A 128,016-nucleotide genomic window follows, 5' to 3' on the forward strand; every position below is an offset into this window, starting at 1 on the left:
TAACAGGAGGGTCATCGTTCCCCTCATCCTCTGCAAGCATCACGTTCAGGGAGAACCGGGGCTCCTTCCTTCCCTGATGGTAGCCCCTGCTCCTGGGAGCCCAGACCCACACATGCGTCCAGAGCCACCAGTGGTCATTCATCCTCACAACTGGTGGTGTGTAGTTCTTGGGGTCAAAAAATAAGATAAAAATCTTGGGATTACCCTGAGAGTGCCTTGGGCTTGGTACCCCACATGAAGTAAGGGAAAGGCCTTGGGGAGAGGGCGAGTGGGGTGGGCCACATGAGGGTACGCAGGCTCCCTGCGGACCTGGATGGTGGCAGCCCCCTCCTTCTCTAGGTCCCTGGCCCCACTGGTGCTGAATGCTCGGCAGTGACAGTCTGTGTCCTGAGTGCATGCACATGTGAGTTCTGATGGCACCCAGCACCAAGGGACTATACTGGGGGCCCTAAGAATGAACTGCAGCTCCCCTCTGGAAGACAATGGTTAGCATTCAGGGCACCTTCACAGATGCCCACATTCAATATAGTAAGCTCTCCGAACAGCACCTCACAAACCAGGACATGAGGCAGCTCATAAATATGAGAGCTATGAGTAACTTTCCAACTGTGGAATAATTTTCTTGGGTGGGAAAGAAAATCCTATGGGAACTATGTCCTCACAAGGAGGGCCAAGCATTGGATGAGTCCAGCAGCCAGACACAGCCATGACCTGGAGTCTAGAAGCTGGGTTGGACCCAAGTCTTTGCCTGTCATGAAGTTTTGTATTTGACCCTCTAGCAAACCTGGCAAAGTTAGTTTCTATGTCTATAAATAGCAGGACACCCACTTTGTGTGACAGCTCTTGTCCCTGGTTGCCAATAAATACCTGCACCTGGGACAGAATTCAAACTGCATCAACACTCAGTCTGAGAGAGAGGAGAGGGGTGTGAAGCCATACCCGAGTTCCTGGGGCTTTGCAACCCCTTCCTGAGGTCTCTGGTTGCTACGAGACCCCCACCCAGGGTGTCCTGCCAAGCCACTCTCATGCTTATGCAGCTGGAGTTGGTCTCTGGTGACTAAGGCCTACAGCCTTCCTTCCTTGGTGGCAGAGTGGAGCAGTGAGAGCCAAGCAGCAGGGCATGGAGCAGCCCGGCCCACAGGGCCTCCAAGTGGGGAAAGAGTGCAGGGCATGGTGGCTTCCAGGCAAAAGATGGCCCTGGAACATAAGCAGGCCCACGGAGGACTGGTGTACCTGCTGAGTAGTGTGGATTTTCAGTTAGGTAACAGTCAGCAAAGGGTTTCCAACAGGAGGAAGGGATGCTAAGCGGTGGGGACAGCCTGGAGGGGCAGGGTGGAGACAGAGGACACACCATTCCATCAGGGCCACGAGGAGACAGCTTCTGACCCAGATCCTACGGATGGTGCCTTGCTCCTGGGAGGCCCCATCCCTCCCTGGTCTCTGCAGCCACAATGGCCCCCCATGTGCCCAACCACCAGGTCCTCTGGGAATTCTCCGAGCCCCCGCTCTGAAGCACCTGGCCCTCCCTGCAAACCCCCAACAAGTCGATGGGCTTTTGGCAGCACCCACCACGTCCCTAAATGCCCTGAGGTGGTTTCATTGTGCTTCGGGGACACGCAGGCTGGGAAGCCGTCGCCGACAAGCGGCTGCAGAGTCGAGGGCCAGCCTGGACGCCCAGGCAGCGGGGCGCACCCACCGGGCGGCCTCCGGGCCCCCGACGCCAGGAGCGGGCAGCGGCGGCCCCCTGGGTCTCCCGCCCTCCCCGAGAAAAACACCCAGACCACGTGGAATTCGGTTTTTACTTTCTGTGACTCTGCCGTGTCTTCTCTCCCTAACCTTTTATTGAGACACAACTTCACACCGAGAAAGGGCTTCAAGAACAGTCGGCTTTGGGGGCGCCACCAACGAGGCTCCTCGAAGGTCACCGCCCCGTTCGCCGATCCGGCCGGGGCTGGGGGGCTGCGCTCCCGGTGCCGAGGGCCGTGACGGCTGAAGGCGTCTCCCGTCGTCCCAGCGGTGGCCAGGGGACGCCCCCAGCTCCCGCAACCCCAGCCTAGAGCCCCTGCCAGATCCACATCCACGTCGCCCAAACCCTGCGGGACAGACCGGGAGGACGGCGCAGGAAGATGACGTGTCGACGCGCCAGTGACAGGGACTTAAGCCGTGGCCGCGGGGAAAACTACGCTTCCCAGGGACCGCGCGGCGCGCCCACTTCCGGCGAGTGCCGCAGGACCCGGAAGCGGCCCGGGGCAGCGAATCCTGCGGCGACTGGTCGAGAGCGGCGGGAGCATGGGGGGCGGCCGGCTGCCCGCGGCGCGCAGAGCGTTCGTTACCCCGCGGCGGTGGCGGCGGGGCGTGGCGGCCCTCGCGTGAGCGGCTGCGGCCGGAGCGGCGGGCAGGGCGCCGGGCAGACGGCGGGGCCTGCGGCTGCGAGGCGGGCCGCGACGGGGCGGGCGCCATGTGGAACGGCCGCAGTTCCTTCACCAGCCTGGTGGTCGGCGTGTTCGTCGTGTACGTGGTGCACACCTGCTGGGTGATGTACGGCATCGTCTACACCCGCCCGTGCGCCGGCGACGGCAACTGCATCCAGCCCTACCTGGCGCGGAGGCCCAAGCTGCAGGTGAGCGCCGGGGGCCTCCGCGACCCCGAGCGAGGCCGGGGCGTGGCGTGGCCGGGAGCCCTTCTCACTGGAGCCAGGGGTGAGGGCTGGTCTGGGGGCCCTTCTCAACTTGAGCGAGGGCCGGGCTTGAGATGGGCTGGGCCGCGGGGCGACTCTAACCACCTCGGACGGGGATGGGGCCTTCTTACCTGAGAGGACGCCCAGGGCTGGGCTGTTGGCTCTCCTCCCCAACCCGCTATCCTAGAAACCATAACTGCATCGTGACCCCAGGCAGGCTCCAGGTGCTGTCCCCGTGCCCCATAGTCGCTGTGCCTTTGCACTGTTGAACCAGTCAGCTCTACACTCGAGCAAATTGCCCTTTGTAGCAGACACATCTGACAACGCCATACAATCTCAAGCCAGCGTTCCGCTGTTGTGGATTTAAAATGAAGTATTTCCCCATTTGGTAGCTGTCAGATTGCCCCTGTCCGTGCCACTGTCGGCCGTGTGTGTTCTCTGCCAGGGCCTCGCCCAGCTCACTTCTTGTTGCTTTGTAGCTCAGTGTGTACACCACCACACGGTCCAATCTTGGTGCTGAAAACAACGTGGATCTGGTTTTGAATGTGGAAGACTTTGATGTGGAGTCCAAATTTGAAAGGTATGGTTGTGGCACATTGCAGTGGTAAATGTTCTTAACATTTGGATGTTAAAGAGTTAGCGTTGTGTGTATAATACAATTGCCTGCCATTTTATGAATGGTAGAATGCTTGAACTCCGTCTGTGTGTTACTTATAACAAACTGGTTTCCCCTGGTGAGGAGTTCTTCCCTAGTAAGTAGCTCACACCACGATCTGATGGCCACAGGGGTGCGGCCCTGGGGTGGCATGGAGGACAGAGAAGCTTACGCAGTTTCTGTTTGCAGCAAACACCTTGTCTTCCCAGCAGAAGTAGCCCAGCCAGGTCCCGCGTAGGGGAAGGAGTGGGGATGGAGGAAAGAACATTGCAAAAAAATAATGAAGCGAAATGTGTCATTAGAATAGACCAAATGATGTGAATATTCACTTATGTATGGGGACTTTTTATTAAGTTTAGCATGGTCTAGTTTTTAAGATATCAGTAAGTATAATTTAAGGAAGGATTTGCTTGTCAAGAATCTACCTTTTTTTACTTTGTTATCTTGGGGTTCTGTGATTAGAGTGACTGCTCTAGGCAGCCCACTCACTGGAGGGCTTTGGTGGTGGTGTGTGGGGCCTGAGCTTGGCCGCTGTCTGCTTGACCTCTGGCCTGTGACCTCAGGGAGCTGCTGCTCTCAGAGCACTGAGAAATGGGGACAGGAAATGCAGGCGCTTTCAGGTGTAGACGCCCATGCTTTTTGAAGATGTTCTGTAAATAGCTGCATTTAGGATTTTAGTGAAGTCTGGGCAGGTGGGTTTTGTTTTTAGTACTTCTGAGCTAAAATTAGTGGTTTGAAAGAGTAATTTGTAAAGTTATTTTGAGTAGCCTCCCATGCACATGTATACATAGCACATGACATGTACATGGAAGTCACTGTCTGTGTTTTAGGACAGTTAATGTTTCTGTACCAAAGAAAACCAGAAATAATGGGACGCTGTATGCCTACATCTTCCTCCATCACGCTGGTGTCCTGCCGTGGCATGATGGGAAGCAGGTGCACCTGGTGAGCCCTCTCACCACCTACATGGTCCCCAAACCAGAGGAGGTCAATCTGCTCACTGGGGAATCTGCTACACAGGTAAGCTTCTCTGTCAGGTCACAGCCGAATGAAGCCTGCACTGCTCCCTTGGAATCACACGCACACGTCTCTGTGCACCTTATGTCTGGGACAGAGTGGCTGTTGAAAAGGAAAGCAACTTACTGTCATTGGGTATATATCTGTTTGTCAACCAAATACTTCCCAATGGGTGCTCAGGTGAATTCTTTGTCAAATTAGTGATGTGCGACTTAATCCAGCGACATTCTTTACCCAGATTCCTTCTCAGGCCACGGGCATGTTCCACCCCCAGAGAGTGTGTGTGCATCCTGGGAGTCGGGGCCGGCCCCTTCTGCAGAGCTCAGCACAATCACTACTTAGCACTGTGCAGGGCGGACAGCTCCTGCATGTTTATTCTAAGCATAGCATTCACAGTTACGAGGAAAGTATGTGTACAAATTAAATTTTGTACATATGCAGAAAACTACAGAAAAACACTAGAAATCACAGAGTGGTCTTTCATGAAGCCACATATAAGGCAAAGGAATTCTGATATTTGAGTCTGTCTGGTAGAAGTTGAGACCCTTGACAAACCAGAGAGACAGCAAGTCCCTGGGATGCGTCTGTGAGGCTGCTGGGCGCTGCGTGTCCTCGGGCAGAGCCCTTGGTTCCCTTCCCCTCCGGCAAGGTGGGCCCGCCTCTCAGGCCTTCCTGGGGAGTCCGCCAGGCAGCGGGCAGGAGGCGTGGGTACCTTGTTGATCTTAGCTGTTAGTATTTCTTTGCAAAACCGTATAATTATCTTAACTAAAGTATAATCTCTAGGTAGAGGTAGGAAATGAATGACGCTTTTCATAAAGTTTATCAATTAGATCTGAAATCAGGATTTTCCTGCCAGTCAGAGTTTCTTTTCTGAACATAGGCATGTCTGGGGTTGACATTCAGTCATTGACAGTCACTCTCCCAACAACTTGATGTCCCTGATGGGCTGCAGGACTCTCAGCTCAGACTTCCCGCACTTCCTGCGCGTGCCCCAGAAACTCACCCATCTCAGGATCCCTGAGAAGTGGGCTTGCAGAGGCTGAGGACCCAAATCAGGAGTCAGTGAGATATAGGATCCATATTGCAGAGCAGTACCCCTTTGGCTTAAGAGGGGATTCTGAGGGGAAGAGTCTGGGGACCTGGTAGTAGTGTGTCCCCCATGCTTTGTTGGGCTTCGTCTCCTAAATGTACTGCTCTCGGGTACAGGTGCCAGCTGCCCTGTGGCCTCGGGCCATCCCAGGCACGGTGTTCCCCCAGATGTCAGGCTTTTCTTGCAAAGTCTTTCCTTTCATTTAGCAGCAGATCGAAGCAGAGAAGCCCACAAGTGCCCTGGATGAGCCCGTTTCTCACTGGAGACCAAGACTGACACTGAACGTGATGGTGGACGACTTTGTGTTTGACGGGTCCTCCCTGCCCGCCGATGTGCATCGGTACATGAAGATGTAAGTGCTGCTGGCTGGACCACGGAGCTGAGGACCAGCACAGCGGGGGCGACTCTTTGTTCCCATTGCCCATTTGCTTCTTGAGCTGACGACAAAGGGGGTGACCCAGTGCTGGGGGTGGAGGAAGCCCACTGGGATTGTGGCCCTCCAAGATCCCAAGGCAGACGGGCACACCTGCATCCCTGTGACAAGTGGCCCAGAGGGCCCGAGGGCTGTGGGCAGCACCCCAGGTCTGCCCGTCCTCTCGGAGGTCTTGCTGGTCGGTCCAGACAGCCCCCAGTGCTCGGGTGGGGAAGGGAGACGTGGACGAGGCCTGCTGAGGCTCCCACCAGGTGGAAAGTGGGCAGTGCTGATGATGTGGGTCACCTGCCCCCTTGCGATCTGGTCCTGTCAGCACATGGCTCCCTCTACCACCCTTGTCATGTCGGGATTGGACTCACATCCACATAGGAATCATTTGGTTACTGCCACTCGCCATCATTAGCTGGGCTTAACTACCAGCACTGTGTGGCCAGCTGAGGTCGCCCTGCACACAGTGCTTTGGGGGCACACTGTGACCCTGGACGCTGCAGGCCATCACGCACCCCCCAGAAGGGCCTCGCCTGGGCTGCTCTCCTCCTTTGCTCTCCAGGGCTTCCTTCAGGAGGTTCTGAGAGTTTGTGCTTTTTAAAGTTTAGGTCTTGTGTTTGACTATGTAGTAAGTTCACATAGTTCAAGAGGAAAATGGAATAGAAGAGGTCACTGGTGAGAGCTGGCCCGTTCCGCCCCACCCCCGAGGTGTGAAAGGGATGGGCTTTTATTTCCATTACCCCTCCACCACCAGGCCACCGTGTGTCAGTGCACAGGTGGGCTGCCTGCTCGTCTCCACTGGCTGGGTGGGGTTCCCCTGCATGGCCCTGTCCCGTTTACCCACCTACTCCCTGTGGCCACAGAGGGGTTCCCACCCAGGGCTGCAGCTGTCCAGGAAGAGTGTAGCCTGTTAGACCCTCTGCTTCCGTTGGAAGGGGTGTCCTGGGACTCCTGGGTCCAGAAGCAGCGGAAGCTGTGGGGTGGGATCACCAGCCTCTCAGGGCGGCCTCAGCTCCTCTGAAGGCCAGATTCCCATGATGTTAACATGTTCTAACCCCCAGGATCCAGCTGGGGAAGACTGTGTACTACCTCCCCATCCTGTTCATTGACCAGCTCAGCAATCGGGTGAAGGACCTCATGGTAAGGGGACTTCCTCTGGGTGCCCATGGCCTTCGCTCTGCATGGGTAGCCTGTCTGGGGGGTGCTGGTTCGTGGGCCTGCTCTGGGTTTGCAGCTGGTGGCAGCGGGGTCCTGATGAGCCACTCCCTCTCCTAGCCCCACACCTTCCCTGGCTCTAGAAAGTCCCTTCATTGAGTGCATGGTGGACTCCTAGAGCTTGTGGCAAGGTCTCTTGTCATCCCAAACTGCTCCTGTCCACTGTTCCATAGAAGCCTGCCTTTCTGACGCAAAGGCCTAGACCGAATCAGTGCGCCCAGAGCCTGTGGCTTCCCTGGGCTGCCGAGTGGAAAACGGCTCTGAAGCCTGTGAGTCCCCGGGTAGCAAGCTCACCTACTGTCCTGGTGGCGGGGAGGGCAGATGACACGTGCCAACCTCTGCCCACAATGATAGCAATGGTTAGCACTTAGCACCACTGACAGTATGCAGGGTCCTGGTCCCAGTCCTGTGTCACTGCCCACGTTCCATGGGGGCTAGCTTAGGCTTGGGGTGCCCTCTGCACTGGAGCGTGCTGCCACTCCCAGGAGCCATCAAGGTCACCTGAGCATTGCCAGGAGGCAGGCTGCCTCTCACGTCCATGATCACCAGCTCCGACGTGGACACTCCCTTGTCGGACAAGATGATGAAACTGTGGTGGGGGGCTTGCGGAGTGCTCAGTGAACCAGGTGCCTGATCTGGCCTGCCTCTGGGGCTGCTGTCCCCACCTTGCTACCTACTGCTGGCTGAGGCACTCAGAAATGACCATCCTCCCACTCCTGCACTTACTCGGGTCCCGTGGGATCCATAACGCACAGGGGCACTTCCCTGGGTGGCCTATCGGCCAGGCTGGCAGGTAGCCACGGGGCCAGCAGTTCCTTGGTGTTCTCTGTGGTGTGCAAACCTCAGGCTGCTCTTAGGCCTGGGGTCTGGTTGCCAGACCCGTGGCAGCAGCAGTGTGCCCCTAGAAGGGTCACGGTGGGTTAGAGCCTGTGGAGCAGACGGGGGGCCCCCACACGCTGTAGTGAAATGTGGCACTCAGGTACACTTCCAGGACCCTCGGGGAATGAGGGGTCTCTGCCCCATGTGCTGGGGGTTGCCTCACCCATGGTGTTCTGGGACCTAGCTGCTCCGGGTGCCCCAGGCCAATGTGCTGGCAGAGCGTGGGACTGCATTTCCACTCCCAAGGCAGCCCCCAGTCCCACACTCCCCACCCTGCACGTCCTCGTAGGCCGAACCTGGGTGCTGCATCTCCTGAAGCTTTCCGCTGTCCCCAAACAAGGGGCTGCCCTGCCCTGAGCTCCTGCCTCAGCCTCTGGGGCTTTCGGCCCACGTGCGCAGCGGGGACAAGGCATGCCTCCCCCAGGAATCTAGGCCTTAGAGGACAGGTCCTGAGGCCCCCTCAGGCCTGTGCTGAGGGTACCACCAGCTCTCGCGCTGAGCAGGCGGGAATGCCAGCCTCGGGTGCAGGGCTGGGGCACAGGAGGCCGAGGGCTCATCCCGGGAAAGGCTGAGCACTCCGTGAGGAGCACCTGCTTCCGGGATGGCCTGGAGGCTGCCGGAGCCCCAAGAGGAGGGAGGGAAGTGGGAGGTGATGGTCCTGGCCTGGGATCCAGGTAGAATGCATCTGGAACAGACTGGCCGCATGCGGCCCAGTCTAGAGCCTTCGCCTCCACTGCGCACGGGCTGTGGAAAGAGGTGCACTGTCCACGACCTGTGGCGTGAGCAGGGTTGGGTACCACACAGGCCAGGAGGAACAGCTGCTCACTGCCGGCCCCCGCCAGGTCATAAACCGCTCCAGCACCGAGCTGCCCCTCACCGTGTCCTACGACAGGATCTCGCTGGGCAGGCTGCGCTTCTGGATCCACATGCAGGATGCCGTGTACTCCCTGCAGCAGTTTGGTGAGGCCCTGCGTGCCCAGTCCAGGTAGCCCGATGCGGGGGGCGGGCTCCCAGGGCCCTGGCACCTCCTGCCAGGTCTACATAATTCCAACCAGGATACGAGTATCTGGTTTCCAGTGTCTATCGAAAGGGCCTTGTTGATCACCTGGAAACTTGCTCACTTCAGAACAAAACGGCAATGCCAGTTTTAGGCAGATGCCCCCTTCTGCGCAGAATGAAGTCCCGCCCTCAGGACCATCTCTGATTGGGGAGGTCGGCGCTTACTCAAGGTTTCTCTCTCCTCAGGATTCTCAGAGAGGGATGCCGATGAGGTGAAGGGCATTTTTGTTGACACCAACCTCTACTTCTTAGCATTGACCTTCTTTGTTGCAGCGTTTCATGTGAGTGGCTCACTGAGCCTTGGCCGCTGGTGGTGACGGCGTGGGGGCCCCATGGCATCAGTGGTCCTCAACTGGGAGGATGTGTGCGACGCCGGCCTCGGGCCTGAGACTTTGTGGGCCATGATCCCCGGGCCTTTCCCCCAGCTCTTGGGAGGGTGTGTGACCTCGGGGCACTGGCCAAAGTGGGACCTGGGGCTTTGTCTGCTGGCATTGGAGGCTATTTTGAAAAGGAATAAAAAATGAGATTAATGAATGACTTTGCGAAGTAAGCATTTCATTGTTTAAGTGCTAGCCTGGCGGCTGTACTGTTAAGAGGCTAGTCCTATATGTAGAATCCCTTTTGGAAGGTGGAGTCTTAAGGCTGGAAGAGGAAAGTTCTCACCTCCCAACGTGTGGCTGTGCTAGATTTGAGCTCAGGCGGGGAGGGCCCTGTGGCACCAAGCGGGGAGCTGCTGAGCTCGCTCCACTCCGAGGGCCGGGGAGCTGGCCGCTAGCCAGGCTCGCCCTCCCCAACACTGTTAGGAAGGTTGGTGCCGGAAACTGCCCCCTGTGCGCCCAGAGGGAAGGAAGCCTCTGCTGCGGTGGAGTCGGGCTGGCTCAGACGGGCCCCTGTGAATCCCGTGGTGCTGGCCTGGCAGCTGGGGCCCGTGGCCCTGGGGTCCGTCTGGATGTGTCCTTGCCCACCTGCAGCCCCACCTGGTGGATACAGGTGACAGGAACAGCTTGAGATGCCAATTGCTGTCCTCTCTTCTTTGCAGCTTCTGTTTGATTTCCTAGCATTTAAAAATGACATCAGTTTCTGGAAGAAGAAAAAGAGCATGACTGGAATGTCCGCCAAAGCAGGTAGGCGCTTGAAATCTCTGACCTGCTCCCAGAGCGTGTTGCGCCGTTGGCAGACAGGCTTCGGTTCGCGTGGACCTGAGGTCGGGTCGTCTGACAAACAGGCCAGGCCCCCGTCCTGCTCTTGCCCAGGAGAGGCCTCATCACGCCTCCCAGCACTGAGGAGGGCTGTCTGTGGGTCGTGATGAGTGTTCCACACGCCTGGGGCCGTGGGGCCGGGCTGGCCTTGGCAGTGCCATGGGTGCCAGTCTCACTGCCTGTTGGTGTCACTTAGGGCTAGTGTTTGCTGCCAGACTATCTCAAACAGAAGGCTTTCTCTGCCGTGGAACCTGGGCTGCACAGGCTGCTCATGCCCCAGTGTCCTCTGTGTCCCAGACGCTCCTCTCTGTCCTCCCTGTTTCCTCGGAAAGGATGAAGCCACCGCTGAGACCCCACGTTGCTCGGGGAATGCGGGAAGGCCACAGATGGCCATGGCCATGGCCAGTGTGTGTGGGGCCGAGGCTGTCCCCGTGGAGGCAGTCACGTGTCCCCGCCCGGCCAGGAGGGGAGTGAAAGGAAGGCATGCGCTCAGCCAGAGGCAGGGTCTCCCAGAGCGTGGCTGTTGGGAGATGGACCCTCTGTCGCAGAGCCAGTATAAACGCAGGAGAGTGACATGAGGCTGTGGGAAAGGCAGTCGTGGTCCCAGTTGAGAATCTGCCTTCCCAGTGTTTTTCAGTGCATTTTTGCATTTGCAGATACAATAATTGTTCACACAAGGCGACCTATTCACTTCTGTGACCCTTAGTCACTTAGAGATGTTTTTTGTAGCCATATAGGGCCCACTGTTCTTTTTTATTGGACGAAGTGGGAGGAGTCCCTTGAAGCCGCGTGGGGCCTGGGGGATGTGCTTGGGCGGGGCTGTGCATGATGCGGCCCCCTCAGCATGGTGCCCTCCCCAGTGCTCTGGCGCTGCTTCAGCACGGTGGTCATCTTCCTGTTCCTGCTGGACGAGCAGACGAGCCTGCTGGTGCTGGTCCCGGCGGGCGTAGGAGCTGCCATCGAGGTGAGCTGGGGCTGGGCCGTCTGCCTTTGGCCTGAGCATGAGGCCCCATCAAAACCGCTCTGCCCAGAGAGTGATGTGAGGCCACCTGGTGGGGTGGCAGGGGGCGTGGCAGGTGCTGTGGGCTCTGGAACAAGGCGCGGACCGGCTGGCTGCTGACGCGTGGGCACAGTTCCCAGAGCACACTGCCTTGTGCTGGGCTGGGTGCCAGGGAGCTCAGGGCCCTGGGACACACCTGGTCGTCTGGGGCTCAGGAACGGGAGCTCTACGCAGTGGCTTGGGGCAGCCTTGAGGACACAGTCGCGGAGGGGTGGCAGGCTGGAGCTCCCCGCTCTGCGAGTCCCAGGCCTCAGCCGGGACCACATTCCCGCATGCCCACCTGTGGCACCAGTGCGTATCTGTCAGGCCAGACTGCACATGGTCTGCTGTTGAGGACATGCTGGCATGGGCTGTCCCATAGCCGCATGTCCCAGTGGGAAGCGATCTCAGAGGCAACTGGGCTAGTCCCTCCATGGGGCAGCGAGCGGGCATGGGTCCCGGAGAAGCCAGAATGGCTGGACTTGGGGTGAGTTGAGAGGTGGGTGGAATGAGTTGGGAGGCGCGCAGGGGGAGTTGGGAAGCGGCCGGCCAGGCTGGGCGCCAGTCACCCTGTGCCAGGAGGAGGCTGTGTGCTCACACAGGCAGACACATGTGATGGATGTGGCCCAGTGCAGCCTGGGTGGTCCCACTGGGGCTGGGCAGACAGGCCTTGGACTGGCAAGCACCATGTCCATTACCTCCTGGTAGCAAGTTCCGGCATCTCCTTGTCCCTGTGGCCTTAAACACCACATTTCTTGTTGCCCCTCAGCTGTGGAAGGTGAAAAAGGCATTGAAGATGACCATCGTGTGGGGAGGCCTGAGGCCCCAGATCCAGGTATGGGCCTGCCCGCCGCCCTGTGTGCAGGCTGTCCTGCCGCCCAGTGAGCCCACCCACGCTGGTCTGGTGCATGATGACACCCTGCACCCCGGCAGCCCCGTGGCCGCTGACAGGTGCATGGCGGCCCCAAGGTGTCTCAGTGGGCAGGGCTGGTGGCAGCCAAGGCAGGCCTGCAGTTGCCCTGGCCGCAGCCAGTTTGCTCACATGGGGACCCCCGTTACAGATGAGCACTGACAGCACAGTGTGCCCACCCACCACAGGTCGGCGCGGTCCCAGGGCTTGGGGTCATGTCCTGCCTCCACGTGCTCCGTCCCCAAGGTGGTGGCATGATGTTGAGGGTGAGGCTTAAGCCAGATACCGAGTAGGAACCACCCCTGGGGGTGGCAGTCATCCCCCATTTGCAGATAGGCTGTTCCCTGTGCAGGGGGCTGGAGGCTGGGCTTTACTGTCATGCGCATCCCTCATAGTGGGCCAGAGCCAGGGGCACCTCGGAATTCACGATGCTCCAGCCCTAGGTGGGCAAAAAGTCAGCAGGGAACCTGGCAGACAGATGGTCTGCAGCTTTCTGGATCAGCCCGGAAGCCCCCTTCACTAAACTAAGAGCAGGGCCAGAGGTGTGTCTGTGCCCAGGGGGCGTCCTCACTGAGACCCAGCAGGACCAGACTCAGAATCAGCCCCACTGAGTGAAACACGCTGACAGGGACAGGCCTCTCCTGCACATGGCACACTGGGTGGCTCCTGGGGCCCAGACTGCAGTAGAGGCAGAGTCACTGCCGGTTGGACCCCACCTGAGCCCCACCAGGGCCCTGACGGGGGTGAGCGAGCCACTGTGTCGGCTGCGGGCTTTGCTGGTGGGGTCTGGAGGGGCAGCCCCACCCCAGAGTGCCCTTCAGCTGTAGGGTGGTTGGGCTCAGGTGCCTGCCTTGAGTCAGTTCATTAACACAACTGTTCTGGATTTTATCAGTTTGGCACATACAGTGACTCTGAGAGGAGAACAGAGGAGTACGATGCTCAGGTGAGCCACAGGGGCAGTCTGGAATGTGCTGGGCCCGTGAGGGGACAGTCCGAGAGCTTGGGGCCCTGCCGTGACCGTCCACCTGGAGAACACGGGCAGCAAGGCCTGCAGCCGAGGCCCTGTGGGCACATGGCCTTGGGTTTCCGCTTGGGAGAGGTGGGCTGTGAGGGCTCCTGGGTCTGGTCCTCTCCGGTGTCCCGTGCCCCGTGCCCGCGCCGCCCCTGACGGCTGGGAGACATCTTCCATTTTCATAGCAAGGCTCGTTTCCCCGTGGTTCACCCCGGGTGCTGCAAGTGAGCTCCTCCAAGACTGCAGGGCCTGTGGGAGGGGCAGCGGCTTTCCCCACCCGTGGGCAGCTGCAGGCTTCAGTTGAGTTTAGTGCTGCGTCTCCCATACAGGGTGAATTTATTTCTTGGTTTGATGGACATCATTTTTCATTCTGTTCTTTTATGGGGTAGCAATAAAGTTTAAATCAGGGTAAACACGACGACCAGACAGCCTTAGACTAAGACAGGCTTCTCCTGGTGCCAGGAGTTCATTCACATACCCCTCCCTGGTGCTTATTCATTGGCCATTTCTCATGAGCTGGTGTCTTGCCTCAGGGTTCAGGGCTGGGATTAATGTTTAGATTTGGGGTTGGGGTTGCAGCTAGGGTAGGACTGAGAGTTCATGCCCACTAAGGGGCGTGGGCCGGAATGGCCGTGGCTCTTTTCCCTTTGGTCACACTTGGGGTATGAGGCTGGGCCCTCACTGTAATCACTGTGCTCAGCAGGCCATGAAGTATCTGTCCTACCTCCTCTACCCGCTGTGCGTCGGGGGCGCCGTGTACTCACTGCTCAACATCAAGTACAAGAGGTAGGGTGCTGTCCTAGCCTCCTACTGCCCGCTTTCCCCTGGGGCGGCCCTTGGTCGCTCCTGGGCCTGCCCAGCTCCGTGGGGACATAGGGCAGGGCTGTGGGGCCTCACTTGGTCCTTCTGTGCTGTGGGTGCTGGTGGGAGCCGACCTCCGAATTGCAGACAGGCTGGGCTGGGCTGACGGTTTCCTATGCCACCTTCTGGAGGCGACACCCACGGCTCTGGGTGGGTCCAGGGAATACCTGGCCAGGCAGCATGGCTGCTGCGGTCCGGGTGCAGGGAGCCAGGTGGGGATGTGATTCTGAGCACTAGGCTTAGGCAAAAAAACATGCCAGCACAGAGCCTGCGCCCGGCCCCGTGGAAGCAGCCTCCATGAGGTCAGGCTCCCACGACGCCAGGGCTTCCGGCACAGTCACATGGCCCAGTGCACAGCACTCATGGTTGGGAGCGTGCCTCCCACAGGTCACACTCTTCCCTTTCAGCTGGTATTCCTGGCTGATCAACAGTCTTGTCAACGGTAAGTGTGTCTCTCTGTCTCCTCCACGGCACTTAGGCCTGTGCCTTTAATCACTCCTGCAAGTAGCCTAATTGGTGTGCAGTGACCCGCCGGGATTGTCACCTTGCCCTCAGCTCTGCTCGCAGGGTCTAGAGGGCCTGGTTTGCCTGGCAGAGACCCACACAGGCTGCCACTACCTAGAGCCACGAGCAGTGAACCTCAGGGCCTCCGTATGGTGCAGTTCTTTAGGTCAGACCAAAGCCCTGACCCCCAGTGCCCTGCACACGGCCCGCCAGCCCCTGGGTGGCCTGGGTGGCGCCTTGCCCTGCCCAAGGTATGCAGGTCAGGAAGAGCATGTGCAGCAGCTGCATGCCAGGCGTCTGTCTCCCCAGGAGTGTACGCCTTCGGCTTCCTCTTTATGCTGCCCCAGCTCTTCGTCAACTACAAGGTATGGTGCTGCCCTGTCCGGGTGGTCTGGGGTCTTCTGGGCTGCCTGGCCTGCCAGCAGGATGTCTGTGCTTGTCCCCAGATGAAGTCCGTGGCACACCTGCCCTGGAAGGCCTTCACCTACAAGGTCAGTGCTTTGCGGTGGGGTCCCAGATGGGCTCACCCCCAGGGCTGTGGAGCGGGGGCCCTGTCTCTAGCGCAGAGGAGCCCTGGCGCCGGCGTCAAGACGCCACGGCCCTGCAGCTGTAGTCACAGGCGGCTCCTTGGGTTAAAGGCTGAGTTACTTTTCAGCCGTCCCCCTGGACACGGTGCCCTGAGGGTCGGCTTGGCGTGTCGGGCCAGCCCCACCCGCAGAGGCTGGGACGGCGTGGCCTGCAGGTTGGGTTCCCTCGGCCCAGCTGAGTAAGTGCTGCGCAGCGTGCAGGGGAGAAACCGAGTTACGTTCTCTCCGTTTTCTGAAGTTAAGTGACCAGTTTTGGGGAGGAACTGGTTTCCCAAGCAGGTTTTCAGGGCAGGTCTTGGGGGAGGAGAGGGGTGCAGTGCCCTGCTGTGGGGTCCGTGCAAGGGTCAGAGCCGGCCTGCTTCCTCAGCCACAGTCCCCAGGCTTTGGGGATCTCTTGCTCGTTTTCTGCCCTTTTGTCCCTGTGGGAGCCACTGTTACAAGTGCTCATCTGCAGGGTGGGCAGTTGCTCCCCGGCCCAGGAAGGGGGCAGTTCCAGTGGCCCAGATGAGCCCCAGGACCGTTTTCTCCCTCCCGCCCCATCCCGTGAGGCAGGCCTTCAACACCTTCATCGATGACGTCTTCGCCTTCATCATCACCATGCCCACCTCGCACCGGCTGGCGTGCTTCAGGGACGACGTGGTGTTCCTCGTGTACCTTTACCAGCGCTGGTGAGTCCCAGGTGGTCTTCGGAGAGTCGATTGGCAGGTGGCGGTTGTGGGTTTCCTAAACCAGGGCTCCAGCTGCCAGCGACGGTTTGGAAGGAACTGTTCTGTTTGTCCCCTTGTGTAGAAGTGTGCATTTCTGTCTGAGGGGTTTAATTAGCCACTGCATGCACACATCTCTCCTTGAAGTCTGTGAGCACCCTTCGTGGTTCCTGTCTGGCAGGCCTGTGCTCCTGGCCAGGTCCCCTGGAGCCAGCCTTCTCCAGGAGGTGGTCCCTGGCCCCACCTCTGCCTGGTGCAGGTGTCCCCATCCTTGGCCTGGGTGCAGAGCTCTGGTCTGACCTCTGAAAAGCACATCCACAGGAGGGCATGGGCACCCCAGAAGCCCAAACCCCACCTGCAGTGAATGATGTACAGTTCCTCGCAGCTGAGAACCAAGGACAGGCTTCCTCCCTCCCAAGCACAGAGCCCCAGGAGCTGCACGGTGTCATTTCAGGCTGTATCCTGTGGACAGGAGCAGAGTGAATGAGTTTGGGGAGGCTTATGAGGAGCAGTCCCAGCGGAAGCCCCATGCAGACTGAGCCCCGGCCCACGTGGGCCAGCCACTGCCTGGTAGCTTGGGTCATCAGCCAAGTGTTTCTGGACACTTCTGGGGGGATGTCCTGGACGTTACATCTTCTGCATTGCCAAACTCTCAATGTTCTCGTCCGTCTCTGGGGGCCCTTCTGTCGCATCTGCAAGGAGCTGGCCGCACTTCCGACGTCCCCTGCCCCCGTGCAGACATCCACCTGGGCTGCTGAGCTGTGGGTGTCCAAGCTCACCCTTGGCACTGCCAGCTGTAGGTGCAGGAGCCCCGGGTGGGTGGGGGCCACTCGGCTCTGGGGTGTTTCCCACCCGGCCGGTGCCAGAGGCAGGGAGGCATGGATTCCTACCTCCCTTGTCTGTAAGTGCCCCTTATGGAATCTCAGATGCCTCTTCCCACCCATTCCATGTAGACTCTGGGATCAAATTGCTTTCTCCTTATGGTTTAAAATTTGACTGTTTTAAAATTTAATGTATGTACATTTCTATTTTAAAATAAATTTCTCCAGCTGTGACATTTTGGCCTGGCATGATGTGGAGACGTTTGAGGCCCTTCAGCTTTACCCAGCTCCAGAACTGAGCACAGTGTGGGTGTGTGTCTTAGGAGCCCCAAGACCTTCGGATTGTGAATGTCCTAGGTGTTTACATCTGGAATCAAGACTGAATTATCCCACAGTTGTGCCCAGCCAGACTCACGGTGTTCTTGTTAGTGAGATGCCCAGGTTAACACAGACGTGGACAGGAGGGCAGAGATGGCGAGACCTGGCGTGTGGCGAGGTTTACTCACATGTTCAGTGAGACCACTCACAAGGGTCTGCTTCCCATACGCACGTGCTGGCTGTTCGTGCCCGGGGCCTGGCTCTGAACCCCGTCTTCTCTCTGTGATGTGTCTGGGCACTTTGCCCACAACTGTGTCCGCAGGAGGCCTGCACCCGGGCACGTGTCCTTGCAGCTTGCCCCCTGCATGTGCGCAGGTGCAGGGTGCCAGCTCCAATGAGACCAGCGCTGGGTGCTTGTCCGGAATTGGCAGCTTTCAGGTGTGACCTCACCTGGAAAGAAAAGCACTGGGGTTTCCAGGTACCCCGTGCCACATTTACCAGTCAGAGGGCTCACGCAGACTCCCCACTACACAGTTGGCGCCTGATGGGCATGGCATGCATACCAGGGCCTGGCTGGGCAGCACAAAATGTGCCTTACAAAGGTCAGATTCCCCACTGGCCTCACCCTCTAGGTGCCCACTGGTGTGGATAATTCATCGTGGGGTGAGCAGAGGCTGGCTTGATGAAATGTGCACCTGCTTATGTGTAGGATAGGAATTCACCCAGCAAGTGCGGGTGACACACCAAAGACCAGTGGGCAGGAGATATATGAGGCAACCCCAGCTGTGCTGGAGGGCTTGTGGACCTGGCAGCTACCCCCATGGTTTTACGCTCTGTGTCCGTCTCCTGTATCCCCCAGGCCCTCGCGCCTCCAGCCCTGTTCCCATAATAGTCATGTCACATGGAACTTGATTTGCATTCCACTCCTAAAAACTGCACTTAGAAAATGCAGATGTATGGTGGTTTTCCAGGCTCAGTCTGTGCGACTACAGCCCAGGTGTGTGGGCCGCGGGGTCTTACTGAGGCCTCGACCTGCATCTCCCTGGTGACCCATGTGCTGAACATCTCATGTGGTCACTCAACTGCATATCCCCATTTAGGTGAAGTGCCTGCTTTCTTCCATTTTTTGTTTTCCCCCGTAATCCCTCCCTAATACTGGTCTGGTTGGCCTTAATCAAGCTGCCTTGCTGTGTAAAGTGAGTCGGAGAGCATTTCCTCTTTTTCCGCCATTGGAACTTACTGCCTACGTGATCTGTGATGCAGCTGGTGAAGCTCTGGGCCTGAGGTTCTGTGGGCTTTCACTACTGACAGCTCTGTGATGTTACAGCCATCATGCCATGCAAGTACTCTATTTTCTCTTCAAGTTTTATTGTGCTTAAGGAATTTGTCCAGTTGATCTAAATTTTCACGTTTATTAGCGTGCAGTTTTCAGGGGTCCCCTTGTCTTTCTGTAGCAGTGTCTGCTGTCTGGCTGCAGCATTTCTGTGGCCACCATAACAGGTGACAGATGTGCGGCCCACAGTCAACTGATCAAACAGTGGTGCCAGGTAGAGGTGAGGGCAACATACAGGTGGGACTGATTTCATGGATGGAGGTGCAAATAGTAGGGATCCTAGAAAACCGTTAGCACAAACAAGACATTCCGCTCTGGAGGCTGGGTTGGGGGAGGATGCGTCCCAGCTTTCTCCGCGGCGTGAGGTGGCTGTCCTCATCATCACCTTGTGTCCTGTCCACACGTCCATCTCCAGGTTCCCCATGCTTAGGGACACAGTCATGGTGCATCAGGCCTACCTTAATGACCTGTCTGAATGTGGTATTTGCAAAGATCGTATTTCCAAATGGGTCAGCCCCACAGATCCCAGCTTGGTTCTTTGGATCCCTTTTGTTTTGTGGTTGACCTGATCTGCCGATTTTATATTACAGAATCTTCCCCAAAGGGGTAGATTGAGTTTGCCGGTTATTCATACTTTTTATCTTGCATTAACTTCTCAGAGCTTTATTACTTACTTCTGTTCACATGGATGATTTTCATGCCATCCTTCCTGTTTTTGGAGAAGGTTCATTACCTCATTACTTTTCAGCCTTCACTTTTTTCCAAGAAGGCTTTACAGTTCTGTTTTAGGACAAAGAGAAACAGCAGGAGCTGGGCTTACCCTCCCATCTGAATGAAGAGTCCCAGACCCTGGAGGGCAGGCAGGGACGGCTGTGATCTCCAAGGGGCTGGGAAGGGAGGCATGTCCACACCAGCTGCCTGGAGAGACCACCCAGGCTCCAGCGTGTGTCCTGGGCCAAGGAGATGATGCTGGGAGTCAGGGAGGCCAGGTGGTAGCGTTCCCGGGTCCAGCCTGTGAGAGGATACAGCTGTACCAGGAGCAGTTTGGAGGCCACCAGAGGGTCCCCCGTCGGTGTGTGTCAGGAAACTAGTCCATGGAGGAACCAGCCAGGCGGACCTGAAAGAAAGGCCCACAGGGTCCACATTCAAACAGCAGTGGTGCCTGTGCTGTTGGCCAGACTGGAAGCCTTGTAATTCAAGAGACACCAACTGTAGGATACAGGACTTGGGAGAAAAAACTTGATCACACACTCACCAGTGCTCCGGTCCCACAAAGCAAGCTTAGACACCAGATCCCAATGGGTCAAGCTGTGTCCAGGGACTTATAAGTGTTTCCCTAAAAATTACAGGAATAGAGTAACACCTTTCACCCAACAACCCAAAATTCACAATGTCTGAGTCCAAATTACCAGATATGTGAAGAAGCAAGAAAATATCTCCCATGATGAGAAAAATCAGTCAACTGGGACTGAACTAGAAATACAATGGAACTTATAGGGGAGGCTCCTAGAGGAAAGATTGAAGGTTTTAAGTGGAAACATGGAAGATACAGAAATCCACATGAAACTCCTACAGATGAAACTATAATGTCTGAAATGAGAAACCAATGGAAGATGAGGCATAACACAAGGAAAGATGAACATTTTATGTGTGGCAAGAGCAACCGTGTGAACTGAAACAGACTGACAAATGCCAAAGGGCAGCACCAGTGAGTCATGGGGAGTGTGGTGGCCTGATGTGGAAGTGGGTCCCCAACAGAGAGCTGGCAGGGGAAATCTTGGAAGAAATATCTCACAATTGATCAAATTTGATAAAATGTAAAATCACAGATTCAAGAAGCTTACCAAAAACCAAGCATAAGAAGCAGAAAGAAAACCAAAAGGTACAATAATCAAACTGCTGAACATCAGGAACAAAGAGAAAATCTCTGAAGCAGCCAGAGAAAATGCACACATGGCACACAAGGGACAAAGGGTCAGGAGTGCAGGAGACAATGCAGCTTAGAAGATGTTTTTAAAATACTGAAAGGAGACAGGGAGATTCAGGATGGTGGCATGAGAGGTGAGACAGAGAACTCCTCCCAAAACCACAAATAGTACAAAAATATAGTCAGTACAACTAACCCTAAAACAGCAACAGGAAAGAAGGCTGCACCAGACTGCACAGAGACCTCACGAACAGAGCAGACCACACAAACAGGGTAACTTAGGAAAGCCTTGATCCGGCAGGACCCAAGCCCTTCCCCCACCCCAGCTCACCAGCGGGAGGAAGAGAAACAGAGCAGGGAGGGGGTGGAAGCCTGGGACTGCTAAACACCCAGTCCTGGAGATTGGCTTTGCGAGCAGAAACCTACATTGTGTGGTGCTCTGGAGGTTGCTGCGGTTGGGGAGCTGGGACGGGTGAAGTGCTTGAGAGACTGAGATTCCGGCCGTTTGTGGAGGAGAGGGATCCACATCCGGCCACTCTGGGACAAGGGAAAGGCAGGGGGTCAGAGAAGCTTCCTAGCAGCAAGAGGGCTGCTGAAGGGGCGAGGTTTGCACAGAGCTCAATGCACAGGGGAGGGGAGAGCTGGAAAAGGTTGTCTGGGCATGCTCTGCCCAGCAGGTTGGGAACTTTGAGGAGCTTCAGGCGCCCCATCCCCCTGGCTGCCTACTCAGCCCCGAGGCCCCCCACTGTGACATGCAGCATGCCAAGCCTTCCTCCTGGCCTGCTGGCACCAGCTTGCACACTGGCAGTCACTGCACTGGTGTCAGGCCAGCCAGAGCGAGGCCCCGCCTACAACAGCTAGAGATGCACAGCACAGAGGCTTACATCTCTGTGCTCAGCCCACTGGCTCTGATACAGAGACAGGCACTGTAGATGGTAATCAGGGAACAGCTCTTTCCTCCCCCCAGGCACCAGCTCCGCTCCCCTATGACCCCCAGCCTCACTCTAGGGACTGAGCAGCTCCAGAGACTGGAGCTTCTGGGCACTAGTGGGCACCACTCAGAAATATGATGTGTCAAAAGAACATGGTTCAGACCAAAATCTCACAAACCCCAGAAAAAGGGCCAAATGAAACTGAACTCACCAATCTTCTTGAAAGAGAGTTCAAAATAAAAATCATAAACATGCTTCTGGAGGTACAGAAAAATTCAAGAACTCAGGAACGAATTTAAGACAAAGAGATTCAATCATTAAGACATTCCGTATCTAAAATGAAACATACAATGGAGAGATTTAAAAGCAGATTAGATGTCGTAGAAGAGACAATAAATGGAATAGAAATTAGAGAAGAGGAATACAAAGAAGCTGAGGCACAGAGGGAAAAAAAGAATCTCTAAGATGAAAGAATATTGAGAGAACTGTGTGACCAATGCAAACAGAACAATATTTGCATTATAGGGGTACCAGAAGAAGAAGAGAGAGAAAAAGGGATAGAAAGTGTTATTGAGGAGGTAATTGGTGAAAACTTCCCCAATCTGTGGAAGGAGATGGTCTCTCAAGCCATGGAGATGCACAGATCTCCCAACACAAGGGACCCAAGGAAGATAACATCAAGACATATAATAACTAAAATGGCAAAGATCAAGGATAAAGACAGACTTTTAAAAGCAAGAGAGAGAAAAAAGATCACATATAAAGGAAACCCATCAGGCTATCATCAGACTTCTCAACAGAAACCTTATAGGCCAGAAGGGAGTGGCATGATATATTTAATGCAATGAAACAGAAGGGCCCTGAACCAAGAATACTCTACCTGACAAGGTTATCATTTAAATTTGAAGGAGAGATTAAACAATTTTCAGATAAGCAAAAGCTGAGAGAATTTACCTCCTACAAACCACCTCTACAGTGCATTTTGTAGGGACTCCTATAGATGGAAGTATTCCTAAGGCTAAATAGATGTCACCCAAGGGATAGACAAAGAGCATAATATGATTCATAACATATAAAGAATGGAGGAGGAAGAAAAAGGAGGAAAAAAAAGAATCTTTAGGTTGTGTTTGTAATAGCACATGAAGTGGGTTAAATTAGACTGTTAGATAGTAAGGGAATTACCCTTGAACCTTTGGTAACCACAAATCTAAAGCCTGCAATGGTGATAAACACATACCTATCAATAATCACCCTAAGTGTAAACATACTAAATGCACCAATCAAAAGACATAGAGTCACTGAATGGATAAAAAAACAAGACCCATCTATATGCTGCCTACAAGAGACTCACTTTAAACCCAAAGACATACACAGACTAAAAGTGAAGGGATGGAAAAAGATATTTCATGCAACTAATAGGGAGAAAAAAGCAGGAGTTGCAGTAATTCTATCAGCCAAAATAGACTTCAAAACAAAGAAAGTAATGAGACAAAAAAGGACATTACATAATGACAAAGGGGTCTAACCAACAAGAGGATATAACTATTATAAATACATATGCACCCAACACAGGATCACCTACATATGTGAAACAAATACTAACAGAATTAAAGGGGGAAATAAAATGTGATGCATTCATTTTAGGAGACTTCAACACACCACTCACTCCAAAGGACAGATCAACCAGACAGAAAATAAGTAAGGACACAAAAGCACTGAACAACACACTAGAACATATGGACCTAACAGACATCTACAGAACTCTACACCCAAAAGCAGCAGGATACACATTATTTTCAAGTGCACATGAAACATTTTCAAGAAAAGATCATACACTAGGCCATAAAAAGAACCTCAGTAAATTAAAAAAGACTGAAATTTTACCAACCAGGTTCTCAGATCACAAAGGTATGAAAATAGAAATAAACTGCATAAAGAAATTGAAAAAGCCCACAAACACATGGAGGCTTAATAACATGCTCCTAAATAATCAATGGACCAATGACCAACTAAACACAGAGATCAAGCAATATATGGAGACAAATGAGAACAATAATTCAACACCGCAAAATCTGTGGGACATAGTGAAGGCCGTGCTAAGAGGGAAATATATTGCAATAAAGGCCTACCTCAGGAAAGAACAACAATCCGAAATGAACAGTCTAAACTCACAATTAATGAAACTAGAAAAAGAAGAACAAATGAGGCCCAAAGTCATTAGAAGGAGGGACATAATAAAGATTGAAGCAGAAATAAATAAAATTGAGAAGTATGAAACAATAGAAATGAAAGCAGGAGCTGGTTCTTCAAGAAAATAAACAAAATAGATGAACCCCTAGTCAGATTTATCAAGAGAAAAAGAGAGTCTGCACACATAAACAGAATCAGAAATGAGAAAGGAAAAATCACTATGGATACCACAGAAATACAAAGAATTATGAAAGAATACTATGAAAAATTATGTGCCAACAAGCTGGATAACCTAGAAGAAATGGACAACTTTCTAGAAAAATACAACCTTCCAAGGCTGACCCAGGAAGAAACACAAAATCTGAATAGACCAATTACCAGCAAAGAATTGCATTGGTAATCAAAAAACTAAGAACAAAACACCTGGACCAGATGGTTTCACTGCTGAATTTAATCAAACATTTAGTGAAAACCTAATACCCATCCTCCTTAAAGTTTCCAAAAAGTAGAACAGGAGGGAATACTTCCAAATTCATTCTACAAGGCCAACATCACTCTAATACCAAAACCAGGTAAAGACACCACAAAAAGAGGAAATTACAGACCAATATCCCTTATGAACATAGATGCAAAAATACTAAACAAAATATTAGGAAACTGAATTCAAAAATACATCAAAAAGATCATCCATCATGATCAAGTGGGATTCATCCTGGGTATGCAAGGATGGTACAACATTCTAAAATCCATCAACATCATCCACTACATCAACAAAAAGAAAAATAAAAATCACACTTTCATCTCCATAGATGCTGAAAAAGCATTTGACAGAATTCAACATCCATTCATGATAAAAACTCTCAACAAAATGGGTACAGAGGGCAAGTACCTCAACGTAATTAAGGCCATATATGACAAACCCACAGCCAACATTATACTTAACAGAGAGAAGCTGAAAGCTTTTCCTTTAAGATCAGGAACAAGACAAGGTTGCCCACTCTCCCCACTTTTATTCAACATAGCACTGGAGGTCCTAGCCACGGCAATCAGACAACACAAAGAAATAAAAGGCATCCAGATTGACAAGGAAGAAGTCAAATTGTCCGTGTTTGCAGATGACAGGTTATTGTACATAAAAATCCCTAAAGAATCCACTTCAAAACTATTAGATCTAATATCTGAATTCAGCTAAGTTGCAGGATACAAAATTAATACACAGATCTGTTGCATTTCTATATATTAATGATGAACTAGCAGAAAGAGAAATCAGGAAAACAATTCCATTCACAATTGCATTAAAAAGAATAAAATACCTAGTAACCAACCAACCAAGGAAGTGAAAGACCTATACTCTGAAAACTGTAAGACACTCAAGAGAGAAACTAAAGAAGATCCCACTAAATGGAAACACATCCTGTGCTCATGGATAGGAAGAATTAATATTGTCAAAATAGCCATCCTGCCTAAAGCAATCTACAGATTCAATGCAATCCCTACCAAAATACCAACAGCACTCTTGAATCAACTAAAGCAAATTGTTCAAAAATTCATATGGAACCACAAAAGACCCCGAATAGCCAGAGCAATCCTGAGAAAAAGAATAAAGTGGGGAGAATTACACTCCCTGACTTCAAGCTCTACTACAAAGCCACAGTAATCAAAACAATTTGGTACTGGCACAAGAACAGACCCATAGACCAGTGGAACAGAGAGCCCAGGTATAAACCCAAACACATATGGTCAATTAATATACCATAAAGGAGCCATGGACATACAATGGGAAAATGACAGCCTCTTCAACAGTTGGTGTTGGCAAAACTGAACAGCTACATGCAAGAGAATGAAACTGGATCACTGTCTAACTCTATACACAAAAGTAAATTTGAAATGGATCAAAGACCTGAATGTAAGTCATAAAACCATAAAACTCTTAGAAAAAAACATAGGCAAAAATCTCTTGGACATAAACATGAGCAACTTCTTCATGAACATATCTCCCAGGGCAAGGGAAACAAAAGCAAAAATGAACAAGTGGGACTTTATCAAGCTGAAAAGCTTCTGTACAGCAAAGGACACCATCAATAGAACAAAAAGGTACCCTACAGTATGGGAGAATGTATTCATAAATGACAGATCTGATAAAGGGTTGACATCCAAAATATATCAAGAGCTCATGCACCTCAACAAGTATCGCGTCCCGCCACCTAGGGCGACGGCAGGAGAACGATCACCGAAGGCCTGGTTTGTTAGGAATCTTTATTATGGGTGTCTGAGCATCCATCTAGCAAAAGGCAAAAGCAAAAAACAACCACCACCCCCACCTCCTCCAGGGCAGCAGCTTATATAGCATATCCCAACCAATCAGCTGGCTGATCACGCGCCAGGTTCAGTCTTATTGGAAACATGTGAAAAGCATGCTATGAGCACGAGCACGGAAATGGGGACAAGCCAATCATGGAGACTTCCTTATGCGCTGAGCTGTAGGGCCAGGAAGGGTGGTGTCTAGGAAGCAGGCGCCATCTTTAGGGCATTGTCCAGCTAGAGTGGGGCTCAGCCTCGGCCATAGGCCAGGCCCCCACATCTCCCCCTTTATTGTTTTATAACCAAAGGGCTGTCGGGATCATGCCTGTCTTAGGTCGTCCGGAGTCTGCAGCATTCTTACCCATCCTCAGGCAACAGACAGCTTAGGTCTGCGCCCTGTCTTAGGTTGATATGCGCAGCTCCCAATCTTACCCGTCCTTGACTACTGATCCAGCATATTAAGCCATACTCTAGGGGAGATGCCTTCCTCTAGCACTGCCATGGCCTGCAACAGGACCTTCCATTCTCCCCGTTGCTGTTTTTGTATGGAACAGACTTTCCTCCCAAGCAGGAGGAGGCCCACAATTAGCAATATTCCTATGACACCTACACCTGACCAGGCTTTGGTGGCATTTAACACAGCTTCAGCTATTTGAGCTACGGAGAGCATCTCTATAAGAATGGACGCAGCCCACAGACAAAACCTCCCCCAAGAGGTCCAATTGTTCTTGAAGAAGGTTCATGCGTTGGTTGACCAAGGCCATCCCATTCTTAAAATGGCCGTTGATGACGTTCTGCGTTGTCATTGCCGAGGCAGTGGCCTGGGACAGACCATTCAGCGTCTCTGCCGTAGGAATGGTGATAGTCAGCACGGCGGTGGCTGCAGCTGCAGCTCGGCTCCACCGTCGCCTACTGTAGGATCCACGGCAGGAGCAGAAGCAGTGCGATCATCTTGTACCTCCGCTCCGGGGTTTTCCACTCTGCGTATCAGACGTTCAGGTACCCAAATGGGGTTCTGCTGGTCCTGTGGAAAAACACAAACTGAGCCTCGGGTCCAGATTATCACTGGGTCCAGGCCTTTCCATGTTCCTTCCAACACATCCTTCCACAAAACTTTAGGCATGTGTTTTAGATTGGATTGCTGGCCGTGCCGCTCTGCTGCACTGCGGCCATTTTTGTCCAGTGTTAAAAAGTTTAAAATGAATAATATGATGTTTAATTTTTCTCTGGGGGATCTAAAGTCTTCTCCTATTTCCCCTTTTTGTTTATATAAGGCATTCTTGAGGGTGAGGTTGGTGCATTCCACCATACCCTGACCCTGAGGGTTGTAGGGAATGCTGGTAGTATGTTTGATGTCTAGAGTTTTGACAAAGGTAAGGAATGGTTTGGATGAATACGCTGGCCCATTGTCCGTTTTCAGATGCTTGGGCTTCCCCCAGGCCGAAAATGCTTGCAAACAATGGGAAATGACATCCCGAGATTTCTCCCCCGTGTGGCAGGATGCAAAGATAACACCTGAGCAGGTGTCCACAGACACATGAACATATTTCATCCTGCCAAATTCGGGGATGTGAGTGACATCCATTTGCCAAATGTGGTTGGGAAGCAATCCTTTTGGGTTAACCCCTATGGGGGTAGGAGGAAGAAGCGATACACACCAGTTGCAGCTGACCACTATGGCTCTCGCCTGTTCTCTAGTGATCTGGAACTTCAGGCAGAGGGTGGTGGCATTAGCGTGAAATTTCTTGTGAAATAGATTGGCCTGTTCCGCAGGGTCTGTTACCACAAACATAGTAGATTCCCTAGTTAGGGAATCTGCGCAATGGTTTCCCTCGGCAAGGGGCCCCAGAAGGGAGGTATGAGCTCTTTTATGTCCAATGAAAAAGGGGTCTGAATGGTCCCAAATTATCTGCTGTAGGCATCTAAGAATATTCAAGACAGATGAGGAGGGGTTAATGTGACCTGCGCACTCTATTGCAGAGACGGCATTCACTACATACTGGCTGTCTGATAGAAGGTTAAAGGGTTCCTTTGGAAAGAGCTCAAATGCTCGTATCACTGCCAATAGTTCTGTCTGTTGGGCCGAGGTAGTCGCGAACTTGAAGGTCCACGAGCCATCATCAGTGACTATGGCCCCAATGCCAGTTTTAGAACCATCAGTGAACAGTACTCTTACTTTAGGTATGGGTTTATGTCTGGTGTTCCTCGGGAAAACAACTGGGTTAGACAAGCAAAATTGTAGCCACGGATGCTTTGGGTAATGATTGTCAAAGGAGGCTTGAGAGACGGTGTGTACAATGGCCCGTGTGTCACAACAAGAGGCAAGGCACTCTAACTGTGTCGCTGAGTATGGAGTTATAATAGAGGGCGCTACTCCAAAGGTTTTGACTGCCACCTTGATTCCCTTGAGGATTAAGTCCGCTATAGACTGTGGGTACCAAATCAACATCTTTCCTGGTGAATGAGCTAAATACACCCACAGAAGGGGTCCCTCTTGCCAGAGCACGCCTATAGGGCTATGATTGCTGGGAAGTGTAATAAAGGAAAGAGGTTTCTGATAATTTATTCTATCCACCTTAGCAAGTTCTAAACGGGATTGGACGAGTTCCAATGCCCTTCTTGCCTGATCAGTGAGTGAGCGGGGTGATATTAGATCTGGGTCACCTCTCAGTATAGCATAGAGAGGTTGGAGCTCTTCATCAGTAAGCTTTAGGTAGGGTTGCACCCAATTTATATCACCAAGCAGTTTCTGGAAATCATTAATATTTTTTAGGTGATCTGTCCTTATAACTATTTTCAAGGGTCTGGCCAGGGTGCTTTCTAATCTCATTCCTAAATAACTCTTGGCACTAGTCTTCTGGATTTTTTCTGGGGCTATAGCCAGGCCCCATTTTTGGAAGTGCAACTGCAAGAAACAGAGACCTTGCTCTAGCTCCCTACTGCTCTCATGACACAAAAGGATGTCATCCATATAATGATAGATGATCATGTTAGGAAACTTTCCTCTGACAACTGACAAAGCCTTACTCACATATAGTTGACACATAGTGGGGCTATTGGCCATTCCCTGCGGTAATACTCTCCATTCATAGCGCTCATCTGGGCGGTCATGGTTAATGGCAGGTATGGTAAAGGCAAATTTGGCACAATCTTCAGGGTGAAGGGGGATAGAAAAGAAACAGTCTTTGATATCCACAACTATCGTTTCCTAATCCTTAGGCAGGGCCATGGGCAGTGGCAAACCCAGTTGTATTGAACCCATAAGCACCATCTGCTTATTTACAGCTCTAAGGTCATGTAAAAGCCTCCACTTCCCTGTTTTCTTTCTTATCACAAAAATAGGTGTGTTCCAGGGGGAGGTAGAGGCCTGAATATGCTTGGCAGCAAGCTGCTCCTGTACTAAAGTGTGGGCTGCTTCCTTCTTCTCTTTAGTAAGGGGCCACTGAGGAACCCACACAGGATTCTCAGATCGCCACTGAATCTTTATTTGCTGTTCTCCTTCAGTGGACCCGAGGAAAAACCCAGCCCGGGCCCTCCAAATCGACTGGGCGTAATGTTAGACAAAGGAATGGGCTTTTCTCGACCTGACAAGTTCTTCCCAAGTCCCCCTGTCCCGGGGTAGCCCTGTCTTTTCATAATGCAGTTAGACTGTTCTCTGTAGAAAGTTTCCGTGGTCAATTTGAGATTCATTTGGGTTAGTACATCTCTTCCCCAGAGGGACACGGGTATGTTTAGCATGAAGGGTTGAATTATCCCCTCATGCCCTTCTTGGTCCATCCAAGACAGTGAAGCAGCACTACATAGGGGCGCTTGGGCTATCCCGAGTCCTCTTAAGGTTTGTGCAGCTCGATTTAAAGGCCATTCCTTCGGCCATTCATCTTCCTTTATGATACTACGGTCTGCTCCTGTGTCCAGCAATCCTGAGAAATGCCTACCTCTGATCTCTAAGGTGTGCATGGGCCTGGTTCCCAAATCCAATGTAAGACAAGCCAGCGGAGCCCCAGAAGACCCAAACCCTTGCTGTCCTCGAACAGCATTTTTATGAGCATACAAATCATGTTTGCTAGGAAGCGTAAGAATTTGAGCAATGCGATCTCCTGGGCTAATAGCCATGGTTCCTCGTGGGGAGGAGACCATAATTTTAACTATTCCTTCATAGTCTGGATCTATAACTCCTGAGTGTACTATTAACCCTGCTTTAGTAGTGGAGCTCTGGCCCAATAAGAGACCCACTACTCCTTTTGCCAAAGGTCCCTTAAAATCTGACTCTACAACTTGAACTCCCATCTCGGGGGTCAATATGAGTCTGGTGGCAGCACAGATGTCCACTCCTGCGCTTCCTGCTGTTGCTCTCCGTGATCCCTCAGTGCTGGGTGAACTCCCTGATCTGTCAAAGGGTGGTGAGTTCTGGGTATCTGTTGAACCACCCCATACATTTGCGGGCCCTGAGGTGGAGGGCCCCTCCTCCTGTTTTTTTTGGCTCTTGAGGGGGCAGTGGTCGGCCTTCCACATCCACCACTGACCTACACTCACTGGCCCAGTGATTTCCTTTTCTACATCTCGGGCATAATCTTGGTTTGGGCCTGCTAGCAGGTTCATTGGCTTCCTTCAACTTGGGACAATCTCTTTTAAAATGACCCATTTGTTTGCAGTAGAAACAGGCCCCAGGAGGGGTTGACCTTCCACAAGCATCTCTCAGTCCCTGAGTTATGGCTGCGGCCATAACCTGTCCTTGTACCACACTGTCATTAATGTCCCTACAAACCTTAATATAAGTACTCAGATCTTTTTTCTTCCAGGGTCTTATGGCCTCCCTACACCATTTGTTGGCCTGCTCATAGCCCAGCTGCTTCACAAGGGGCATAGCAGTATCAACATCACCAAATATGCAACCGGGTGTTTGCATCAGTCTGGCTAGAAAGTCTGCATATGGCTCATTAGATCCTTGCAACACCTTTGACAGCTGACCGTGTAGGTCACCTGTGCCTTGCACCGTCTTCCAGGCCCTCACTGCTGCTGTGGCTATTTGCATATATACCGCTGGGGGGAGTCCTACCTGATTCTGTTGACCCAAATATGGACCCGTGCCCATCAACATGTCTAAGTTCCATTGATGATTACCTGCTGCGGCATTACGCCGAGCCGTGTCCTGTGAAAATTCTTGCCAGGCTGTCTTAAATGTCAGGTACTGATCTCCAGAGAGGGCTGCTCTTGCTACATTGGCCCAATCATCCGGCGTCAGATTAAGAGAAGCTACTGACTCCACTAAAGAAACAGTGAAAGCTGCCTGGGGGCCATACGTTGTGGATGCTTCCTTCAGACTTTTAATGACCTTGAAATCTAGGGCTTGATGATACCTCTGTTGTGTATTAGGGTCTTCAAATTCAGGGAAAGAGACACTTCCTTGTTCTCTCAGCCACTCCCTCCACCCCCCTCTTTCTAGTCCTTGATTGCAATCACACGTACGACGACAGGGCTGTACGTGATACGGGGGCGGTTCTGCAAATGAAGCCGGAGGAAGAGGGGGGCTGACGGCACCATTTTCAAGGGTGGTTTCAGGGTTGTTGAGAGGGGGGTGTCCTCGGACTCCTCTTCCTCTTTCTGTTGCCTCAGCTGCGTTAGGGAGGGATAACTGCGGGGGATAGAGCGTTCCTTCCTCTGGGCGATTCTAAGTCTCCTTATATGCTTTTCTAATTCCTCCCCCGATAGCTCCCCTTCCTCATCTGTAGATCCTCCTCACTCAGACCCCCTCTCTGAGGTCCTAGCGGAGGATCTTTCCTCCCGGACATCTTCCAGGACTTCCTCCCCCTCTCTTATAGCCTCTCTGTAGCTTGGCTTATCCTCCTTAAGGCACCCCCTGACTAGACTCCATATAGGAATCGTCCCTACCGGGAGCAGTTCCACTTGATCTGCTTTGCGCAGATCATTCCCTAGTCTTTCCCACAAGGGGGCAGTGATCCTTCCCTCATCCAAAAACCACTGCGCATGCTTCTCAACAGTATGTAAGAAAGCCCTCACGGTTTTAGCCTTTAATGGAGTTCCATTAGCCCTTAGGAGTGCCCGGAGTGGTTCCTCCGCCCAGATCCTAGACACCTCTGAACCCATAGTGCGGAGGAAAGGAGGTTGACTCTGTTCTAAGTTGAGGTTACGTGCGCCCGCGCTTGTACCCCTGAATTGAGTCTCCTTACAGCCTGAGAGTCCTCGCTAACTGGTTTTCGTCGCTTCCCACGAACTTTAGTCTACGTCGCTTTACCTGCGAACTTTCCACAGCGCTCTTATTCTTTCGTGAGGAAACGCAGAAACATATACAGACTAAGACAGAACAAGACAAGGAACACAAAGGCTAAACACACACACCACAATTGCTTGCATTCGCACAACCTGATGTTGCTTTCACTTTGTCCCTGACCATACTCACCACTCTCCAAAATGTCAGTCACTCATGTAACTCTTCCAAAGGGTGTCCACTCGGATCGCCGCAGGGTGAGAAGTTCCACTCCATCCTCGGACGCCAGGTTTTGGTCCTGGGTTTCGGCACCAGCTATCGCATCCTGCCACCTAGGGTGATGGCAGGAGAACGATCACCAAAGGCCTGGTTCATTAGGAATTTTTATTATGGGCATCCGAGCATCCATCTAGCGATAGGCAAAAGCAAAAAACAACAACCACACACACTTCCTCCAGGGCAGCAGCTTATATAGCATATCCCAACCAATCAGCTGACTGATCACACGCCAGGTTCAGTCTTATTGGAAACGTGAAAAGCATGCTATGAGCACGAGCACGGAAATGGGGACAAGCCAATCATGGAGACTTCCTTATGCGCTGAGCTGTAGGGCCAGGAAGGGTGGTGTGTAGGAAGCAGGCGCCATCTTTAGGGCGTTGTCCAGCTAGAGTGGGGCTCAGCCTTGACCGTAGGCTGGGCCCCCACAAACAAGCAAAAAGAAAATAAGCCGATTAAAAAATGGGCAGAGGTGCTGAACAGACACTTCTCCGAAGAAATTCAGATGGCTAACAGGCACATGAAAAGATGGTCCACATCGCTAATCATCAGGGAAATGCAAATTAAAACCACAATGAGATATCACCTCACACTGGTAAGGATCACCACCATCCAAAAGACAAACAACAACAAATGTTGGTGAGGTTGTGGAGAAAGGGGAACCCTCCTACACTGCTGATGGGAATGTAAATTAGTTCAACCATTGTGAAAAGCAGTATGGAGGTTCCTCAAAAAGCTCAAAATAGAAATACCATTTGACCCAGGAATTCCACTTCTAGGAATTTACCCTAAGAATGCAGCAACCTAGTTTGAAAAAGACAGATGCACCCCTATGTTTATCACAGCACTATTTACAATAGCCAAGAAATGGAAGCAACCTAAGGGTCCATCAGTAGATGAATGGATGAAGAAGATGTGGTACATATACACAATGGAATATTATTCAGCCATAAGAAGAAAACATCCTACCATTTGCAACAACATGAATGGAGCTATAGGGTATTATGCTCAGTGAAATAAGCCAGGCAGAGAACAACATGTGACAAATGATTTCACTCATCTGTGGAGTATAAGAACAAAGAAAAAACTGAAGGAACAAAACAGCAACAGAGTCACAGAACCCAAGAATGGACTAACAGTTACCAAAGGGAAAGGGACTGGGAAGGATGGGTGGGAAGGGAGGGAGAAGGGGGAAAAGGAGCTTTATGATTAGCACACATAATGTAGCAGGGGGAGGTGGGACAAGGAAAAGGCAGTATAACAGAGAAAACAAGTAATGATTCTATAGCATCTTAGTACACTGATGGACAGCAACTGTAATGGAGTATGTGGTGGGAATTTGATAATAGGGGGAGTCTAGTAACCATAATGTTCAAGTAATTGTACATTAATGATATGAAAATAAAATTAATTAAGTAATTAATTAAGAAAACATACTGAAAGGAAAAAATCCTGACTTAGAATTCTTTTTTTTTTGAGAGGGCATCTCTCATATTTATTGATCAAATGGTTGTTAACAACAATAAAATTCTGTATAGGTGAGTCAATGCTCAATGCACAATCATTAATCCATCTCAAGCCTAATTCTCATCAGTCTCCAATCTTCTGAAGCATAACGAACAAGTTCTTACATGGTGAACAAATTCTTACATAGTGAATAAGTTCTTACATGGTGAACAGTACAAGGGCAGTCATCACAGAAACTTTCAGTTTTGATCATGCATTATGAACTATAAACAATCAGGTCAAATATGGAATATTCGTTTGATTTTTATAATTGATTTATATGTGGATCCCACATTTCTCCCTTTATTATTATTATTATTATTATTTTTAATAAAATGCTGAAGTGGTAGGTAGATGCAAGATAAAGGTAGAAAACATAGTTTAGTGTTGTAAGAGAGCAATTGTAGATGATCAGGTGTGTGCCTGTAGACTATGTGTTAATCCAAGCTAGACAAGGGCATTAAAACATCCACGGAAGCAGAAGATTTCTCTCAAAATGGGGGGTGAGGTTCTAAACCTCACCACTGTTGATCCCCAATTTCTCACCTGATGGCCCCCCTGCGACTGTGCCTGTCTTAGGTTGTTCCACCCTTGAGGAATCTTTCCTGTCTCTGGCTAACCAGTCATCTTCCGGGGCCATACAGGGAGATGTAAAGTTGGTAAGTGAGAGAGAAGCCATATTGTTTGAAAAGGTTGGCTTTTTACTTCTTTGAAGATTTATGCCCTGTGGCTTCTATGCCCAGCATTTGTCTTGAGGTATCTTTACCACTTGGAGGAATTATGATACTCAGTAAATTCGATATGAGGCACGAATTCTATTTAAGGGTTATAATTAGGAAGGAAGAAGAAAAGCTATAGAGGTAGCAGACGGAAGAAAACATGGGAGGATTGATTATTTCTTTGACATATCTTCTTGTAGAGTAACTTAAGCATGTATAGGTTTTAAACTACTAATTAAATTGCACACACATTAACATAATAGGAATACAGTTACATAACCAAAGCAGATCTATAATTACCAGCCATCTCCAGTGAAGCCAAGAAAACCAGTTAGGCATCCTAGGCCTTTGTGAAAATTTGTCTATGATATGATGGATATTGTCCAACTGTACTTGAACAGTCTGAGAGAAATCAGACAAATTAAAACAACCCATTCCTGGGAACTGTTCACATCCCATATGTTCTTTTAACAGTAGATAGTCTGTAGTAGAATTCTTCACCTAGTGAAAATGATTTTAAAATACATTTTGAAAGTAAGTGTGTTGCAGACGTACAGAAGCTGGAAGAACTCATTGCCCACATCCACTCTACCAGAAATGATAAAGGAGCCTCCAGCAGCAGGGGACAGGGCCAGGTAGGATTCTGATCTACACGAAGGGATGCAGAACACCAGAAACAGCAACTGTGGGGAAATAGGGACACTTGTTTTCTCAGTACTAAAATTACTTTAAAAGATAATGGGACGGAGGAGCCAAGATGGCAGCATGAGTAGGGCAGCGGAAATCTCCTCCAAAACCATATATACTTTTGAAAATACAACAAATACAACTATTCTGAAAAGAGAAACCAGAAGATACAGTACAACAGCCAGGCTACATCTACACATGCAAGAACCCAGCGCCTCACAAAGGGGGTAAGATACAAGCCACAGCCCAGTGGGACCTGAGCGCGTCCCCCACCCGAGCTCCCCAGTGGGAGGAGAGGAGTCAGAGATGGGAGGGAGAGGGAGCCCAGGACTGCTAATACTCAGCCCTAGCCATCCGCACCAGAGTGCAGACACACAGTGCATGGGGTGCTGGATACTAGGGAAATGGGAGAGTAAAACATGCGAGTGGGTCCCTGCAGCCAATGCCCCGGGGACAAAGAAAAGCAAGTGCTTTTTGTAAGTCTTAAAGGGACAGGGACCCACAGCTGGACGGAAGCATCCCGGGACACTTAACCCAGCAGCCGGGAATCCCGGGGAACTCTGGGCACTCTAACCCCCTGGGCAGCAGGACAGCTTGGAGGCCCCTCGCAGCAATAAACAGCCTCCCATCCGTTCCCCCTCTGCCACAGCCCCACCATAGCAGGGGAGCAGCCTAAGAACAGCCGTGCCCACAGCAACTGCCCAGAGCCTCCTCCACAGCCACCTGGGCCAGACTTACAGGCCCTGTCAGCACACAGCTGCCCAGCACAAGCCGGTAGGGGTCACCATTCCTCCAGGAGAGGAAGGTGACCAGCAAGTAGGAAGGGACTTTGTTCTCCCAGCTGACACATGTGCCAACTGCCCACGACTACCTCTATCGCCATGAAAAGGCAGAATAATTTGATCCAGACCAGACTAACAGAAAACCCCTGAGAAGGAGCCTGGGGAGATAGATTTAACCAATCTTCCTGAAAATAATTCAAAATAAAGGTCATAACCATGCTGACGGAGCTGCAGAGAAAAATGCAAGAGCTAACGGATAAGGTTGGGAGGGACAATACAGAAATAAAACAATCTCTGGAAGGACTTAAGACCTGAATGGATGAGATGCAAGAGGCCATTAATGGAATACAAACCAGAGAACAGGAACGCAGAGAAGCTGACGCAGAGAGAGATAAAAGGATCTCCAGGAATGAAAGAATATTAAGAGAAAGGTGTGACCAATCCAAATGGAACAATATCCACATTCTAGGGGTACCAGAAGAAGAAGAGAGATAAAAAGGAATGGAAAGTGTTTTTGAAGGAATAATTCCTGAAACCTTCCCCAAACTGGGGGGAGGAAATAGTCTCTCAGACCATGGAAGCCCACAGAACTCCCAACACAAGAGACCCAAGGAGGACAACACCAAGACACATAATAATTAAAATGGCAAAGATCAAGGACAAGGACAGAGTTTTAAAGGCAGCCAGAGAGAGAAAAAAGGTCACCTACAAAGGAAAACACATCAGGCTATCATCAGACTTCTCAACAGAAACCTTACAGGCTTGATATGGCATGATATATTCAATGCAATGAAACAGAAGGGCCTTGAACCAAGAATACTGTATCCAGCACGATTATCATTTAAATTTGAAGGAGGGATTAAGCAATTCCTAGACAAGCAAAAGTTGAGGGAATTTCCCTCCCACAAACCACCTCTACAGGGTATTTTAGAGGGACTGCTCTAGACGGGAACACTCCTAGGCTAAATAGATGTCACCAGAGAAAATAAAGTCACAGCAAAGAAAGCAGAACAACCAAATACTAACTAAAGGCAAAAAATAAAATCAACTACTCACAAAAGCAGTCAAAGGAAACACAAAAGAGCACAGAATAAAACACCTAACATATAAAGAATGGAGGAGGAGGAATAAGAAGGAGAGAAATAAAATCATCAGACTGTGTTTATAATAGCTCAATAAGCGAGTTAAGTTAGACAGATAGTAAAGAAGCTAACCTTGAACCTTTGGTAATCAGGAATCTAAAGCCTGCAATGGCAATAAGTACATATCTTTCAATAATCACCCTAAATGTAAATGGACTGAATGCACCAATCAAAAGACACAGAGTAACAGAATGGATAAAAAAGCAAGACCCATCTGTATGCTGCTTACAAGAGACTCACCTCAAACCCAAACATGTGCAGAGACTAAAAGTCAAGGGATGGAAAAAGATATTTAATGCAAACAACAGGGAGAAAAAAGCAGGTGTTGCAATACTAGTATCAGACACAATAGACTTCAAAACAAAGAAAGTAACAAGAGATAAAGAAGGACATTACATAATGATAAAGGGCTCAGTCCAACAAGAGGATATAACCATTATAAATGTATATGCACCCAATACAGGAGCACCAAATATGTGAAACAAATACTAACAGAGTTAAAGGAGGAAATAGAATGCAATGTATTCATTTTAGGAGACTTGGGCACACCACTCACTCCAAAGGACAGATCCACCAGACAGAAAATAAGTAAGGACACAGAGGTGCTGTACAACACACTAGAACAGATGGACCTAATAGACATCTATAGAACTCTACACCCAAAAGCAGCAGGATACACATTTTTCTCAAGTGCACATGGAACATTTTCCAGAATAGACCACATACTAGGCCACAAAAAGAGCCTCAGTAAATTCAAAAAGATTGAAATTCTACCAGCCAACTTCTCGGACCACAATGGGATAAAACTAGAAATAAATTGTACAAAGAAAGCAAAAAGGTTCACAAACACATGGAGGCTTAACAACATGCTCCTAAATAATCAATGCATCAATGACCAAATTAAAATAGAGATCAAGCAATATATGGCAACAAATGACAGCAACAACACAAAGCCCCAACTTCTGTGGGACGCAGGAAAAGCAGTTCTAAGAGGGAAGTATATAGCAATCCAGGCATATTTAAAGAAGAAAGAACAATCCCAAATGAATAGTCTAATGTCACAATTATTGAAATTGGCAAAAGAAGAACAAATGAGGCCTAAAGTCAGCAGAAGGAGGGACATATTAAAAATCAGAAAAGAAATAAATAAAATTGAGAAGACTAAAACAATAGAAAAAATCAATGAAACCAAGAGCTGGTTCTTTGAGAAAATAAATAAAATAAATAAGCCTCTAGCCAGACTTATTAAGAGAAAAAGAGAATCAACACACATCAACAGAATCAGAAACAAGAAAGGAAAAATCACTACAGACACCACAGAAATACAAAGAATTATTAGAGAATACTATGAAAACCTGTATCCTAACAAGCTGGAAAACCTAGCAGAAATGGACAACTTTGTAGAAAATACAACCATCCAAGACTGACCAAGGAAGAAACAGAAAATCTAAACAGACCAATTACCAGCAACGATATTGAAGCGGTAATCAAAAAACTACCCAAGAGCAAAACCCCTGGGCCAGATGGATTTACTGCAGAATTTTATCAGACATACAGAGAAGACATAATACCCATTCTCCTTAAAGTTTTCTGAAAAATAGAAGAGGAGGGAATACTCCCAAACTCATTCTATGAAGTCAGCATCACCCTAATACCAAAACCAGGCAAAGACCCCACCAAAAAAGAAAATTACAGACCAATATCCCTGATGAACATAGTTGCAAAAATACTCAATATAATATTAGCAAACCAAATTCAAAAATACATCAAGAGGATCATACACCATGACCAAGTGGGATTCATCTCAGGGATACAAGGATGGTACAGCATTTGAAAATCCATTAACATCACCCAACACATCAACAAAAAGAAGGACAAAACTCACATGATCATCTCCATAGATGCTGAAAAAACAATCAACAAAATTCAACATCGATTCATGATAAAAACTCTCAGCAAAATGGGTATACAGGGCAAGTATCTCAACATAATAAAGGCCATATATGATAAACCCACCGCCAACATCATACTTAACAGTGAGAAGCTGAAAGCTTTTCCTCTAAGATCGGGAACAAGACAGGGATGCCCACTCTCCCCACTGTTATTCACCATAGTACTGGAGGTCCTAGCCACAGCAATTAGACAAAACAAAGAAATACAAGGCATCCAGATTGGTAGAGAAGAAGTCAAATTGTCACTATTTGGAGATGACATGGCACTGTACATAAAAAACCCTAAAGACTCCACTCCAAAACTACTAGAACTAATATTGGAATTCAGCAAAGTTGCAGGATACAAAATTAATACACAGAAATCTGTGGCTTTCCTATACACTAACAATGAACTAACAGAAAGAGAAATCAGGAAAACAATTCCATTCACAACTGCATCAAAAAGAATAAAATACCTAGGAATAAAACTAACCAAGAAAGTGAAAGACCTATACACTGAAAACTATAAGACACTCTTAAGAGAAATTAAAGAGGTCACTAACAAATGGAAACTCATCCCATGCTCCTGGCTAGGAAGAATTAATATTATCAAAATGGCCATCCTGCCCAAAGCAATATACATATTTGATGCAATCCCTATCAAATTACCAATAGCATTCTTCAACGAACTGGAACAAATAGTTCAAAAATTCATATGGAACCACCAAAGACCCCGAATAGCCAAAGCAATCCTGAGAAGGAAGAATAAAGTGGGGGGGGATCTTGCTCCCCAACTTCAAGCTCTACTACAAAGCCACAGTAATCAAGACAATTTGGTACTGGCACAAGAACAGAGCCACAGACCAGTGGAACAGAATAGAGACTCCAGACATTAACCCAAACATATATGGTCAATTAATATATGATAAAGGAGCCATGGACATACAATGGGGAAATGACAGCCTCTTCAACAGTTGGTGTTGGCAAAACTGGACAGCTACATGTAAGAGAAATGAAACTGGATTATTGTCTAAATCCATACATAAAAGTAAATTCGAAATGGATCAAAGACCTGAATGTAAGTCACAAAACCATAAAACTCTTAGAAAAAAACATAGGCAAAAATCTCTTGTACATAAACATGAATGACTTCTTCATGAACATATCTCCCTGGGCAAGGGAAACAAAAGCAAAAATGAGCAAGTGGGACTATATCAAGCTGAAAAGCTTCTTTACAGCAAAGGACACCATCAATAGAACAAAAAGGTACCCTACAGTATGGGAGAATATATTCATAAATGACAGATCCGATAAAGGGTTGACATCCAAAATATATCAAGAGCTCACGCACCTCAACAAACAAATAGCAAGTAATCCAATTAAAAAATGGGCAGAGGAGCTGAACAGTTCTCCAAAGAAGAAACTCAGATGGCCAACAGGCACATGAAAAGATGCTCCATATCACTAGTCATCTGCAAAATGCAAATTAAAACCACAATGAGATATCACCTCACACTGGTAAGGATCACCACCATCCAAAAGACAAACAACAACAAATATTGGCGAGGTTGTGGAGAAAGGGGAACCCTCCTACACTGCTGATGGGAATGTAAATTAGTTCAACCATTGTGAAAAGCAGTATGGAGGTTCCTCAAAAAGCTCAAAATAGAAATACCATTTGACCCAGGAATTCCACTTCTAGGAATTTACCCTAAGAATGCAGCAACCCAGTTTGAAAAAGACAGATGCACCCCTATGTTTATCACAGCACTATTTACAATAGCCAAGAAATGGAAGCAACCTAAGGGTCCATCAGTAGATGAATGGATGAAGAAGATGTGGTACATATACACAATGGAATATCATTCAGCCATAAGAAGAAAACAAATCCTACCATTTGCAACAACACGGATGGAGCTATAGGGTATTATGCTCAGTGAAATAAGCCAGGTGGAGAAAGACAAGTACCAAATGATTTCACTCATACGTGGAGTATAAGAACAAAGAAAAAACCGAAGGAACAAAACCGCAGCAGACTCACAGAACCCAAGAATGGACTAACAGTTACCAAAGGAAAAGGGACTGGGAAGGATGGGTGGGAAGGGAAGGATAAGGGGTGGGGGGCAAGTAAGGAGCCATTACAATTAGCATGTATAATGTGTGGGGTCGGGGGCATGGGGAGGGCTGTGCAACACAGGGAAGACAAGTAGTGATTCTACAGCATCTTACTACACTGATGGACAGTAACTGTAATGGGGTTTGTGGGGGTGACTTGGTGAAGGGGGGAGTCTAGTAAACATAATGTTCTTCAAAAAAAAAATGATCATGGACTGCATAAAGCTAAAATAACAGCAGTGTTTATGTGTAGAATAAAAATGTGTGACACCAGCACCTGTGCAGGGGGAGGCACGTGGAGGTGCCCTGGGGAAGGCTCCCACCAGATGTGAGCTTGGGCTCTATTCAGAGGGAATCTCAGATTAAAGGCACAGACCATAAGCCTGACAGCAGCCTCTACGATACAACTGTGGTGCCAATAAAGGAGATAAAATAGAATCGTACAAAATCCTAAATGAAAGAGAAGGCAGAAAAATGTGAGATGAGGAATGGAGAATAGATGAGGTGAAGAGCCAATAGCGAAACAGCAGATTTGAACCCAGCCATGCCAGTAATTACAGTAAAAAATGTAAGCGGCTAAACGGTCCATTAGAAGGCAGAGATGGCCAGACTTCATAAAAAAAGAAGATCCAATCATATGGCACCTATAAGAAGCCCACCTGAAATACAAGTACACAAGCAGGTTAAAAATAAAACATGGAGAGACAATTCACCATGTTCACATTCTTAAAAGGGAAGCTGGACTGACTTATCAGGAAAAGTTGATTTTAGAGAATATTACCAGGAAATAGTCTTTTCATTAAACCAAATCTTTCAGTTCATCAACAGGACACAATCCTAAATGTTTATGTACCCTATAAGAGAGCTTCAAATCACATTAAGCAAAAGTTGTTAGAAATGCAAGGAGAAATAGTGGGATCCACAGTTATAGGAGATTTCAACACCTCTCTCAATAACTTGTAGAACAAGGAGACAGAAAACCCATGAGAATGTGGAAGAGGGGGGTCGCTGTCAACCTACAGCTGTGTCCCAGACGGCCCCCTCAACCCTAGAGGGACATGTGGTTTTCAAGAGCTCATAGGATGTCCACCAAGAAAGACAATATTCTGGGCTGTAAAACAACCATAGATACACATTGTATAAGAGCCTCAAATTAGCAAGCAGTAACACCCCTGGGAAAATCTCCAAGCATTTGGGAATTAAATATCACACTTTGAAAGAATCCATGGATCAAACAAGAAATCAAAAGGGAAATCACAGTATTTTGAACTGAATGAAAATGAAAACAAAATTCCCCAAGTCTGTGGTATCCTGGTCGCTGAAAGCTGGAGGGCAGGTAGAGGGGGACCCATCGTGCTGGAACCTGCAGTGCAGACAAGGGTTCCGAGGTCCTCGGCTTCCACCTGAGGAAATCCAGACAGACTGAACCCAGGGTAAGAACAAGGGTGTAGTATCTGAGCAAAAGTCAGTGTCATACAACAGTCATAAGCTCAGAAGCTGGTCCCGTGGGGGTACCCTTGCTGATGGGAGCAGAGCAGCCGGGTGTGGGCCCAGCCCCGAGTGCCTGGGACCCTGAGGGCCCCCCTGGCTTGCTCTCTAGGGAGCTGGGATGCTCCTGGGCAGCTCCAAGGCAGCGAGCAGGATTTAATTCTGTGAGTAAGTTCCACCTCTCGGGCTTCATGTGGATAATTCTGTCTTGCCGCTTTTCTTAAATTTCATCTAACAACCTTCAGGAGCGCAGCAGGCAAAGGTGTGCAGGGGGCCGAGCTGCATTTGCCGAGGGCCGGGGCTGAGTCCCCGCAGTCTGCGGGGTTTCTGCGCTCAGCACTTGTTACCAGTGTTCACCAGGTGGTTTGGGGTTCAAGAGAAAGTGCACAGGGACTGAGGCGGCCAGGACGGACTGACGGGGCGCACCAGAGCGCGGGGAGGGTAGGGGCCGTGTGCTGAGCGGGCCGCAGGGGTTGTTTTCCTGGGGGCTGCCAGAGCAGCTTTTGTCTCCCCAGCCGGCCTTGCCCCCCCTCCGCGGGCTCCTTGAGAGATCCAGCCACTCTGGCCTCTGCTCCTACGGAAAACCCTCCTTAAACCCCGGACCCCTCAGCGCGTCCTGCTCCTGGTACTCTGCGCCGCGGGGGGACGACGGTGCTGCCTGCGGTGTTGGCCTGCGTCCGCCTTCCCTGAGCCTGAACCTGCTGCGACCCACATGCAGGCCCTGGTGTCCCGGCCGCGGCCCTGGGCCCAGCCAGCTCCCGGAGCCGCCCACGGGTGTCGAGGCCTCTTGGGACGTGGTGAGAGTCCCTGTCCCGTCCACGCCCGACCAGAGTGGCTACAGCAGAGAGCTTGCAGCCAGAGGCTGCGGGGCCATGGAGACAGGTGGCAGCTGGGGACGCAGGACACCTCGGCCCCTCTGGGACAGGGTCTAAAGCTGAGCACCCACAGTGCGACTGGCAATCACATCCTGCAGTGCCTACAATGCCAGCAAAACCCTGTCCACACATGCTCAGAGCGACCCCAGCTGTGACGGCTCCGGCACGGGAAAGCCCACGCCCTCCAGCAGGTGTGCGGGTAGATGAGCTGCACGTCCTCACCACCGCACGCCCGCTGCTCCGAGAGGAAGCGGATTGTGACACAGACACGCACAAGAGCTATGTGGGTGTTAGGGCCAGAGTCAAGGGGCCGCACGTGGTGACTCCCTGCGCCATTCCCCAGGCCACACGGCTTGGCCACGGCGCATGCGAGGCCATCCTGCAGGTGGTGGGACAGTTCCCTCCCTGCCTTGAGGGCAGCGCTGGCCACACAAGCCCATGCAGGTGGCAAGTGACAGCAACGGCACACTTGCATGGAGGCAGGGTGCAGCCTCAGCCTGGGGTCGGCCGCGGTGCACAAAGTGCAGGGCCCTTCCGCTTAGCTGCATTCCGCCTCACTGTGCCAGTAGAATAATGCCCCAGACATGCCCATCCCAATCCTGGAACTGGGAGTGCGACCTCACCAGACCCCAGGTCTTAGCAGATGGGGCTCTGTGAAGGACTCTGTGGGGGGAGACGTCCAGGAGTATCTGGCGGGGGGGCTCAACCAAGCAGAGGGTCCCCCTCAGAGGGCCCTGGAGGGTGAGTGGGGGAGTCATGGCCTCGGGCGTGTGGGGGCGCTGTGCTGGGGGGAGCGTGGGGCAGGACCGAGCACCGCCACCCTCCCAGCGCCGTCCCCCAGCATCGGCTCACGGACATGGGGCACCGCTGTCAGCAGAGGCGCTGGCCACCAAGGCTCTTCCTGCTGCCTTTGTGGCCGCATCACAGACGTCCGCGTCCTGTGTGCTGCGCTGCCTTCGCGCTAGCGGCCAACTGAGCGGCTGACCTGTGTGGGTCCCGGTTCTGCGGGTGCCCTCGCTCCCTCTGGCCGCCTGTCTGAGGTGTGAGCCGTGTGTTCTTCCAGGACGCCAGCAGCGGGGTGTGCCGTACAGTGGGCGTGGGCAACGCCAGGGCACTTCCCACACCTGCCCCACTCGAGGGCCCCCCCGACGCTATCTCCGGAGCTGTTCCAGCAGGAGGGCAGCCTGCCACTCCAGCCCTACCCCTTGACAGTGGACACAGGAAGCCACCCATGCCCGCCAAGCCCGGGGCCCTGCTCGAGAACCAGCCACTCAGTTGTTTGTTCAAAATCTCCCCGGGGCTCAAGTCACTGAGATGTGCAGTTTGCAGGGTGCTCTGTTGCCTTGTATCCACCCACGCGGGGGGACCGGCAGTCGAGCCGTCTCTGCGGTTCTGTGGCAGCGCAGGTGGGGGGCCAGGGCTGCACAGGCCTCCAGATTGGGTCCCCGCGCAGACTGCGGGCCACCCTGCTGGGCATAGCACTCACATTGTGGGGGTCGTTCTTCCAGAACCAGTGACCCCAGTGTTTGTCGTTTGGCTCCTGGTGCAGAAGCCACTCATGCTAGAAACCGAGTGGAGGAGAGAAGCCCTGCCATTGCCTTCCAACAGTCCTGGAAGGGAATCCTGTTTTATTTTATCCTAAGTCAAAAATGTAATTTTTGCTCTTGGAACATTTCTCATGTTTCATCATGCAGCGATTTAAGCCTATCACTGGCTTCTTGGAGATGAGCCACGGGTGAATGCGGGGAGGCATCCTGCGTGCACGCTAGGGGAGCTTCCTCACCATCCATGCGGCAGTACGTGCCCTAGTGCAGCCTTCTGCCTCGGTTTCTCCTACTCTTTCTTTTCTTTAACATTCTCCGTGCTGTTTTTTTTCTGGGTGAACGAGAGTAACTTTACTGTTGGACAAAAAGAAGTTTCCGGAGGCAGTCCCAGGCCCTCCGGTGGCAGAAACAAGCGTCTCAGCCAGTTTTTACAGTCCCCACCCAGGGCGACTGTGCGGCAGCATAACGCTGAGTCTCTGCAGGCGGGGCAGTGCCCTGAGAGAGCTGGCACACGTGAGACACCATCCGTCGAGGGGGGAGAGGGAGGCCTGTTTAATGTGCAGCAATAAATAAAGCAATTTCCTGACAGTCTCGTAGGTGTGTAAGGCTAGCGTTTGCTCAGACATCCAGTGTGCGCCAGACACAGGAACATCATGCCCCTGAGCCTCCCTGGACCCAGAGGCCCCCATTCCTCGGTGATCCAAACGAGAGCACCCTGCAGCAACTGGGACTGGGGCGGATCTCACTAGGGCGACTCCTCTGGACTGTGCTGGTCATGGGACAGCACTGTCACACACTGTCCCCCTTGGGCTGAGTGTTGTGGAAGGTCTCTGCCCTGGGCTGAGATGGGGGCTCCTCGTTCTTCCAGGGCACTCTGACGCTCTGGCAGGTGCCTTGACTAGCCCGGCCCCACCTTCCCTCCCCCACGGTGGGCGCCTGCGGCCTGGCAGCTCTGGGTATGCAGGGAGCCACAGGAGGTGTGAGGAGCCTGCAGATGGTGCCACGCAAGGAGCTTGTGGCTCCATTTCCTCCCCCATTCCTTTCCTGGTGGCTAATGAACAGGGAGTTGGTTTGGCATCTTTTTTTATGTTCTAAACAAAGAAAGCACCAAAAGCACAGCCAGCTGCTGCTAACCACTGCCCGCTGACCCCCGACCTCTCACCTTGCCTGCTGCTGCTGAATGACCACTGACACCGGACCTCTCACCCTACCCACTGCTGCTGATCCCCGTCCCCACCGGGCGCCCAGGGAAGAGCTCCGGGAGCAACCACGTGCCCCCTGCGATGTGCCTGCGCCCTCGGTTTCCCGCAGGCCTGCCGGGCCAGAGCCTCAGCACATCTCTTCGCACATCCTTAAGCATTTTCTCCGCCCTGCCCTGCTGGACCCCAGGGCAGCCTCAGGCCTGCGTCACGGCCCACGTGAGAAGGTGACCAACCAGAAGGACCCACTCCCGGGGACACGGAGCGCACCGCGTTCCCCAGGAGCCTCCCTCGGTACTCCTAGGGCCCAGGCTGACCACCGCCCTCCGCAGGGACCCTCGCTGCGACCCCCGCACATCACACCGCCGGATGTGCCCTGATTTACGCAGTTGGGGCACGCCGGGCCCTCAACGACCGCGCGCGGGGACGACGGGGCGGTGCACCTGCACCTGCGCCGGGGCGCGGCCCGCCCCTTCCTCCCTCCCGCCGCGCCCGGCCCGCCCCTTCCTCCGCGCCGACCCCGCCCCCCGCCCGGACCCTTCCTCTGCGGCGCCGGCGCAGGCGCGTCCCCGCAAGCGGAGCCCCAGGCCGGCGCTTGGGGATGGCGCGCGCACCCCGGTGCCGTGCGGTGCGCGCCCTGCTGCGGAGCCGCTACCGAGAGGTGCTGCCCTTGGCCACCTTCTCTCGGCGCCTGGGGCCCGAGGGCCGACGGCTCGTTCGGCGCGGGGACCCGGCGGCCTTCCGCGCGCTCGTGGCGCAGTGCCTGGTGTGCGTGCCCTGGGACGCGCCGCCACACCCCGTCGCCTCGTGCTTCCGCCAGGTGGGCCGCCCCGGACCCCTGTCGGGCCTGCTGGGTTGGGAAAGGGAGGGCCGCGGGGCACGAGGCCGGATGCGGGCTCCCGGGCGCCCCTGATCGCGGCGACTCTGGACCCTTCCCCGCAGGTGTCCTGCCTGAAGGAACTGGTGGCCAGGGTGGTGCAGAGGCTCTGCGAGCGCGGCGCCAGGAACGTGCTGGCCTTCGGCTTCGCCCTGCTGGATGGGCCTCGCGGCGGGCCGCCGGTGGCCTTCACAACCAACGTGCGCAGCTACCTGCCCAACACGGTGACCGAGACGTTGCGCGGTAGCGGCGCATGGGGCCTGCTGCTGCGCCGCCTGGGCGACGACGTGCTCACCCACCTGCTGGCGCGCTGTGCGCTCTACCTGCTGGTGGCCCCCAGCTGCGCCTACCAGGTGTGCGGGGCGCCGCTCTACGACCTCTGCGCCCCCGCCGCGGTTCGGCCCACCCGACATGCGGACAGGACCTTGGCGGTCCTCGGACCCACGCGCCAGGCCAGGGGCGGCAGCGACGCGGAGGCTGGGAGACCCCCAAGCCTGCCAGTCCGGGGCGCGTGGCAGCGTCGGGGCCGCGCTAGGGCAACTCCGCCGCCAGCCAAGAGGCCCAGGCACAGCCTGGCCCCGGAACCTGAGCAGGCACTGAGCCACAACAACCCTCCAGCGGTGACCCCTGCCGGCGCCACCGCGGAAACCGCGTCTTTGGGGCGCGGACCCCCCAGGACCGGCCGGTCCTTCCAGTTAGTGGGCTGCGGGCGCCAACCCGGCTACCCACCCACCCAGCGGCCCCAGGGCACGCCCGGGCCCCGAACATATGCGGAGACCAAGCGTTTCCTCTACAGCTCAGGGTGCAAAGAGCGGCTGCGCCCCTCCTTCCTGCTCAGCGCCCTGCAGCCCAGCCTGTCTGGAGCCCGGACCCTCGTGGAGACCATCTTTCTGGGCCCGCATCCCCAGAGGCCAGGAGCTCCCCGCAGGATGCGCCGCCTGCCTGCTCGCTACTGGCGGATGCGGCCACTGTTCAGGGAGTTGCTCGGCAACCATGCAAAGTGCCCCTATGGCGCGCTCCTCAGGACACACTGCCCGCTTCGGGCCACCAACACCCTGGCGGGTGCCAGTGTCCAAAAGCGCAGTGGAGTGGGCGTGTGTGCCGCGGAAGGGCGGGTGGCGGCGTCCACAGAGAGTGCGGGCCCACGGTGCCTGGTGCAGCTACTCCGCCAGCACAACAGCCCCTGGCAGGTGTATGCACTCCTGCGAGCCTGCCTCCGCCGGCTGGTGCCCGCTGGCCTCTGGGGCTCCAGGCACAATGAGCGACGCTTCTTGCGGAACGTAAAGAAGTTCGTATCTCTGGGAAAGCACGCCAGACTCTCTCTGCAGGAGCTGACCTGGAAGATGAAGGTGCAGGACTGCGCCTGGCTACGCCGGAGCCCAGGTGAGCAGCTCAGGTGAGGGGGAGCCTGGTGCCCCTGCAGACCATGCCCCACAGCCCTGGTGACAGTTGGGCCCGCCTGACCCAGAACTCCTTCCTCGCTCTGGGGTAGGCAACTCCATCGGATTTCTCTGCCTCTGATCTGCTCTCACACGTAGTTCACATGAACCTGCAAGATTTTCTGGGTTCAGGCAGATTCTGGGCACTGGGCAGTTGGACACAGGACCGTAGGACGTCTTCAGAAACTCCCCTGAGTGTACCTACAGGTTATTCACAATCCCTTGTCAGACTTAATGGTTTATCACCTTGAACTGGTGCCCCACTGATAGAAATGGGGGCCGGGATGAGAACCCGCTTTTCTGGGGGTGTACTTCCCAGAGGCATCCGGTGAGCCAGTATTTAAGATGTGATCATGCATCTGCTCGGGAGGGGGCTGAGCAGCGTGGATGGGCAAATACAAGACTGGGTCCTTGGGCAGGGACCCCAGCCCATCAGGATGGAAGGGCCACCAGGGAGCAGGCAGGCAGGAACCAGGATGCTCTCATCCATCTCTGGACATGGACATGGGGTCTTTCTGACTTTTCTGGGAAGCTGGGCCTGGGGTGTGTCTCTGCTTGGCTTTGGGGTTCAGCCCCCCCTTGGCCAGCACCCTCCTCAGCAGCACCCCAGAAGGGACCAGCCACCCTCACTGCTCTTCCTGATGGGAGACTGGCAGCAAGAGCTCTCCCTGGGATTTTGCCATTTGACCTCCAAACTCCCAAGACATTTAAAACTTCTAGAAGGAAGATGGTTGCAGAGGCCCCCTTTACAGCCAAATTTGCCCTCCAGGATGCACATTACAATCTCCTGGGGTGGGGACTTTAAAAATGCCTGTCCCTGTCCCTAGAGATCTCCACTGCAATGGCCTCCAGTAGGAGGTACGTTTTCCAGCTTCCCAGGAGCAGCAGGAAGGTGGTGTGGATAGCCAAGGTAACCTTCCAGAGACTTCTTTAAAGTTTTTTTTAAATTGTGAGAAAAAAACACATAACACCAAATCTACCCTCAGGACAAAGGACTGAGTGTACAGGACAGTATTGCTAAGCATAAACATAATGTTGGACAGATTTCTAGAACTTTCTTTTCTGGCATTACTTTTATGCCCATTGGCCAGTTATGCCCTGCTGCAAGCAACAAGGTGGGTAAGCCTCAAAGATGGTGGCTGTCATGTGACTCACTTTGCTCTTGGGGTCCCAGCTCACTTTATGAAGGGGGACTGGCTCTGTGACTCCGCCCAGATCATACACAGGGTTCCACTGTGTCCCCATGTCCCACAGGTAGGGGTGGTAGTGGGACTCAGACCCTGGGTCCCCCTGGTGTCCTTGCTTGCTTGAGCTGTGCCCCTGGCCACTTAATCCTTTCTGTGGCCGTGGCTACACTGCTTGCCCACTGGCTGAATGAATGGTGTGGGAGCAGTCTTGGCCTCTGAGCCACCTTTTCTGATCATAGCTCTAGGTGATCACCTCTCTCACCCCTCCTGCTGGAACACCCCTGCCTCTGTTCAGGCCATCTGCCCTACCAGGTGCTATGTCCACAGCACCAGGGTCCCTGTGCCTCTGTCAAGCCAGCCTTGACCACTGACCTGTCCTCCAGCCCCCCCACTGAGTCCCAGTCTCCCAGGTCTCCAGCCAGAAGCCAGCCTGCCAGGCTGCCCACTTATGCTGCCAAGTTTGCAAAAAGGATTCCTGATGGAGACTTGGGAGGTGCCTCATCCCCTTGCTCACTGTCTTCCCCCACCAGGGCCACCTTGGGCCGGTGGCAATCCTTGTTCCCTTAAACTGAGCACACATTGCTTCTCACTGAGGCTGAGCTCTGCAGCAAGACACCTATGCCATTGACTTACGTCTGACCACATGATTGCGTTTCCTGAACTGCAGTTGGGGTGCCATCCATTCTGCTAAGGCCCCATTGACTTTCAGAGTCAAGGGCCCTGGCTAACCTCGATGGGTTCTTTGTTTTGGATTTCATTAGTTCCTTTCTGGTAGAAATCCCTGCTTCCATCTTCTACAGATTCTGTCGTCTTCTTACCGCAGTCTATTTGGCTATGTGTTTTCCTCTTAGTGCTGCTTTGGCTACACCCCATGCTTGATGTGTTACTAGTGTTACTGCATGTTTTGATATCAAGCACCTGCAAGTATTTACTAGTTTCTTATATGATTTCTTCTCTCATCAGTACATTACTTAGATGTACGTTTTTTATTTTCCAAATACATGGATATTTTAAGGTACCTTTCTGTTACTGATATCTAACTCAGCTGTGTAGTGAGCTATTCCCATAAGTGTTCCTTGTGGATCTGAAGGCCTGTGGCTAGTATGTTTACATCGGGCTATTTATGGTGCCACGTGGAACTTGCTTATCCTTCTGGATGCCCAAATGCTGAGGGTGCATGGTCTCACAGTCTTGTCAGTTTTTTCTTGTTCTTACAGTGTTTACATTGGGTTTTATTAGGTACATACACATTTTAGAATTTTTATCTTCCTGATGAATGTCTAGTGACTCTCTTTACCATAAGTCTGTCATAATGGCTCATAGATCTGCCACCATGGTTTTCTCTGAGTCGTATTTACCTCTGTAACATCTTCCCCTTTAATTTTTATCTTCAACATTTCCATATCCTTGCAGTTCAGGTGTATCTTTTTAACAGCCTGCAGCTGATACTTTAGATTTATTTTCAGTCCAGTCTGACATCTTTGTCAGTCACCCAGAGAATCTGTTCTTCCTCCTGTGAGCATAGGTGCACCTGGATGCATGTCTTTTATATTTTGGCCTGATACCCTGCCTTCTCCGTGTCCCTGTTTCTCACTAATTGCACATATTCTTGCTGGGTTCTTATTCTCATCCTGCCTCCTGGAGATTAAATTACACTCTTCCTCTCTTGTCCTAAACAACAGAAGGGCCTCGGCACATGTTAACCTGCCAATTTATGCTGGTTCCCCAACTAAGTTATGTCCCAATGGTTGGCATTGCTATTTTCTCTGGTCAGTGTTTACATAGCCCTTCTCCACCATTTTCTCTTTCTGTTTGCCATTCCGACTTCTGTCCCAGGCCTTCCTTGCAATCATGTTTCTTTCGTGTCAGTTATTGATGGTAAAGCCCCCTGGGACTCTCTGTGCCATGGCTGCTGGTGACCCCTGTGGACCTCTTCTTGTGCTGTTTGCAAGTGCATGGAATAAAATGCTGAGCGCCACAAAGCCGCTGTGACCCGTGGTGCCTGTCTGGGGCCCCGGGGTGTCTGGCATCCCTTAGCTGGCACGCGCCCTGCTCTCCCTGTGTTCGGCCTGGGAATCCCCAGGCATTTCTGAGTCTTGCTGCTCAGTGGCAACACCTGATGTTACACAAACCAGCAATGGACTGTGGGTCCCCAAGTGGAGGCTGTGTCCCCGCTTTCTCCGTCCTGCTGTAAACCAGGACAAGATGGATCTCCTGGTCATCTCTATCCACTAAAAATATAGCGTGAGCTATGCATATAATTAAAATGTTTTTTGGTAGCCACGTTTAAAAAGCAAAGAAAGGTGAAACAGTTACATATTTTATTAAAACCTAATATAGCCAAGGTATTATCGTTTTGATCTGTCATCAGTGGAAGCACTATTAACAAACTACTGTACATCCCTCCTCTTCTCAGAGTCTTTCAGACCCAGCCATGGGTTGCGCATCCCGTACACCTCGGTCCAGGCCTGCCCGCAGCTGCCGTGGCAGACGGGCTGAGTCGGGGAGCTCGAGGGGCTCTGGGCTGAGGCACGGGTTCCAGGTCTGTCTTGTTTCAGGGGCTCGCTCTGTCCCGGCTGCTGAGCACCGTCTGCGAGAGGCAGTCCTGGCCAAGTTCCTGTGCTGGCTGATGAACACATATGTGGTTGAGCTGCTCAGATCTTTTTTTTATGTCACGGAGACCACATTCCAGAAGAACCGGCTCTTCTTCTACCGGAAGAGTGTCTGGAGCCAGTTGCAGAGCATTGGAATCAAGTATGTGGTCGGAGAGCCACTCGGTTATCTCTTCCTCTGCTGATGTGAGCCTGGCGTCCAGCCTCCATCCCGCTCCAGGGACCGTGTGGCACTCAAGGCCAGGAGCCAAGGGCCCTGACCTGGCCTACTCGCAGTCCCATGCTAGGTGCTGACTCTGAAGCCCCCCTTTTCTTTACTGTAATGTCAGGAGTTAGGGTTCAGTGACCTCTACGGTCTTAACAGCAGAAGTTTACATGGAACGGAAACAATGGGTTGGGCAGACTGGCCACTTATCCCCGCCATACAGCTGGACCCTATTTTAATTCACACAGAATAGGTAAGATTGTGTCACGAGACCATAAAGCCCCATCTGTTTGGTTTACTGCTGGACGTGTGTGGGGAAGAGGTGTCCACTCTGAAGCAGAAATTTCCCAAAGGCTGAACTGCTTCTGAGTGACCAGAGATTCATCTCAGCTGCTCAGCAGCTGTTTTATGTCATTTCTGAAGGACTGTGGTAGGACACTGATAAGCCCTGATTCTCTACGGCCAGGCCTGGCCAACGCCATGTCCACGAGGGCTCAGTAAGGACCCAGGGGTGGGGAGACAAGGGCCCCCAGGCACATTTGGGTTACATTCATGCCCTGATCAGGACATCTGCAGAGGGAGCAGGGCTGGAGCACCCTGAGCCACAGGGTGCTGGGGCCCCTGTCCTGCATCTGTTGGAGGGTCTACAGGCCTCTCATGGTTCTGAGTTGATACCCATGGCAACCTACTTAGTAATTTTTAAGTGTCATGGCAGTTGCTCTGCAGTGGCCATTTATCCTCCTTGGGGGGACCATGGACACCGTGCCCTAACAGATGGGTATTCGAGTCCCATCTGGGCTGGGCTTGGGTACTGCCCTTTGCTCCTGGGGCCACCAGACCAGGGGTATTCCTCAGCTCCAGGCTCCCTGTGGGTGGTTTCTGGGGACAGCAAAGGCTACGGGTGACAGGGAGCTGATAGGTCCGAGGGGAAATGGTTCTGTTCCTTGGTGGGGGCTGCACTGAGCACCCCCACCCCCGGCTCATTCCATGGGGAGGAACACAGGGCCTTGTGCCCCAGGGTCCCACCTGGGCCTAGCCTGCACTCCCCAGGGTGTCCTGAGCACCTGCTGTCCAGTTGGCATCTGGCCAGAGCTGTGGCATCCTGGGCACTGTGCCCGAGACCTGCCAACATCGCAGGCATTGGTGACTGCCAGCCCTACCCACCTGGCATGGGTGCCAAGCGGGTTCCATGAGGTTCTCTGTTTCAGACAGCACTTCAATAGCGTGCAGCTTCGGGAACTGTCGGAAGAGGAGATGAGGCAGCATCAGGAAGCCAGGCCCGCCCTGCTGATGTCCAAGCTCCGCTTTCTCCCCAAGCCCAGTGGACTGCGGCCAATCGTGAACATGGACTATGTCATGGGCGCCAGGACATTCCACAGGGACAAGAAGGTCATCTCTTTTGTCTCATTTTAAGAAATGCTTTTAAACCCCAGCCTTGGTGTTACGGACAAGAGGCTGGGAGGGGCCCTGTGGAGCCCCACGCACAGGGCTCTGCTCCCAGTCCAGAGAAGCTTGTGGGGAGGCTGGTCCTCATGGAGGCTGGGTGGCCCCGAGAACCCACAGGGCCCCTGGCACAGGGGGCCCCCTCTGTGCCCCGGCTCCTGGGATCCTGCTGCTGTGGGGGCACTGTGAGCCAGGGACAGACAGAACCAGGCTGCTCACATTCTGAGGACCCACGTAGGACCTTGTCCTGCAGGGTCTCACCCTGTGGGACCTCGCCCCATGGTTGGTCCCCAGAGTTTGCCCTCCCTGCTCTGGGTAGCCCCCTGTGGTTTGGCCCCACCGTGGGTAACCAGCCCCCTGTGGGTAACCCCTCTTTGGTCAGCCCCCCCACCCGTGTTTAGCATCGCCAGGGCAGCCCCCATTCCCCCGACAGCGTCTCTGCCAGCAGGTCTGGTCTATTCCGAGCACCCCCAGCAGTGCTGAGGTGACTGATTTAGGGGGCCTCCAAATGAGGAAGCGAGGCCGTTGCTATTAGAGCCCCTGGTTTGGTCTGAGTGAAGGTGAACTTGCCTGTGGCGGGAGTAGGAGGTCACCCCAGAGGCAGCATCCCTCCTCGTCTGTTGGGGGGTAGAGTCGTGTGTAGCTCCCTGCATTTTGCATACACAGTCTCCAGGGACCCGTAAGTCCCTGGGGGGGAACTGGGTGAGCAGGGGCAGGTGGAAAAGTGGGGAGCTGCCTGGACCCCACAGTTGGCAGTGGATGGGCTGGCCTGGGGCGTCCTCTGATGCTCTCCACCCTGAGCTGGCCCTGCAGGTCCAGCATCTCACCTCCCAGGCCAAGACGCTGTTCGGCGTGTTGAACTACGAGCGGGTGCAGCGCCCGGGCCTCCTGGGGGCCTCTGTGCTGGGCATGGATGACATCTACAGGGCCTGGCGCTCCTTCGCGCTCCGCATGCGGGCCAGGGACCCAGCATCCCAGCTGTACTTCGTCAAGGTGGGCGCCAGCCCCCTCCCAAATGAACCAGTGGGTACGTCGGGCCATGGGAGTAGCCCCACCAGTGACCCCGCATCTTGGGCCCTGGCCGGGGTGTGGGGAGTGCCAGCCTTCATGCCCCTGTGTTCACCCAAATGAAGCGCCCCTTTGTGGAACCACATCCATGTGCCACAGATTCTCCTGGGAGCAGGGAGGGCAGGGGACCTCATCTCCTTTTGCAGGTGCTTGCCTCCCTGGGACAGAATCTGTGCCACCTATGCTGGCATGGGCTCCATGAGTCTGCACCCTGACTCCATAGGGTCTCCTCTTGGGCCCTTCAGAGGGAGAAATGCACCTGGCTCTCCCAGTGCCCAGGGCCCTTAGTACCCAGGGCAGCCTCCGGGGCCTGGTCCACAACCTGCAGCTCACGGAGAGGACGCAGGCCTCCAGGGGTGCTCGAGGTCTGGAAGACACAGATGTTTTGGCAAGAGCCCCGCGGTGGGTTTTTTGTGGGCTCCCCAATCCTCCCGTGTCCAATTCTCCCAAGTTTACCAACTGCAGGTCAGGGCCCAGCAGCTCACAGCAGTGGGACTCGGGAACTCGGTGGCCACAGGTGCGTATGAGCAGCCTGGAAACAGGCATCTATCCCCGTGTAGGTGGACGTGATGGGCGCGTATGATGCCCTCCCCCAGGACAGGCTGGTGGAGGTGATCGCCAGCGTGATCAGGCCCCAGGAGAACACGTACTGTGTGCGCCAGTATGCTGTGGTCCGGAGGACTGCCCGTGGACATGTCCGCAAAGCCTTCAAAAGACACGTAAGACCCACAGAGATGTGTGTGCCGTGAGAGGGAGAGGCACGTCTGTGGAGTGGGCACCTCTGCCCTGGGCCCCCTCCTCTTCCGGGCGTGCTGAGGGTGCTTCCCCTGACCCCACTGCCGGGGCACCTCACACGTACTTGTTCATGTTATCTCGGGCCTCTCCACCTGAGTTCCTGTCTCCTGCTGTCCCTTCTCGGTACCTACGCACTGAGTTCGTGCAGACAGGATGCCGGCAGGCATGGAGCTGTGTGTGGCTTTCATTGTACCCTTAGTCCTCTAGAGCCCACGGCTGTTCACAGCTTGCCAAAGAGCCATGTGTGCTCCATGAGCTGGTGCTGTGCCGGCTCTGTGGGTGAGGAGGGGGCTGTTGGGCACCTCACCCAGGACACCTGGGCCTTGCTTGCTGTCTCTGCCCACCTGCAGTGCTGAGGGCACCCCCTCCTGGTGGCACTGGGATCTCGGGCCTCAGCAGGCTGGAGAAAGGACAAATGGGGTCCAGCTGTGCCTGAGGTCTGGTCAGCAAACAGGGTTCCTACTGGTCCCCATTGGCACGTTGGAGTGTGCCAGGGCACAGGGAGGCAGAAGGGTGTAGAGGGGATGGGGTTCCCCAGAAATTCAGGAAAGGCACATGTGGGAACCGCTGCACATGGCTCAGGTGAGTATGGTTTGCAAGTCCTGAGTGTGAAGCGAATACAAGCTTTTGCTTCTGTGGACACAGATGATGGCCCCTGCCCACATCGAGGTCAGGAAGTGTCCACGGCCCTCAACTCCCTCCCTCAGGCTCCCACGTCCGACCTCTGCTGTGCGGACCCGCTTACCTGCCCTGGATCCCATGAACGTGAGCTCAGGCGGGACGCCCCCGTCCTGTGTCTCCTCCACTGCCCAGCAAGCCTGGGACCTGTGGGCACCCAGAGCGGCAGCTCTGTGTGCTGCTCACCCCGGGTTGGGTTCCGCATTGCAGACGCCGTGGCGCAGTGCGCTCTGCTGGCGGGCATTCAGTTCCAGGGCTAGACAGACTGCACAGTGCTGCCACGGGCATTCCCAGGATGTCCCACTTCATGGACAGAGGCTCTCATTTCTGTTGGGTGGATCTTCTGGGTCTCAAGCAGCTTTTAGCTTTAGGAGATGTTGTCAAAGCACTGGCCCGAGTGGCCATGCCAGATCGCACTGCTGCGAGCTGCGGGAGACACTCTGCATTCGAGGCACACGTCCTGAGGGGCATGGGGCTCCGTCCTGCACAAATGTGATTTGCTTTTTTCCTGGGATCGGAGGTGCTGAGCGCCCTTCCTGCGCTGGCCGACGGAGCATCTCTTGGGGAACACCTGTCACGCCGTCTCCCCCACATGTTGATTTGCTGGGAATCCACGCGTGTTGCGGGCGCAAGGCCTTTCCCAAGCACACGGGCCTCAAACATCATCTCCCGTCTGCCTTCTCAGTCTCAGGCAGAGTGCTGGTGAGCAGAGGCTTCCCGTTCTGACGGATCTGCCCACCGTCGGTGGCTGAGCCTGTGCCCACCTGCACAGTGGGCCGGCCCCCAGTAACTTCTTGCACATCTTTTCTTAGAAGTTTGCTTCTGGCTTTCACAGTTAGGTCTAGGACCCATTTGGGACTGATTTTTATATGTGGTAATTTTAACCTGTTCCTCTGCTTAAATCTGGACATTTTCTACAGGTGTGTCTTCCAGTTCATAAACATCTTTTCTCTGTCTCTAATCATGTTAGCCCCTTTTTGAAATTTTAAGTTCAGCTATCCTGTTTTCCAGTTCTGGAAACTGAAATCCCATTTTCTCACAGATTTCAGGTCTCTGGTCAAATTCTCCACTTTCCTTTTTCTTAATAAATTAAGCTACCTTTTCTTTATTGATTTCTAAGTCCCAGTCACACAGTAACTGCCTGGCTACGGGTGGGTGTCTGCTGCGTCCCTGCTGTTTGACTTGTGGCTGGTCACGCATCTGTTCTTTCACGCACCTCGTGGTTGGTTTTCTGAGGTGCCACCAGGCTTTTAAACAGAACTTCCCAAAGTGTAGGCTCTGCATGGTACTGTTTCCCTCCAGATGCCCCACCTGACAGCTGGAGTGGTAGACCTCTGTGTGAGGTCAGCCAAGGCTGTGTGGGGCTGCCTCCTCCATCTCACCCTTCCTCTGTGGCTCTGTGGCTCTGTGGCTCTGCCCTCCCCCGTGGGACTGCCCCCCCAGGAGGCTGCATTGACCGCACTCGGCCGAGCTCCAGCCTTGCTCTGCCTGGGACCCCAGCAGTGTCCCTGAGCACCTTACACGGAGGGTCAGCAGACTGGGGGACTGCATACTACTGTGCCTCACTTCTCGGCAGCCCCCCTCCTGGGACCTGCCCCTCAATCCTAGCTGCTTGGGTGACCCTGACCTCGCAGCCCCCACCCACCATGGAGAACGGACAGGTGCAGGGGGAAGTCCAGGAACAGGTGGGACCCCAAGGTTGTGGACCCCAGGTGGCTTCATCTGCGTTTCATCGAGGGTCACCGGGGGCACACTATCCTTGGGGAGGTGGCCAGTGGGCCCCTGTGGTTTCACTGCCCTTCCCTGCCCCTGGGCCCCACCTTCCTCCTTTCCCAAGCAAGCTGCCCAGCAAGCCTCCCCAGGGCTTGTTCCCGATCCTGACTTGGCCTCCATGCTGTGACCTCTGCTCTGGTGCCAGGTCAAGGGTGGGGCAGGGAGGCACCCACCTCCTCAGCCCTGTGTTCTTCGCCAACAGGTGTCCACCTTCATGGACCTGCAGCCCTACATGAGACAGTTCGTGGAGCATCTGCAGCAGACAAGCTCTCTGAGGGACGCCGTGGTCATTGAGCAGGTGGGTGGGCTCCGCTTGTGGCTCAGCTGGAGGGAGGGGTGTGGGTGTGCTGAGGCCGCCCTCCTGGGCTGGCAGGGTCCCCGTGCATCCCCTTCTCCTTCCCACACAATTAGTGCCTTGCTGCAGCCTTTGGCCACACCTCCCCTTTTCCTTCCTGGCCAAGTTCTGTGGCTGTCCAGCTGTTTTATCAGTTTGCCAGAAGTGTCTTCTTCCTCAGGTTTGATCTGAGGCCTGAAGAACAGGCGCCCCCTTCCTACACAAGGGCAGGCTGGCCTTGACTTGTCGCCTCCTCAAGGGGCCCGCTGAGTGGGAACCTGCTTTTCCTGCTGGGGAGCAGGGCCTGTCCCCCTGGGCCTGGGGCCATCGGTGGAGGCTCGGCCACACAGCTCTGCACATTTTGCAAAACCAGTTTTAGGGACAAGCCAGTCTACCAAGTGAGACCGAGATCTCTGGCACCTTTCCTTTGCGGGCCAGGTTCCCCACCCATGCGCTGGGGTGGTCCTGAAGGCGCACGTCATCTGGGCCGGGGGCTGCAGGTCTGAGCCCAGCCGGAGCTCCAGGCGACTGAGGGGCAGCAGGCAGCACAGGCACAGGCCCGTGTGTGCTGGCGCCCTCACTGCCCCTGCTCACACATGGCGCCTCCCACTCACTTCTCCAGAGTTCCTCCCTGAATGAGGCCGGCCACAGCCTTTTCGATTTCTTCCTGCGGCTGGTGCACCACCACATCATCAGGATCGGGGGCAAGTGAGTCAGGGCCCTCACCTCCACCCATTTGACCTCAAGACCTTCTGTGTTGGGCAGCAGCACCCTCCAGACGGGCTGCTGCCACGTGGCTCATGCAGAGAGGCAAGGCCCCCGGCTGCAAGAAGTCCTTTTCTGTTCGATTGCTGGCAGATGATTATTTTAAATTGTGCGAGCAGAGGTGACTGTCCTGGGCAGCTGCCTGCACCAGGAGCCCAGCGTGCGTCTGGTGGGAGTGGTGGTCCTGGGGGAGACTCGGGTCCTTGTGAAGGTCATTAGAGGTCAGCATGCAGTGTGGGAGCTTTCTCTCTAGGATCTTTGTGCGCTAGTGTAAGGACATTATTGTCACACCATAAATAATTACGGTACTTATTAAAATACAATTTCATTAGAAATAGGAGCTAACATCTCCATCCTGGAAAAGCACACATCACAGATGAACAGAAGGGTGAATTTGGACAAAAAGAACACGCCCGCACATGTGTAGAAAGGGCACCTGAGAGGCCCATCCACTTTACTGCTGTAACCTTTGGAAAAGGGGTGTGCCACGTGTGCATCACGTGGCAGGAGGGGAGTGTGCAGTATGACACATGATTCTCATTCCCCCAGTGTGTGCGGTCCTTATATGTGTCCCTAAGTGTAAGTGTGTGTCAATGACAGGAACAGGAGGCCTTCCGTGGCTGCCTGCCTGCTGTCCTAATGGCATCTTGCCCCCAGGTGCTACGTCCAGTGTCAGGGGGTCCCCCAGGGCTCCATCCTATCCACTCTACTCTGCAGCCTATGCTATGGGGACATGGAGAACAAGCTGTTTTCTGACGTTCAGCAGGACGGGTAGGGGCCTTTCTATTCTTTGCACGTATAGATTCGCTTTCGACTGGTTGAGCCCCTGGCCCCCAGAGTGGGCAGGGCGGTGCATTTCTTCACGTAGAGGCCACAGAGATGGTGGGCAGGCTGTGAATGTAGGTCAGTGGCTTCTTATGCAGCCAGGACATGGGGGCGTCCTTGACTCAGGGTCCCTGCTCGTGTGCCCCCAGCCAGGGTCAAACCCCACCAGAAATTTAAGTCTTCCGCTGGGATTTTTGGAGGCCACTTGATTCTTGTCCATATGAACTCAAGATACTTTAATCTTTCTGACGTGTCGAAGGACCTTGTGTCGAAAGCTTACGCAAGACCTTCTCGTTAGGCTGCTCCTGCGTTTGGTGGATGACTTCCTGCTGGTCACACCTCACCTGACACAAGCAGAAGCCTTTCTCAGGTGAGGGCCTCCCCTACACGTCCTCCTCTGACTGCATTGACCTGACACTACCTGTGTGACAGCAGGTGCTTCCTGAAGCTGCTGGCCTCCTGGTGAATGGCACGCGGTCCTGCCATTCTGAGAACTGGGTGTGTGGCCGCCTCATTGCGTGGCAGCGGGGCTGTGTCAGTGGGATCAGGAGGGGGCACAGGGCGGGCAGACCTTGGATAGCAGCTGCAGCCTGGATGGGGTCGCTTTTCTCTGTGGAAGAGGATGGGGAATCGAGACCACCAAGTGCTGGTGTCACGAGGCAGGGGGATCATGTGGTAGAGCTGGTCTGTAAGTTCGTTTTGCTCAAATTCAGTCAGGCATGTGAAGCCTTAGAGCAGCTTTCCTCTGTACTGTCCCTCTCGGGGAGACCCCAGGAATCAGGGGGTTTGTTTTGAAATCAAGGGAGGAAGAAGTTGAAAAACCAAAACCTCACAAAGGGTTGCTACCGAGGGGCAGTTTGCTTGGGTCACCAGGCTGTCTTTGGGGAACCCATCCCTATACCCAGGTCTGCCCATGGGGGTCCCCAGGGCTCAGAGGGTATGAGGGTCCCACTGGGAAGCTCTGGTGCTCACATCACATGCCACAGACATTGTGCAGATGCTGTGCAAATGCAGACTCACCAAAGTTAAATCAAGTGACAGTCCACAGGGTCCTGGCTGTATTCAAAGAGCTTAGCCGCACATGGCCAGTGGCTGCCAGAGGGCATCACAGAGAACTCACCTGTGCTGGGTAAAGTTCTGGGGGATGGCACTGATCTGAGGGCACTGGGCAGGGAGGGGACTCGGAACCTTTATCAGGGGTCCACCTGGGAGGTGGCTCAACAGGGACAGACACATGCATATCTGAGAGATTACTGCCAGGAATTGCCCACACTACAGCTGTGGGGCAGGTGCTGGGCTGCAGCCTATGGAAAGACTTCTCTGCTCGGGATACCTTTCTCCTGGGGCCCTTGTACTGGCGGGTGAGCGAGTCCACCCCACTGTGGAGTCACCTGCACTAAAGCCAGGTGACCTCAGACTTGGGTTTGCACACTGGGACCATAGCCTTGCTGAGCGGACCTGCAGACAGGCCACCACACCGAGGGCTTCGTTGCTCGGCTCTGCCTGCCTCTGAGCCCCGCCTCTCCCTGTTCTCTGCTGGGCTCCTGAGCTCGCTGCTCACCTGTCTTACCTGCAAATAGTTGCTGGCATCCTTCAGGATTCAGCTCCGTGTGCCCCTCCCTGTTGCCCATGACTGCCCTCCGGCCCGGCCACACAAGTGTCTCATCATTGGCACCTGGTCACCCAGAGCCTTTGGGGACAGCTGGTGGCAGAGCGGGGCTCTCTGGCCCCCCACTGCGGCTGCCCCCCAGGCCGAAGGGCTGCCCTCGGGCCTCTGGGCAGCATCCTCCTGTGGCTGACATGGCCCCTCTGCCCCAGGACTCTGGTCCAAGGCGTCCCCGAGTACGGCTGCGTGGCCAACTTGGGCAAGACGGTGGTGAACTTCCCCGTGGAGGTCAGCACCCTGGGCGGCACGGCGCCCCTCCAGCTGCCGGCCCACTGCCTGTTCCCCTGGTGTGGCTTGTTGCTGGACACCCAGACGCTGGAAGTGCTCTGTGACTACTCCAGGTAAGCGCCCACTGGGCGGGCACGGGGCAGAGCAGGCCCCTCCTGCTTCCAGGCATAGCAGTGGCCACAAAACCGAAGAGCCAGAGGCTGGGGCTGCGCATCCTCTCCAGAGGTGGGCAGACACACATCCTTCTGTGGACCTACCGGGTGAGTGGTTTCCTGGGCTTTTTGGTAAAAGGAAGTTGTCGGCAGACCCAGGGGTGTGTTCTGCATGGAAGCCATGTACACTGAGCCCAGAGGTCCCAGGACCTGCCCAGCACAAATCTCCTCAGGGCAAGAGACATGCTGTAACCCTGTGTGTTACCTCACTGGACACTCACGGTCACTGTGATCCTTCAAGGGCATGGCTGTGGCACATGGGGCCTGCGCTGTACACATTGGGTCCTTGTCCTCATTGGCTTGGTTGCTGTGAAAGCCACAGGCAGGCGGCTCAGGCAGCGGACATTCACATCCTTCCATCCTGGACACCAAGGTCAGGGGCCAAGGTGGTACCCAGACTGGTTTTGCCAGGGCCTCCCTCTTGGTGTACAGGCGCCACCTTCTCTCGTGTCCTCCCAGGGCCACATCCCACCTGTTCCTGCATCCCTGGTATCTCATTCTCAGAGGACACGATGTCCGAGCAGGCCCCCCTTATGACCTCCTCAAGGTGGCCTTGATCGCTGTCTTAAGGTCCTTGGCTTCCACAGTTGCATGGGGCTTCACCAGGTGCATCTGGGGACATAGCTCAGTCCCTAACAGCTTTTCCACCGGGCCTGAGGGGCCCCCAGCCCAACCCCAGTCTTGGCACAGGTGCCCGCAGATGTGAGATGGATGCAAATGCAGCCATCTCTGCGATCCATGGGTACGAGGCCACTTGGGGCACGGCTGGAGTGAGCTTTGCCTGCCCTCTGCCTCAGCTGCGGCTCCCGCACACCAGGGGCCCCGAGCACCTGCCTGCCTGCCAGCCTGCTTTGCTGCTCCCGCCTCCCAGAGATGAAGCCCGGGTGCTCTCACTGCCATGGCACCTGCACCCACACCTGATGGAGTTCCCCGCCTTGGGACTCAGCCCAGACCCCCAAGGCCTCCGGCCCTCCTTGGCCATCCTGACCCATCCCATTGCCCCCTGCGGGCTGTGCGTGGCAACCACACCCATCGGGGCTGAACCGCCCTCCCCTTGTTTTGCTGTCCACGAAGCTGCGTTCGTTTTTTCTGAGAAAACTAGAAAAACATAAATTACATCTTCATCCTACAGCAAATACAGGAACGAATTCTAGGTGGAGAAGGAATTAAATGCAGGGAAACAAAAACCAACAACAGAAATAGAACAAAAGAGTCCCAGAGACAATAGAGGCAAATGAGGAATGAGCAGGAAGATGGGGGCGGCCGAGCTGGGGGCCCCCCGCACCTGTGCAATAAGGGGCTTCGGAGCCCTCGCCTCGCTGGCTTGAGCCAGGCCACTGAGCACCACATGCACACATCTCACCTGATCCTCAGAAAATGCCCGCGGGGAAACCAGGGCTCTGAGGGCTGAGCCGTTTGCTGCGCAGGGGCCGCAGGATTCAGGCCCAGGCGTGACCCCAGAGCCCACGTGCCTGTGCAGGAACCCCGCTCTGCAGACAGGCGCTTGGAGGGCAGCGTCCACTGTGTCAGAGAAGTTTGTGCAGCCGCCTCCAAGGTCCCTTTGCTCATGCAGGCACCAAGTGTTGTGCATTTCCAAGGAGGCCAAGCAAGGCTGACTTTTCTGGAAGCAGCAAATTTGTGCGAGGTCCATCAGGTGGTCATGTTTCCCTGGTAATCCCACTTCTAGTCATTTACCCTGAAGGAAAGAGATTTCACTGGACCATTTCCAAATGCTCAGGGTCACATGGCTGACCCCAGCAGATAATGAAGTGACCTCAGTCAGTGGCTGGGCAGACCGCATTGCTAAGAAGATACACTCTGCCATTAGGATCATTTCCAAGAACAGGCGGGAAATTTTATTCCACCGTAAAAGCATTTAAAGTTGATACTACAGAAAGTGTCCCAGGATACAGAGTGTATCTCATATGTTCACCTGAAATACGTGCAGAGGACACGCGGGCATCTGCCCAGGGGCACGTTCCTCACGCTTTCCATGTGTCACTCCCGCTGTGAGAGCAGCAGCCATCCGGGGCACCCTGTAAGGCTGGCAGTGGGCGTTTCCCTCCTGGTAGAGCCCCCAGGTGGAAAGGTGCCTGGCGGGGGCTCCAGCACCTCGCTGGGCCACAGTGGTGACCCTGTGGTCTGCTCAGATGGTACCCCAGGAAGGCATGGTTCAGGCGCGTGTCACTGTGGATTTTATTGGTGTGCCCAGTTGCCCATCACTAAAGAAGAAACACATAAAACCAAGGTTCATCCAGGTCATCCAGGGGTTCAGGGCATGTCATGGGCCAGGCCACAGGCTGTGGAGCACCCACCCCTGCTTTTTTGGCCAGGATCTGGGAGGCAGGGGGCGGGAGGTGGCCTGGAGCCCAGTTTCCCACGAGGATGGGGGTGCTTGAGTGGGACATGCGTGCCAGGTGTGATCAGAGCATGCACTTGACCCCATGAGGTGGATATGTGTTTACAAGACTCACCTTGTGTTACAGTTACGCCCAGACCTCAATCAAAGCAAGTCTCACCTTTAACCAGGGCTTCAAGCCTGGTAGGAACATGCGTCGCAAGCTCTTCGCAGTCCTGCGACTGAAGTGTCATGATCTGTTTATGGACCTGCAGGTGAGCACACTCAGTGGGCACCTGGCTGACTTCCAAGCTCAGCCCACTGGCTCATGGTCTGTGTGAGGTTTGCATGGTTATGGCTCTTGTTAGTGTGTGCTTTGTGTGTATGTGGATGGGTGTGCATGAGTGTGGAAGCATGTATGTATGTGTGGATGCACGAGCAGTGCATACCTGTGCATTCTAAGTGTGCTAAACCTTGCACATACATGTGCGTGCACAAGCAATGTGTGTGTCAAGTGTGTTTTCCTGTTGAGCGTGTGTGTGGGGGCATGCACATGTGAGTGTGTGTGCATATGCTGAGGGCCTGTTGCCCTCACCCCTCCACTGCCCCATCTTCTTTGGCACCGGGTCCCCTCCCAGCTGGGTTGGGTGCCGCCTCCCCACCCCTTCCTGCCTGACCTCCCGTCAGGTGGCCCAGCACAGTCCTGACAAGCGCAGCAGGGAGAGGTCGCCCTTGAGGCCCCAGCAGCACTGCACCAGAGAGACTGACGGTTTCTTACCGAACAGCCCCCTTTCCTACCCCGTGTGACCAGGGGGTAAAGCAAGGTAGGAACTGAAATTGCAGGTGCATCTCAGCACCTCTTTTCCTTTGCGGCTCCAGGTGAACAGTCTCCAGACGGTTTGCACAAACGTGTACAAGATATTCCTGCTTCAGGCCTATAGGTGGGTTCATCAGGCCCCACGCCTCGGTGCTGCCTCCGCCCCGGCTCGCACACAGCCTGGAGAGCCCCCCGCTCGCTGGGCCCCAGGTCTCCTCTGTGGAATGTCAGTCGATGAGGAAGTGGCACTTGCATGTTTTCAGCGATGGATGCTGCCTCTTCATCCATGTCCACTTTGCTTTGTTGGGGTCACCAGGCAGTGGCGGGAGGCCAGCATGGCCAGTGCATCCCCGTGTCCCTACACAGAACTATGCAGGGGCCGTTCTGCAGTGGGAGGGGGCTCGTAGGAGAAGGGCTGTGGGGAGGAGACAGGCAGCCCCCACATAAAGTGGGAGGCAGACATCCTGGGGGTTAGATCCTGAGAGCACAGAGGGTCCCGGCAGGGACAGGTTGGGGTCCACAGCTCCAAAACCCCATGTCCCCAGAAAGGCAGTGGGACATGGCTCCCAAACAGCTGAGCCACCACTCCCACCCCACTAACCAGCCCATCTGTGGCCCAGCTTCTAGAACAAACCATGTCCCTGTGGCTGCGTGGCCAACCTGCTGAAGGCTGGGCGTGGGTACTAGTTGTGTGGCTCATGGAGTGGTTGTGCTTGTTTGCGTCTTTAGTGGGGAAAGGTTTGCACTTTCAAGCTATGCTGTTCCCTCAAGAAGACAGATGCCCCTCTGTGCCCTTTATGGCCTCAGGGACTCAAAGCCGCAGGGATCTGCCCCAGGGAGCTCAGAAAGGCAGCTCAGCTCTGAAGACTTTACTGCAGGGAAAGCGCAGCCTGAGTCGGCAGATGGCACGAGGGCAGACAGCACAGCGGCTGTCTCCTGGGTTAACAGAGCCAAGCATCCGTCTGGAGGCGCTGAGAGTTGTTGCACGGGGTGTATGTGTGCAGCGAGGCTGTGTCTCATGGGCACTGGTGGTCCTCACAGAGGAAATTCCTATGGAAAAGTCCGGCCAGGAGAAAACTTACAGCCCCAGAGTCTGTGGCCTGTGTCTGGGCCACGGGCGGGGCAGGCACCTCGTTCCCTCTGTGTCCGGGAGGCATGGAGCTCGTGTGCTCAGCCCACTGTCCTCTTTGTGGCTCTAATCCTCCTCCATCCACCTCCTCCTAACCACACACCTGCCCCTCGCTGGAAAGCCGCCCTGGTGCCTCTGGAAGTGTGCTTGGGGCATGCATGTGAACAGGCCCCTGTGCCATGCACAGTGGGGCCTGCAGGTGCCCAGGGCTGGTCAGGGCAAGAGGAGCAGTCAGGCAGCCCCGTCCCTGCTGGCTGGCTCACCTGCACCCCTGTGCAGCCAGCCCGGCCTCACCCTGCATCCCCCACCAGGGGGCCCCCTGCTGGGGCGCCTGGCCCTGGACACCTGCCCCCAGGACTGTTGTGGAGACCTGGGTTCAGGGAGGTGCCCTCTGGCAGGGCCATGCTCTTCAGGGTGCAGTGGGCCACTGGCTTCCCTGCCCACGGGCACAAAGGTCAGCTGCTTCCGAATTTGAAGTGTAGGCGCTTGTGAGGCTCCAAGAATGGGACGGGGTGGGGGAGGGGAGTGTAGCTGAACTGGGATGGTCGCAGGTAAGGCTGGTGTGCCCATGTGGCACCTGGAGCAGGGCCCAGCCCCTTTCACGGCAGAGTGCGGGCTTTGGGCTGGTGTCGGGGACCTCATGTCCACCAGCAGAGGCCTCTCCCCACTCTGCACTGAACCCCATCCCTCCCTCGGGAGAGGGTCCCCACCCACAGAGCATGCTCCCTTCCCCGGCCTACGTGGTGGCCCTGACCCTGGGACCTGGGCATGTTATCACATTACCACCCCGTGAGTGGGGAAGGTCCTTCCCACCCAGATGGAATCGTGTGTGTGAAGTCAGTTGCCGGCCAGGCCAGTACACAAGCACGCTGCTCTGGGTTGGTCACGGCAGTCAGTGAGACCAGTGAGGGGCTTACCACATGTGAACATGTGTGGATACAAATTAAATGCACGCTTGCACTTGCAGACGCATACACGCCTACGCACACACATGTGGGCACATCCCAAGGCCCCTCTCGGCCTGCCACTCCCTCAGGTTCCACGCATGTGTGCTCCAGCTCCCGTTCAGCCAGCACGTTAGGAAGAGCCCCTCGTTTTTCCTCCGGGTCATCTCTGACACCGCGTCACGCTGCTATGCCCTTCTGAAAGCCAAGAACCCAGGTGTGTGCAGCTGCAGGGCATGCCTGGTGGGGGTCGGGGTCACCTGGGTGATTCATGCCCTCAGCAGGAGCAGTACCCACCCTGGAGGCAGGGGCAGGGCAGGGAGTTGGCTTGCCACACCATGCCGTCCATCTTGCTGGCTGCCTGCTGGCCTCTCACCACCCTCTGCTGTGTGGGCCAGTGGCCTGCGTGGCAGAAACATGGCTGGATGTTCGATCCCCACTTGCTCTGTCCTCCTGGGTGGGCGCTCTCGGTGCTCTGGAAGTGCACAAGCCTGAGCCTGTGGTTAGGAGGAGGCTGTGGCCGCTCCTGTCTGCTTCCGGCCTGTCCTTCCCCTGCCCCACATCCTAGAACAGCCTTTGGAGCCACATCTCAGGTCCCCTTGGCCTCCCTGCGGACATTTCTGAGCAGTCAGAAGTTCAGGCCACACTGTGTCTCCGTGGTCCTGAGTTTGACAGACTTTGTTTTGTGGACGTTTCTTTGGACGAGTTGAAGAGCGGGTTTCAGCTGAAGGAGTTCCATGGTGTTTGTGTGGGCAGGGCCAGAAATGAGACCCCCGTGGTTCTCCCCGCTGCCCCGCCCCTGGCCGCAGCCTACCCGCATGTCCCCCCAGGGATGTCGCTGGGCGCCAGGGGCGCCTCCGGCCCTTTTCCTTCTGAAGCTGTGCAGTGGCTCTGTCTCCACGCCTTCCTGCTCAAGCTGGCGCGCCACAGCGTCACCTACAGGTGTCTTCTGGGGGCGCTCCGGGCAGGTAAGTGCGCTGAGTCAGCTCTGGCCCCAAAGGCCTCTGACCTGGCACAGGCCCTGTCCTTGTGTGCACCCGCCACCGCAGAACCACGACCTCCAGCCCTCCAGCCTGCACGACTTTCCGCGCATCCCGCTGCCCCCGTGCCTCTGCCTGGCTGCCTGGTGTCCCAACAGTGGCTCCGGGGTCCCTGTCCACGCTCAGCGTGGTGGGCTGAGGTTCCGCCACCAGGAGCCTGGCCTGCACACTGGGCGCTCAGCACACACACGTGTCTGCCCAGCCTCAGCAGAGCCCTGGGTGGTGTGGGGTCGCTGTTTCTGGGAGGAGGTTTGACTTTGTTCTCCTTACAGCCAAGGCCCGGCTGAGCCAGCAGCTCCCCAAGGTGACCCTGGCTGTTCTGGAGGCAGCGGCTGACCCGGCCCTGACCACAGATTTCAAGACCATCTTGGACTGAACACCAACCCTCCCCACATCCCGCGTCGGGCTGCAGCCTGGCACACTGTGGGAGGGGCTGCTGCTCCCTGAGCCTGGTCCTCTCCCGGAGCCCCGGGAATGGGGCCTGCCGGCCAGGCTGCTCTGGGGAAGGGGCTGGCCTGCATGTCTTAAGGGAAGCAGGACCTGCCCACTGCCACCTTCTGGGGACCCGGGTGCCATCCTTTAGCTGCTGGCCACCAGGAGGAGGCAGGTGGGAGAACCTGGGTGGGCACAGGGAGTGTCTGGGTCCTTTGTCGCCCTCTTCACTGCGGGGCTGTCCCAGGCAGGAGCCATAACACATGTGTCCCCAAGGGCACAGGGAGGTGTGTGGACACCGCCTCCTGTCCTGCACAGCCCTGCCCTGCCTTCCCGACCGCCCCACCCGCCTTCCCTGGAGATGCATCCAAAGTTCCAGCCTCAGGCTTCCGGAAAGCAAAAGGCCCAGTCAGCTGTTTGTGGCCCAGCCGACCCCGCCCAGCCGTGCCCCCAGCCTCATCCTTTTCCTCACGCCCACACTGGCACCTGGACCACCGGTGTCCAGACACGTCCCTGCACACGGCCCAGGCCATACTGACCACCCTCCATGCGGCATCCACAGCCCACACCCCCTCAGGCTCTACCTCCACCCGCCACCCCAGGAGCAGGGGGGCAGGGAAAGGAAAGAAAATATTGTGCCTTTGTTTATTTTCCATAGTTTTAAGTTTTTCTTACATATTAAAATGTGCACTGCACAGGTACCATAGCCTGTAATTTTAGAAACTCAAGCATTGTGGGTTGTGTGATGTGCAAGGATCCTTGGCCTGGCAGGGGGCAGAGGGGTTTCTGGGGCAGGAGGTGAGGGAGGGAAGGGGAGGCGGTGGTGGGGAGAGCACCCCTGTGGGGCAGGTGCAGAGGGCAGCAGGGGGAAGGGGTGAGTGGGTGGCAAGCCCAGCACGCTGAGCCTGGCCCCTTCCCTCTCTCTGCTGCTGCCCATCCTCCGGCCCTGCATCGTGCAGCCAGTCCCTTCCCATCTGACCCCCATCAGTCCCTTCCATCCCCCAAACCCCTGGGGTGACCCTGCCCTGCCCACTTCTGCCTCCTGACCACCATGGGCCTCCATTGCCCAAGTGCCATCATGCCCATTTAGTGGCCTCAGTGCCCAGGAGGAGCACACGGGGCAGATGCCCCGGCCACCTGGCACCTGGGAGAGAGACGGGGTTCTGTTGAAGTGGGGGGCTGTGCAGAGGGAGAGCCGGATGGGCCTCCGAGGAGTCCTGCTCACACGGGGTGGGCCCTGCGCTGCAGAGGCTTCCCATGCTGCAGGCAGCAGGGCAGCCTGGGGAAGGGGGGTCCTGAAAGGCCAGGCTGGGATACGTGCCTGCTCAGGGCCATGGCTGAGGCTCTGGAGGGGGCTGGGCTTAGGGCCCCCAAGACACAGACAGAGGTGGGCAGCCCCTGACCGGGCAGAGGCCAGGTGCCCAGAGAGGGCTAGGGAGGTGGAGGTGAGCTGCAAGGTGCTCCCCATCCCTGAGTTCCTGGTTCAGCAAGACTTGGGGCAGGTGCCTGGAGTTTGCATTTTTCTCCAGGTCCAGAGATACTGGTGCTGCAGGCAGGGGCCCACACCGAGCCCCCTGCTCAGGGGGTGGGGGGAGCTTGGAGGCTCCTGAGGCGTCCTCTGCAGTGGCCCTGGGTGCTGCAGCCAGCAGCTGGCTTATCCAGGCCAGGGTCAAGAGTGGAGGTGGGTGGGGTGCAAGATTTGGGGGCTGAGCAGAGGCCGCAGCGGGGGAGGTGGCTGGAGACTGTGGAGGGGCTCTTGCGGAAGTGGGGAGCCTGGGGCCTTGGTGATCGTGAGGAGGGGCTGCCCTCTTCACTGTAGCTGAGCCAGAACCCCCAGCATCGTGATTGGACCCCCTTCCAGGTCTGCCCCAGCCTTAGCAGCTGTGGGGGGCCCTGTGGAAGTGTCCCCCTGGAAGGGTGCCTGTCCACAGAGCCGCCGGTCCTGCCAGGACACTGAGCAGGATTTTGCCATCTTCCTCTGTTGAGGAAGAGGCCCCGAGCAGGAGACAGCAGCATGTCCTCCCAGACCAGTACATGGGGCCGTCCCGCGTGCAGGTGCTGGACAAACGTCCTTGAACCCAGAACAGCACAAAGAACAGGAAGGGAGCAGGTCAAATGGGCACCTGTGAAGGAGGGTCCCCAGGGGCACTGGCTCTGCCCAGCCCAGAGGCAGCACCAGGCCAGTGAGTGGCATATTGATACCGGTGAGCAATTCCCAAGGCTTCCTTCCGGCATGTCCCTGACGGGCCTCTCTCCTGGCTGGGCACTGTCCAGTGTACCTTGGCCAGGGTTGGTGTCGACTTCTGCGGCCCAGATTGCCGGAGCGTGAGTGGATGTCGCATGTCAGCGTTTATGGTGATTACCTGGTTTACTGTTGCTGGGGACAGTGGCCAAGGGACCGAGCTGATGCATTTTATGGCAGACCCAAGTCCACGTGCAGTGCCGGCCCAGTGGTGCCCTCGCAGTTGTAAAGAGGGAAGGACTGATGCACCACCCAGGGCAGGTCACAGACCCAATGGGGACATAACGGGGACACTGCAGGTACCTGAGCTGACCTGCCACCGGCCACACCGGGCTCACAGCACACTGAGCCTGTGTCTGGCATTTCTGCATGGAACCAGATCCACAGGGTCAGTCATACGATCACCCATCTCCCACAGGCCCTGGAAAATGTACTTTGCTGTGACTTCACTTGGGAGTGCTTTTATGTTGATGGAAGTGGCCCACCCTTGAAAAAGGCATATGCTTTGGTCAGGCTTTTAAAACCACTACATAAACTGTCAGATCTCAGCAAAACACAAAAATAGTAAAATGTTTAAAAGCAAAAAAAAAAGATCTAGCTTTTGACCCTCCCTAGATCTACCATGCATGTCAGGCAGCTGAGCTGCTCAGACACCCCACAGACACTGGTGGGCAAGTGACAATGCCCTGGGACCCCAGAGTGCTGAGTGGTCACCCCAGCCCTGTGACCCTGGTGTGTGCTGCATGCCTGGCCGTGTGGGGGCCCGCCTGTGAAGGACACCGTGGAGCCAAGGGCTTTCTAAACTTGGGCAGGCTTGGGCAGAATAATGATCCCCAAAAATGTCCACGCCCGTGTCCAACCTGTGAGGGAGTTACGTGGCACAGCAAAGGAGGTTACGGGCACAGGTGGCATTAGGTGACCAATCAGCTGACCTTGAGCTGAAGGGAGCCTCCTGAACTTCCAGGTGGACCTCATGGGATCTATCCCTCACTATGGAAGGAGCTGAAGAGACACGTGTCAGAGGAATGGCTGTGAGAAGGCTCACTGGCCGTTGCTGCTGCTTGGTGGAGAAGGGGGCCGCCAGCCAAGGACTGCAGGGGAGGGCAACGCGTGGGGCTCGCCCTACCTGGGGTCGTAGGACACACTTTGGGGGGCACTTCTGCATTCAGCCCACTTTAGTGGCTGTGCCTGCACCTCTGTTCGTGCGGGTCTGGGCTGACAGGGCAAGGCCAGCCCCCGTTTGGCTGGGACAGGCTGCCTGTAACCTGCCTAGTTTGTGTGGGGGTTTCAGTCCCCCTGGACAGTGCCTGCCCCACCTGGGACTCGTGACAAGGCTTAGAAAGGGTGTCGGGGTCTTCACTGGGCTGTTCCCAGCAGCAGGAAGCCAAGGATGCATGTGGTCCCTGTGGCAAGTGAGAAGCAAGCTTGTGTGTCCAGGGCCCTGCGCCTTAGAACGGGGCTGGGGCTGGGGTGCTGTGGGGTGAGGGGGGAGAGAGAGAAGAGGGATGGGGGGCTGCCTAGCAGAGGAGTGGGCTGAGTGATGGGGAGGCAGGGGGGTCTGGGGACCCTGGAGGACTCAGAGATGGGCACCAAGGGCTGCTCAGAGGGCATGACGCGGGCAGGGACAGGCAGTGGAGGGGCGGCCAGGAGTGAGTGGGCGAGGTCCCTTGGCCTCTTTGTTTCTGGGGACACAGGTGACCCTGAGGCTGCTGCACGAGGGGGTCTTGAAGCAGTGGCCCTGCAGACCCCCAGCCCCTGGCAGCTCCTACTCATGGGCACACGGGAGGAGGGCCTGCCCTGGGCAAGGGTGGGCAGCTGGGGGTTTCTCTGTGATAGCTGTTCCTCTGCTGCCTGGCCGCACCCCAGAGGCCCCTCCACTTGGAACACGGTTACAGCAGACCATGCCCACGACCCCAGTCCTCTAAGTGAATAAAGGGCCTTCCTCTGAGCTCACCGTGGGGACATCCACTTCTTGGAGGTCAGCCGCGCAGATCCTCCCAGCTCGAGTGGCCTGAGGTCCCCAGCTGCCCCCAGCTGCAGAGGGTGTGGCCATGGGCCTTCTCAGAGGCTCCTCTGCCAGCCTGCTTGGTAGTTGGGACCCCCGCCCACACACGCCATTGTGTTTACACACTTGCAGGCACAGCATATGACCACCCAGATCGCACCTGCGGGACCCCAGATGGCAGGGCCCTGGCAGCCGGACCAGGCCACCTCCAGTTTGTCGAACAGCATGGACCATGTTGAGCTGGGGTGTGCCATGAGCCGGGTCTGGAGAGCACGGGGGCATCAGGTAACAACTACCACGGGTCTCAGGGTCAGAGCAAGTGTGTAATGCAGTTGGGTGCTCTGCTAGCAAGCAGCACAGGGGCCCGGCCTTCCCTGTGCCCGTCCCTGGCCCTCAGCAGCTTCACCACGGTCCTGCTCAGCATCCTGCCTCCGTCTGCACCTGAAGAGCAGCTGGGCCAGTGCAACGGCAGGGACCCACAGGGAGGGTACAAAGGACAGGAGCACACAGGTGGTCCGTATCCAGCCCGGGTAGGACTTCTCCTGCCTCCAGGGGAACTGCGCCTGTGGGCACACACGGCCTCGGGTGGGCATCGACAAGAGGAGGGCACCGCCCTACTGGCTCACCACGGATGGAGCGGGACTGATCTCCAGCCACAGTGGCAGAGAGAGTGGGGCAGCTTCACCCGCCACTCCCAGGTGGGTGGGAGGGAGAGGCCCAGGCCAGAGGGGATGCAGGAGCCAAGGTTCCAGCGGGTGGGCCGAGCCTCTTGGGGGCCTGAGCTCTGCATTCTGGGGAGAGCTGCCCATCCGCCCGAGGGGCACCGTGGTTCAGGGGACTGCCCAGGAGGGCCGCTGGGCACCCTGGGAGTGTGAGGCGGGGACACCGCCCACCTGACCTCAGGCCCCTTTCCTGAGTCTTGGTGAGGCGCTGGGGTGCGAACCTAGGCGGACGGTATTCACTAAGGCTCTGAGGCTAGAGGGCCCTTCCCCTGGGTGCACTGGACAATCTGGGGAGCTGCCCCTCTGAGGAGACTGGAGTGATTTCTTCCAGCTCCCGAGAAAGGGTGGCACAGAGGTCCTGAGTTCACCTTGGCCCCGCAGCTCTGAGCAGGGCAACGGCCAGCGCCAGATGCGACCGCACACCTCTCCCTCTGACCTCCCCCACCGGCAGTTCAGTGACAAGTGTGCAAGCCTGTATCTGGTCTTAGAACAGGTGGGTGTTTAGCGTACCTGTCTGCACACAGGATGTGTGGCTCAGGCACAACCCCATGGGAGGAACTGTGGGGACCTGGGAGCTGCTCCTGGCCCACCGGCCCAGGTTGCCAGGGCTGTGGGAGTTGGCTCTGGTGCCCCCAGGGTTGCTGGGGGTCTGTCCCGGGTCTCCTGGCAAATGCAGCCCACATGATTGCTTAGGGACCAGTGTCCACCGAGAGGTCCTCTGGGCCCTGGAGGGCAGCAGGGAAGGGATCCCAGCACCCCACCAAGGGACCTACATATTGGGGGTCCCAGGCCTTGTAGCTCAGCGGCGTCCAGGCCAGGAGGACAGCATAGGTCGCAAGGATGGTCAGCAGCAGCAGGGGGCTGACAGCCTTCCAGGTCACCCGCCAGTAAAGGCCAGGCCGCCTCCCTGTCATCCACGCTATGTCATCACAGAACCTGGCACAGAGATGCCAGGCTTAGGCCGTCCCACCCTGTGCCTGCAAGCCCACCCTCTTAGCCGGCAGCCTCCGTCCAGGGGCACGGAGACGCGGCCTGCGGGTGCTGTCCCGAGGGCCACTGCGGCCTTTGCCCCTGCACTTCCCAAGTGCCCCTTCTGGGTCCCGAGGAGCACCCCGCCCAGGAGGGACATGCACACTGAATGGCCCCTCCTGGCCTTGCCCTATCTGGCCCTGCCCTATCCGTGCTGCTGTGCCTCTGAGGGAAGGAACTGTTCCCTTAATGATGTGCAGCCGACAGGCGACCGAGGGCCCACCCCAGCCCACTGCCCTGGCCCCCGGGTGTCAGCTGACCTTGTGAGTGGCTGCCCAGCTCTGCCATAGCCCCACTCTGCGACCCATGTCCTGGCCCCCAACCCTGGGTCAATATGCAGGCAAGGGCAGATGAGCAGGCCTGTCTGGCTGGGCAGATGGTGCTCCTGGAGGCTCCTGGCCCCTGACCACTCTAGGGAGGAGGCCAGCCCGCCCCAGGGAGTTGCCCCAGGCAGGACTGTGGGTTTCTCCTCCAGGGGAGGGACAGAGGTGACCTGGGCCACATGTCAGCTACACCCAGGAGGACAGCACCTTTTTCACCTCCCTGCCTGTCTGCTCCCCACCTTCAGCTGCCCTCCTGAGCCTCCTTTTGAGACCCCATGGCCAGTCACGTCCAGGGGCTCACCATTCCCCATGTCACCTGCCAGCCCTCCAGACAGCTGCCCCTCTCCAGCTGGGCAGAGTCCCAGCTTGGAACAAGCCTTCTGGGTCCTGTGCCTACAGAGCTACAGTGAAGGCCCTGGTGTTCAGGAACTCCCAGGACCCTTGGAATACAAGGACAGAGGTCACAACATCTAGGACCCTCTGGGCGGGCAGGAGTGCTGGTGTGGGACAGGTGAGTCCAGGTGTGCTGTGGGCAGAGCCAGGTGGGGATGGGCAGAACTGGGGCCAGGCTTCTTGGTGGCTTCCAAAATGGGGTCTGGTGTCCTTGGACTTTGGAGCCCGCCCTGTATGGCTGGAGACTGGCGTTGTGTCACTTGCCTCCCCACAGGCTGGAGGCCTGTGCAGCCAGGCGGGTGGGCAGGGACACCCAGGGGCTTCTCTGGCCCCGAGGAGCCCCTGCTCCGACCCCTGATTCATTCTGGGAGGACCTCTGATGGTCCCATCTGGTGCTGGAGCTGCCTTGATGCCTGTACAGGGCTTGGGAAGCACAGGGCCGTTCCCCCGGGTGCCCGTGGCAATCTGGGGCAGTTCCTAACCCGGTCCTCAGGTGGACCCTGAGGGGAGGTGGGACTCACCGCTCCATCCCGTAAACATAAGCAACGCCCACCACCTCAAAGAAGGCAAAGACCAGCAGGTTCATGGAAGCGGTGAAGTTGTCAAAAATCTCCAGCCAGTAGTTTCCAGACTGCAGCGTGAAGCAGATCGCCACGAGGAAGCAGACCAGGCAGGTCACCCCTGAGGGGACAGGGACCCTGCTTCTCTGGCGCCCAGGGGACAGTGACCCACCTGTCCGCACCTCCCGGCTCCCTGCACCTCAATCCCTGCCTGCTTCCAGCACCGTGCTGCAGGGTAGAGGGGTCAGCGCAGGCTTGGGGCAGAGCTGCTCCCCGCCCCACCCAGCTGGGCTCTCCCGTGATAGGCCCTCAGGGGACATCATGTCAGAGAAGGGCTGTGGGGTCCAGCCCCAAGAGGTGGCAAGACCAGCCCCAGCCTTCTGGGCAGAACGCCGGGAGCAGCAGGACAGGGCGGCCCTCTCAGACGCCGGGTTCCCACTCACCAGTCAGGACCTCCTTGGAGACCAATCTGGGCATGAGCCCCATGTCCAGGAGCGGTGTGATGATGCCCTCCATGTTCCCGAACATGGACGACAGGCCCAAGGCAAACAGCATCCCGAAGAAGAGTACAGCCCAGACGGGGGCACCAGGCATGTGGAGGACGGCCTCCGTGAAGACGATGAAGGCCAGGCCCGTGCCGGAGGCACTCTGCAGCACATGTGCAGGGTGCCGTGCTGGACATGCATGCTGACCGGCCCCTCCGGGCCCAGTCCTACCCTTGCTTCTGTGCCTCTAAGGGAAGGAACTGTCCCCTTGATGACCTGCAGCCAACAGGCGACCAAGGGCCCACCCCAGCCCGCTGCCCTGGCTCCTGGGTGTCAGCTGACCTTGTGAGTGGCTGCCCAGCTCTGCCATAGCCCACCCCACTCTGTGACCTGTGTCCTGGCCCCCAACCCTGGGCCTGGCACCAGCAGCTCCTGCTCTCAGGGTCAGCCTGGACCCTGGCCTGCTGGGCAGGGCCGTCAGACATGCTACACTGGAGGCCACAGCGTCTTCTGGAAGCTTGGTGAAGCAGAGGCAAGGGTCAGCCTGGAGGCCTTTGCTCATGACCCAGGCTGGCCTGGGACCAGTCTACGGAGAAAACTGGCAGCCATCTGCCACCAGGCCCCACCCCTGTCCCCTGGTGCCCCGGGGCCAGGCCACAGTACCTTATCCAGGAAGTCTTCCAGGCGGCAGGACTCCAGGTGGAGCTGGGCGACCAGCTCGGGCTGGGAGGCATTCAGATGCCCCAGAGCTGCAGGGTAGGCTTCCCTGGAGATCCCCTGGTCCGGGAGCTCGAATGCGTTGATCAGGCGGAGAATATTTCTGCAGGGACAGAGGCTGGGTGAGTTAGGCAGGCGCCTACTCGCTCAAGTTTATTTGTAACCTCGAAATCAGTACTCGTGGCACTGCCAGGGGCTGTGGCCTTGTCCAGAGCAACAACACTATGAGTCACCCAGGCCCATTCCTGGAGGGTCGGTGGGCCGCACCCAGCCTTCTAGCTGCAGCTCGCACTGCACAGGAGTGTCCCCGCAGTCTGCCAGGGCCACGGCCGCTGCATCTTTGTGCGTTTGTGGTGGGTGGTCTGCTCTTCAGATTCCTGCACAGTGCCACAGTGCTGTGTACTGCCCCAAATGCATAGGCCTGAGCTGCCTCTAGGCCCAGGTGACTGCATGGCTGCCAGCGTGCAGTTAAGGGCCTTGCCACAGTGGAATCCGCCCTGCTGCTCTCTGGCCGAGTTCCCGCTGTTCACCAGGGCATGGGCACCACAACCTCTCTGGAACCTTCCACCAGGGGCTCACACCCCGCAGCTCCCACATTGCCAGGACTCAGGCTGCACAGCACAGCTCCTCCTCCTCCCTTGTGAGGGCTGTGGCTCTTGGTGTGGCCTGTGTGGTTAGGGCACGGGCCTCTCCAAGTTGTGTCGACATGGACCAGGTCACTCTGGGGCGTCCTGAGTGCTGTGGACAGCGAGCAGCATCACAGACGGGCTTGGCGCCTCTGGGGTCTAAGTCATAAGCTGCGTCTGGAGCAGGAATCCATAGCCCTAAGTCCACGCAGTGGCCGCCTACTATGCCAGTGTCCTGGGGCTGCTGGCACGGAGACCGCAGACCGGGAGACCTGCAGCAGCCAGCACCGCCCTCACCGTCCTGGGGCTGGAGGCTGACATCAGGGCAGGTGGGTCCACGTTCCCGCTGAGGCTCCAAGTGGGGTCCTCCTGCCCCTTCCAGCTGCTGGTGCCCCTGGCGTCCCTGGGCTGGTGGCCACGTTCCTCCAGCCTTTGTCCCCGTCATCACTTGGCCTCTCCTTGTGTCCTTGTGTCCCTTTCTGTCTCTGATAAGTCCTTGGATTTGGGGCCCACCCTCTCTAGCACTGGTAATGCCCATGCACACACCCCTCCACCAGCTCACCTAGGCTCTGGGCATGAACTTTTGGGGACAGTCACCCCGTCTCCTAAGGAAGTAAGGGTGGTTGTGTGGGGCTCCCAGTGTGGCAGATGCTGGCTGGTGGCCGTTGCTCCATGGACACCCAGTCCCAGAGAGCTGAGGCCGCCATGCTCACCTGTCCAGGCAGCGCCCATGGTCATTGGCTGCCTTGAACCCTAAGACTGAGAAGACAGCAATGGATGCATAGAGAGAGGTCATGCTGTTGACCAGGGCGATGGCCACTGCATCCTTCTGACAGTCGTTCCTGGGCAAAAACATACGCATCATGGGCTCTGTGGTTAGGGCGCCTCAGGAGGAAACTTGGGGGGCTTGCAGCCTCGACACCCTATCTGGGTGCCCCCACTCTGGGCATGGGCTGTGCATGTGCCACCTGGAAATGCTGGGGCTTGTCCTGGTGGTCTCAGGCCCCCTCCCTGTCACCCATTCCCCACCCGCCCTGGCCAAGGCAGAGGACTCTGTGGCGCTGGCTCAGACTTTGTGAGCCAGCATCGTGGAGGGGCCCAGGCAGGAGCGGGTCAGATGCAATCCCTGTGGCCCAGGTGCTCCCGCCAGGACCTGGCCCTCTGCCACTGAGGGGGCCACCCTGACAACCACACGGAGTGAGTCTGCTTGACTGTGTCACAGAGCCCTGGGCTGCACAGTTTATGAGGCCCTGGATCTTGCTTTAGTGCCATGGCCTGTTGGCCCCATAAAGTGAGGTGTGGTTCCTGGCCCCGAGGCAGCAGCCCTGTGCCGTAGGTGACGCACACACTCCTGCTGCTTCTGAGACCTGGTGCGTCACAGGTGGTGCATGGGGGTCAGTGTCAGCTCCAGTTAAGCCTTGTTCCTGGGTTTGATTATCTGACTCAGGAACATGCTGGAGGCTGCCAGAGAAAGCCCTGACCTGTGGGCCCTCTGGGGATGACGCACTGATTGCCAGCATCCTGTGAGCCTGCTCCTGTCAGCTCACACTGGGCAAACTCCACCCAGGCTAGATGGTCTATCCAGAGCTTTGGGATGCCACCTGGCGCCCCAGTGGATGGAGTCCACCTCCAGCCTGGTCCCTACCTGGGTGGGTTGTAACTCGCAAAAGCGATGTGTCCTCCAAAGGCCAGAGACAGAGAGAAAAATATCTGGGTGGCTGCGTCCAGCCACACCCGGGGGTCCAGGAGAATCTGCATCTGGAATGAGGAGGGTGTGGGGCGGGCTCGAAGCTCAGCACTCAGACCACCCGGTCCCAGCAGCCGCTTCCCCTTCCTCCAGGACAGCTCTCTTGAGCTGGCACAGGCTGCTCAGGCCCCAAGAACAAATCAGGGCCACTCATGAGGGACCATACTCAGCGATGGTAGCTGACATGGTGAGGGGGCCAGGGTAGGAGGGGTGGGCACAGCACTCCCAGAGGCTTCTCCCCTGAACCCGGCCCCCAATGTCCAGCAGGCACAAGGTCCCCACATCCCAGACCGAGTCATCCTCCTGCCCTCCTGCCTACCTACCACACTGCCCTCACCGTCACCCACACACAGCCCTGGGTGGCCTCGCCTCCAGCTCATGGCTGTGCCCACTGCCGGAGGTGGGATGAGCCTGGATGTGAACTCAAGACCCACTTACATTGGGAGTGAACAGGTGGACAAGCCCAGCGGTTGCCCCAGGCAGCGTGAGCCCTCTGATCAGGAAGATGGTCAGGACCAGGTAGGGGAATGAGGCCGTGAAGTAAATTGCCTTAAAGAGAGACCCCCCTTCAGGCTCACCAGGCATCTGGGTCATGTTGCTCATCTACAGTGCCCACGGGGCTGGGCAGAGGGTGCCCTGGGGCCAGCAGGACTCCCTTTACCCATTGTATCTGGCTCTCTCCACCCTTCCTGTCCTCTTGCTTCCCTTCTGAGGCCCCCACTGGCTGCTTCACAGGGGCCTTGGGCTAGCACCCCCATCTGCACCCCTCCCCTCAGAGGGAGACGTCCCCTGTCTCAAGCAGGTCTGGACAGGGGTCAGCACACATGGTGTCTGTGCACAATACACGCAGATGGTGTCCTTCCCTCACTGACTCCTAGGACCCCAAAGACTGGCTTTGGGGAATCCCCTGATACATCTCTGGGGACCTTCATAATGGATTATTTGGAACTGCTGTCTGGCATCCTGGGCCTAAAAGTTGCTTTGGTCTAATTCAATAAATCTTCTTCAGTGTGAGGAGCCTCACCTGAGCATAATTGTAACTCCCACACGCCAACTGAGAAAACCCACGGGCCCATGTGCACACTTAGAGCTTCCCAACAGCTCCGCCACCCTGGATGGGGAGCCAGGGTCTGGGAGGCACAGAAGCGTGTCACAGTTGTTTCCCAGGACAGACACTTAACAGTGGCCTCCTCCATGCCCAGAGAGAAGACAGGGTGGGGGGCCCCCATGCCAGGGCATGTGTGTGAGATGGAGCTCAGGCTGCCTTGATCCTCTTTTTACGGAAACCCCATGAGTAACTATCAATATCTTTGTCTCATTACTTAAGTCTCTGAAAGATAATCATCTGTTTAAAGCAAAAATGTTACCAGTGTGTTCGCTGCCTATGATCCATTACAAGTGAAACATTTGACACCAGAGCTGCAGGAGGGGGTACAAGTGAGCAGAGGACATACAGTGGGATCATCAAAAATATTCAGAGAAACAGAGACAGGAAAGAGCAAATGGAACAAGTGGAAAACAACACAAGCTGACAGACTTAAACAGATCAACATCACATTAAATGTAAATGGTCTAAACGCCCAAACAAAAGGCAGGGATGGTTAAATTGGATAAAAAAGCAAGACCTTATGCTATGCCATCTAACAGAAACATACTTTAAACACAGAGACCCAAATACGTTAAGTGGAAAAGATCTACAATGTTTGTTAACACAGTCAAAGAAGGCCACAAACGTGGTTTTACTTCGGTCAGAGTAAAATATCACCAGGATAATGGTCATTCATGATTTTAGGAGATTCACCCAACCTCATGTTTATGCTCCCCTAGCAGAGCCTCTGACCAAGACTAACACTGATGGTGGGGAGGGGTCCCCCAGAGCTGGCGGGAGCTGGGGAGCAGGCATGCCTGCAGGCTCTTACCTTCCCAGTGGACTCAATGCCTCTAATGACACACAGATACACGATCGCCCAGCAGGCAGCCAAGCAGCTCAGCAGCCGCCACTGGATAGAGCCACTGTCACTGATGTCGGCTGTGACATTCAGCGTCTTCCGGTACCAGAAGTAGCTCACGGTACTGCTGCCCTGGCACTCCTCTATGAGCCCTGGGACCAGAAGGGGCCTGTCAGGGGCTGACTATGCCACTCATGTTGGGATTGAGGCCCTGCAAACCTCCAGATGGAAGTGCAGGCTGCAGATAACCTGCCCTGGGGCTGCTGCTGGAGCACTGGGCACACCTGGGGGTCCAGTACCCCTGCTGCCCAGGGTGTCCAGCCATGGTCCATGGGGCCTCACTATCCAAGCACCCAGGGCTTCCTCGTTCAGAATGTGCCAACACGAGCTTGGACCAGCCCAAGGCAGGAGGAAAACTGTGCTGACACCGCTTCACCAGCCAACTGCTGAGCTGATGACTCCTCCACATCACAAAGATGTCCCCAGATCGAGTCCTTGGCTGGGGTCTGGGCCCAAAGACCTGGTGCAGTGAGGTGGCAATCCCATCTGCTACCCTCTTGGGGTAAGGGTCCAGGTGCTGTGCTGTGAGCAGTGGGGTTCCTGTGGGCCCCTGGTCCAGCAGTGGGCAGACACCCGGGGTATAGACTGGGTTTCAGATGTGCTCTTTGGGGAGCCCTCAGGGGCTCTGGTGAGGCAGGTGATGCCCTCATCTTACCTGTGAGGTTGAGGTCCAGCGGGCAGGAGCTCCAGGGCAGCGGGTGCTGGAAGGAGTTGAGGAAGTACCACAGCACCCAGCTCAGGACAGTGTTGTAGTACAGGCTGATCAGGAAGGACATGGTGAAGCAGCCCAGCCCTGTAGCACAGCCACAGCTCCTGCTCAGCACCTGCCCACCTGCAGGCTGTCCCATGCACATGGCACAGCTCCTGCTCCCGAGGGTGCCCCGGGAGCTCCCGCTGCACACCCGTCTGGTCTGCATCCCCCGGGCTCTTCCTGGCTGGGCACAGCCCTTCCCACCCCTGGACTTCCAGGTTGTTTCAGGTAGGGCTTTTGGACCACAGTGGAGCCACCTGGAGGAGGCGTCGTGTTACAGGGCCAGTGGTGGCACACAGACCCCTGTACTTCAGCCCCCACCTCAAGGGCACGGGGGGCAGTGGGGCGGGTCTGCTCTCATCCAGGCCTCCCCCAGTGCCCCACATGTGCACAGGCCCAGGGCAGTTCGGGACATCTGGCTGCTCCGTTGGGCTAGGCCCCTTGCCACCCCTCCTATGGCAAGTGTACCCCACATAGTACCCTGCTCCCATGTCCTTGCCCTCCTGGGAGAGGCCACCTCAGAGTGTGGCCAGGTCAGCTCCCACTGGGATGCTGCTGTGTGGGTCTCCCTGCACATCTGAGTCAGGCACCCCCTGTGTCTACAGGCTCAAAACTGCCAAATGTGTGCTGGCGAGACAAGCAGGCAGACACCACCCCCGAGCCCGCAACCCCAGCAACTCCCCCCCGGGCCTGAGCAGCTGCGCGCAGGGCTCCAGGGAACTGCATACCGACTCCACCCAGGTAGGGTGAGATGGCTGTCCACACCCCGACGCTGCCTTTCCGCAGACGCTGGCCAATGGCAAGCTCGATGTGGAAGAGGGGGATCCCCTCGAGGGCCAAGGCGACAAGGTAGGGGACGAGGAAGGCTCCTGTAATGACACAGAGGGCAGGCATGGGCCCTGGAGAGGGGGACAGGTGGTGTCGGGGTACCTCATCTGCCGCTGTAGGGTCACTTGGCTGTGTTCCTGCTCATGGTTCCATGCACCATCCCTTTGAGCCCCATGGGCTCATGAGCCTGCAGGGCAGGGAGCTGATCTTCGCTCAGAGTGGAATGTTGGGGTCCCTGAGCCTGGCTGGGACCTTCCCTTCCATACCTCCTGCACCCTGTGTGGGTGCGGGGGCTGACACCCACGGCACCTGAGGGACCAGGGCTCCCCAGCCCCCAGGGGGAGCCGCCCTGACAGGCTCCATGGAGCAGATGGTAGAGCAAGTGAGTCAGTGGGGAAGGTCCCCACCCAGCAAGCTGGGGGCATAAGAAGCCCAAGAGAATGCTGGGACCCCGGGGGCCACAGGGTGAGTGGGGACCAGGCTACCTGAGCCCACAGGCCCGCAGGCCCAGTGTGATGGGACCACAGCCTCTCAGCCAGGCCTGCAGGAAGATGCCATTGTCTGCACCCTGTGGGGCCCACACGCCATCTCCTGCTGCCACAAGAACTGAGCACCTGGCAGCCAGGGGCCGCGTCCCCTGGGCCGCACCCCAACCGGAGCTGCTTGCCATCCCTCCGGTTCCCGCCTTCGCAGACTCCAGGCACCTGCATGTTGGCACCTGGACACTCCAGGGCTGGTGGCTGCCCTTCCCCACCGTGCTGCCGTGCTGCCGTCAGTGCCAGGCCGCCCTTTCCAGCTCCCGGCTGAGGCGGCACGGGGCCGGCCAGGCTTTCCCACCAGCCACAGGTGCCCAGAACTGTTTGCCAGCCTTTCTCTCTTTTTTCATGCCACCATCAGATGTCTTGACACTGAGCTGGGACCCTGGAGAAGGCAGTTGGCCACCTAGTCCTTGGCCCACTTTGACTTGTGCAGGAGACTCCAGGCCAGCATTTGGGTCAAAACTGTGCCTATTGGTCATTTCTGTATCAGCCAAAGGCCAGGGGTCATTAAAGGGCAAGATCACATTCTGGGAGCCTCTTCCCCAGAGGTGTGGGAGCCCTAAGGAAGGCCAGGGCACCTGTGGGCTGGGGCTTGGAGCTGGGGGCATGAATAAAGCCCAGGTCACTCCAGGGAACTCCTGGTGGGGAGGAGCCATCCCCAAGGCTAGGGGCCTGGACCCAGATGGAGGCACCCTCCCTCTGCCTCCCCCACCACCACTGTGGGGTCTCACGCAGGTGTGTGGACCTCCACCAACTTGGGCTTTGGGCACATGCCTTCCACGTGGTGAGGGCAGTCACAGGGGACTACACAGGCCTTGAAAATGGGCACCCAGCCATCAGGCAGGGATTTGGGTCCCAGCTGTTTGATCCACTGTCTAGAATGGGCTGTGAGCTCCAGGCCAGCTGGGCCCCTTGGCCCCACAGATCCCATGTTCTGTGGGGAGGGCAGGCCTGGAGCCCATGGGTCAGGGACTCCCCAAAGGGAAAGGTCCAAGAGAAGGGAGTCTGCCTCTGTAGCTGAACCTGCCATGTTTGGGGGAGAAGAGAACGAAGCATTTCTGTGACCCCAAGATTAAAGGTCGGGCACCTCAGTCTGCATGTCAGGCACACACCTTACCCGATGCTGTGTGCACAGCAACACCACAGACCAAACAGGTTGTGGACTGGCACCAGAGGAGCGGCCATGTGCTAATTAGAGGTTGGAACTTTCTCCCCAGGAGGGGAGAGGGTCTGATTCCAAGCTAATCACCAATGGCCAGGACTTAACCCATTGTGCCTGCAGAATGGAACTTTCATAAAAACCCTCAACTCGGAGGCCCGGAGCTGCAGGGCAGTCAGCGCATGGAGGTTCCTGGAGGGTGGTGCTGGAGAGGGCACAGGAAGCCCCACCCCTGACCTCACCCTGCCCACCTCGTTTGTCCGGCTGCTTCTGGGTCGCATCCTCTCTGAAAACCGGTGATCGTAACTGAAGAGCCTTCCTGAGTCTGCAAGCCATTCTAGCAAATGATTGAACCAGGAGTGGGGATCATGGGGCCCCGAGTTTGCAGACAAGTTTGGCAGTTGTACGTGACCTGGGAACCCAGGAGCTGAAACTGCATGTCAGGGGCAGTGGTGTGGGGCTGTGCCCTTCACCTTTGCACTGAGTTCATGTAGACAGTGCCAGAACTGGGTCGGACCGTAGGACGTGCCCTTTGCGCCCTGAGATCAGGAGGCTGGGTGGGTGCGCCAACCACCTCCTTTGTTTGGTGTCAGAGCTCCGAGGGCTGGTCCTTCCTTTAGCACCATACAAGTGTGACCAAATCTGCCTGTTTTGCATGTAGCTTGTCAACTGGAGACTGACAGGTCACTGGCACTGTTCACAGTTGCCGCTAGGTGGGTCCCAGTGACCCCTGCCCATCACCAGCACATTCGGTGCTAAGTGCGGTGCACATCAAGGTCTGCTCAGGATAGAGTCTGGGGATGCTCAGGGTAAGCAGAACAAATACACTGAGATCTCGTGGAGGGCATCCGCAGACGGCAGCAGTGAACACCCGGGCAGGAGAGCCGGACGTGCTCTCCGAGGACTGGGCAGCTCAGTGTCCTCAAGGCGGAACTCCTTCCCAAATCGGCCTAGAAACCCAAGGCCCTCCCAGTGAGACCCTTGGGGTCTTTCATGGGAATTAACAACCTGGCTCTGATGGGCATATGGAAGCATAACTGCCAATAACAAGAGGAGCTAAAGGACCAGCTGGGCACCAAGGTTTACCCTAAAGCTACAGGAATAAATACCATTCAGCCTTCAGAGCAAGAATCCATGGATCCCCACTGATACAAGGTGGGGTGGAGCTGGTGGGCCACGTACTGAGTGACCCCTGCGTTGCCACGGCCCCGCGGCGAGTGTTTTCTGGGCTGAACCACAGCCAGTGTTTGAAGATCCTCCCACCTCCTGCTTGTGGGCTTTGCATCCCTTTGACTCAAAGTCACTAAATGCATCACAAACAGCTCCCAGGGAAGTGGCATTTATGTGACAGAAGCTAAATTCTGTTATAATGTTGCCCTCAAAGTCTTATGTTTAGAGAGAAAATGTACAAAGCTGATAATCAAAAATGGGAGATAAGATAATATTGAAAATGTGATGTTATCTCCTTGGCATTTACATCTTATTTCCAGATTAATCAGTGGGGGTCAAAGTAAAACAAAAAAGTGAGTTCTCACACATGGGCTTTTTTTTTTTTAGGGAAAAGTTTAAATCGAAGATACTTAAATACTTCAAAGCATTTGACAGAGTGTCTTCACACCTGCAAATAGGGCCCAAAGAAACTTTTCAGAAGCAGGGACCCCCCCCAAGGCCCATGGGTGCGGGTGGTACACAGCCTCTCCACAAGGGCCCCAGGAAGATGGCTGCAGCGGGGACCTGCCTGGGCATCCTGGCACATGGCGCACTGACCCACGGGTAAGGGTGAGTGGGCCTTTATGGACACGCAGCAACCATGCGTGCTACGGCTGCTCCAGGCTGCTCCCCGGCACGCACCCTGCTCTAGAGGGGTTTGTGCCCCCTGAGGGGCCTTCAGGGAGACTTCTGTTATCAGAGAACTGAGGCCCAAGGTGCCCAGCACCCCAAGCCCCTGGAGAGGCTCACGAGGCAGCAGTACAGGCGAGCCTCCCCTGCCCTTGTCTGCATTTTCACATCTCTAATGCTGTGCATTTCCTGACAATCAGAAGGAAGCAAACGCTGAAGAAACCGCATGCCTGTAACCCGGGAAGGCGGACGCCAAGGCTCTCGTCCAGGCTGCTGCACAGCGGCTGGGCCTCGCCAACCCCACAGACCGCACACACCCTGACGCCAACCACCACCAGATCACTGACAGGGGGTCCCTCTGTGAGCGGGAGGGTGAGCCCCCAACCAGAAAACACGGCTAGGAGTCTGTGCACTCACAGGTCTTCCATCCGGCCCACGCCCTGTGCTGGGGGAGGAGCCACAGCGCTCCCCCCGAAGGAGGCACTCCCCTCCTGCCCCCATTTTCCACCAGACACCTAATGGAGCTGGAAAGTCACTGTGTGGGGTCTCAGGGAGCCCTCCCTCCTCAGGACTGGACGGAACCTTGAAGGCAAACTGACCAGCACCAAGACCAGCCCCAAGAAGTTGGACCCAGGAAAGGGCGAGCCTGCCTGGGACATCCTGGGCCCATCGCATCAGGGGACAAAATCAGATGGCTTTCATGTCATCTCATGGGGGCAGCTGTCCAGCCTGTCTGTGCTCTGGGTCCCCACACTGAGCCAAGCAGGACGGCTGCCTGCTGGCTGCTGCAAGAGGATAGACAAGCACTTTAACTAATGGCTTTCGTGGCAGGGAGCCTGGCGGTCAGTGCAGTGCCTCTAATGGGCTGGCCATGCCGACAGCGCCTGTAGACTCCTGTGCAGAACCACCGCCGTGGGGGTGCGGGTCTCTGTGAAGGCACAGGGAGACCTGGGGAGAGGGTGGCTGGCAGGGGCAGGCTGAGGACAGGCGTGTGGGAGGCTCCTGAGTCCTGGAGGCTGAGCTGCGGTGGGACCAGACCTCCCAGGGCCGTGGCAAGCCATCCCCTGGTGGAGCAGCACCGCCGAAGACCGCGGCGCAGGCAGGGCAGCCCAGCTCACCTCCACCATGGCTCTGGCACAGGTACGGGAACCTCCAGATGTTGCCCAGGCCCACAGCAAAGCCCACACAGCTCAGCAGATACTGGAGCTTGTTTTCCCACCGGGGCCTCGCATCCCCGCCGCCGTCCCCAGGCGCGTCTGGCCCTGGGGGGTGTGCCATGCCACAGCTCAGCCCTGTCGCCTGCATCCGGAGCCCCGGGCCTCGGCCAGGTTCTGGGAGCCACCCACACTCAGCCCCGGGAGGACTTTTGCGTTAGTTAAAGGAAACCCAGTGGAGCCAGTTAATCGGTGACCTGGCCAGGCTGGGCCCTGACCTAGGCAGGCCCTCCCCAGCCCCACACCCTCCGACCCTGTGCCTCGCTCCCTGCCCTGGGCAGACAGCCGGCAGGGCAGGTACCATCCTCGCTGGAGAACTGTTTCCAGCTGAGGCTTCCCGGCTCCTGTAGGAGACACCCCAGCACTCCTGAGAGTGGGGACATCTGGTTGTTTTCATAAAAATCACTGACTGAGTAACCTTTGACTCTGGGATAATTGTAGACCCACAGCTGGTGCTCAGTTTCCCCTGACGCGAACACAGAGACCTTCCAGCATCTCAGCTGGGATGTGACGTCCATATGTCAGGACGGCCTCGGGGGTCCCTCCTGCCCTTCCACTCCCATCTGTCCCACTGTCCGCACACCATGGTTCCGTCCCCTCCAGAATGTGGGATCAGGGTGGAACCCCGGGCCTGCTCGCTTCCTCAGCCGTTTGTCTAGGGACCTGCTGGGTGTGGCAGGACCAGCAGTCCCGCTTGTTCCTCCGAGAGGGGCTCCCACACAGGGTGCCCACTGCTCACCAGGCAGCTCCAGGGTCGAGTCCCCCTGGGGCTGTGAAGTGACGTGGTGAACCTCCATGCTCTGGCCTCCGTGTGGACATGGCACAGGTGCTGGCGGGACTGCAAGTGGCTTGTGTGTTTATTTTTAAGGCACGTTCATTCCTCAAAGAGATTTCCAAGTTTGAATGTGAACTGGTCCCAAATGACCGTCCTCTGAGGGTGAACAGGTGAGCTCCTGGGGGCCCAGACCTCTCTATGGGTCTGTCCAGCACCACCACAGAGGCTGCCCCTGGCCAGGCCCCACCGCAGTGCCTGGTGCCCACCTGAGCCCTGGGCGGGTGCTGGAGGAGGTGAGGGGCTGCGTCTCAGAGGGCTGCCCAGGTGGTAGTGGGAGTTGGGGTCAAGGGCTGCAGTGGGAGGTGCTTCATCCTCTTGACCCGGGTAGCTCTCTGGGGGCGGGTCTCCCCTTGCCCCGGCACCCACTGCCACCCTCGGCAGCAAGGCAGAACAGTGTAGCACCATGGCACCTGGGGGCGTGGACCCCCCTGTGTGTGTGGAGCCCCCACAGGTGCTTCCCCAAGGCCAGGCCGGGGCTCTGTGTCCATGAATTTTCACCTGGACCCCACGGCTCCCAACCATGCAGCCACAAGTCCACATACATGGTTCGGGGAAGTGTGAGCCCTGGTGGACACAAGATTCCTTCTTGGGTGAGAAAGAGAGAAATCAAAGAAAAAAAGGAGGGAGTAAGGGAAGGCGTGGGCCCGAGTCCCCTGCAAGGAGCTCCTTGCAAGGCCTCTCTGGCCCCACAGACACCCTGGGCAGTGGGTGGACTGCCTGCCTTACCCTGGGCTCCATGGGCATGGTTCCCAGCCTCTGAGAAAATCCCCCGAAGCTAGAGCACCGTTCCAGGCAACCCTTTGCAAAGGGCCCTGTGGTTTGCCTGTCCTCCGCTTTTAGACAAAAATTAGTCAAAGAATACAAAATCAAGTGACATCGAATGACAGGTCAGTCCCCGGGGCATGACCCCATCTCCTCTGGGCACCAATGAGCGTCTCCCTACCAAGGGTCTGAAAGCTTTGGGAAGAGGAGGAGGTAAGGTCTGCTGAAGCCATCAGCCCCCAGAGGGTGGAGGCGAGGGTGTGGGGGCCCATGGGCTTCCTGGGTGTGTATGCACCATGGTGGCCAGACTGGAGTGCCAGGCCAGCTGCCCACAGGGCCTCCAGAACTTCCTGAAGATCACGACACCCAGGTGGCCAGCAGTGTAAGAGGCCTCTGGACACGCCGAGCATCTGGAGATTCTGACAGGGGTGCAGGACTGGGCTCTGTGGGAAGGGCGGCGGTGCTTGGGCTGGGACAAACTCAGTGTGGGAGCACCACGGCTCTGTGACCCACCCTCCACCCAAGGCCCCCATCCCCACCCGGAGGATCTCAGAAGGCCCAGTTTAACTTCAGCTTCCAGGTTCTGCATGGGGTGCGGAGGTGAGCAGTTCGTTGGAATGAACACCCCAAATGCCAAGTAACTTTGGCCAGGATGGGTGCCTCACCCAGAAAGCAGCCCCTGGTGGGGGGGGGGAGCCAGCACCTTCCCTGAGGGGCTCCAGGACTGTCCTCACCACAGTGCTGAGGCTGAGTTACCCTATAACCCGTCTTTTCCAACTTCTGGCTAAAGATTCACGCAGTTAGTGTCATCTCAGGAAAACGCACAGGAGTCTCTGCCTTATGTTAGGCCAGGTTGAGTTTTATTTAACTGATCATCTATTTGTGGCAGCTGCAGCAGTGCTTACACGGGCTAGCATTCATTAAGCCTGATATTGCCAAGACTCGGGAACTCCCGGCTGGCAGGTGCGCGACAGGCAGAGCCAGGCAGGAACGAAGGTTCTTCAAACTCACGGGCTCAGGGGCCTGAGGCCTCATCCAGACAGAGCACGAAAAGGGTGCTCCTCATCGTTGGGTAGAAGTGCCTGAATAGGAGACTGTGGGAGCTCCTAGCCCAAGGGCTCGGCAGCGAGGGGAAGGGGGGAAACAGCGCCGGCTGCCTAGGAGTCACAAGAGTGGCATCTCCCGTCCCCAGGTGAGCGCAGCGGAGGGGTGACCCCACGCGGCAGCTCTGGCCCTCCCACAGAGTGTGTGCCGGCATGGCAGGCAATTGTGCAGCGGGGCAGCAGGCATGTACACATGCATACACAGCTGCACATGTACATACATGCGTGTATACAAACACATGTACACAGCATGCATAGTCATACACACGCATGCATACAGCTCACATATACACGCTCACACATGTTCCTATATAAATACCAATACCCCCACATGTATACACATATACATGTACAAACATCCTCAAACACCCACACATATGTATACACTCATGTGTATATACACTCACATGTGCACACATAAAAACACACACTCGTGTGTACACACACATGCAAACACATGCACACATAGGCACACAGCCACAAATATAACATACATGTGGGCTCACACGTGCAGTATATGTGTGTGCACACCCACACTGTATATACACATGCATGTGTGCACATGTTCACACTCACATGGATACACACAACTGCAGCCTGGCCCCTCCCTCCACACCCACCACCACGTGCCACAGGCTGGGCCACTCAGTACTTCAGGTCCCCATTGACGGAGGCTGTGGACAGCGAGCTGACCAGCCCCTGGCGGCCCCCTGGCTTCTGGCAGCAGCTCCTGATGAGCTTGTAGATGGCAAAGCCGGGGATGACGAGGCAGGGCACCCCAGCCACGATGACCACCACCCCATACACCCAGCCTGGGTATGGGATCTTCTGGGATTTGGGAAATTCCTCCTGGGGAGAGAATGAGTGTGGTGAGCGGGCATGTCAGCAGGCAGTGGGGTCTCCTTCAGGGCAAAATGTCCCTGGGCCAATGATTTCCACCCCTGGCCCTCATGGAGGGGAGGGAGGGAGACCCCCACGGCTCTTCCCGGGGACATGGCCCTGGCCGCCCCCGTCAGCAGGCCCAGCGTGCTCACGTAGGTGGGGTCCCAGACGCTGTATATCAGCTCCTCATTGACCTTGATCACGAAGAAGAACAGGAAGATGACCAGCATGAGCAGGGGGCTCACCACCCTCCAGGTCACCTGCCAGAAGATGTTGGGCTTGTGGCCGATCATAAACTCGATGTCCCTGTTGAACCTGGGAGTGGAGGCCAGAGGGGGTGGTCACCCGGCAGCCAAGTTGTCCACGCAGTCCTGCAGTGCCACATCCAGCCTTCCTCTCAGCATGACTGCCATCCTCCAGCCGAAGGCTCGCCTCCCAGAGGAAGAAGCCCCATCAGCACAGCACAGGCTGTCAGTGCACCTCTGGGACTGGCCCCTGCCCTGTGGTGCCACCAGTCCTAGAGGGACTCGCTCTAAGCCTGCCTTAGGAAGGCCCTTATGCAAAGCAGGGGTCTTCTGGGGTGGGATCCACATTTCAGGGGGGTCAGCACATCTGAGGGTCAGTATTTCTCTGGGAGGGGATGGAAGCCCTCTGAGTGCCCCCCCGTCACTGCCTCCTCTGCAGGCAGTGGCCGTGAGCTCAGACAGCCCCACCATCTCGGCCCTGCCCAGGCTGGACTCTTCTGTGCAAATAAGTGTTTAGAATTGGAAGGGAGCTTGCAAAACATCACATGGGCTCTGCAGGACCACCAGTGAACCCAGGGGACCCTGGAGAAGGGCTAATGCCTAGGCCTCATCCACAGGTGGCCCCAGCAGGGCTAAGAGCCCCTTAACTCCTGGGGGCAGCACCCCACGGCACCCCAGGAAGCGAGCACCACACTGTCCTTGTTGTTCAGACAAATGTGTGCCCATGAAGATGATGACACGTCTGCTTCCAACCAGCTGTGTGATGGGCACCAGCACCACACATCTCCATCTCACACTCTTCCTGTATCTGTTGGGTGATGACATGGGGAGTCTGCCCGTGTGCTCCATGGTGTCCCCCATGGCAGCTGCCCAGGCTGGTTTGCGTCATGTTGCCCAAATAAGCATCCAGCACGTGTGTCCTTGGAGCACAGACTGGCATGCCCCTGAATGTTAGTGGCGCCGGCAGATCACTTCTCATGTGGCCGGTCCCGTGCCAACCAAGACCATGTTTGCGGTCCCCTGGGCCCCACACTCTGTGACACTGGGGTGATGCCCTGAACATTTGGCCAGGGGTGAGCTGAAAGGTCATGTTTGCCCACCTTTCTTTGCCTGAGGCTGTCTGGTTACTGAGTCCTCTCTCCCCAGGCCCCCAGAGGACCCACCACAGATGCCAGCCTAACCATGAACCCCCAAGTTTGGATAAAACACCCAGCTCCCTGCCCTTGGGCACAGTGAGGTTCCACGGGAAGACAGGTCCATTACACATGCCTGGCTTCTGCCTGCAGCCCAGCCCCCAGGGAGCTGCTTTGGGGACCCTGACAGAGACCCCCTGGAGCTCCTGTGCTGCCTGGCCTCCCCCCACTGAGGGCTTCTTGGGGTACTTGGCACAGCAGGGCTTCACCCCCCTGTGGTGCAGTGCCTCTAGCCTATCACATGTCCCTGGGCCTTGGTTACAACTCATCCAAGCACACGCTTAGGAGGGAGGCGTTCGCTGCTCTGTGCCCTGTCCTTCCTCCAGCCTGTGTCCCCTGACTCTGCTGCCAGGGTTTGGGCTGTGCACTAGGTCTGGAAGCATCTGGAAGCCAGAGGGCTGCGGCTTGGATTGCTCTGGATGGCACCCACCCAGGGTCACTTGCCCTGGCACCAGGGGGACAGAGGGAAGAGCACAGCAAGGCGGCCCTGCGGCACTGGCCTCCCGCCTGCCCCAAGCAAAGCCCTGCTTCCCCACAGTGGGGATTCTGACCCCGCAGCCATCGCCTCCACCTTCCCTCCTACCTGTCCATTCCATACACGTAGACCACAGCGAACATCTCGCAGAAGGCAATGATGAGGAGGGGGATGGAGCCAGCATAGCTGTCCAGCAGGGACAGCCAGTACTGGCCGGAGTTCAGCGTGAAGATGAAGGCGATGAGGTACATCCCCAGGCAGATGAGGCCTGCGGGGCGGAGGGCAGGGCTGCTGCCACAGAACCCCCATACCAGCCCCGCGCCACGGGAGGCCCCGGCCCCTACCTGTGAGCAGCTCCTTCGGCCACTTTGCAGGCATGAGCTTGAGGTCCTGCAGGGGCACGACCACACCCTCCATGTTCCCGAACATGGACGACAGGCCCAGGCAGAAGAGCATGATGAAGAAGAGCACGGACCACAGCGGGGACACCGGCATCTTGGTGATGGCCTCCGTGAACACGATGAAGGCCAGCCCCGTGCCCTCCACGCCCTGCAGGGGGGAGGATGCGTCACCCAGGGCACCCATGCCCCAAGGCCCCCCACCACCTGCCTGGCCCAGGGTCTGAGAGCACTCGGGTGGCTTCTGCTCTGCCGCAGGGCCCCCTGCATGCATGCCTTGCTCCCACGTGGTCAGTCACCACCGGCCCTGCAGAAGCCACACCAGGCCAAGAACAGTCAGCCAGCCCCCAGGTATTGGGGTGGCTCCAAGTAAGAAAACTACAAGACTAAAATCAGTGAACGTCAGTCTAGAAAGCGCCACAGTATGTAAACGTCTCACTAATTGCTGGACTTGGTGCTCAGAGCAGCTGCTGGACGCTATCCTAGGTTACCCACAGCAGCCGAGAAACACCTGTCAATCCAATAACAGGTGCCATGGCTGCTGAGGGATGTCAAGAGCACAGTGACAGAGACTGACATCTTTATATGTGTAGATTAAAAACAGACCATTGACAAGAGGCATTGGAGGAGGCCAGGCCCGTGGCAGCCCCCGGGCCCCTGCCTCAGCACCACAGGGCCACAGACACGGGGTTGTGGGGACCATTAGATGCTGGTGGCCCAGACAAGTCCCAGCATGGGCCCTGGGGGAAGCCCAGCGTCTGCCCTGGGGGTGTCCTTGGCTCCCTGCCCCGAGGTGGGCGCCACCCCAGGGACACACCTCAGACAGGAAGGAGTTTATGTCACAGGTCTGGAACCTCAGCTTTGCGTAGGCCACGGGGTCTGTGGTGTTGCACCACCGCTGCATTTCTGCAAAGTTGTCCTGCGTCACATTGCTTTCAGGCAGGTCAAACCCGTTGATGAGCGTCAGGATGTTCCTGGAAAGAGAGCAGGGCTGACGGCCCAGATGGGCGCCTGCCCGATGGGCTCCTCGGAGGCCAGGCGCGGCACTTACGTGCTGAAGCAGCTGTCATAGCGCTCAGTGGCACGGAAGCCGATGATGGAGTAGACCACGGTGGCCGCGTACACAGACGTGAAGCCGTTGATGATGGACACGATGACCGAGTCCATCTCGCAGTTGTTGCTGTGGGTGACAGCAGCCTCTGGTCACGCAGGCCCTGTGCACTCAGTGGGGAGGAGTGCACAGCAGCTGGACATCTGCCAGTGCCAGCATGTATCCCCAGGCCCCGGCTATGGCACCCTGCCATTCATCCCATTCACAGAGTCACCCCCACACAGCCCTTCAAGCCCTGGAGGTCCTCCTTGGGCATCTTCGGCCCCCAAAGCCAGGGCTGGGGCCCGGCGTCCAGAGCCTGCCCGGCTTGCTCCTGGGGCCTAGCACCACCAGCCTGTACCTGCCTCCGCCTCTCGGGCCCACCCCAGGGGGCCCATCTCCTCCTGGCTGAGGGTCCACATCACCGCCTGCATGCCAAAGCCTTCCACAGCTCCACACGTCCAGAACACAGCCCCTGGCCTCCTGAGCCCCGCCCCCCACACCCCTCCCACCTGCTGATGCTAACACCACCCTGCTGGCCACCTCCGTCAGAAGCCTCGTCCACGGTCCTTGGAAATGCAGAACAACCTGCAGCGGACGCATGGTGGACACACGCCGCACCCACCAGAGTGGCCAGAGTCTATTGCAGATGGTAACAGGCGTTAGCACAGGTTTGGGGAAGTCAGGGCCCAAGAGGCGGGGCAGCCGAAGTCCACCTGATGCGGGCGAGCGTATGGTGGCTGGGCCGCCACCACACTCACCCTTGGCTCCTTCCATCCAGCCCCTGGGCTGCAGCCCCCATGGGCGGCCAGTCACCACTGCTCCTGTGGGTCCCAGGCCCCTCACCCCACCCTGAGCGTCTGCTGCCCTATCTCCAGCATCTGTACCCCACATGTGTTTGAGCCACCTGGCGGGGCACACAGCAGGTGCTCCACTGATGCCTGTGGAGGTGACCTGTGCTCTGGGGGTCTGGGCCTTGAGGGAGGGCCCTCTCCCTGTGGGTGTTGGTGTGGGGTGGACTGCGGGGGCCTGTGCATCTGGGGACCTGGATGCCAAGGAGAGACAGGCCAGTGGACGTAGGGAGAATGCCAGGGTCGGCAGGGAGAGTGCCAGGGTCGCTGCGGCCACATTGAGGCAGCAAGTAGCGATCTGCAGACGGGCCTCACTCCTGAATCGCAGCCTGTGCCCACGGTGAGGGCACCCCATCCAGGGAACATCCCCACATCTTTCCCTGCTTTTCATCCCGGCAGCAGAATCCCACCAGGGAACGTCTGGGAGGCCTGCGGCTGGCCCGGCCCATGGCCCTCCCACCTCCACACTTACTGCACGGAGTTGTAGCTGGAGAAGGAGATGAGGCCCCCGAAGGCCAGTGAGAATGAGTAGAAGACCTGGGCGCCCGCGTCCAGCCATGTGACTGGGTTGGCCAGCTCTGTGACCTGTGTGGCCAGACAGAGGCCCTCAGCCTGGCAGGGCACTGGGGGCTGGTAGGTGACACAGCGCCATGGCCACCTGTCCACATGGAGCCATAGCGAGCCTCAGGCAGCCACCCTCAAAGGCCCAGCACTACGCATGCAACTGGGGCCAAGGACCGGCTGAGGGCAGCCTGGGGCCCAGGGAGTGTCTGGCCCAGCGTGGCCTCTCCCCACAGGTGTGGGCCCCAGACAGACAGTCGAGACTCACGTTGGGCGTGAAGAGGAAGACGATGCCATTGGTGGCACCCTTCAGCGTCAGGCCACGGATGAGGAAGATGGTAAGGACGACGTAGGGCAGCGTGGAGGTGATGTACACGGCCTGGGGGAGGGGCAGGTGTGGGAAGGGGCGGGGAGCCCGGCCAGAGAGGGAAGGGCTGCTTGCCACACTCCTGGCCCCTCCTCCTGCAGGAAGCTGGGGCCTCCCTCCTGGGCTCCCACCACTCTGTCTGCAATTGTGATTATAATTTAGCCCCTCCAGTTGTATAGATATTGTGGGTGACTTACTATCATCACCATCACTGCTTTTTAGCAAGCGTGTTTGAGAGCCACCAGGCCAGCCCGAGCCCCCAGGCGATCAGCAAAGCCTGGGGCAGCAGAGGACCCCTGGGCAGAGGGCATGCAGGGCCGTGCCCCTCAGAGCTGAGTGAAGTGTGGCAGCTCAGGCGAGCACCCACAAGCCACGCACCTTCCCGGTGGTCTCGATGCCGCGTATGGTACACACGTAGAGCACGCTCCAGGCGCAGGTCAGGCTGAGCAGGACCCACCACTGCACGGAGCCTGAGTCGCTGATGGACGTGGAGATGTTGAGGGTCTCCCGGTACCAGAAGTAGTCCACGGAGGAGCTGAGGGCACACTCCTCCACATAGCCTGGGGAGGGCGCACGCACACAGTGTGGCCACAGTGCAAGCTGAGGCCCAGAGGTAGGGGAAACCCAGGGCCCATGCTGCAGGTACCGCCGCAGGGACACATGCACACTCACACACCTGTGTGCACATATGCACAACAGGCACACAGACACGTGTTCATGCAGTGTGCCTTGCGTGCCTACATGCATTGCACGTAGATACATGTGTGTCTACACAGAGGCGCACCAGCACACTGGTGTGCAGACACGTGCATACATGTGCGCACACTTGCATGTAGGTCCATGTACACGCAGGTGCATGCACATATGCATACATTCGAGCACACACATGCACGTATGTGGTGTGCCCCAGGCCTGGACTGCCTGCCTTCTCCCTCTTGCCCCCATGCCAGGCTTAGCCAGGAGTCAGCGCCCTGGGCTAGACACTCAGCCATGCAGGTGGCCAGTTTCTGGGGCTCCCCAGCTGCAGACGGTGCTGGCCACTCTGACCTCACATGCTGTCCCCACCCCACCAGGGTCCTCATTGCCCCTCAGGCTCATGGAACCACAGTGAGCTTGCTAAGGGGGAAGCAGTCTAATCCTGGAAGACCTTCACCCCATCCCCTGAATAGGTCCGAAGGGAGGCCATGGGGTAGGCCTGTCCTCTGACCCGAGGGGAACCTTGCAGGCCCCCACAGGCATCTGGAGAGATCTGTACCCTAAGCCTCACTGGCCACTGCCTGCCTTGCGGACCCCCTGCTGGCAAAACACGCAGGTCTTGCCTGGGCTCAGGTGTGCACACAGCTGCAGGGCTGAGCGCGACCCCAGCCCCCAGAGGCAGGCAGTCTGTACCTCTTGCTCTCCCCCCTTTGGGGGTCCCTGAAGGACCACCTGAGGAGGGCTGGGGACCCTGCCAACCAGGGGACTCCAGAGAAGAAGGGGGAAAGGTGTGGAGCACCAGGACACCACCTGTGAGCAGCCTTCTCCGGAAAGTGCTGCACACTCCTGGCTGGTGGCCAGGACCCCACACGGGATTCCTCACAGCAAGGCTGGAGGCCGGGTCTCTGGGCTGGGCAGGGTGCTGTGCGGGGGGGGCCCTGCCCCTCTCATCCCTAAAGGCCTGCCTGGGGCTCTTAGAGCTCTTCCACACCATGGTTTTCTAAAGGCTGTTTCCTCAAACTGGCTCTGGGATTGGCCAGACCTCAGCTGTAGCCCTCCGGATTTTAGGAAATTGGGGGTGATTGTTTGGGGACCATCGATCTGCATGTGCAGAGGCATGCTGTGGGCTCACCTGTCCGGTTGGCATTGAGCGGGCAGTCGCTCCAGGGCAGCGGATCCTGGAAGGAGTTGAAGAAGTACCACATAACCCAGGCGATGATGGTGTTGTAGTAGAGGCCCACCATGAAGGACACGAACATGGACGCGATGCCTGGGGGACAGGGCTGTCACCGTGGGGGCCAGCGCTGTGGGGGCTCAGTGCCCGAGCAGGTCAGTGCTGGGGGTCAGTCACTCTGTGGGGGCCTTCTCACAGATTCTGAGTGGACAAAGGAATTCCAAAGAGCAGGCAGGCAGCACTGGACAGGCCATGGGGGTTGGTGGGCTGCCCCATGTCCATGCCCCATTCCCGAGGCACCCTGGGACTCCGGTGGGTGTCAGGGGCGGCCAGCAGTGGCCCTGGCCTGGACCCTGCAGCCTTCCTGCCTGTGAGATTCTAAGGAAGGGTTTGCAAAGGCCTCGGGGGTTGAATCCTGGGACTTGCCTTTACCCAGAAGCAGCTGGTGACAAAGTGGGGAAGCCCCAGAAGGGCCCCCAGGCCAGACAGACACGCACCTACACCCTTCAGAGCGGGGTGGATGGCGCTCCAGACGCCCACGCTGCCCTTGCGCAGCCTCTGCCCTATGGCGAACTCCAGGTACAGCAGCGGGATGCCCTCCAGCACCAGCAGGATGAGGAACGGGATCATGAAGGCCCCTGGTGGGGAGGGGGTGGTGACGTGGCCATCTCCCGACCGAGGGCCGCATCACAGAGACAAGCAGGTGCTGTTTCAGGCAGCACCACTGCCTGTGGCACAGTGCTGGGCAGGGACACCTCCTGCACCCCCGCCATGTGGGGGTCAGCCATGCACCTGCTGCATCTGGGGCCACCTCGCCCTGAGCTCACACGGACCTGCACCCAGGAAGGCCCACGTGCACCCCCACCGCCTTGCCTCCCCGGCTGAACCAGCACCCTCCCTGTCCTCCACCTTTGCCCGACACTCCTGTTGGTTCCCCTCCCACCGCTCACTCCTGCCTCACCTCACCCAGTGCCTCCCCAGACTGGTCTTCTGGTCAGGGCATGTGTCAGACCCTGAGCCAGAGTCCTCGGTGGGGTGGCGGTGTGTGTGCAGGCATGTCCCTGTATGCAAGTGCATGGGTGTGCATGTGCACATATGGGTGCCTGGGAATGTGTGTGCATGTGAGTGTGACAGACAGAGACCTGGGGGTGCAGGGCAGAGACAGTAGGGGTCAGGTACGCAGCCCCTCTAGGCTGGCCAACTCCGCCAGCCCCTGTCCCCTCCGCTCCTGGGCTGACTCCCAGGCCTTCTCTCTCTGTCCTCCGCCTTGTCCTGCTGGGTGGACAGGCTCCTGGGGCCCAGCAGCGCTTCCTGCCACCCATGGACTGTTCTCAGTCCCCCCACTGGGACGACCCCCATGCAGGCCTCCCTCCCAACCTGGGGCACCAGGACCCACTCAGCCTGAAGGTGAGGAATTCCCAGAAAGCAGGGACTGTGGGCCACACCTGGGGGACATTAACAGTAAGGGACCACGAGGACAAAGCAGAGAGTGGTGATCTGGTGCCAGCAGAGGAAACCCTGGGGGACCCTGGGGAGGAGTGGGAGCTGCCTGGGCCCCAGGCTCATGGTCAGGAAGCGCGGTGGCCCAGGGGCACCTGCTCACGGGGTGGGCATCAGAAAGGGTGAAGCTGCAGTAGGGATAGAGTGGCATCTTCCATGTGGGACAGAAGCATGTGGGTCTCCCGGCACCAGGCTCAGCTATCAGCAGGCACAGTCAGTGAACCCAGAGGAGGGTGGGCGGGCCGGCACACACCTATCCCACCCCCAAAGGCAGGCCTGGGCCAGCCCCAGAGCTACCGGGAGGCAGGAAGCCTCTCACGTCCTCATGTTGGGGTGGGGGGACCTGTCTCCTGGCACCCACAGGCCAGGCGGCATCTGGTGTGGAGCAGGCACTCAGCCCCGCTCCTTCTAGGGACCAGCATGTTCTGAGCTCTCTCAAGAAAGTCAAGCAATGCTCTTTCCAGAAGCCAGAGGGGAGCCAGACAGCTGGGGCTCCTTCCTCCTGAGGGGGGAGGCAAGGAGGAGGGGGGCAGATCCCCGGAAGGAAGGAGAGTGCCTAATTGCCAGGCAGGCGCCCGCATGGTTCCAAAGGTCCTCGGAGACTGCCTCCCTGGGCTGCCTGGGAGCCACGAGCATGTGCCCTTCCCTCCCCTGACGCACAGAGGCAGAGGGGGCGGGCAGAGCGAGGGGAGCACCCATCCGCAGAAGCATGGGCACCCTTGTTTCAGGAATTCACCTGCTTCCCCCCAGAGGCCAGAAGAGGAGGCTCGAGGGAGCAGCAGGTCTCCTGCCAGGTCAGGGCCTCAAGAGCAATGCTCCGGGTAGGCTCCGGGCAGAGGCTGTGGAAACGACGCCCGGCAGCCCCCACGGGTGTGTGCCACCAATGCGCACGGACCAGTAAACCGGGTGCCTCTGTGGGCGCGAGGGGCAGAGGACCTCTCCCAGGCGCCCATGCAGGGGCTGGGGTCCCCGCCTCCCAGTCCCCTTCTGTCCCCTGCGGCCAGAGGAGCATCTCTGCTCTCCCCTTGCCCAGGGCCTCCCCTGCCAGCTCTGCTGGCCTCCGGTCCAGACGTACCACCCAGAGCAGACCTGTCATGCGACATGGTCCCACGGGTGGCACTGGGCCGCTGCAGAGCCACCTCTTGAGGGGACAGGGCAGTGCTGGGGGCCGATGCCCTCCCTGGGTCTGGCACCCTGCTGGCCACCCAGGTTCAGTGCTGTCAGGCCTGTTGTCCAGTCTGGGGGATCCCAGTCAGCACACAACAGGAAAGGCACCTGGTCTGCCCACCCTGGGGACAGGAAAGCACACAGCCTCTGGCAGAGGAGGCCTGGGGCAGAAGGCAGCTTGCCAGGGTCCAGGTGGGGACCCCAGAAATGGGACCAGCCTAGGCCCCATGCCAGGGGCCCTGCTCTGCCCTCCTGTCCTAGGACTGCCCCCTAGGCCATCCCCAGGCCCTGAACGCTCTGTCCCAATAGGCTGAACCCTCACTGAGGCTGCACCCTGGGATGGGTGTGCACAGAGGCTGGATAAGGAGGTGGGGTCTCCACATGTGGGGCACCTCCCTGGAGATGTGGGTGAGCTGGGAGGGCAGGATGGGCAGGGCCCTAGATTTAAATGCAAGCACCCCCCTCGGCCTGGGGAGGACAGAGTGCGTTCATGGCCCCATCCGTGGGCTGGCTGGTTGGCCTGATTAATACTGTGATGAGCAGGCTGGTGGGGAGCAGTGTATGAGGGGCTTACCAGTCTGGTGGGGCTCCCAGAAGTAACCCCTGGTGGCCAGATCTGTGTCACCGCTGCCGAGGGATGGCTAAGGAGGAGCCCCCAGATTGGAGCCCACCCTAGACGTGGGTGGGGTGAGGGCAGCCCGCAAGCCCAGGGAGCAGGTCACGGGGCCTTGGGGTGGGGCAGCAGGAGGGAAGGCAGAGGGAGAGCCCAGCCCCCACCCTGCTCACCAGGCTGCCTCCTCCCAGCCCAGCCTGCCCTGGCCTCCCCTGCCCCTAGACAGCCAAGGCATTCTGCTCACACGGGCCTGGGGAAATTCCGAGGCACTGCCCATTCCAGGCCATCCCCACCCCACCCCGTTTTCTCCTACCCCATGCCCAGTGCTGCTACTGCTGTGTGGCCGAGAGGCCCCTTGGGGCCGGGGCGCTGGGTGATTTGTGCCCACCCAACGGGTTGTGCAGTGTGAGCATATCTGCCTCCTGGGGCTCAGACCTCCTTGTTAGGCTGCAGGCAAGCACAGCCCCCGACGCCAGCGTGGCTGCCATGAGAGAGGCCCAGGGACACGGCAGATGGCGAAGCCCGCTTGGGAAGTGCTCTCTCCTGGACACCAGGATGCCCAGGGACCAACCAGGGTGACCCAGGATGGTGGACCCCTGGCATGGTCACTCAAAGCCACATGGCAGATGTGGCCTCCAGGTGTGCGTGCACACTGCGCCCCTCCCCACCACGGACAGGACAACAAGGTGGTGCTGATGGCTGAATCTACGGCGCCTGCGTAGGTCTTCAGTTTCCTCTGCTTTTCTGTGTTTAATCTTTTTCCATGATATAAAGTTAAACATAAAGTGAATGATCATTTGTTTTACTTTCCGATTTACCCAAAACTCCTAGAAATAATTGGAAGCAAATTCCATTTTCACCAAACCACGACTGATTGTCAGCTTGAAAGGCCACGAGGACCCTCAAATCTGTCACTTTTCTTCAAGGCACAGAACTGCACCCCTCCCCCTGAGCTGCGGCTGTGGGTGACACGTCACCGTGAGAGCTCACCAGCCAGCCACGGGCAGCCATGTCAGCGTCCTCAGTGACAGTCTCTGGGGCTCTGAGGGTGAGGGCAGTGGAAGCCCTCCGGGGGGCGTGGCCAAGAGAGGGGGCACACGGAGGGCACCCCAATGCTAGTGCGGCCCTGCAAAGGAGACTGGGGGGCCCGGAGTGGACAAAGGTGGGGGCAGCAGCCTCACCCAGGATGGCAAGGCCAGCCCCCCACTGGCCTGAAGCAGAGGGAACAGGGACCCTGAGCTTTGCCGACAGGGCGGGGCAGCCACACGGCACCCTCCAGGGTCTCGGCCTCTGCAGGGAGAGTCCTGCCTGTGGTGTCTGGAGGCGGTGCTCCCAGGTGGCCCCCTCAGGCCCACAGCGAGCACGCCCAGGCATTCCTCCGGCTCGGTGGACAAGCCTCTGGCCCCACCCACACAGTGGATCCATCCCGAGGGGCCCCAGACCCCACGCCCCGCCAGAGCCCCAGGCAGGGGATGTGGTTGTCCCTCCCCCACTGTTGGGAGGAAGCCCTCCTGTGTGCTGGGCACCCATGGGAACTAAGTGGGTGCCCCAGGTGTAGGGCATGGCCGGGACCCTCCCCCAGGGTGGCCCTGGAGGGACAACACCAGGAAGTGTCAGAGGGAAGGGGCCGCCCAGCCTGGCTGGGGGCAGCTGGCAAGTGGGACCTGGGGACTGTTGGCTGTTGGCGACTGTGCTGCTGGGGACCCTCCACCTCACAGGGGGCTCCTGGGGTCCCGTCCTGCTCCCCACAAGGTCCAGAGCTCAGGCAGGGCTGAAGCGTGTAAGACACACCCTCCCAGACCTTCTGCAGTACAGGTCCAGGGCAATGCGGGGTTGCTGAGACTGACCCAGGCGCCCGGCTCTGTTTTCCCCAAGGACACCAGGTGACAGTCTGCAGGTACTTCAGTTAGAAAGGAAAGAACCCCACCAGCTCACGTCACCAGAGCATCGTCCTTAAGGAGACACCCCAAGCCTGGAGCGTCCCAGAGCATCCTCCACCTGCCCACACCTCCTCCTGCGCTAAATGCAGCCCCCTACTCAGGGCTGGGGGCTCCTGGAGACAGTGGCCTGGACGCGTGGGGGTGAGGGAGACCTGGAGTGTAACCTCCACCCGTGCAACCTGTGCATGCCGGGAAGGTGTGTGGAGGATGGGGCCACGGGGACTCAGAGCTGGCACCCCAGGGCTCTGCAGCTGCAGAGCAGCAGCCCGGTCCACGGAGGAGACCCCTGGGCACGGCAAGACCCTCGGAGGCCTCAGGGGTGGAAGGGGGGTCCCAGCAGGAGTGCCCTGCCTGTGGGTCAAGACCCTGCCCAAGTGCCCTCCGTGGGTCACCTGCTGCTGTCCAAGCCCCTCCTCTGTCCATCAGGGGACCACTGCCTGCCTGTGGAGTCAGGACCATGTGAGCGCCCACAGGCCAGATGCACCACAGGCCCGCTTACTGCCCCTCATACCAGAACCTTACACACTCTGGAGGGGCTCCCCCAGAGGTCCCCCACACCCAGGTCACAGCTGTTCTCTGGAAGCCCCCTAAAACATGGGTGTACACTCACCAGCCCCTTGGGGCACAAGCTGCGACATGTGGGTGCCTGAGCTGCCCTCCAGCCCAGCCAGCCCTGCCCTCTGCTCCTGGCCTCGGGTACTGCCCGCCCCTGGGGCTGGGCTGCTGCAGATGCCCTCCAGCCTCGCCCGGCCCGCACAGCCCCCATGGCCACCCGGCTCACCTCCACCATGGCTCTGGCACAGGTAGGGGAAGCGCCACACGTTGCCCAGGCCCACACAGAAGCCCACGCAGGTGAGCATGTACTGAGCCTTGTTGTCCCACTTGGGCCGCGAGCTGGCCTCCTCCTTCTCGATGCCCCCCAGCTGGTCCAGGGACGGGATCCGGTCCTCCAGGCCCGGGTTGGGCAGGGTGAGCCTCGGCATGGTGGTCGCTGGGCGGGGCCCCGTGTGGCTTGTGGTGAGTCCCAGAGGGCGAGTGGCCACAGCAGGAGCCCTAGCACTTTATAGGGAACCTTTGGCACCTCACCCCAAGGGCCTGGCCGAAAGGAAGTGTCAGCAGATCCGGAGGGCGAGCCCGAGACTGTTAATGCCTTATCTGCAGAGGCACCCGCCGACCCTCCAGGCCGTGGCAGGGCCGGCCTGCCCCTCCCTGCGCAGACGCCCGTTGCACAGGTGAGCTGCCCCCGCCCCCTCGCAGTGCTGCTGGCAGATCCCGCGCAGAGGCCCAGAGGATGTAGCGAGCGCTGCCTGGCTGTGCTGGACATTGGCTTCCCGAGACAACCCACAGCCACACCTGCACATGCAGGAGGGGTGGGCAGCAGCCCTCCCCCCAGCTCTCTGCCAACACGCTGGGTGTTGGGGCATCCCCCCAACCAGGTGCAGAGACAGGGCTGGAGCCTGGCCCCAGGGGCAGCCACTGCCCAGCTTATACTGAGCTGGGAGCTGCCCAGACCCCTCCTGCTGAGCTCTGGGTTCTAAATCTCTCCTCAGGAAGCCTGGATCCTACCCGCATCAGGGTACTCAGGGCCACATTGGATGTGGGGGGCCTCTGGGTTGGGCCCATAGGCCCTCCCCGCCTGCCTCCCAGCCTCCCCAGGGGCTGCAGGATTCTGTACTCCACTGAGCACCACGTATGGGGCAGCCCGAGCAGGACACCCGGACAGGGTTGGGACACACGTCCCAACCTCAGAGCAGAGAGGTCAGGCACAGGACACAGGGAAACCAGCCACACATCCAGAGAGTGATGTGACCTCCACCTGGTGACCTCAGGATGGAGGAGCGCCAGAGGCACAGCACCGAGGCTAGGGGGGCAGGCGGGACCTGCCCAGGGTCTGAGCTGAGACCAAAGTGGAGCAGGGCTCCTGAGTTCGCTGAGTGGATGGGATCCCCTCCCTGCTCTGGCCGTGCGCCTGGTCGTGGCCTCACCCACGATCCTGAGCTCAGCCACCCTGCCTGCCTTCTAGTCACCTTCACAGGTTAGTGACAGGCCACACCCATCCCTCAGCAGGGCCTCTCCCTGGAACGCCCTTCCTGCAGCCTCTCTCCAGCTTCGGGGTCAGCAGCCTGCAGAGCCCTCCCTGATGGCTGGGGCTTCCCAACCTGCTGCACTGGCCTTCCTAGGAGGATGCCAGTCACCCCACCTCTGTTTGCACATCTTGTCAGTGGTCTGGGCTGCTGGACGGCTGTGCCCCAGCCTCCACGACCACCCTGCACAGCTGGTCCACACTGACATTCAAGGACAATCCAGCGAAGGTGGGTGAGGGTCACAGGGAGTGGAGGGTGTGTTCAGGAACCAGACCTTTGCCCCCAGGACAGGGGAAACTGTAAACGGGTGGGGGCTGGAAGCAAAGGGTCAGTTTAGCATTTAGGGACATCTGCTTCCTCAGACAGGCAGGTAGCCTGGGTGGAGGCCACTGCACAGAGACAGAGACAGCGACAGAGAGATGGAGAGACACAGAGACAAGAGACACAGATGGAGAGACAGAGACAGAGATGGTGAGAGACAGAGAGACAGAGGGAAAGAGATAGAGATAGAGATAGACAGAGATAGAAGGACAGAGACAGAGACAGAAAGAGAGAGACAGAGAACTGCAGGCAGGGCAGGAGGGAGGCTGCCACAGCATCTGACCACGCTTGAGCTCCCAGCCCTCCCACTCAGACCCTACCATCGCCTCCGATATCCCTAAGGGCAAAGGCCTTGGTGGCCTGGCCTGGCCTGGCTGACCTCTGTGACCTCTAACCTGTTTCCCCAACTCCTGCCTGCAGCCCTCAGGGGTGGTCCTGCCCCCCAGGCCTCTGCCTCCCACCCACAGCCAGGTGCTCCCCGGCTTCTCACCGTGGCCTGGCCACATGCAGGCCACCCCCATGCTTGACACGCTGCTCCCCAGTTCCAGGGCCATTGTCTCCCCATCAGCTGCCCTCTTCCTTCTAATGTACGTCGAGGCTTACTTAGCCCCTTGGCTAACCCATATTGTCTGGCCCCACTGGAATGTGAGGCCCACGGCAGGGTCTGTGTCCTGGTCACCACCGACGCCTGAGGCCTGTGGAGGGCACCTGCCACTCGCACGCTCTCCATGTGAGGGTGCCGGCACCGGCGTCCCAGGGACTAGGGAGCCCAGAGAGATGCTCCGTGGCCTTTGTGACAAGGGTCAGTTCCTGTCCAGAACTGTGGGGTGTAGCACAGGGGGCTAGACGATCTGATTCTACGAGCCTCTTGCTTTCCCTGAAACCGTATTATTTGAAGACAACCAGAAGGACTGCAGCCAGTAAAGCCACAGACAAAGCCCCTAGTCCCCCACCCCACCCCAGAGTCCAGGGACCTCACTCAGCTGCTCAGGCCCCTCCACGCCTCCCTCAGAGCCAGGCACCACGAGAAGCTACCCTCGTCCACCTCGGGGATGCTAAGCGGGGCTAGCGGTGAGGCCTTCTCAGGAGCGGTCTCTGTCCTGCCAGCCTCCGGGCCCCCCAGTAGGTGCGGCCTCTCCCTCAGCTTGCGCCTCACCGCGGTGCCATGACAACTGTTATTACAGAAGAAACACATGCTCAGGAAACATATGAGAGTCAGCCACAGCTGGAGACAAGCACACGGATTTCTCCGTGTTCCCCACACACCCAGCTAGCAAAGAGGCCACCACCCGGCTCACAAGAGGGGCCCAGCCAGTCCCCTGGCCGTCCCAGGGGCACCCCCACCCCACCTTGGCACCTCTGTCTTTCGGGGTTACGGCCACTGAAGTCCCACTGTGGCTTTCATTTGCTTTTCCTTGGTGGCCATCCTGTGCATTCACTGGCTGTCAGCTCTCTACCATGAACCCCATCTAAGTGTCCTTTCCTATTGGGATGCCAGCTCCTTCCTGTTCATCCTCAGGATGCCTTACTATGTTCTGGGGCGCAGCACTTTCCCTACTCACTGGGGTCCTGGGTGAAAGGACTTTGTCATCCAAGCACCTGCTTCCAGCCTCTCTTTGCTGCTTGAGGTCATGAAGGCATCTCTTGTGCTGTGTTCTGGAAGCTGCTGTGCTTCACCCTGAACATGAAGGTGACCTTCCTCTTCGCATTGTGCACCGGGAGGCAGCAGTCGGGACCCTTTCCTGTTTGGGTACCAAATGACCAGGCACCACTTCCTCAAAATGCACACACACACCCTTTCTGCAGACCTGCTCACCGGAAACCCTGGGCTCCTGCCTGCTGCTCTGTCTCCTCGCCTTGCATGTGGGCAAGCGGCCTTTTTGTTAAGGCATGTGGCCATAATTCCCGTGGCTTTATAATTCTTTGTATCAGACGTTATCGCTTAATTTAGGCCTTCTTTCTCTTAGTGTTTTATAGGTTTTTGTGAGGAGGACTTGAAGAGTATCAGACATTATCACTTAATTTAGGCCTTCTTTCTCTCAGTGTTTTATAGGTTTCTGTGAGGAGAACTTGAAGAACTTTCATTAGATTTATTCTTGGGAATATGATTGTTTTTGACACTTGTGAATGGTGCTTTCAAAAAAAAAGTTTATCTTCCTATTGTATATTACTGATATACATGGCGATACAATTGCTTTTTGTATATTGACCTTATATCAACATCTTTTCCTAATACTTTTAACCATTGATTTTTAAAGATACTTTCAATACAAAATTATGCCAACTGAAAAATGACAGTTTTATCTAATCCTGTCCCGCCCTTTCATCTTTTATTCTCTTGTTTCTCTTGCCTCCTTACACGTGTCCAGCACAAACCTGGTAATAGGGCCTCCCTTCCCTCATTTCTCGTCTTGCCAGAGAAGCCATCAGTATTTCACTGGTGGGGCCAGTAGGTATGGAGGCTTTTGTGCGAACTCTTGTCAGATTAAGGGACCCTCTTCTCTTCTACTAAGAGACTTTCTTACTTTTGTGTAGCAGCTTTATTGAGATACGAGTACCACAATTTACAATTCACTCGTTTTAATTGTACAATTCACTGTTGAGTAAATTCAAGGTGTTGTGCAATCATCACCTTGCCCAGTTTTAGGACATTTCGTTCCCCCAGAGGGAACCCCTACCCTTTAGCGGCGGCCCACCTCTGAGGCCCTGCCTCACTGCAAGTGGTGAGCTTTATGAAACGCGTTTCTATGCTTCTGAGATGGTTATGGACTTGTTCCCCTTTATTCTCTCAATGTGATCATTACAGTTTCATTTTTAGATATGGACCCACCGGACAGTCCTCAGATAATCCCACAGATTAATGTAGAGCTTTTACATCCATGTTCCCTGACCATATGAGTCAATCCGTGATGTGGATTATTTGTGTGGGTGGATTGCTGGGAGAGCATCGCAGGGCCACAGGCTGCCCCTGTGTCTGGGTACGGATGGCAAAGTGCCCCCTAGGAAAGCTGAGTCACACCCCACCAATAAGACATGGAATAGTCCACGCACCACAGGGCACTAAGAGCAGATGTTATTAATATTATTGTTGAAAAATCTTTGCTGATTTCATATAATTTTTAAAATATAGTTGAAATGGACCAGATAGTTTATTGGAGCCTTTAATTAAGGTTTGGTGGACCCAAACCTTAATCAATTTTATGTCTCTATCAGATTGTAATGCAAGAGGGCCCATGCTCTGCTTCAGACATTTATACATTAGCAGTAAAAGAGGGCATTCGGCTTTCAGGTCAGTGGGAAGGTTGAAGCCAAGTTGTGACCTCTTCCTGTGCTGGGCAGACAGCCAAGGCATGAGGGCCTTGCTCCTGGGACGTCCATAAACACAGAGGAGCAGGACGGCGCCCTGAAGCCCCAGGACCACAGGCACGAGGGGCATGAGTTGATCATTAGCTACTCTGTCGGCCGGCCACACGCACGCACCGCCCAGGAGGACAGGCCTCCCCACGGGTGAGGGCGGCTGGGACGGTCCCGTGATCCCCAGGCATTAACCTTTGTCTTGAGGCTGGTCGTTTGTTTTCATGCAGGAGCCGTGTTTATAAGGCTTGAGTTACTGAGTAGTTAGAAGTCAGGGCGTTTGCGCTTCCTGCCCCCACCAAGCCTGGATGCATTGACTTCAGGCCGGAGTTAAGTCTGCGGGATTAGCTTCAACCCCATCGAGCCCACCCTGACTTTCATCTTTATCCCTTCTGCCTTTGCCCTCCCTCAGGGACAAGAGAGTGGGCAGGATGCCAGATGAGGGGCTCATCTGGGGGAGGTGGGGGAGACAGGCCGAGAGGGGCAGGGGTGGGGAGGGGGAGAGCAGCAGAGCCTCGAGCTGGTGCCCAGCTGTCCTGCCCCTGGGCACCCGTGGCACCAGGCTGCCGGGTGACAGCACTGCTTTCCCGGAAGGCCCTGTGCCCGTGGCCACGCTCCCCAGGGCGGCCCGGGGCACCTGCCCAGGACACGAGCTATACTCTCACTGCCCTGGCCTTAGTCACCTGGGGCCCTCCCTGGCCTTCTGTTTACTGCTGGGTTATCAGGAGAGCTGGTGGTTACCAACCTGGGTGTTTGAGGAAATAACCAGAGATAAGCTGGTGCGGGATATTGATCCTGCCTTTGTTCTGGTACCAGAGGCCCTGGGAGCCCGATGGGGCGGGCGGAGCACAGGAGGCAGAGTGCGGCCCCTGCGCCACCCCGGCTCTCCCCTCACCCTGTGCGGCCGGAGGCAGACAAGGGTGAGGTGGTTTTGTAGGGCAAACGTAATGTGTGCACATCTGTATTTTGATAACTTTTGTGACTATGAAAGTAACACCTTTGTGTAACATAGCTGGGAAGTGCAGGACAAATACAAGAGATGAGTGAAAAGCATGATTCCACCACCTGTAGGTGGTTATAAACCATTAATCTGGCATTTTCTTCTGATGTGTGTCTGAATGTATATGCATGAGTATGTGTTACACATATATTCTGAAGTATATATCCATAACTGCTATCATTTTTCATTTTTCATGGAATGTATAGGGTTTCCCATGCCATAAAAATCACAGCACACCAGCCCTCATGAAGGGGCATATTACATTTGTCACCCATTTTTCTATTGGAGTGTCACGTTGTTCCAGTTTTTAGTTCCTGTACATGCTGTTGCAACAGACATCCTTGTTCAGAAAGCTTTTTCCCTATCTTTGAACTCGTGGGGCAGATTTTTCTAGAAGTGGCTTATTAGGCTGAACAGTATGAAAATTGCTTTCCAGAAAGACCTCAAGTGGATTTCACAGGCCCTTTGGGAGTACTGGCTATCATTTTAATCTTTCCCAATTTAATAGGAATTGGTACCTACAGTACTAGTTTCTGGGTCTGATACCTGGCTGAATGACCGTTTTTCATCTGTCTCTTAGCTCTGCAGACCTTCGTTGTAAATCCCTATGCCCCTTTCTCAAGGCGGTGGGAGCACCTGGGTGGTTTACTGGCCCTCGTGCGCGTTTGGCAGTCACTTCTAGGCTGGAGGTGGAGGAAGCACCACACCCCCTGTGTCTCACCTCCCTGCTGCTGCACAGGGCACCTTTGACTGCTCCCCACCTGGGCCAGGACTCCCACTGGCCTCTGCCAAGGACTTCACCATTTCCACCTGGGGGTTCCAGGGCTGGGGAAGAAGGGGGCTGGTTGGATGGCAGAACAGGAGCTGCAGGTCCTCCCCTCAGCAGCCCAGAGAAAGGTCAGTGACAGTGAGCACAGAGGTCCCAGGGTCCCCAATGTATGTGGGGGTCAGGGTCCTGGCCACCGTGCACCTGACCCCAGGACCCCTGCCCCCTCGCTCCCGCTCTCCCACAGCCTGCCCACTATCACTAGCTCCTCCCCTCTCACGGGATTCCCAGAAATGGGTCAAATTGTTTTCAAGCCTGCACACTGGATTAACCATCAACCCCAGGAAATGACTTCTCAGTGGCCCCACCAGGGTACTTTTCCAAGAGGCCCTGCGTGGACTGACACCCAGTATCCCTGGGGAGAATCCCATGTGGGGGTGGGGCAGGAGCCCGGGTAGGCTACGGGATACGGGGACCCTGCCTTTGCACCTACAGCCTCTTCAGGGGTCCCCACATGGCACCTCCGCTCCTCCCAGCCCAGGCCACTTCTCCCCAAACTCCTACCCCTTCTCTAGGCTTACTCCAGACCTGCCTCAGCACCTTCACACCCCTGTGTCTTCTGGCCCCCAAAAGTCAGCCCCTTCCCTCATTGCTCCTCCGCCATGATGCTCAAAATCCTTGCCCAGGCCTTGTATAAGCTCAGTGGAACTGGGCTGCCCTCCCCCACTCTCCCCTCTCCTGGGGTCCCAGGCCCCCACGGTGGGGGTGGATGGGCCTCCCCACCCAACAATCACGCGGTTTGGGCTTCCCAGGAGTTGGGTGCACATAGTTACCTGGATCAGGTCCTGACGTCTGCCCGAGGGTGGGGTGCTGAGGCCTGGGAGCCCAGGTGTGTTCTAGAGCCCAGCGGCTGTGCATGAGTAGGCACTGCCGTCCAAGGGACTCGGGGCCTGAGGCTCAGTGCTGACCTTTGGCGGCCGTGGTGCAGCTGAGCTTTAAGACTGGTGCCTCAAGGAGTGGTGTGGAAGCAGCATTTCTATCACAAGAAAAACGAGCAGTTCACCCCTAACAATTGTTTAGGAAGCACTTTCTGGCCCCACGGGCTCCTGCGGCGTGCCAGGGGCCAGGATGAGGCTGGCACCCCCAACTGGTTGTGGGCACAGCAGCTGCTCATGCGCCTGCCCCAGCACGGCCTTGGCGCCTGCAGGCCCACTGGGCTCCCGGGCCAACTTCCCTCTGCCTGTCCTTGTTGGGGGAGCGTTGCGTATCTTCCTCGGTTCTTGACCCACCACAACAAAGAATTGAAGGGCAGAGACACAGTGGTGAAGCAGAGTAAAAGTTTTATTTAAAGTTATTTAAAAGAGAGAAAAAGTGCAGCAGGCGACCTCAGGAGGAGAGGTGCCTTGAACGGTTCAAGTTTTATTGAAAGAGAGAAAGTCTGTGCACTTAGAAAGTGCAGCAACCTCAGAGAGGGGAGCGCCCTGAAGGGTTGAAAAGAGAAAGTTAAAAGTTAATAGGTTACACACTTAGAAAGTGTGGGTGACCTCAGGAGTGCCCTGAAAGGTTGGGGGGGTCCCCCTTTTAAGGACTTTTCAGGAATGTGACCACGGGCTGGGGTTGCAGACTTGTTAAGTGGTCCCTGAATATTTAAAATTAATTTAACACAAGGAATTTACTGCTCTGATTTCTCCCTGAGATACGGGGGATTTTGGTCTGGGGGCAGATCAAACAAGACTGGTAGGCTGAGTCATTGTCTGTTTGCTAAAGAGTAAGTTAAGAATCTTACTTCTTAACTTCCTGGGTTTTAAAATGCAATCTTATTTTTAAGATGGAATCCTTCCTGCCTCTTACTATGTGGTTTATGGCTGGGCCTGCTTGCTGAATTAGTTTTCCAGGTTGTAAATTACTTGATTAAGGCCAGAGGAGAAAAAAAACCCACATATAGGTAAAGTTAAAAAATAAGCCGAGCCTGCATAATTAACACAATAAAGACATGGGATATGCTGAGATATCCTCCCTTATCTGGGGAATATTCGAACATTCCAGGCCAAATTACTCCTGGCTTTTTGAGCTTTAACTGATTAACTCATTGCCTCTGGGTCCTTTTTAGTGGGCTTTCCCAGCCTTATTCCGTTTCCATGCCGCTCATATCTATTTTCCTGCCTAACATGCTCAGTAAGCAGGCAGAGGGCACATAGGCCTGTGCCTGCTGGGCACACTGGCGGCCTGGTCTCACCACCCTGGAAGAGCAGCCACCAATGCCCCCAACACCTCACCAGGTGCTGGCCCAGCACTTCCTGAGCACAGGCCTTTCCATTCCTGCCCGCAAGGGGCAAACATGACTGGAGATCCTGCCAGAGCCTGGGGGTCAGGAGCAGAGAGGGGCCGGGTGGGGAGCCACAGTGCGTTCCCAGAGGCCAAGGGAGTCTGCGGAATGGCCTGCTGGGCTGCAGAGGCAGGCAGGGCCCAGGGTGTTAGCTCCCGGAGGGTGGGGGCTGCAAAAGGAGACTGGGCAGGAATGGAGAGGGCAGGGCGCCCAGCCAAGGAGGGCGCCAGGAGGTGGGCGCACACAGGACCTGAGACAGAAGCCACGAAGGACAAAGGAGAGTGGCTACCAGGAGCCCCGGCCCCTGCACCCGGGGTGGGAGGTGGAGGTGGCCCCCAGCCGCCGGAGGACACAGAGCTGGAGGTGCCTGGGCCATCAGGAGCAGAGGGCCTCACAGAGCCGTGAACTGCGGACGGGGTGGGGAGGGGTCAGAGCAGAGCACAGTTTCCACCCACTGAACTGCATCTCCCCAAGAACTCATGCAAACAATGGCAATTCCTTTAGAAGAAAGGCCTGGAGCTGTAAGGAGCCAGAACACAGGGGTCGGGGGTCAGGTCAGCCCTTCCCAGACCAGGCTGCGGAGGACATGGTGGGGGTAGGGGAGGGGAGGGGGGAACCTTGGAGGGTAGGGGGACTCGTGGAGGGGAGGGATAGGAGAGTGTGTGGAGGGAGGGGAGGGGCCGAGGGCAGTGGGAGGGGTGGCAGGGGAAGGGCGCACAGCGGGTGGGCTTGCGGATCTGGAGCGCCCCCCACCCCCAGGCTGGTCGAGGGTGTGGCCTCCACTGACTGAGGATGTGGCCCAGGCAGAGCCCCCAGACTCCTGGGGTCCCTGGTGAAGGGCAGAGGGGCAGGAGCTCCCTCGGGGAGACACAGCCATGCAGTGGCCCTGGGAGACTTGGAGGAAGGGGACATGAGGAGCCCTGCTCTGCGCACTGGGTCCAGGGTGGTGTGTGGTGGGGGTCCTGGGGCATGAGGACTGGTGGGGCTCCTGGGTGGGCCAGTCAGGGATTTTCAGGGAAGCTGACCTGCACCTGGCATCCAGCCAGGCTCAGGCTGGGGTGAAGGCCTGGGGCACAGGGACACTGACGCAGCTGGGGGCTCCAGGCTGGACCCAGGGCTGCGGTCAGACAGACACCGGGTGTGAAGGGTGGGCTTGGGGTGGGACTGGCCAGGGTGTGGTCTTGAATGGCAGCCCAGGTTCAGAGGACAAGGTCACCTGGGGGCGGGGCAGCTTCACTGAGTCAGCTGCAGGGTAAGGGCCTGGCACCATCCTGTAGGGTGCAGATCCTGACCTCAGACTTCAGAGCAGGGACCTGAGGTTGGAGGTCAGAGGTCAGAGGAAATAGATAGTCTGGGAAAGGCAGTGTCAGTGACAGCTGGGGAGCAGGGCAGACCGTCCACCCTAAAGCCCATGGGGCTGGGAGGGAAATAGCATGGGGCGCAGCCCGGCCTGGATCCAGAGCCCCTTCCCCTGGATGGGAATGAGACTCCTTGCGGACCCTCCCAGGGCCCCTCCCCTCTCACCCTAGCCCAGATGAGGCCTGGCCAGACTGTGGACCACACACAGCTCAGTGCCCGAGTGCCCGGCTCAGGAGGATGGTGCACCTGGGCAAGGCCACCTGCTCCGGGGAAGGCACGTGGGAGGCCGGTACTGGTGTGTGACACTGAGAGCCTGCAGGCACGGCCTGCACACGCTGCGCATGTGGGCCCCACGGGCAGCAGGTGCTCCTCGGCACCCAGGCTCCCACTCTGATAAGAACCCGGGTCATTTTGATTGCAGGCATGGTTTCAAATGCACCCACCAAAGGAAGTCACAGCCCAGGGTCATGACTGACAGACGCCCACTGGGTGGGTGGGTAGAGGGGCCACAGGTAGGCAGGGCAGTCTCCGAAAACAGCCGCACAGGACAGAGCAGGGCAGCAAGCGCCACGTGCTCACAAGGGTGTCGGCCTGCGGTCCTCACTTCCAAAGGCTCCATGCTGAGGGTCCCTTTACAAGGTGCCCTGAGAAGAGCAGAGAGGTACTTGGGATGGGTGCCCAGGCTGGGCTGACATACAGGCTCACATTCAGAGCACCCAAGCAGCTGCTCAGAAACACTGACTGTTTTTCTCACCACAGAGAGGTCTTTCAGGACCACCTGCCCCTCCTGCCCACATGGCCACCCTGACCTGGGGTAGCAGGGGGAGTGAGCAGGGCTGAGGGCCCAGGACACCTGGGCTTGTTTCAGCAAAGGGACCAGCTAGGGCCTAGGGTGAGGCATGGGACCCCCGCCCACGAAGGAGGGCTCTCCAGGGAGTAGGCTCTGAACCATGTGCATGCCCAGGAGTCTGCAGGGAGGCTGGCTGTCCTGCTGGAGGCCTGGCGTCCCCCCATGCGGGGGTGTGCTCAGCTGAGGTCCCCTGCGCTCCCAGGGCTGCCCCTTTCTCAATCTCCCTCCCACCCCCCACACTCAGGGTGCTGCGTGGGGATCACCTCTGTTGAACTACAGGACAGGATGCTCTGTGAGGAGCCCCGCCTCTCCCTAGCCCCTCCTCAGAGGATAGGAGGTCATGGGAGGTTCCAGCTCAGTGGGGTCCCCGCTGACCACCCAGCTGTGCCCCCACCCTGTGCCTTTGTGTCACTGCGCCCCTTTCTCACCATCCCCACAATGACAAGGCCTGGGGTGGGGTGTTCCCGCAAGGCGTGGGCTTCAAGAGCAAGGCTATGGCCTCCCTCGGTAGGGGTGGACCTGCCTTTGGAGGCCTCTGGGTGAGGTGGCCCATGAGGCCGGGCAGGACCGAGCCTGGTGAGTTGCTGGGTCTCCTTCGATTCGCCGAAGGATCCCCGGGACCATCCCCACTTCAGGGCTCCCCAGGTGCCCAGGCCCCCTGGGTCCTCCCTTCCCTCAGGGGTGCAGGTCCAGGCACCCTCCTCCCATCCTTCTCTTCCAGGGCCCATCTCTGCTCTGCTCAGAGGCCTGGCAGACGGCCCAGTTTCCCAGCTTGGCCAGCATTCTTCAGGACTGAGGAGGCTGCGCAGCAGGAGGGGTGAGTATGCGGTGGGGACCTTGCTGCCAGGGGGCCACCAGAGGGCCCGTGAGCACCCTCCCAGGGCAACCAGGATGCACTGGTAGCAAACCCCAGGCTGGCCTTTGGCCTCACGAGCAGGGCAAGGTGCAATAAAACCCCAGAAAGAATAAGGCCAATGTGGGGAGGGAGAGGCCACCACCCACTCCCCGAACCCCTGCCTGTCTGGAGCCCCGCTTGCTTACTGGAACCGTTGGTGGTACCCAAAGGGAGTCAGGGAAGGCTTGTTTAGTACATGCTGCACCCTGTGGGGAAGAGGGCACAAGCCCAGGCCACCCCCAGGGTCTGGGTGTGCGGGCTGTGCCCTGGGGCCCCGTGTGGCTCCGTGGTCCAGAGCCGTGTCTGCAGAAGGATCTCCAGGGCCCTGGTGGGGCCCCCCTGCCTGATGCCCAGAGGCCTCCGTGCCCCTTCCTGGTGTCCTCCTCTGATTCCAGGATTCCCAGGGACAGCAATGAGGAGGAGTGGTTGGCGAGGAGGGAGAAGGGGTCCCGTAGAGGAACGCGGTGGCAGGCACGTGCGAGGCCTCCCTGGGCCTTCCATCCCACCAGGGGGGTGACCCATAGGGCCACAGGAAGCAGACCCACCTTCTGGGGTCTGCCTGGACTCCTGACCAGACCACCAGCACAGGAGAGTGACGCTCACTGCTGTTCCAACTCTGGGCTTTGGGTGGTTATGAGAAGCAGGGATGGAAGGAGCTCGATGGCAATGAAACACTTTGTGGAGCCGGTGGGCGGCAGCCTCTGCCCCCAGGACCTCCCGGCTCAGGTCAGCCCGGAACCCACGGTTTGTGGATGCAGGGCCAAAACACGCAGAGTAGACCCAAGCCCTGACCCCGAGTTTCCACCCAAGACTGGCACCAACCTCCATCCGAGCTGATGTTGCTGGCTTTCCAAGTCTGAAGCCGTCAGAGCTTTGGGTGGGAAAGGGGACCTTCTGGGCAGAAAACTGTCCCTGCAGAGGCTTGTCCCAGACCCAGGGTGACTAGGTCACCCGACATGCCCGCCCCGTGGGGGGCCTCCTTGGTGGGGGGACTTCCAGCCTTCACCTGCCGTGGTGGTCCTGAGGGAGGAGCTGATTCTCTGGAGCTGAGCCCAGGGCCCTGGGGTGAGGAGGCAGGCCTCCGCGTGGCTGCCCTCACACCTCTTACTGGCGGGAAGTGGGGTCCTTGCCTAGGAGACCAGTCTGCACCCTGGACATGGCAGGCACCACCTCCCAGTGCGGGGTCTACCCACCTCCTGAGGCGGCCGGTGCGGCGGCCCACCCAGTGGGGTGGTGGGGCTGGGCCAGAAGGGAACGCCTGCAGGAGGCAGGATCTCAGCCTCGTGCCGTCACCCACGCTGGCCACTCAGCTCCCAGGTGGCCAGCGGTCCAGCTGATCATCAACCACTTGGGAGGAGCTGGGAGTCGGTGGGGGAACGGCCTGAGGGCATCCTCCGAGTGCCGTGGATGAGAGGATATATGCGCCCACCCACATGGGCTCCCGTGGAGGCAGTCACAGTGGTGGGGACAGAGAGGGGATGCCACCGCCAGGCACAGGTCCCCAGAGGACAGGGTGGGAGGGGATGACACAGAAGACCCTTCCTGCGGGCGAAACCTCCCCTGTAGCCCAGCCAGCCCAGAAAAGGGAGCTGTGGCCAGACCTCAGAACCGCAGGTCCTCGGCAGGTGGAGGCCCCATGAGAGACGGGGAGGTGCCAGCTGCCGCCTGTGCTGAGCCACCGGCCCAGTCCCCTGTCAGCCACCCGAGCCAAGAGGAAGGGCAAAAAGAACATGGGTGGCCAGAGGGGAGGCCCCGGGAGGAGGGGACATTCTCAGAGTCGCAGGCCACCATCACCAGGTGGTGAAGCCCCCATTGTGCTGAAGGCGCTGGGCAGTGTTTGCTTTCCAGCCTCCTCACTGCCATTGTCGGCAGATCCTGAGGCAGACAAACTGCCTCTCTGCCACAGCTGTGAGGCTGACAGCCTCCATACGCCGAAGGCCGCGGGTCTATGGGTCCCGCTAACCTGAGCACTCCTGATGTCTCGCTGTATGCACAACGGCCCACGTCCTCACTGCACCCACCGTCCTCCAGCCCTGCGGCTGCCTGCAAGGATGGGGCAGCAGGGCAGAGGCTCCAGCCCAGGCCAGGGCGCCTGGCACCTCCCTGAGTGATGGTGGGTTTGAGTGAGGCCCTCCCTCCATGCCCACCTCCTTCCTCTGGTCTTTCTGAAAGTGACCATTAAAAACCACTGTTTTCTGGAAAGCACCTTCTAAGCTATTGTCTATAGGTTTATTGACCACGACACTTAAGCAATAAAAAAGCCAACATGTCTAAGAGATGATGGCTGGGCACTGCCTGATGGCTCGGAAACTCACCCACACACACCTAAAGGAGTCGGAATGCAGCCAGCCCGGTGCAGCTGAGCGGGGAGCCCAGTGCCGGCCTCCCAGACCTGAACGTGGGGTCGGGTCGAATGAGAGGGCAGCGGGGGGGGCAGAGCATTGGCCAGAAGCCAGACCCCTCCCTCTTCCCCCTTCCAGCCTCCCATCCCATTCCCCACATCCCAGCCTCCCCCAGCCCTGCAGCCCCCCTCCCTGGGGAGGCCTGTTTGCCCTCTGCACCCCCTGCTGCCATGCTGCTCAGCTCAGGTTCTCATGGACTCAGCGCTCGGCTCCTCCCTGGTGCCCCTGCTCTGCTCTGCACACTGTACCCACACTGACAGCCCCTGAGCTAGGAACTGCCAGGGACCTCATTTGCAAATGAAGACATGGAGGCACAGGGGGTTCATGGTCTTGTGCCTTCACGGGGCTCATCTTCCACCCGCCGTTCTGCAGCCTCCCAGGGGTGGGAACCATCCTGTTCCCACCTACGTTCCTGGCAATGACTGAGCCGAGTCAGGAATGCCCAAGTCAGCAGCTGGGAACGACAGAGCCACAGGGCCTGGTAGGTGATGGGTGGGTGGCTTGGGTCACAGTAACCTGGCACTCACTGCTGCAGATGAACACCAGGAGTCCCACGGAGGGGCTCCAGGACAGACTGGGGGTGCCATCTCAAGCCCTGCCCCAAGATGGGGCTGCAGGGTGGGGTGTGGACCCCTCCACCTCCCATCCCAGCCTCCTCCTGCACATGGGGACACAGTTCCAGAAGCACAGTATCCCTCTGAGCAGAACCTCACATCCTGAAACAAGAACTGATTTCCCAGCTTCCCTGGGGTTTAGGTGGAGCCACAAAAAGGAGTGTAAGCAAAGCGGATGTGCAACCTCCTGGGAGCATGCTTAGAGGGAGGGGAGGCTCTTCTAGTCTCCTAACCTCCTTTCTGCCAGCTGGAAAGCACATGCAATGGCTAGATCCTCGGCAGACATTTTGAGCCATAAGGACAAAGCCCCTGCTGCTGACAATGGAGCAGTGAGTCAGGGAGACACAAGGAGCCTGCATTCTTGACACTGGGAATCCCTGCGCCAGCCCCAGACTGCTCCTGCAGGCTTGTCTAATGTGATAAAATGGGCTCTGGGCTAATTTAAGGCACTGGGCGGGGGGTGGGGGCGGGGGTAAGGGGGATTGCATGTACTGTCACTCCCCGTGAAACTGGATCTCAGGGAACAGGGTCACTTCCATTTAGGAAGCTTTGTTGATGGCAGTGCCTGGATAAACCAGCAGAGGGCACAAACACTCAAAACAAGATTATCACGCTGTACACAAGCACAGTGAGTACAGGTGAGCCAGAGCAGCTGCTGTGGGGACGGCGGGAAGGCTGCACGAGGTGGGGTGACCCCCCTGGACGGCGCCCACCACCCCCACCTGTCGCCCAGCCCTGCCCTCCTCCAGGCTGGGAGCAGGGACCACACCCTGCACCCACCACCCCTGGGCCCAGGCCTGAGCGGAAAACGGACTCTGTGCTCTTGGACGAATGCAGAGCAGTGTGGATGGCTGGCTGGGTATGCGCATCCGAGACTGGACATGCACCCAGACCTCAGGGACCACCTGTGACGGCAGAACACTGACACCCACTGCAGGATGCCCGTCTGCAGGGCAGCCTGCTGCCCGTAGCCCCTGGGAATGCTGGAACACCAGCACACAGCCCAGACTCGAACAAATGCCAGGGGCATCCCTAGGGTTTTTCCTTTTCCAACTCAAGACCGGCCACAGAAAGCCAGCTGCTCCCTCAACGAGCCACAGGGTCCACTTCGAGGTCCAAGGCCCAAGGCCCCCTCAGGGTGACTACACCCCCTCTCCCACTCCTCTGCTAAGAGCCGCGACAGGGCCCAGCTCCTTGTGCAGCCGTTCCACTTTGCTCATGTCCATGGCCGGCCTTGTGCCACTTGCTGGAAGGGGACTTCAGGGCCCCATGAAGGTCTGGTTCGCTCTGTGCCAGGGACACAGATCCCCAGGAGAGGCTAAGCGCCAGGAAGCAAAGGAGGAGGGGGTTCCAGGGACACTGCCCTCTGTAGACACAGTCCTGCCAGGGAGAAGCTGAGCCGGAGGGGCCCCGCTGCTGCCCCAGCCTCCCTCCAGCCCCCGCAGGACCGTCTGCACACCACCACCCTCATACTGACGCTACTGCTGTGGGAAGGCACATTCAGGGTCAGGCTGATGGGGGGCCAGGAGGAAGATATAAAGGGGATGGTCGGAACGCATTGTACTGGGCTGATCTGGGCCCAGAAAGCTTTACCCAGGGCTGCCTGCTCTTGAGCAGGGCTGGTAGGTCCCACCAAGGGACGGAAACCCTCTCAGGGCCTGGTGGCACAGGGCCCTGGAGGGGCAGAGAGCCCAAGGGCAGCATGGAGGGGTGGTGGAGGGGTGCACAGGGGCCCCCCTGGAATGCACATCCTCCCAGATCCTGGGCGAGCTTGTGGGGTGGGGGGTCCTGTGCAGATGAGGTCCTGCTGGAGAGGGTGGGTCCCAAGGAGAAGCCATAGGGCCGACCTTGGGGGCGGAGGCTGGAAGGACACAGCCACAAGCCCAGGGCCGCCTGGGGCACCAGCAGCTGGCAGAGGCAAGCAGGACCCTCCCCAGAGCCCTGATGTCAGATTCTGGCCCCACACAGAGAAAGAGTAAGTGTCAGTGTTACACCCCCAGCATGGCCCTTTGTGAGGGGCCCAGGGCTGACGCAGAGGCAGGAGGTGGCAGGGTGTCCATCTCAGGCTAGAGGGAGTCTGGCAAGGCAGTGAGGGCCGCTGCGGGAGCAGGCCCTTTGAGCTCCAGGAACAGAGCTGCTGGCCACTGGGGGAACCCTGGGGGCAGAGCTGGGAGTGCAGCTAGCAGGGGTGAGACTGCAGGGATCCCTCTTGCTCCCTGCCTACACTCTGCTTGGTGAAGCTGGGCAGCCAGGTCCCAGCAGGGCGACAGGAATGGACTTGGGGCCAGTTATGCCCCACCCCCCTCCCCTTCCTGCTCCAAACACCCGACAGCACCTGCTGGGGCTGAAGCATGGCAGCAGCTGGATGTCCCCTTGGTCAGGCACCAGGTCACACTGACACTCTGGCCTTCCAAGTCTGCCCCTACTCCCATGCCCCTCGGCTTGGCTGTGGGACCAGCCAAGCTTTCTGAGCATCCCCTGGGGGTGGGGTACAAGGGGCCACCCTGGCCTCCCCAGACCCCCAGTTCCTGAGATCTGATGCAGTGTCCACAGCCTGTCCTGCACAAAGGAGTTGATTTTCTTGTGCATTTCAGACCCCAACTCTCCCTTCCAGTTGTCACAGCCCACATTCCAGAATGTTCTACCTTAAGGAATGTGCCCTGTATCCCAAGAGCATCTCAGGCTTCCCTTGATGTCTGGGAGCTCTCCTGGCATTGAAGGGTGCCAGTGCCTGCAGGATGGTGAAGCTGGGCAGCCAGGGAGGACACTGGCAAGCTCGTGGATGGGGGCCTGGTGGTCAGGAGCACATGGAGACAGTGTGGCCAGAAGCAGGGCCCAGCTCACCCACGGGGCTGCCAGGGGGATGCTAGGGCCAGCTGGTACCCCTGGCCTGGGAGCCAGGGGGCCAGGGCTGAGGCCTGGGAGGGGAACACTGGGCAAAGCCTGGAGGAAGGCGGATGGGAACGGGCAAAGGGCTGGTGTGAGTAGGAAGGGGGCTCAAGGTGGGCAAGGAGCCCAGGAGTGGGGTGCTCTGGGTGCAGAGCATGGGTGCCCAGCACAAGCATCCAGCGGGCAGCCCTGCGGACTGGGGTCAGGAGCATGGGGGCCCCAGCAATGAGGACTCCCCAAAGCCCCCAGGGGGCAGGGACCCCTCCAGGGCAGGGACTCTGGGAAGGCCCCAGCGGCAGGCAACTGGGTGCCTGACACCCACCACCTCGGGAATCAGAGCCCCTGGCCATGCAGAGCAGGTGGGGCCCAGCAGGTGCCTGCTTTCATGCTGCCACCCCTCCACCCGGCGACTTCTCTGCCTGCCGCGGCCTTGTCGCCCCTTCGGTATGGGAGGAGGCCCCCAAAGAGCTCATTTTGCCCCAGCCCCACCTCCAAGCAGTCCTGTTCTGAGGTTGTGGGGGTGAGGATGTCAGGCACGCAGACTAGAGGACAAAACCTGCCTGTAACAACACCTCCAGGTGACTGGCAGCTCGATGACGCCCTTCACAGACCTGTACGCCCACTGTGGGGGCACCCTGGTGGCGCCCACCACCCCCGCCTGTCCCCCGGTCCTGCCCCCACCCCTGGGCTGGGAGTGGCAACCACACCCTGCACCCTTGACCCCTGGGCCCAGCCCTGAGCAGGGACAGACACTGCCCCAGGGAGCAGGGCCCGCTTGCATTCAGGAGGACTCAAACATCAGGATGCGGAGTCCCTATCCTGCCTGTTCCTGCCACGCATGGGGACCCGGCAGAGCCCTGCACACGGCCGTTCCTGCAGCTCCGGGCAGGCCTGGCTGCCTTGCAGGCTGCGAGAGCACCGTGCTTGGTGACCTCGGGCTGGGATGCAGCTCCGGGTCCTGGGCGCCCTCAGAGGGCTGGTGGCAGGCCCAGCATGCTTCAGGGCTGCTCTCAGGAGCAGCCGGGAGCCTCCCAGCTGCACCCTGCCCTGTCCTGGGACAGAGGCCCCAGTCCCACCTATGGAGCCGAGGAAGCGCACAGGTTGCTGGGAGTGTGTGCCACTGGCTGGCCAGGACTCAGCCAGTCTGCAGCACTGGGTCCTGCCTTCTGGGTCCCTGTCTGCTCTGCCGGCTGGTGAAGCCCCTGCTGAGGCCAGTGGGGGTCCTCAGCACCCCACAGCCTGGCAGGCTGCCACCCTGCCCTGGGGGTCCTGGACAGAGAACCCCTGTCACATAATGAACAGCTCAGCTCATATTCAATCTCCATCCGCACAGTATAAAATCGTGTAAAGCTTGTAAAGCTCCCTGCTGCCGGTTCCTCTCTCTCTCACTCTCCAGAACCTGCTCACATCTAAGCAAGCACCTGCTTGCCAAGCTCCCAGGGCCATCAGGACCCCACACAGCTCAGCCAAGATTTCCAAGAACACCTGCTCAAGAGGCTTCCAGAGTTACCCACCTGGGCCCCCTCCCCATGCTCACGGAAGTGCACAGACGGCCAGGCAGGGTCTCTTCCCAGGGCCCCATCTGAGCCCCTGCCAGCTGCCACACCACATCTCCCAAGCAGCAGGGGCTACTGGGGCACGTGGAGGTTATGGTGGCTTTTATATCCCTCTCTGTTCCCAAATGCATTGGGGGTGACAGATACACATGAGATAACAGTTTAAAACTTAGGGGAAGACCATGAGATTAAAAACAACTATTCTAGGCACAAGTACAGTCTTGGTTCTATATTTCCATTTCAAAATGTGAGCTGGTTCCTTTAAGTTTAAAATATTGGCAAAAATAGTCATATGAGGGGAAGTATCATTTATCTACATCCACCCCTAATAAAGACAGGAGTGGCCTGCCCTGCAGTGTCATCTGCCAAGATGCCTCGCCCGTCTCTGCCCCTCTAACCACCCCGCATGGCCCAGGCCCTGGCAGGCCTCTGGGGTTCCGGGGTGTGTGGTGCTCTCAGAGCTGGGGCTTCCCAGGGATCACATGCCACCCCATGCAGCATGTCCACGGAAGTTAAAGATCCAGCTGGCCCAAACTCAGGCTGTGTGTTCTTGTCCCCTTGGAGCCCCTCTGCCCCCAGCTCTGGCCTGACTCAGGTCACAAAGCCCAGGGTCCTGAGATTGGCAGCCCTTCAAAGAACAACAAGCTTTGTAGCATTTGCCAGTTTCCGGGGTGTAAATATATTCACCATGGCTGAAGCCAAGCTTCTGGTGTTTATCCGCCAGCTCACAAATCCCTAAATATTTACCAATTGCTTTTGTAAGTCAGGACACAGATGGCAGCACCCCTGAATGTCCCAAGGCCACATGCTGATGCTCTCTGGGGGTGACACAGGAAGCCACAGCTCTGCAAGGAAGCATGGGGGCAACTCCAAGGCACCACCTCCCCAGAGGGGGCAGGGACACTCCCTCCAGGCTGGGAGCACTGATATTTGTGAGACGCCTTGCACTTCTGGGCTAGATGCCAGCCCCTGGCCCCGGGGGAGGCCAAAGCTGCCCCTGGTCCTTTGTGGGCACCCTGGGCCAGGGGGCTTCTGCCGGTCAGGGCAGCCCAAGGGGCTCTGGGGTCTTGGCTGGGTACGGTGGACATGGGCTTGTGGGCCAGCTGAGGTCAGGTGGGGGTCCCGTGGCCGGTCTGTGGGGGAGGGTATGAGGTAGTCTTGGGAGGATTTCTGGGGCTAGGGCCAGTCGGGTGGGGGAACACACCCAGGGTCTGCCCCTGTGCCTGGCCGGGGTTGGGGCTGACTGAATGAGGTGGGGGAGGCTCTGCAGGTCTGGGGCTGCCCACCTCTCCCTGAAGGCCTCAGAGCTCTCCAGGTGTGTGGAGCCCTGGGCAGACCTGCAGTGCCTCCCAGCCCGGGAGGCGGGGACTGGGCATGGCAGACTATTCTGTTTCCAGTCAGCCCTGATGGGCATGGCTCAGGGGGTCACTGCCCTTACTGTCAAGGCTCCAGCGTGCCCACAGCCCACAACTCAGCTCACGCACTCAGGGCTGCTGTGAGCCCCGCCTAAAGCAGGCTAAGGGGCCCCACTTGGAAACCTGAATCCCCCAGGGGAGCGAGGGCCTGAGCAGCCTCAGGTCTCTGTGCTGAGCCAGGCAGCAGGTCAGGTGGCCCAGGTTTCCGTGTTTACACATCCAAAGTGGGGCAGGTTCCACCACAGGGAGGCCACAGCTAAGAGCGACACGGCTCGGGCTGGGGCTGGGCGTCCAGGCAGGGGGGGCACAGCGGGTCCTCCAGGCGGGGGGACATCTGATCCGGGATCCCCCAAGAGCAACTTCAGAGCCGGCACAGGTCCACCTGAGGGGAACCAGCCCCCAGCCCCAGGGCCCCTCCCCCACTGAGTGACCCAGACTAGGACCGCCCCCCGCCCCCCCACCAAGCTGGCCGCAGGGTACAAGCATATGAACACCCTACCAGGCACAGGGCCCCACGCCCCTGCCAGGAGCCCCAGGAGGAGACTGCCACTCCAATGGGACCCCCACCGGCCCGGGCAGAGTCATTCACAGAAACACCCCTTTCCCCCACCCCCTGCCCGACTCACTGGCCAGGCCCACCTGCTCACACCCAGACCCAGCAAAAGCAGGGGGCACCTGGACAAACCCGGCTTCCCCAGGAGGGCAGAATGACAGGAGCAGATGGCCAAGGGGATGGGGGCAGTGAGGCCACGGCCTCACCACAATCTGTCCCTCCTGTGCAGTGTCCCCCAGCCCCATCCCTCCCCACTGAGTGATATTCCAGCCAGCGTCCAGCCGGCCCACCATTCTGAGGCCAGTCCCAGCATCTCCCCCAAGCGCCCCACACCCCTCCCTCTATGTGTCTACCCACTTCCTTCCTTTCTCTCCCTCTCCTCATCTGCACTAAACTTCCTGAGGGTTGTTACACCAGGCTATCTAGCATACAGCTCAGGGCTGAGGTGCAGACATGCAGGACTTAAGCCAATCAGGCATGAGGGCCCAGGGTAATCAACAGCTCTTCTGACACTTCCCAGAAGAACAGAAGAAAGAGAATTAACATTTACTGAGCACTAATTACACATAAAGAGAGTTCCAGGCACGAATCCGCCCATCTGCCATCCATCCACCATCCACCATCCACCCACCACCCATCCACCATCCATCCACCATCCACTATCCATCCACCATCCACCATCCATCCACAATCCACCATCCATCCATCCACCACCAATCCACCCACCACCCATCCATCCACCATCCACCATCCATCCATCCACCACCCATCCACCATCCATCCATCCATCCATCCACCCATCCATCCATCCACCATCCATCATCCACCATCCATTCACCCACCACCCATCCACCCACCACCCACCATCCATCATCCACTATCCATCCACCCACCACCCATCCACCATCCATCCACCATCCACCATCCATCCATCCATCCATCCACCCATCCATCCATCCACCATCCACCATCCATCTACCCACCACCCATCCACCCACTACCCATCCAACCACGATCCACCATCCATCATCCACCATCCATCCACCCACCACCCATCCATCCACCATCCATCCACCCACCACCCATCCACCCACCATCCATCCACCCACCACCCATTCACCCCCATCCATCCATCCACCATCCACCATCCACCATCCATCATCCACCACCCATCTATCCACCATCCACCATCCACCATCCATCATCCATCCATCCACCCATCCACCCATCCATCCATCTATTCATCCATCCATCCCTCCCTCCCTCCATCCATCCATCCATCCATCCATCCCTCCATCCATCCCTCCATCCATTCATCCACCCATCCATCCACCATCCACCATCCATCCATCCATCCATCCATCCATCCACCCATCCTTCCATCCATCCATCCATCCATCCATCCATACATACATACATCCACCATCCATCCACCATCCACCATCCATCCATCATTCCACACTGATTTCTGAATGTCAAAGGCACTGCCACTGTCCTGGGTGCTGGAGCAGCCCAGGTAATAATACTGAAGTTTTCCCTGAAGAATGAGGGCCAGGGGCAGCTACCTCTGTCCAAGAGAGCTGTGGAGGCCTGGTAGTCACCAGCCAGCAGGCACACAGGGACCCCTTAGTGGACACTGGTCCA

The 128,016-nt window shown here is 56.8% G+C and overlaps 4 protein-coding genes across 22 annotated transcripts; 2 read left to right on the plus strand and 2 right to left on the minus strand.

Moving 5' to 3' along the window:
• The first annotated feature begins 2,229 nt into the window (after positions 1–2,229).
• Positions 2,230–16,884, plus strand: CLPTM1L (CLPTM1 like). Of its 9 annotated transcripts, none has more exons than XM_017666082.3 (18): positions 2,233–2,620; positions 3,157–3,257; positions 4,163–4,352; positions 5,646–5,791; positions 6,922–7,000; positions 7,249–7,344; positions 8,797–8,914; positions 9,200–9,294; positions 10,053–10,137; positions 11,073–11,176; positions 12,021–12,086; positions 13,054–13,104; positions 13,874–13,959; positions 14,442–14,476; positions 14,848–14,903; positions 14,985–15,029; positions 15,678–15,793; positions 16,284–16,884. In XM_017666082.3, the coding sequence occupies exons 1-18, from the start codon at positions 2,459–2,461 to the stop codon at positions 16,366–16,368; spliced, it is 1,716 nt and encodes a 571-aa protein (XP_017521571.1). In that variant the 5' UTR covers positions 2,233–2,458; the 3' UTR covers positions 16,369–16,884. The 9 variants fall into 9 exon arrangements, with proteins under 9 accessions (XP_017521570.3, XP_017521568.3, XP_036871417.1 ...); XM_017666083.3 differs by having other exon boundaries at positions 2,234–2,620; positions 13,877–13,959; XM_017666081.3 differs by having other exon boundaries at positions 2,230–2,620; positions 5,649–5,791; positions 14,848–15,029.
• Positions 16,885–46,667: 29,783 nt separating this feature from the next.
• TERT (telomerase reverse transcriptase) lies at positions 46,668–69,649 on the plus strand. 8 transcript variants are annotated; one of them, XM_073238267.1, is made up of 17 exons: positions 46,668–46,961; positions 47,084–48,401; positions 52,203–52,398; positions 53,670–53,850; positions 54,718–54,897; positions 55,533–55,691; positions 56,413–57,147; positions 58,421–58,516; positions 59,175–59,260; positions 59,975–60,088; positions 60,402–60,512; positions 61,961–62,149; positions 64,735–64,861; positions 65,466–65,527; positions 67,569–67,693; positions 68,307–68,444; positions 68,789–69,649. In XM_073238267.1, exons 1-17 carry the CDS (start codon positions 46,743–46,745, stop codon positions 68,890–68,892), a joined length of 4,140 nt encoding a protein of 1,379 aa, XP_073094368.1. In that variant the 5' UTR covers positions 46,668–46,742; the 3' UTR covers positions 68,893–69,649. The 8 variants fall into 8 exon arrangements, 7 of the variants coding, with proteins under 7 accessions (XP_073094368.1, XP_073094380.1, XP_073094373.1 ...); XM_073238279.1 differs by having other exon boundaries at positions 60,441–60,512; XM_073238272.1 differs by having other exon boundaries at positions 54,739–54,897.
• Positions 69,650–71,920: 2,271 nt separating this feature from the next.
• On the minus strand, positions 71,921–88,294 carry SLC6A18 (solute carrier family 6 member 18). Of its 3 annotated transcripts, XM_017678786.3 has the most exons (13): positions 88,041–88,293; positions 83,286–83,426; positions 82,462–82,599; positions 81,717–81,898; positions 80,236–80,346; positions 79,696–79,808; positions 78,764–78,892; positions 77,371–77,527; positions 76,666–76,870; positions 76,184–76,343; positions 74,691–74,853; positions 74,428–74,580; positions 73,629–73,758 (listed from the first exon to the last, which is right to left on the minus strand). In XM_017678786.3, exons 1-12 carry the CDS (start codon positions 88,225–88,227, stop codon positions 74,452–74,454), a joined length of 1,815 nt encoding a protein of 604 aa, XP_017534275.1. In that variant the 5' UTR covers positions 88,228–88,293; the 3' UTR covers positions 73,629–73,758; positions 74,428–74,451. The 3 variants fall into 3 exon arrangements, with proteins under 3 accessions (XP_017534274.1, XP_017534276.1, XP_017534275.1); XM_017678785.3 differs by lacking the exon at positions 74,428–74,580 and having other exon boundaries at positions 71,921–73,758; positions 88,041–88,289; XM_017678787.3 differs by lacking the exons at positions 74,428–74,580; positions 74,691–74,853 and having other exon boundaries at positions 71,921–73,758; positions 88,041–88,294.
• Positions 88,295–90,571: 2,277 nt separating this feature from the next.
• On the minus strand, positions 90,572–112,446 carry SLC6A19 (solute carrier family 6 member 19). Of its 2 annotated transcripts, none has more exons than XM_073238318.1 (12): positions 112,347–112,446; positions 99,266–99,406; positions 98,727–98,864; positions 97,277–97,458; positions 96,800–96,910; positions 96,443–96,555; positions 95,081–95,209; positions 94,847–95,003; positions 93,976–94,180; positions 93,740–93,899; positions 91,871–92,033; positions 90,572–91,685 (listed from the first exon to the last, which is right to left on the minus strand). In XM_073238318.1, exons 1-12 carry the CDS (start codon positions 112,429–112,431, stop codon positions 91,482–91,484), a joined length of 1,788 nt encoding a protein of 595 aa, XP_073094419.1. In that variant the 5' UTR covers positions 112,432–112,446; the 3' UTR covers positions 90,572–91,481. The 2 variants fall into 2 exon arrangements, with proteins under 2 accessions (XP_073094419.1, XP_017534288.1); XM_017678799.3 differs by lacking the exon at positions 112,347–112,446 and adding an exon at positions 104,770–105,114.
• Between the last annotated feature and the right edge of the window lie 15,570 nt (positions 112,447–128,016).

This window comes from Manis javanica, chromosome 1, assembly GCF_040802235.1.
Source record: "Manis javanica isolate MJ-LG chromosome 1, MJ_LKY, whole genome shotgun sequence".
Lineage (NCBI taxonomy): Eukaryota > Metazoa > Chordata > Mammalia > Pholidota > Manidae > Manis > Manis javanica.

Coding starts and splice junctions, on each gene's coding strand:
- SLC6A18 (XM_017678785.3), bottom strand. CDS start 88,227: ATGCAGGCGACAGGGCTGAGCTGTGGCATGGCACACCCCCCAGGGCCA. Junction 83,427..88,040: donor GTGCCAGAGCCATGGTGGAG/GTGAGCTGGGCT, acceptor GTGTCATTACAG/GAGCCTTCCTCGTCCCCTAC. Junction 73,759..74,690: donor AGGCCTGGGACCCCCAATAT/GTAGGTCCCTTG, acceptor GTGTGCCCACAG/GCGCAGTTCCCCTGGAGGCA.
- CLPTM1L (XM_017666079.3), top strand. CDS start 2,459: ATGTGGAACGGCCGCAGTTCCTTCACCAGCCTGGTGGTCGGCGTGTTC. Junction 3,258..4,162: donor GTGGAGTCCAAATTTGAAAG/GTATGGTTGTGG, acceptor TCTGTGTTTTAG/GACAGTTAATGTTTCTGTAC. Junction 11,177..12,020: donor GCGTAGGAGCTGCCATCGAG/GTGAGCTGGGGC, acceptor GTTGCCCCTCAG/CTGTGGAAGGTGAAAAAGGC.
- SLC6A19 (XM_017678799.3), bottom strand. CDS start 104,971: ATGCCGAGGCTCACCCTGCCCAACCCGGGCCTGGAGGACCGGATCCCG. Junction 95,210..96,442: donor TCCAGCTACAACTCCGTGCA/GTAAGTGTGGAG, acceptor TGTCACCCACAG/CAACAACTGCGAGATGGACT. Junction 94,181..94,846: donor TAAACTCCTTCCTGTCTGAG/GTGTGTCCCTGG, acceptor TCCCCCCTGCAG/GGCGTGGAGGGCACGGGGCT.
- TERT (XM_073238267.1), top strand. CDS start 46,743: ATGGCGCGCGCACCCCGGTGCCGTGCGGTGCGCGCCCTGCTGCGGAGC. Junction 46,962..47,083: donor TCGCCTCGTGCTTCCGCCAG/GTGGGCCGCCCC, acceptor CCTTCCCCGCAG/GTGTCCTGCCTGAAGGAACT. Junction 65,528..67,568: donor TTCCTGCTTCAGGCCTATAG/GTGGGTTCATCA, acceptor CCACTCCCTCAG/GTTCCACGCATGTGTGCTCC.